The sequence below is a fragment of the Lagopus muta genome, unplaced genomic scaffold (genome assembly GCF_023343835.1).
Source record: "Lagopus muta isolate bLagMut1 unplaced genomic scaffold, bLagMut1 primary scaffold_92, whole genome shotgun sequence".
NCBI classification, from domain to species: Eukaryota; Metazoa; Chordata; class Aves; order Galliformes; family Phasianidae; genus Lagopus; species Lagopus muta.
In genome coordinates, this window is record NW_026040271.1 from 82,499 (window position 1) to 226,677 (window position 144,179).

Genomic DNA, 144,179 nt, shown 5'->3' on the forward strand with positions numbered 1-144,179 from the left:
CTATGAAAATAAGCGATATTTAAGGTTAAAAACAGGGATTTCTATGAAAATAAGCGATATTTGAGGGGAAAAACAGGGATTTCTATGGAAATAAGCGATATTTTAGGGGAAAAACAGGGATTTCTATGAAAATAAGCGATATTTAAGGTTAAAAACAGGGATTTCTATGGAAATAAGCAATATTTAAGGTGAAAAACAGGGATTTCTATGAAAGTAAGCGATATTTTAGGGGAAAAACAGGGATTTCTATGAAAATAAGCGATATTTTAGGGGAAAAACAGGGATTTCTATGAAAATAAGCGATATTTAAGGTTAAAAACAGGGATTTCTATGAAAATAAGCGATATTTAAGGTTAAAAACAGGGATTTCCATGAAAATAAGCGATATTTAAGGTTAAAAACAGGGATTTCTACAAAAATAAGCGATATTTAAGGTTAAAAACAGGGATTTCTATGAAAATAAGCGATATTTTAGGGGAAAAACAGGGATTTCTATGAAAATAAGCGATATTTTAGGGGAAAAACAGGGATTTCTATGAAAATAACCGATATTTTAGGGGAAAAACAGGGATTTCTATGAAAATAAGCGATATTTTAGGGGAAAAACAGGGATTTCTATGAAAATAACCGATATTTTAGGGGAAAAACAGGGATTTCTATGAAAATAAGCGATATTTTAGGGGAAAAACAGGGATTTCTACAAAAATAAGCGATATTTTAGGGGAAAAACAGGGATTTCTATGAAAATAACCGATATTTTAGGGGAAAAACAGGGATTTCTATGAAAATAAGCGATATTTTAGGGGAAAAACAGGGATTTCTATGAAAATAACCGATATTTTAGGGGAAAAAACAGGGATTTCTATGAAAATAAGCGATATTTTAGGGGAAAAACAGGGATTTCTATGAAAATAAGCGATATTTAAGGTGAAAAACAGGGATTTCTATGAAAATAAGCGATATTTTAGGGGAAAAACAGGGATTTCTATGAAAATAACCGATATTTTAGGGGAAAAACAGGGATTTCTATGAAAATAAGCGATATTTTAGGGGAAAAACAGGGATTTCTATGAAAATAACCGATATTTTAGGGGAAAAACAGGGATTTCTATGAAAATAAGCGATATTTTAGGGGAAAAACAGGGATTTCTACAAAAATAAGCGATATTTTAGGGGAAAAACAGGGATTTCTATGAAAATAACCGATATTTTAGGGGAAAAACAGGGATTTCTATGAAAATAAGCGATATTTTAGGGGAAAAACAGGGATTTCTATGAAAATAAGCGATATTTTAGGGGAAAAACAGGGATTTCTATGAAAATAAGCGATATTTTAGGGGAAAAACAGGGATTTCTATGAAAATAAGCGATATTTAAGGTGAAAAACAGGGATTTCTATGAAAATAAGCGATATTTTAGGGGAAAAACAGGGATTTCTATGAAAATAAGCGATATTTAAGGTTAAAAACAGGGATTTCTATGAAAATAAGCGATATTTTAGGGGAAAAACAGGGATTTCTATGAAAATAAGCGATATTTAAGGTTAAAAACAGGGATTTCTAGGAAAATAAGCGATATTTAAGGGGAAAAACAGGGATTTCTATGAAAATAAGCGATATTTAAGGTTAAAAACAGGGATTTCTATGAAAATAAGCGATATTTTAGGGGAAAAACAGGGATTTCTATGAAAATAAGCGATATTTAAGGTTAAAAACAGGGATTTCTAGGAAAATAAGCGATATTTAAGGGGAAAAACAGGGATTTCTATGAAAATAAGCGATATTTAAGGTTAAAAACAGGGATTTCTATGAAAATAAGCGATATTTAAGGGGAAAAACAGGGATTTCTATGAAAATAAGCGATATTTTAGGGGAAAAACAGGGATTTCTATGAAAATAAGCGATAATTAAGGTGAAAAACAGGGATTTCTTTGAAAATAAGCGATATTTTAGGGGAAAAACAGGGATTTCGATGAAAATAAGCGATATTTAAGGTTAAAAACGGGGATTTCTATGAAAATAAGCGATATTTTAGGGGAAAAACAGGGATTTCTATGAAAATAAGCGATATTTTAGGGGAGAAACAGGGATTTCTATGAAAATAAGCGATATTTTAGGGGAACAACAGGGATTTCTATGAATATAAGCGATATTTTAGGGGAACAACAGGGATTTCTATGAAAATAAGCGATATTTAAGGTGAAAAACAGGGATTTCTATGAAAATAAGCGATATTTAAGGTTAAAAACAGGGATTTCTATGAAAATAAGCGATATTTTAGGGGAAAAACAGGGATTTCTATGAAAATAAGCGATATTTGAGGGGAAAAACAGAGATTTCTATGAAAATAAGCGATATTTAAGGTTAAAAACAGGGATTTCTATGAAAAAAAGCGATATTTAAGGTTAAAAAACAGGGATTTCTATGAAAATAAGCGATATTTTAGGGGAAAAAACAGGGATTTCTATGAAAATAAGCGATATTTAAGGTTAAAAACAGGGATTTCTATGAAAATCAGCGATATTTAAGGTGAAAAACAGGGATTTCTATGAAAATAAGCGATATTTAAGGTGAAAAACAGGGATTTCTATGAAAGTAAGCGATATTTAAGGTTAAAAACAGGGATTTCTATGAAAATAAGCGATATTTTAGGGGAAAAACAGGGATTTCTATGAAAATAAGCGATATTTAAGGTTAAAAACAGGGATTTCTATGAAAATAAGTGATATTTAAGGTTAAAAACAGGGATTTCCATGAAAATAAGCGATATTTAAGGTTAAAAACAGGGATTTCTACAAAAATAAGCGATATTTTAGGGGAAAAACAGGGATTTCAATGAAAATAAGCGATATTTTAGGGGAAAAACAGGGATTTCTATGAAAATAAGCAATATTTAAGGTTAAAAACAGGGATTTCTATGAAAATAAGCGATATTTAAGGTTAAAAAACAGGGATTTCCATGAAAATAAGCGATATTTTAGGGGAAAAACAGGGATTTCTATGAAAATAAGCGATATTTTAGGGGAAAAACAGGGATTTCGATGAAAATAAGCGATATTTAAGGTTAAAAACAGGGATTTCCGTGAAAATAAGCGATATTTTAGGGGAAAAACAGGGATTTCTATGAAAATAAGCGATATTTAAGGGGAAAAACAGGGATTTCTAGGAAAATAAGCGATATTTTAGGGGAAAAACAGGGATTTCTATGAAAATAACCGATATTTAAGGGGAAAAACAGGGATTTCCATGAAAATAAGCGATATTTTAGGGGAAAAACAGGGATTTCTATGAAAATAAGCGATATTTAAGGTGAAAAACAGGGATTTCTATGAAAATAAGCGATATTTGAGGGGAAAAACAGGGATTTCTACAAAAATAAGCGATATTTTAGGGGAAAAACAGGGATTTCTATGAAAATAACCGATATTTAAGGGGAAAAACAGGGATTTCTATGAAAATAAGCGATATTTTAGGGGAAAAACAGGGATTTCTATGAAAATAAGCGATATTTTAGGGGAAAAACAGGGATTTCTATGAAAATAAGCGATATTTTAGGGGAAAAACAGGGATTTCTATGAAAATAAGCGATATTTTAGGGGAAAAACAGGGATTTCGATGAAAATAAGCGATATTTAAGGTTAAAAACGGGGATTTCTATGAAAATAAGCAATATTTTAGGGGAAAAACAGGGATTTCTATGAAAATAAGCGATATTTTAGGGGAAAAACAGGGATTTCGATGAAAATAAGCGATATTTTAGGGGAAAAACAGGGATTTCGATGAAAATAAGCGATATTTTAGGGGAAAAACAGGGATTTCGATGAAAATAAGCGATATTTTAGGGGAAAAACAGGGATTTCTATGAAAATAAGCGATATTTAAGGTGAAAAACAGGGATTTCCATGAAAATAAGCGATATTTAAGGTTAAAAACATGGATTTCTATGAAAATAAGCGATATTTTAGGGGAAAAACAGGGATTTCTATGAAAATAAGCGATATTTTAGGGGAAAAACAGGGATTTCTATGAAAATAAGCGATATTTAAGGTTAAAAACAGGGATTTCCATGAAAATAAGCGATATTTTAGGGGAAAAACAGGGATTTCTATGAAAATAAGCGATATTTAAGGTTAAAAACAGGGATTTCTATGAAAATAAGCGATATTTTAGGTTAAAAACAGGGATTTCTATGAAAATAAGCGATATTTTAGGTTAAAAACAGGGATTTCTATGAAAATAAGCGATATTTAAGGTTAAAAACAGGGATTTCTATGAAAATAAGCGATATTTTAGGTTAAAAACAGGGATTTCTACGAAAATAAGCGATATTTTAGGTTAAAAACAGGGATTTCTATGAAAATAAGCGATATTTAAGGGGAAAAACAGGGATTTCGATGAAAATAAGCGATATTTAAGGGGAAAAACAGGGATTTATATGAAAATAAGCGATATTTAAGGTTAAAAACTGGGATTTCTATGAAAATAAGCGATATTTAAGGTTAAAAACAGGGATTTCTATGAAAATAAGCGATATTTAAGGTTAAAAACAGGGATTTCCATGAAAATCAGCGATATTTAAGGTTAAAAACAGGGATTTCTATGAAAATAAGCGATATTTTAAGGGAAAAACAGGGATTTCCATGAAAATAAGCGATATTTAAGGGGAAAAACAGGGATTTCTATGAAAATAAGCGATATTTTAAGGGAAAAACAGGGATTTCCATGAAAATAAGCGATATTTTAGGTTAAAAACAGGGATTTCTATGAAAATAAGCGATATTTAAGGTTAAAAACAGGGATTACTATGAAAATAAGCGATATTTTAGGTTAGAAAAAGGGATTTCTATGAAAATAAGCGATATTTTAGGTTAAAAACCGGGATTTCTATGAAAATAAGCGATATTTTAGGTTAAAAACAGGGATTTCAATGAAAATAAGCGATATTTTAGGGGAAAAACAGGGATTTCTATGAAAATAAGCGATATTTAAGGTTAAAAACAGGGGTTTCAATGAAAATAAGCGATATTTTAGGGGAAAAACAGGGATTTCTATGAAAATAAGCGATATTTTAGGTTAAAAACAGGGATTTCTACGAAAATAAGCGATATTTTAGGTTAAAAACAGGGATTTCTATGAAAATAAGCGATATTTAAGGGGAAAAACAGGGATTTCGAAGAAAATAAGCGATATTTAAGGGGAAAAACAGGGATTTATATGAAAATAAGCGATATTTAAGGTTAAAAACTGGGATTTCTATGAAAATAAGCGATATTTAAGGTTAAAAACAGGGATTTCTATGAAAATAAGCGATATTTAAGGTTAAAAACAGGGATTTCCATGAAAATCAGCGATATTTAAGGTTAAAAACAGGGATTTCTATGAAAATAAGCGATATTTTAAGGGAAAAACAGGGATTTCCATGAAAATAAGCGATATTTAAGGGGAAAAACAGGGATTTCTATGAAAATAAGCGATATTTTAAGGGAAAAACAGGGATTTCCATGAAAATAAGCGATATTTTAGGTTAAAAACAGGGATTTCTATGAAAATAAGCGATATTTAAGGTTAAAAACAGGGATTACTATGAAAATAAGCGATATTTTAGGTTAGAAAAAGGGATTTCTATGAAAATAAGCGATATTTTAGGTTAAAAACCGGGATTTCTATGAAAATAAGCGATATTTTAGGTTAAAAACAGGGATTTCAATGAAAATAAGCGATATTTTAGGGGAAAAACAGGGATTTCTATGAAAATAAGCGATATTTAAGGTTAAAAACAGGGGTTTCAATGAAAATAAGCGATATTTTAGGGGAAAAACAGGGATTTCTATGAAAATAAGCGATATTTAAGGTTAAAAACAGGGATTTCTATGAAAATAAGCGATATTTTAGGGGAAAAACAGGGATTTCTATGAAAATAAGCGATATTTTAGGGGAAAAACAGGGATTTCCATGAAAATAAGCGATATTTTAGGGGAAAAAACAGGGATTTCCATGAAAATAAGCGATATTTAAGGTTAAAAACAGGGATTTCTATGAAAATAAGCGATATTTAAGGGGAAAAACAGGCATTTCTATGAAAATAAGCGATATTTTAGGGGAAAAACAGGGATTTCTATGAAAATAAGCGATATTTTAGGTTAAAAACAGGGATTTCTATGAAAATAAGAAATATTTAAGCTGAAAAACAGGGATTTCTATGAAAATAAGCGATATTTAAGGTTAAAAACAGGGATTTCTATGAAAATAAGCGATATTTTAGGTTAAAAACAGGGATTTCTATGAAAATAAGCGATATTTTAGGGGAAAAACAGGGATTTCTATGAAAATAAGCGATATTTAAGGGGAAAAACAGGGATTTCTATGAAAATAAGAAATATTTAAGGTGAAAAACAGGGATTTCTATGAAAATAAGCGATATTTAAGGTTAAAAACAGGGATTTCTATGAAAATAAGCGATATTTAAGGGGAAAAAACAGGGATTTCTATGAAAATAAGCGATATTTAAGGGGAAAAACAGGGATTTCTATGAAAATAAGCGATATTTAAGGTTAAAAACAGGGATTTCTATGAAAATAAGCGATATTTAAGGTTAAAAAACAGGGATTTCTATGAAAATAAGCGATATTTTAGGTTAAAAACAGGGATTTCTATGAAAATAAGCGATATTTTTGGGGAAAAAACAGGGATTTCTATGAAAATAAGTGATATTTTTGGGGAAAAAACAGGGATTTCTATGAAAATAAGCGATATTTTAGGGGAAAAACAGGGATTTCTATGAAAATAAGCGATATTTAAGGGGAAAAACAGGCATTTCTATGAAAATAAGCGATATTTTAGGGGAAAAACAGGGATTTCTATGAAAATAAGCGATATTTAAGGTTAAAAACAGGGATTTCTATGAAAATAAGCGATATTTTAGGGGAAAAACAGGGATTTCTATGAAAATAAGCGATATTTTAGGTTAAAAACAGGGATTTCTATGAAAATAAGCGATATTTAAAGGGAAAAACAGGGATTTCTATGAAAATAAGCGATATTTAAGGGGAAAAACAGGGATTTCCATGAAAATAAGCGATATTTAAGGGGAAAAACAGGGATTTCTATGAAAAATAAGCGATATTTAAGGTTAAAAACAGGGATTTCTATGAAAATAAGCGATATTTTAAGGGAAAAACAGGGATTTCTATGAAAATAAGCGATATTTAAGGGGAAAAACAGGGATTTCTATGAAAATAAGCGACATTTAAGGTTAAAAACAGGGATTACTATGAAAATAAGCGATATTTTAGGGGAAAAACAGGGATTTCTATGAAAATAAGCGATATTTTAGGGGAAAAACAGGGATTTCTATGAAAATAACCGATATTTAAGGGGAAAAACAGGGATTTCCATGAAAATAAGCGATATTTTAGGGGAAAAACAGGGATTTCAATGAAAATAAGCGATATTTTAGGGTTAAAAACAGGGATTTCTATGAAAATAAGCGATATTTTAGGGGAAAAACAGGGATTTCTATGAAAATAAGCGATATTTAAGGTTAAAAACAGGGATTTCTATGAAAATAAGCGATATTTGAGGGGAAAAACAGGGATTTCTACAAAAATAAGCGATATTTTAGGGGAAAAACAGGGATTTCTATGAAAATAACCGATATTTAAGGGGAAAAACAGGGATTTCTATGAAAATAAGCGATATTTTAGGGGAAAAACAGGGATTTCTATGAAAATAAGCGATATTTAAGGTTAAAAACAGGGATTTCTATGAAAATAAGCGATATTTTAGGGGAAAAACAGGGATTTCTATGAAAATAACCGATATTTAAGGGGAAAAACAGGGATTTCTATGAAAATAAGCGATATTTTAAGGGAAAAACAGGGATTTCTATGAAAATAAGCGATATTTTAGGGGAAAAACAGGGATTTCTATGAAAATAAGCGATAATTAAGGTGAAAAACAGGGATTTCTATGAAAATAAGCGATATTTTAGGGGAAAAACAGGGATTTCGATGAAAATAAGCGATATTTAAGGTTAAAAACGGGGATTTCTATGAAAATAAGCGATATTTTAGGGGAAAAACAGGGATTTCTATGAAAATAAGCGATATTTTAGGGGAAAAACAGGGATTTCGATGAAAATAAGCGATATTTTAGGGGAAAAACAGGGATTTCTATGAAAATAAGCGATATTTTAGGGGAACAACAGGGATTTCTATGAATATAAGCGATGTTTTAGGGGAAAAACAGGGATTTCTATGAAAATAAGCGATATTTAAGGTGAAAAACAGGGATTTCCATGAAAATAAGCGATATTTAAGGTTAAAAACATGGATTTCTATGAAAATAAGCGATATTTTAGGGGAAAAACAGGGATTTCTATGAAAATAAGCGATATTTTAGGGGAGAAAAACAGGGATTTCCATGAAAATCAGCGATATTTAAGGTTAAAAACAGGGATTTCTATGAAAATAAGCGATATTTTAAGGGAAAAACAGGGATTTCTATGAAAATAAGCGATATTTAAGGTTAAAAACAGGGATTTCCATGAAAATAAGCGATATTTTAGGTTAAAAACAGGGATTTCTATGAAAATAAGCGATATTTAAGGTTAAAAACAGGGATTACTATGAAAATAAGCGATATTTTAGGTTAGAAAAAGGGATTTCTATGAAAATAAGCGATATTTTAGGTTAAAAACCGGGATTTCTATGAAAATAAGCGATATTTAAGGTTAAAAACAGGGATTTCTATGAAAATAAGCGATATTTTAGGGGAAAAACAGGGATTTCTATGAAAATAAGCGATATTTAAGGTTAAAAACAGGGGTTTCAATGAAAATAAGCGATATTTTAGGGGAAAAACAGGGATTTCTATGAAAATAAGCGATATTTTAGGGGAAAAACAGGGATTTCTATGAAAATAAGCGATATTTAAGGTTAAAAACAGGGATTTCTATGAAAATAAGCGATATTTTAGGGGAAAAACAGGGATTTCTATGAAAATAAGCGATATTTTAGGGGAAAAACAGGGATTTCCATGAAAATAAGCGATATTTTAGGGGAAAAAACAGGGATTTCCATGAAAATAAGCGATATTTAAGGTTAAAAACAGGGATTTCTATGAAAATAAGCGATATTTAAGGGGAAAAACAGGCATTTCTATGAAAATAAGCGATATTTAAGGTTAAAAACAGGGATTTCTATGAAAATAAGCGATATTTTAGGGGAAAAACAGGGATTTCTATGAAAATAAGCGATATTTTAGGGGAAAAACAGGGATTTCTATGAAAATAAGCGATATTTTTGGGGAAAAAACAGGGATTTCTATGAAAATAAGTGATATTTAAGGGGAAAAACAGGCATTTCTATGAAAATAAGCGATATTTTAGGGGAAAAACAGGGATTTCCATGAAAATAAGCGATATTTAAGGTTGAAAACAGGGATTTCTATGAAAATAAGCGATATTTTAGGGGAAAAACAGGGATTTCTATGAAAATAAGCGATATTTAAGGGGAAAAACAGGGATTTCTATGAAAATAAGCGATATTTAAAGGGAAAAACAGGGATTTCGATGAAAATAAGCGATATTTAAGGGGAAAAACAGGGATTTCCATGAAAATAAGCGATATTTTAGGGGAAAAACAGGGATTTCTATGAAAAATAAGCGATATTTAAGGTTAAAAACAGGGATTTCCATGAAAATAAGCGATATTTAAGGGGAAAAACAGGGATTTCTATGAAAATAAGCGACATTTAAGGTTAAAAACAGGGATTACTATGAAAATAAGCGATATTTTAGGTTAGAAACAGGGATTTCTATGAAAATAAGCGATATTTTAGGGGAAAAACAGGGATTTCTATGAAAATAAGCGATATTTAAGGGGAAAAACAGGGATTTCCATGAAAATAAGCGATATTTTAGGGGAAAAACAGGGATTTCTATGAAAATAAGCGATATTTAAGGTTAAAAACAGGGATTTCTAGGAAAATAAGCGATATTTAAGGTTAAAAACAGGGATTTCTATGAAAATAAGCGATATTTTAGGGGAAAAACAGGGATTTCCATGAAAATAAGCGATATTTTAGGGGAAAAACAGGGATTTCTATGAAAATAAGCGATATTTTAGGGTTAAAAACAGGGATTTCTATGAAAATAAGCGATATTTTAGGGGAAAAACAGGGATTTCTATGAAAATAAGCGATATTTAAGGTTAAAAACAGGGATTTCTATGAAAATAAGCGATATTTGAGGGGAAAAACAGGGATTTCTACAAAAATAAGCGATATTTTAGGGGAAAAACAGGGATTTCTATGAAAATAACCGATATTTAAGGGGAAAAACAGGGATTTCTATGAAAATAAGCGATATTTAAGGTTAAAAACAGGGATTTCTATGAAAATAAGCGATATTTTAGGGGAAAAACAGGGATTTCCATGAAAATAAGCGATATTTTCGGGGAAAAACAGGGATTTCTATGAAAATAAGCGATATTTGAGGGGAAAAACAGGGATTTCTATGAAAATAAGCGATATTTTAGGGGAAAAACAGGGATTTCTATGAAAATAAGCGATATTTAAGGTGAAAAACAGGGATTTCCATGAAAATAAGCGATATTTAAGGTTAAAAACATGGATTTCTATGAAAATAAGCGATATTTTAGGGGAAAAACAGGGATTTCTATGAAAATAAGCGATATTTGAGGGGAAAAACAGGGATTTCTATGAAAATAAGCGATATTTAAGGTGAAAAACAGGGATTTCCATGAAAATAAGCGATATTTAAGGTTAAAAACATGGATTTCTATGAAAATAAGCGATATTTTAGGGGAAAAACAGGGATTTCTATGAAAATAAGCGATATTTGAGGGGAAAAACAGGGATTTCTATGAAAATAAGCGATATTTAAGGGGAAAAACAGGGATTTCTATGAAAATAAGCGATATTTGAGGGGAAAAACAGGGATTTCTATGAAAATAAGCGATATTTAAGGGGAAAAAACAGGGATTTCCATGAAAATCAGCGATATTTAAGGTTAAAAACAGGGATTTCTATGAAAATAAGCGATATTTTAAGGGAAAAACAGGGATTTCTATGAAAATAAGCGATATTTAAGGTTAAAAACAGGGATTTCCATGAAAATAAGCGATATTTTAGGTTAAAAACAGGGATTTCTATGAAAATAAGCGATATTTAAGGTTAAAAACAGGGATTACTATGAAAATAAGCGATATTTTAGGTTAGAAAAAGGGATTTCTATGAAAATAAGCGATATTTTAGGTTAAAAACCGGGATTTCTATGAAAATAAGCGATATTTTAGGTTAAAAACAGGGATTTCAATGAAAATAAGCGATATTTTAGGGGAAAAACAGGGATTTCTATGAAAATAAGCGATATTTAAGGTTAAAAACAGGGGTTTCAATGAAAATAAGCGATATTTTAGGGGAAAAACAGGGATTTCTATGAAAATAAGCGATATTTAAGGTTAAAAACAGGGATTTCTATGAAAATAAGCGATATTTTAGGGGAAAAACAGGGATTTCTATGAAAATAAGCGATATTTTAGGGGAAAAACAGGGATTTCCATGAAAATAAGCGATATTTTAGGGGAAAAAACAGGGATTTCCATGAAAATAAGCGATATTTAAGGTTAAAAACAGGGATTTCTATGAAAATAAGCGATATTTAAGGGGAAAAACAGGCATTTCTATGAAAATAAGCGATATTTAAGGTTAAAAACAGGGATTTCTATGAAAATAAGCGATATTTTAGGGGAAAAACAGGGATTTCTATGAAAATAAGCGATATTTTAGGGGAAAAACAGGGATTTCTATGAAAATAAGCGATATTTTTGGGGAAAAAACAGGGATTTCTATGAAAATAAGTGATATTTAAGGGGAAAAACAGGCATTTCTATGAAAATAAGCGATATTTTAGGGGAAAAACAGGCATTTCTATGAAAATAAGCGATATTTAAGGTTAAAAACAGGGATTTCTATGAAAATAAGCGATATTTTAGGGGAAAAACAGGGATTTCTATGAAAATAAGCGATATTTAAGGGGAAAAACAGGGATTTCTATGAAAATAAGCGATATTTAAAGGGAAAAACAGGGATTTCGATGAAAATAAGCGATATTTAAGGGGAAAAACAGGGATTTCCATGAAAATAAGCGATATTTTAGGGGAAAAACAGGGATTTCTATGAAAAATAAGCGATATTTAAGGTTAAAAACAGGGATTTCTATGAAAATAAGCGATATTTTAAGGGAAAAACAGGGATTTCTATGAAAATAAGCGATATTTAAGGTTAAAAACAGGGATTTCCATGAAAATAAGCGATATTTAAGGGGAAAAACAGGGATTTCTATGAAAATAAGCGACATTTAAGGTTAAAAACAGGGATTACTATGAAAATAAGCGATATTTTAGGTTAGAAACAGGGATTTCTATGAAAATAAGCGATATTTTAGGGGAAAAACAGGGATTTCTAGGAAAATAAGCGATATTTTAGGGGAAAAACAGGGATTTCTATGAAAATAACCGATATTTAAGGGGAAAAACAGGGATTTCCATGAAAATAAGCGATATTTTAGGGGAAAAACAGGGATTTCTATGAAAATAAGCGATATTTAAGGTTAAAAACAGGGATTTCTATGAAAATAAGCGATATTTTAGGGGAAAAACAGGGATTTCTATGAAAATAAGCGATATTTAAGGTTAAAAACAGGGATTTCTATGAAAATAAGCGATATTTGAGGGGAAAAACAGGGATTTCTATGAAAATAAGCGATATTTTAGGGGAAAAACAGGGATTTCTATGAAAATAACCGATATTTAAGGGGAAAAACAGGGATTTCTATGAAAATAAGCGATATTTTAGGGGAAAAACAGGGATTTCTATGAAAATAAGCGATATTTTAGGGGAAAAACAGGGATTTCTATGAAAATAAGCGATAATTAAGGTGAAAAACAGGGATTTCTATGAAAATAAGCGATATTTTAGGGGAAAAACAGGGATTTCGATGAAAATAAGCGATATTTAAGGTTAAAAACGGGGATTTCTATGAAAATAAGCGATATTTTAGGGGAAAAACAGGGATTTCTATGAAAATAAGCGATATTTTAGGGGAAAAACAGGGATTTCTATGAAAATAAGCGATATTTTTGGGGAAAAAACAGGGATTTCTATGAAAATAAGTGATATTTAAGGGGAAAAACAGGCATTTCTATGAAAATAAGCGATATTTTAGGGGAAAAACAGGGATTTCTATGAAAATAAGCGATATTTAAGGTTAAAAACAGGGATTTCTATGAAAATAAGCGATATTTTAGGGGAAAAACAGGGATTTCTATGAAAATAAGCGATATTTAAGGGGAAAAACAGGGATTTCTATGAAAATAAGCGATATTTAAAGGGAAAAACAGGGATTTCGATGAAAATAAGCGATATTTAAGGGGAAAAACAGGGATTTCCATGAAAATAAGCGATATTTTAGGGGAAAAACAGGGATTTCTATGAAAAATAAGCGATATTTAAGGTTAAAAACAGGGATTTCTATGAAAATAAGCGATATTTTAAGGGAAAAACAGGGATTTCTATGAAAATAAGCGATATTTAAGGTTAAAAACAGGGATTTCCATGAAAATAAGCGATATTTAAGGGGAAAAACAGGGATTTCTATGAAAATAAGCGACATTTAAGGTTAAAAACAGGGATTACTATGAAAATAAGCGATATTTTAGGGGAAAAACAGGGATTTCTATGAAAATAAGCGATATTTTAGGGGAAAAACAGGGATTTCTAGGAAAATAAGCGATATTTTAGGGGAAAAACAGGGATTTCTATGAAAATAACCGATATTTTAGGGGAAAAACAGGGATTTCCATGAAAATAAGCGATATTTAAGGTGAAAAACAGGGATTTCTATGAAAATAAGCGATATTTTAGGGGAAAAACAGGGATTTCTATGAAAATAAGCGATATTTAAGGTTAAAAACAGGGATTTCTATGAAAATAAGCGATATTTAAGGTTAAAAACAGGGATTTCTATGAAAATAAGCGATATTTTAGGGGAAAAACAGGGATTTCTATGAAAATAAGCGATATTTAAGGTTAAAAACAGGGATTTCTATGAAAATAAGCGATATTTTAGGGGAAAAACAGGGATTTCTACAAAAATAAGCGATATTTTAGGGGAAAAACAGGGATTTCTATGAAAATAACCGATATTTAAGGGGAAAAACAGGGATTTCTATGAAAATAAGCGGTATTTTAGGGGAAAAACAGGGATTTCTATGAAAATAAGCGATATTTAAGGTTAAAAACAGGGATTTCTATGAAAATAAGCGATATTTTAGGGGAAAAACAGGGATTTCGATGAAAATAAGCGATATTTTAGGGGAAAAACCGGGATTTCTATGAAAATAAGCGATATTTTAGGGGAACAACAGGGATTTCTATGAAAATAAGCGATATTTTAGGGGAAAAACAGGGATTTCTATGAAAATAAGCGATATTTAAGGTGAAAAACAGGGATTTCTATGAAAATAAGCGATATTTTAGGTTAAAAACAGGGATTTCTACGAAAATAAGCGATATTTTAGGTTAAAAACAGGGATTTCTATGAAAATAAGCGATATTTAAGGGGAAAAACAGGGATTTCTATGAAAATAAGCGATATTTAAGGTTAAAAACAGGGATTTCTATGAAAAATAAGCGATATTTAAGGTTAAAAACAGGGATTTCTATGAAAATAAGCGATATTTAAGGTTAAAAACAGGGATTTCCATGAAAATAAGCGATATTTAAGGTTAAAAACAGGGATTTCTATGAAAATAAGCGATATTTTAAGGGAAAAACAGGGATTTCTATGAAAATAAGCGATATTTAAGGTTAAAAACAGGGATTTCCATGAAAATAAGCGATATTTTAAGGGAAAAACAGGGATTTCTATGAAAATAAGCGATATTTAAGGTTAAAAACAGGGATTTCCATGAAAATAACCGATATTTTAGGGGAAAAACAGGGATTACTATGAAAATAAGCGATATTTTAGGTTAGAAAAAGGGATTTCTATGAAAATAAGCGATATTTTAGGTTAAAAACCGGGATTTCTATGAAAATAAGCGATATTTTAGGTTAAAAACAGGGATTTCAATGAAAATAAGCGATATTTTAGGGGAAAAACAGGGATTTCTATGAAAATAAGCGAAATTTTAGGGGAAAAACAGGGATTTCTATGAAAATAAGCGATATTTTAGGGGAAAAACAGGGATTTCTATGAAAATAAGCGATATTTTAGGGGAAAAACAGGGATTTCTATGAAAATAAGCGATATTTTAGGGGAAAAACAGGGATTTCCATGAAAATAAGCGATATTTTAGGGGAAAAAACAGGGATTTCCATGAAAATAAGCGATATTTAAGGTTAAAAACAGGGATTTCTATGAAAATAAGCGATATTTAAGGGGAAAAACAGGCATTTCTATGAAAATAAGCGATATTTAAGGTTAAAAACAGGGATTTCTATGAAAATAAGCGATATTTAAGGGGAAAAACAGGGATTTCTATGAAAATAAGCGATATTTTAGGGGAAAAACAGGGATTTCTATGAAAATAAGAAATATTTAAGGTGAAAAACAGGGATTTCTATGAAAATAAGCGATATTTAAGGTTAAAAACAGGGATTTCTATGAAAATAAGCGATATTTTAGGTTAAAAACAGGGATTTCTATGAAAATAAGCGATATTTTTGGGGAAAAAACAGGGATTTCTATGAAAATAAGTGATATTTTTGGGGAAAAAAACAGGGATAACTATGAAAATAAGCGATATTTTAGGTTAGAAACAGGGATTTCTATGAAAATAAGCGATATTTTAGGTTAAAAACCGGGATTTCTATGAAAATAAGCGATATTTTAGGTTAAAAACAGGGATTTCAATGAAAATAAGCGATATTTTAGGGGAAAAACAATGATTTCTATGAAAATAAGCGATATTTAAGGTTAAAAACAGGGGTTTCAATGAAAATAAGCGATATTTTAGGGGAAAAACAGGGATTTCTATGAAAATAAGCGATATTTAAGGTTAAAAACAGGGATTTCTATGAAAATAAGCGATATTTTAGGGGAAAAACAGGGATTTCTATGAAAATAAGCGATATTTTAGGGGAAAAACAGGGATTTCCATGAAAATAAGCGATATTTAAGGTTAAAAACAGGGATTTCTATGAAAATAAGCGATATTTAAGGTTAAAAACAGGGATTTCTATGAAAATAAGCGATATTTAAGGTTAAAAACAGGGATTTCTATGAAAATAAGCGATATTTTTGGGGAAAAAACAGGGATTTCTATGAAAATAAGCGATATTTAAGGGGAAAAACAGGGATTTCCATGAAAATAAGCGATATTTTAGGGGAAAAACAGGGATTTCGATGAAAATAAGCGATATTTTAGGGGAACAACAGGGATTTCTATGAATATAAGCGATATTTTAGGGGAAAAACAGGGATTTCTATGAAAATAAGCGATATTTAAGGTGAAAAACAGGGATTTCCATGAAAATAAGCGATATTTAAGGTTAAAAACAGGGATTTCTATGAAAATAAGCGATATTTTAGGGGAAAAACAGGGATTTCTATGAAAATAAGCGATATTTAAGGTTAAAAACAGGGATTTCTATGAAAATAAGCGATATTTTAGGTTAAAAACAGGGATTTCTACGAAAATAAGCGATATTTTAGGTTAAAAACAGGGATTTCTATGAAAATAAGCGATATTTAAGGGGAAAAACAGGGATTTCCATGAAAATAAGCGATATTTAAGGTTAAAAACAGGGATTTCTATGAAAATAAGCGATATTTAAGGGGAAAAACAGGCATTTCTATGAAAATAAGCGATATTTAAGGTTAAAAACAGGGATTTCTATGAAAATAAGCGATATTTAAGGGGAAAAACAGGGATTTCTATGAAAATAAGCGATATTTTAGGGGAAAAACAGGGATTTCTATGAAAATAAGAAATATTTAAGGTGAAAAACAGGGATTTCTATGAAAATAAGCGATATTTAAGGTTAAAAACAGGGATTTCTATGAAAATAAGCGATATTTTAGGTTAAAAACAGGGATTTCTATGAAAATAAGCGATATTTTTGGGGAAAAAACAGGGATTTCTATGAAAATAAGTGATATTTTTGGGGAAAAAACAGGGATTACTATGAAAATAAGCGATATTTTAGGTTAGAAACAGGGATTTCTATGAAAATAAGCGATATTTTAGGTTAAAAACCGGGATTTCTATGAAAATAAGCGATATTTTAGGTTAAAAACAGGGATTTCAATGAAAATAAGCGATATTTTAGGGGAAAAACAATGATTTCTATGAAAATAAGCGATATTTAAGGTTAAAAACAGGGGTTTCAATGAAAATAAGCGATATTTTAGGGGAAAAACAGGGATTTCTATGAAAATAAGCGATATTTAAGGTTAAAAACAGGGATTTCTATGAAAATAAGCGATATTTTAGGGGAAAAACAGGGATTTCTATGAAAATAAGCGATATTTTAGGGGAAAAACAGGGATTTCCATGAAAATAAGCGATATTTAAGGTTAAAAACAGGGATTTCTATGAAAATAAGCGATATTTAAGGTTAAAAACAGGGATTTCTATGAAAATAAGCGATATTTAAGGTTAAAAACAGGGATTTCTATGAAAATAAGCGATATTTTTGGGGAAAAAACAGGGATTTCGATGAAAATAAGCGACATTTAAGGGGAAAAACAGGGATTTCCATGAAAATAAGCGATATTTTAGGGGAAAAACAGGGATTTCGATGAAAATAAGCGATATTTTAGGGGAACAACAGGGATTTCTATGAATATAAGCGATATTTTAGGGGAAAAACAGGGATTTCTATGAAAATAAGCGATATTTAAGGTGAAAAACAGGGATTTCCATGAAAATAAGCGATATTTAAGGTTAAAAACAGGGATTTCTATGAAAATAAGCGATATTTTAGGGGAAAAACAGGGATTTCTATGAAAATAAGCGATATTTAAGGTTAAAAACAGGGATTTCTATGAAAATAAGCGATATTTTAGGTTAAAAACAGGGATTTCTACGAAAATAAGCGATATTTTAGGTTAAAAACAGGGATTTCTATGAAAATAAGCGATATTTAAGGGGAAAAACAGGGATTTCTATGAAAATAAGCGATATTTAAGGTTAAAAACAGGGATTTCTATGAAAATAAGCGATATTTAAGGTGAAAAACAGGGATTTCGATGAAAATAAGCGATATTTAAGGGGAAAAACAGGGATTTATATGAAAATAAGCGATATTTAAGGTTAAAAACTGGGATTTCTATGAAAATAAGCGATATTTAAGGTTAAAAACAGGGATTTCTATGAAAATAAGCGATATTTAAGGTTAAAAACAGGGATTTCCATGAAAATAAGCGATATTTAAGGTTAAAAACAGGGATTTCTATGAAAATAAGCGATATTTTAAGGGAAAAACAGGGATTTCTATGAAAATAAGCGATATTTAAGGTTAAAAACAGGGATTTCCATGAAAATAAGCGATATTTTAGGTTAAAAACAGGGATTTCTATGAAAATAAGCGATATTTAAGGTTAAAAACAGGGATTACTATGAAAATAAGCGATATTTTAGGTTAGAAAAAGGGATTTCTATGAAAATAAGCGATATTTTAGGTTAAAAACCGGGATTTCTATGAAAATAAGCGATATTTTAGGTTAAAAACAGGGATTTCAATGAAAATAAGCGATATTTTAGGGGAAAAACAGGGATTTCTATGAAAATAAGCGATATTTAAGGTTAAAAACAGGGGTTTCAATGAAAATAAGCGATATTTTAGGGGAAAAACAGGGATTTCTATGAAAATAAGCGATATTTTAGGGGAAAAACAGGGATTTCCATGAAAATAAGCGATATTTTAGGGGAAAAAACAGGGATTTCCATGAAAATAAGCGATATTTAAGGTTAAAAACAGGGATTTCTATGAAAATAAGCGATATTTAAGGGGAAAAACAGGCATTTCTATGAAAATAAGAAATATTTAAGGTGAAAAACAGGGATTTCTATGAAAAAAAGCGATATTTAAGGTTAAAAACAGGGATTTCTATGAAAATAAGCGATATTTTAGGTTAAAAACAGGGATTTCTATGAAAATAAGCGATATTTTTGGGGAAAAAACAGGGATTTCTATGAAAATAAGCGATATTTTAGGTTAAAAACAGGGATTTCTATGAAAATAAGCGATATTTTAGGGGAAAAACAGGGATTTCTATGAAAATAAGCGATATTTTAGGAGAAAAACAGGGTTTTCTATGAAAATAAGCGATATTTTAGGTGAAAAACAGGGATTTCTATGAAAATAAGCGATATTTAAGGGGAAAAACAGGGATTTCTATGAAAATAAGCGATATTTAAGGGGAAAAACAGGGATTTCTATGAAAATAAGCGATATTTAAGGTTAAAAACAGGGATTTCTATGAACATAAGCGATATTTTCGGGGAAAAACAGGGATTTCTATGAAAATAAGCGATATTTTAGGGGAAAAACAGGGATTTCTATGAAAATAAGCGATATTTTAGGGGAAAAACAGGGATTTCTATGAAAATAAGCGATATTTTAGGGGAAAAACAGGGATTTCTATGAAAATAAGCGATATTTTAGGGGAAAAACAGGGATTTCCATGAAAATAAGCGATATTTAAGGGGAAAAACAGGGATTTCTATGAAAATAAGCGATATTTTAGGTTAAAAACAGGGATTTCTATGAAAATAAGCAATATTTAAGGGGAAAAACAGGGATTTCTATGAAAATAAGCGATATTTTAGGTTAAAAACAGGGATTTCTATGAAAATAAGCGATATTTTAGGGGAAAAACAGGGATTTCCATGAAAATAAGCGATATTTAAGGGGAAAAACAGGGATTTCTATGAAAATAAGCGATATTTTAGGTTAAAAACAGGGATTTCTATGAAAATAAGCGATATTTCAGGGGAAAAACAGGGATTTCTATGAAAATAAGCGATATTTTAGGTTAAAAACAGGGATTTCTATGAAAATAAGCTATATTTTAGGTTAAAAACAGGGATTTCTATGAAAATAAGCGATATTTAAGGTTAAAAACAGGGATTTCCATGAAAATAAGCGATATTTAAGGGGAAAAACAGGGATTTCTATGAAAATAAGCGATATTTTAGGTTAAAAACAGGGATTTCTATGAAAATAAGCGATATTTTAGGTTAAAAACAGGGATTTCTATGAAAATAAGCGATATTTTAGGGGAAAAACAGGGATTTCTATGAAAATAAGCGATATTTAAGGTTAAAAACAGGGATTTCCATGAAAATAAGCGATATTTTACGGGAAAAACAGGGATTTCTATGAAAATAAGCGATATTTAAGGGGAAAAACAGGGATTTCTATGAAAATAAGCGATATTTTAGGGGAAAAACAGGGATTTCTATGAAAATAAGCGATATTTTAGGTTAAAAACAGGGATTTCTATGAAAATAAGCGATATTTTAGGGGAAAAACAGGGATTTCTATGAAAATAAGCGATATTTTAGGAGAAAAACAGGGATTTCTATGAAAATAAGCGATATTTTAGGTGAAAAACAGGGATTTCTATGAAAATAAGCGATATTTAAGGGGAAAAACAGGGATTTCTATGAAAATAAGCGATATTTAAGGGGAAAAACAGGGATTTCTATGAAAATAAGCGATATTTTAGGGGAAAAACAGGGATTTCTATGAAAATAAGCGATATTTTAGGGGAAAAACAGGGATTTCTATGAAAATAAGCGATATTTCAGGGGAAAAACAGGGATTTCTATGAAAATAAGCGATATTTAAGGGGAAAAACAGGGATTTCTATGAAAATAAGCGATATTTAAGGGGAAAAACAGGGATTTCTATGAAAATAAGCGATATTTAAGGTTAAAAACAGGGATTTCTATGAAAATAAGCGATATTTAAGGTTAAAAACAGGGATTTCTATGAAAATAAGCGATATTTAAGGTTAAAAACAGGGATTTCTATGAAAATAAGCGATATTTAAGGTTAAAAACAGGGATTTCCATGAAAATAAGCGATATTTAAGGGGAAAAACAGGGATTTCTATGAAAATAAGCGATATTTTAGGTTAAAAACAGGGATTTCTATGAAAATAAGCGATATTTAAGGGGAAAAACAGGGATTTCTATGAAAATAAGCGATATTTTAGGGGAAAAACAGGGATTTCTATGAAAATAAGCGATATTTTAGGTTAAAAACAGGGATTTCTATGAAAATAAGCGATATTTTAGGGGAAAAACAGGGATTTCTATGAAAATAAGCGATATTTTAGGTTAAAAACAGGGATTTCTATGAAAATAAGCGATATTTAAGGTTAAAAACAGGGATTTCTATGAAAATAAGCGATATTTTAGGGTTAAAAACAGGGATTTCTATGAAAATAAGCGATATTTAAGGTTAAAAACAGGGATTTCTATGAAAATAAGCGATATTTTAGGGGAAAAACAGGGATTTCTATGAAAATAAGCAATATTTAAGGTTAAAAACAGGGATTTCTATGAAAATAAGCGATATTTTAGGGGAAAAACAGGGATTTCTATGAAAATAAGCAATATTTAAGGTTAAAAACAGGGATTTCTATGAAAATAAGCGATATTTTAGGGGAAAAACAGGGATTTCTACAAAAATAAGCGATATTTTAGGGGAAAAACAGGGATTTCTATGAAAATAACCGATATTTAAGGGGAAAAACAGGGATTTCTATGAAAATAAGCGGTATTTTAGGGGAAAAACAGGGATTTCTATGAAAATAAGCGATAATTAAGGTGAAAAACAGGGATTTCTATGAAAATAAGCGATATTTTAGGGGAAAAACAGGGATTTCGATGAAAATAAGCGATATTTAAGGTTAAAAACGGGGATTTCTATGAAAATAAGCGATATTTTAGGGGAAAAACAGGGATTTCTATGAAAATAAGCGATATTTTAGGGGAAAAACAGGGATTTCGATGAAAATAAGCGATATTTTAGGGGAAAAACCGGGATTTCTATGAAAATAAGCGATATTTTAGGGGAACAACAGGGATTTCTATGAAAATAAGCGATATTTTAGGGGAAAAACAGGGATTTCTATGAAAATAAGCGATATTTAAGGTGAAAAACAGGGATTTCTATGAAAATAAGCGATATTTTAGGTTAAAAACAGGGATTTCTACGAAAATAAGCGATATTTTAGGTTAAAAACAGGGATTTCTATGAAAATAAGCGATATTTAAGGGGAAAAACAGGGATTTCTATGAAAATAAGCGATATTTAAGGTTAAAAACAGGGATTTCTATGAAAATAAGCGATATTTTAGGTTAAAAACAGGGATTTCTATGAAAATAAGCGATATTTAAGGTTAAAAACAGGGATTTCCATGAAAATAAGCGATATTTAAGGTTAAAAACAGGGATTTCTATGAAAATAAGCGATATTTTAAGGGAAAAACAGGGATTTCTATGAAAATAAGCGATATTTAAGGTTAAAAACAGGGATTTCCATGAAAATAAGCGATATTTTAAGGGAAAAACAGGGATTTCTATGAAAATAAGCGATATTTAAGGTTAAAAACAGGGATTTCCATGAAAATAACCGATATTTAAGGTTAAAAACAGGGATTACTATGAAAATAAGCGATATTTTAGGTTAGAAAAAGGGATTTCTATGAAAATAAGCGATATTTTAGGTTAAAAACCGGGATTTCTATGAAAATAAGCGATATTTTAGGGGAAAAACAGGGATTTCAATGAAAATAAGCGATATTTTAGGGGAAAAACAGGGATTTCTATGAAAATAAGCGAAATTTTAGGGGAAAAACAGGGATTTCTATGAAAATAAGCGATATTTAAGGTTAAAAACAGGGATTTCTATGAAAATAAGCGATATTTTAGGGGAAAAACAGGGATTTCTATGAAAATAAGCGATATTTTAGGGGAAAAACAGGGATTTCCATGAAAATAAGCGATATTTTAGGGGAAAAAACAGGGATTTCCATGAAAATAAGCGATATTTAAGGTTAAAAACAGGGATTTCTATGAAAATAAGCGATATTTAAGGGGAAAAACAGGCATTTCTATGAAAATAAGCGATATTTAAGGTTAAAAACAGGGATTTCTATGAAAATAAGCGATATTTAAGGGGAAAAACAGGGATTTCTATGAAAATAAGCGATATTTTAGGGGAAAAACAGGGATTTCTATGAAAATAAGAAATATTTAAGGTGAAAAACAGGGATTTCTATGAAAATAAGCGATATTTAAGGTTAAAAACAGGGATTTCTATGAAAATAAGCGATATTTTAGGTTAAAAACAGGGATTTCTATGAAAATAAGCGATATTTTTGGGGAAAAAACAGGGATTTCTATGAAAATAAGTGATATTTTTGGGGAAAAAACAGGGATTACTATGAAAATAAGCGATATTTTAGGTTAGAAACAGGGATTTCTATGAAAATAAGCGATATTTTAGGTTAAAAACCGGGATTTCTATGAAAATAAGCGATATTTTAGGTTAAAAACAGGGATTTCAATGAAAATAAGCGATATTTTAGGGGAAAAACAATGATTTCTATGAAAATAAGCGATATTTAAGGTTAAAAACAGGGGTTTCAATGAAAATAAGCGATATTTTAGGGGAAAAACAGGGATTTCTATGAAAATAAGCGATATTTAAGGTTAAAAACAGGGATTTCTATGAAAATAAGCGATATTTTAGGGGAAAAACAGGGATTTCTATGAAAATAAGCGATATTTTAGGGGAAAAACAGGGATTTCCATGAAAATAAGCGATATTTAAGGTTAAAAACAGGGATTTCTATGAAAATAAGCGATATTTAAGGTTAAAAACAGGGATTTCTATGAAAATAAGCGATATTTAAGGTTAAAAACAGGGATTTCTATGAAAATAAGCGATATTTTTGGGGAAAAAACAGGGATTTCTATGAAAATAAGCGATATTTAAGGGGAAAAACAGGGATTTCCATGAAAATAAGCGATATTTTAGGGGAAAAACAGGGATTTCGATGAAAATAAGCGATATTTTAGGGGAACAACAGGGATTTCTATGAATATAAGCGATATTTAAGGTTAAAAACAGGGATTTCTATGAAAATAAGCGATATTTTAGGGGAAAAACAGGGATTTCTATGAAAATAAGCGATATTTAAGGTTAAAAAACAGGGATTTCCATGAAAATAAGCGATATTTAAGGTTAAAAACAGGGATTTCTATGAAAATAAGCGATATTTTAGGGGAAAAACAGGGATTTCTATGAAAATAAGCGATATTTAAGGTTAAAAACAGGGATTTCTATGAAAATAAGCGATATTTTAGGTTAAAAACAGGGATTTCTACGAAAATAAGCGATATTTTAGGTTAAAAACAGGGATTTCTATGAAAATAAGCGATATTTAAGGGGAAAAACAGGGATTTCTATGAAAATAAGCGATATTTAAGGTTAAAAACAGGGATTTCAATGAAAATAAGCGATATTTAAAGGGAAAAACAGGGATTTCGATGAAAATAAGCGATATTTAAGGTTAAAAACAGGGATTTATATGAAAATAAGCGATATTTAAGGTTAAAAACTGGGATTTCTATGAAAATAAGCGATATTTAAGGTTAAAAACAGGGATTTCTATGAAAATAAGCGATATTTAAGGTTAAAAACAGGGATTTCCATGAAAATAAGCGATATTTAAGGTTAAAAACAGGGATTTCTATGAAAATAAGCGATATTTTAAGGGAAAAACAGGGATTTCTATGAAAATAAGCGATATTTAAGGTTAAAAACAGGGATTTCCATGAAAATAAGCGATATTTTAGGTTAAAAACAGGGATTTCTATGAAAATAAGCGATATTTAAGGTTAAAAACAGGGATTACTATGAAAATAAGCGATATTTTAGGTTAGAAAAAGGGATTTCTATGAAAATAAGCGATATTTTAGGTTAAAAACCGGGATTTCTATGAAAATAAGCGATATTTTAGGTTAAAAACAGGGATTTCAATGAAAATAAGCGATATTTTAGGGGAAAAACAGGGATTTCTATGAAAATAAGCGATATTTAAGGTTAAAAACAGGGGTTTCAATGAAAATAAGCGATATTTTAGGGGAAAAACAGGGATTTCTATGAAAATAAGCGATATTTTAGGGGAAAAACAGGGATTTCCATGAAAATAAGCGATATTTTAGGGGAAAAAACAGGGATTTCCATGAAAATAAGCGATATTTAAGGTTAAAAACAGGGATTTCTATGAAAATAAGCGATATTTAAGGGGAAAAACAGGCATTTCTATGAAAATAAGCGATATTTTAGGGGAAAAACAGGGATTTCTATGAAAATAAGCGATATTTTAGGGGAAAAACAGGGATTTCTATGAAAATAAGAAATATTTAAGGTGAAAAACAGGGATTTCTATGAAAAAAAGCGATATTTAAGGTTAAAAACAGGGATTTCTATGAAAATAAGCGATATTTTAGGTTAAAAACAGGGATTTCTATGAAAATAAGCGATATTTTTGGGGAAAAAACAGGGATTTCTATGAAAATAAGTGATATTTTTGGGGGAAAAAACAGGGATTTCTATGAAAATAAGCGATATTTAAGGGGAAAAACAGGGATTTCCATGAAAATAAGCGATATTTTAGGGGAAAAACAGGGATTTCTATGAAAATAAGCGATATTTAAGGGGAAAAACAGGGATTTCTATGAAAATAAGCGATATTTAAGGGGAAAAACAGGGTTTTCTATGAAAATAAGCGATATTTAAGGGGAAAAACAGGGATTTCTATGAAAATAAGCGATATTTAAGGTTAAAAACAGGGATTTCTATGAACATAAGCGATATTTTCGGGGAAAAACAGGGATTTCTATGAAAATAAGCGATATTTTAGGGGAAAAACAGGGATTTCTATGAAAATAAGCGATATTTTAGGGGAAAAACAGGGATTTCTATGAAAATAAGCGATATTTTAGGGGAAAAACAGGGATTTCTATGAAAATAAGCGATATTTTAGGGGAAAAACAGGGATTTCCATGAAAATAAGCGATATTTAAGGGGAAAAACAGGGATTTCTATGAAAATAAGCGATATTTTAGGTTAAAAACAGGGATTTCTATGAAAATAAGCAATATTTAAGGGGAAAAAACAGGGATTTCTATGAAAATAAGCGATATTTTAGGTTAAAAACAGGGATTTCTATGAAAATAAGCGATATTTTAGGGGAAAAACAGGGATTTCCATGAAAATAAGCGATATTTAAGGGGAAAAACAGGGATTTCTATGAAAATAAGCGATATTTTAGGTTAAAAACAGGGATTTCTATGAAAATAAGCGATATTTCAGGGGAAAAACAGGGATTTCTATGAAAATAAGCGATATTTTAGGGGAAAAAACAGGGATTTCTATGAAAATAAGTGATATTTTTGGGGGAAAAAACAGGGATTTCTATGAAAATAAGCGATATTTAAGGGGAAAAACAGGGATTTCCATGAAAATAAGCGATATTTTAGGGGAAAAACAGGGATTTCTATGAAAATAAGCGATATTTAAGGGGAAAAACAGGGATTTCTATGAAAATAAGCGATATTTAAGGGGAAAAACAGGGTTTTCTATGAAAATAAGCGATATTTAAGGGGAAAAACAGGGATTTCTATGAAAATAAGCGATATTTAAGGTTAAAAACAGGGATTTCTATGAACATAAGCGATATTTTCGGGGAAAAACAGGGATTTCTATGAAAATAAGCGATATTTTAGGGGAAAAACAGGGATTTCTATGAAAATAAGCGATATTTTAGGGGAAAAACAGGGATTTCTATGAAAATAAGCGATATTTTAGGGGAAAAACAGGGATTTCTATGAAAATAAGCGATATTTTAGGGGAAAAACAGGGATTTCCATGAAAATAAGCGATATTTAAGGGGAAAAACAGGGATTTCTATGAAAATAAGCGATATTTTAGGTTAAAAACAGGGATTTCTATGAAAATAAGCAATATTTAAGGGGAAAAACAGGGATTTCTATGAAAATAAGCGATATTTTAGGTTAAAAACAGGGATTTCTATGAAAATAAGCGATATTTTAGGGGAAAAACAGGGATTTCCATGAAAATAAGCGATATTTAAGGGGAAAAACAGGGATTTCTATGAAAATAAGCGATATTTTAGGTTAAAAACAGGGATTTCTATGAAAATAAGCGATATTTCAGGGGAAAAACAGGGATTTCTATGAAAATAAGCGATATTTTAGGTTAAAAACAGGGATTTCTATGAAAATAAGCTATATTTTAGGTTAAAAACAGGGATTTCTATGAAAATAAGCGATATTTTAGGTTAAAAACAGGGATTTCTATGAAAATAAGCAATATTTAAGGGGAAAAACAGGGATTTCTATGAAAATAAGCGATATTTTAGGTTAAAAACAGGGATTTCTATGAAAATAAGCGATATTTTAGGGGAAAAACAGGGATTTCCATGAAAATAAGCGATATTTTCGGGGAAAAACAGGGATTTCTATGAAAATAAGCGATATTTTAGGTTAAAAACAGGGATTTCTATGAAAATAAGCGATATTTCAGGGGAAAAACAGGGATTTCCATGAAAATAAGCGATATTTAAGGGGAAAAACAGGGATTTCTATGAAAATAAGCGATATTTAAGGTTAAAAACAGGGATTTCTATGAACATAAGCGATATTTTCGGGGAAAAACAGGGATTTCTATGAAAATAAGCGATATTTTAGGGGAAAAACAGGGATTTCTATGAAAATAAGCGATATTTCAGGGGAAAAACAGGGATTTCTATGAAAATAAGCGATATTTAAGGGGAAAAACAGGGATTTCTATGAAAATAAGCGATATTTAAGGGGAAAAACAGGGATTTCTATGAAAATAAGCGATATTTAAGGTTAAAAACAGGGATTTCTATGAAAATAAGCGATATTTAAGGTTAAAAACAGGGATTTCTATGAAAATAAGCGATATTTAAGGTTAAAAACAGGGATTTCTATGAAAATAAGCGATATTTAAGGTTAAAAACAGGGATTTCCATGAAAATAAGCGATATTTAAGGTTAAAAACAGGGATTTCTATGAAAATAAGCGATATTTTAGGGGAAAAACAGGGATTTCTATGAAAATAAGCGATATTTAAGGGGAAAAACAGGGATTTCTATGAAAATAAGCGATATTTTAGGGGAAAAACAGGGATTTCTATGAAAATAAGCGATATTTTAGGTTAAAAACAGGGATTTCTATGAAAATAAGCGATATTTTAGGGGAAAAACAGGGATTTCTACAAAAATAAGCGATATTTTAGGGGAAAAACAGGGATTTCTATGAAAATAACCGATATTTAAGGGGAAAAACAGGGATTTCTATGAAAATAAGCGGTATTTTAGGGGAAAAACAGGGATTTCTATGAAAATAAGCGATAATTAAGGTGAAAAACAGGGATTTCTATGAAAATAAGCGATATTTTAGGGGAAAAACAGGGATTTCGATGAAAATAAGCGATATTTAAGGTTAAAAACGGGGATTTCTATGAAAATAAGCGATATTTTAGGGGAAAAACAGGGATTTCTATGAAAATAAGCGATATTTTAGGGGAAAAACAGGGATTTCGATGAAAATAAGCGATATTTTAGGGGAAAAACCGGGATTTCTATGAAAATAAGCGATATTTTAGGGGAACAACAGGGATTTCTATGAAAATAAGCGATATTTTAGGGGAAAAACAGGGATTTCTATGAAAATAAGCGATATTTAAGGTGAAAAACAGGGATTTCTATGAAAATAAGCGATATTTTAGGTTAAAAACAGGGATTTCTACGAAAATAAGCGATATTTTAGGTTAAAAACAGGGATTTCTATGAAAATAAGCGATATTTAAGGGGAAAAACAGGGATTTCTATGAAAATAAGCGATATTTAAGGTTAAAAACAGGGATTTCTATGAAAAATAAGCGATATTTAAGGTTAAAAACAGGGATTTCTATGAAAATAAGCGATATTTAAGGTTAAAAACAGGGATTTCCATGAAAATAAGCGATATTTAAGGTTAAAAACAGGGATTTCTATGAAAATAAGCGATATTTTAAGGGAAAAACAGGGATTTCTATGAAAATAAGCGATATTTAAGGTTAAAAACAGGGATTTCCATGAAAATAAGCGATATTTTAAGGGAAAAACAGGGATTTCTATGAAAATAAGCGATATTTAAGGTTAAAAACAGGGATTTCCATGAAAATAAGCGATATTTAAGGTTAAAAACAGGGATTACTATGAAAATAAGCGATATTTTAGGTTAGAAAAAGGGATTTCTATGAAAATAAGCGATATTTTAGGTTAAAAACCGGGATTTCTATGAAAATAAGCGATATTTTAGGTTAAAAACAGGGATTTCAATGAAAATAAGCGATATTTTAGGGGAAAAACAGGGATTTCTATGAAAATAAGCGAAATTTTAGGGGAAAAACAGGGATTTCTATGAAAATAAGCGATATTTAAGGTTAAAAACAGGGATTTCTATGAAAATAAGCGATATTTTAGGGGAAAAACAGGGATTTCTATGAAAATAAGCGATATTTTAGGGGAAAAACAGGGATTTCCATGAAAATAAGCGATATTTTAGGGGAAAAAAACAGGGATTTCCATGAAAATAAGCGATATTTAAGGTTAAAAACAGGGATTTCTATGAAAATAAGCGATATTTAAGGGGAAAAACAGGCATTTCTATGAAAATAAGCGATATTTAAGGTTAAAAACAGGGATTTCTATGAAAATAAGCGATATTTAAGGGGAAAAACAGGGATTTCTATGAAAATAAGCGATATTTTAGGGGAAAAACAGGGATTTCTATGAAAATAAGAAATATTTAAGGTGAAAAACAGGGATTTCTATGAAAATAAGCGATATTTAAGGTTAAAAACAGGGATTTCTATGAAAATAAGCGATATTTTAGGTTAAAAACAGGGATTTCTATGAAAATAAGCGATATTTTTGGGGAAAAAACAGGGATTTCTATGAAAATAAGTGATATTTTTGGGGAAAAAACAGGGATTACTATGAAAATAAGCGATATTTTAGGTTAGAAACAGGGATTTCTATGAAAATAAGCGATATTTTAGGTTAAAAACCGGGATTTCTATGAAAATAAGCGATATTTTAGGTTAAAAACAGGGATTTCAATGAAAATAAGCGATATTTTAGGGGAAAAACAATGATTTCTATGAAAATAAGCGATATTTAAGGTTAAAAACAGGGGTTTCAATGAAAATAAGCGATATTTTAGGGGAAAAACAGGGATTTCTATGAAAATAAGCGATATTTAAGGTTAAAAACAGGGATTTCTATGAAAATAAGCGATATTTTAGGGGAAAAACAGGGATTTCTATGAAAATAAGCGATATTTTAGGGGAAAAACAGGGATTTCCATGAAAATAAGCGATATTTAAGGTTAAAAACAGGGATTTCTATGAAAATAAGCGATATTTAAGGTTAAAAACAGGGATTTCTATGAAAATAAGCGATATTTAAGGTTAAAAACAGGGATTTCTATGAAAATAAGCGATATTTTTGGGGAAAAAACAGGGATTTCTATGAAAATAAGCGATATTTAAGGGGAAAAACAGGGATTTCCATGAAAATAAGCGATATTTTAGGGGAAAAACAGGGATTTCGATGAAAATAAGCGATATTTTAGGGGAACAACAGGGATTTCTATGAATATAAGCGATATTTTAGGGGAAAAACAGGGATTTCTATGAAAATAAGCGATATTTAAGGTGAAAAACAGGGATTTCCATGAAAATAAGCGATATTTAAGGTTAAAAACAGGGATTTCTATGAAAATAAGCGATATTTTAGGGGAAAAACAGGGATTTCTATGAAAATAAGCGATATTTAAGGTTAAAAACAGGGATTTCTATGAAAATAAGCGATATTTTAGGTTAAAAACAGGGATTTCTACGAAAATAAGCGATATTTTAGGGGAAAAACAGGGATTTCTATGAAAATAAGCGATATTTAAGGGGAAAAACAGGGATTTCTATGAAAATAAGCGATATTTAAGGTTAAAAACAGGGATTTCTATGAAAATAAGCGATATTTAAAGGGAAAAACAGGGATTTCGATGAAAATAAGCGATATTTAAGGTTAAAAACAGGGATTTCTATGAAAATAAGCGATATTTAAGGTTAAAAACAGGGATTTCTATGAAAATAAGCGATATTTAAGGTTAAAAACAGGGATTTCTATGAAAATAAGCGATATTTAAGGTTAAAAACAGGGATTTCCATGAAAATAAGCGATATTTAAGGTTAAAAACAGGGATTTCTATGAAAATAAGCGATATTTTAAGGGAAAAACAGGGATTTCTATGAAAATAAGCGATATTTAAGGTTAAAAACAGGGATTTCCATGAAAATAAGCGATATTTTAGGTTAAAAACAGGGATTTCTATGAAAATAAGCGATATTTAAGGTTAAAAACAGGGATTACTATGAAAATAAGCGATATTTTAGGTTAGAAAAAGGGATTTCTATGAAAATAAGCGATATTTTAGGTTAAAAACCGGGATTTCTATGAAAATAAGCGATATTTTAGGTTAAAAACAGGGATTTCAATGAAAATAAGCGATATTTTAGGGGAAAAACAGGGATTTCTATGAAAATAAGCGATATTTAAGGTTAAAAACAGGGGTTTCAATGAAAATAAGCGATATTTTAGGGGAAAAACAGGGATTTCTATGAAAATAAGCGATATTTTAGGGGAAAAACAGGGATTTCCATGAAAATAAGCGATATTTTAGGGGAAAAAACAGGGATTTCCATGAAAATAAGCGATATTTAAGGTTAAAAACAGGGATTTCTATGAAAATAAGCGATATTTAAGGGGAAAAACAGGCATTTCTATGAAAATAAGCGATATTTTAGGGGAAAAACAGGGATTTCTATGAAAATAAGCGATATTTTAGGGGAAAAACAGGGATTTCTATGAAAATAAGAAATATTTAAGGTGAAAAACAGGGATTTCTATGAAAAAAAGCGATATTTAAGGTTAAAAACAGGGATTTCTATGAAAATAAGCGATATTTTAGGTTAAAAACAGGGATTTCTATGAAAATAAGCGATATTTTTGGGGAAAAAACAGGGATTTCTATGAAAATAAGTGATATTTTTGGGGGAAAAAACAGGGATTTCTATGAAAATAAGCGATATTTAAGGGGAAAAACAGGGATTTCCATGAAAATAAGCGATATTTTAGGGGAAAAACAGGGATTTCTATGAAAATAAGCGATATTTAAGGGGAAAAACAGGGATTTCTATGAAAATAAGCGATATTTAAGGTTAAAAACAGGGATTTCTATGAACATAAGCGATATTTTCGGGGAAAAACAGGGATTTCTATGAAAATAAGCGATATTTTAGGGGAAAAACAGGGATTTCTATGAAAATAAGCGATATTTTAGGTTAAAAACAGGGATTTCTATGAAAATAAGCGATATTTTAGGGGAAAAACAGGGATTTCTATGAAAATAAGCGATATTTTAGGGGAAAAACAGGGATTTCCATGAAAATAAGCGATATTTAAGGGGAAAAACAGGGATTTCTATGAAAATAAGCGATATTTTAGGTTAAAAACAGGGATTTCTATGAAAATAAGCAATATTTAAGGGGAAAAACAGGGATTTCTATGAAAATAAGCGATATTTTAGGTTAAAAACAGGGATTTCTATGAAAATAAGCGATATTTTAGGGGAAAAACAGGGATTTCCATGAAAATAAGCGATATTTAAGGGGAAAAACAGGGATTTCTATGAAAATAAGCGATATTTTAGGTTAAAAACAGGGATTTCTATGAAAATAAGCGATATTTCAGGGGAAAAACAGGGATTTCTATGAAAATAAGCGATATTTTAGGTTAAAAACAGGGATTTCTATGAAAATAAGCTATATTTTAGGTTAAAAACAGGGATTTCTATGAAAATAAGCGATATTTAAGGTTAAAAACAGGGATTTCCATGAAAATAAGCGATATTTAAGGGGAAAAACAGGGATTTCTATGAAAATAAGCGATATTTTAGGTTAAAAACAGGGATTTCTATGAAAATAAGCGATATTTAAGGGGAAAAACAGGGATTTCTATGAAAATAAGCGATATTTTAGGGGAAAAACAGGGATTTCTATGAAAATAAGCGATATTTTAGGTTAAAAACAGGGATTTCTATGAAAATAAGCGATATTTTAGGGGAAAAACAGGGATTTCTATGAAAATAAGCGATATTTTAGGTTAAAAACAGGGATTTCTATGAAAATAAGCGATATTTAAGGTTAAAAACAGGGATTTCTATGAAAATAAGCGATATTTTAGGGTTAAAAACAGGGATTTCTATGAAAATAAGCGATATTTAAGGTTAAAAACAGGGATTTCTATGAAAATAAGCGATATTTTAGGGGAAAAGCAGGGATTTCTATGAAAATAAGCAATATTTAAGGTTAAAAACAGGGATTTCTATGAAAATAAGCGATATTTTAGGGGAAAAACAGGGATTTCTATGAAAATAAGCAATATTTAAGGTTAAAAACAGGGATTTCTATGAAAATAAGCGATATTTAAGGTTAAAAACAGGGATTTCTATGAAAATAAGCGATATTTAAGGTTAATAACAGGCATTTCTATGAAAATAAGCGGTATTTGAGGTTAAAAACAGGGATTTCTATGAAAATAAGCGATATTTTAGGGGAAAAACAGGGATTTCTATGAAAATAAGCGATATTTAAGGTTAAAAACAGGGATTTCTATGAAAATAAGCGATATTTTAGGGGAAAAACAGGGATTTCTATGAAAATAAGCGATATTTGAGGTTAAAAACAGGGATTTCTATGAAAATAAGCGATATTTTAGGGGAAAAACAGGGATTTCTATGAAAATAAGCGATATTTAAGGTTAAAAACAGGGATTTCTATGAAAATAAGCGATATTTAAGGGGAAAAACAGGGATTTCCATGAAAATAAGCGATATTTAAGGGGAAAAACAGGGATTTCTATGAAAATAAGCGATATTTTAGGGGAAAAACAGGGATTTCTATGAAAATAAGCGATATTTAAGGTGAAAAACAGGGATTTCTATGAAAATAAGCGATATTTCAGGGGAAAAACAGGGATTTCTATGAAAATAAGCGATATTTAAGGTTAAAAACAGGGATTTCTATGAAAATAAGCGATATTTAAGGTTAAAAACAGGGATTTCCATGAAAATAAGCAATATTTAAGGGGAAAAACAGGCATTTCTATGAAAATAAGCGATATTTTAGGGGAAAAACAGGGATTTCTATGAAAATAAGCGATATTTAAGGGGAAAAACAGGGATTTCTATGAAAATAAGCGATATTTTAGGGGAAAAACAGGGATTTCTATGAAAATAAGAAATATTTAAGGTTAAAAACAGGGATTTCTATGAAAATAAGCGATATTTAAGGGGAAAAACAGGGATTTCTATGAAAATAAACGATATTTTTGGGGAAAAACAGGGATTTCTATGAAAATAAGCGATATTTAAGGTTAAAAACAGGGATTTCTATGAAAATAAGCGATATTTTAGGGGAAAAACAGGGATTTCTATGAAAATAAGCGATATTTTAGGGGAAAAACAGGGATTTCTATGAAAATAAGCGATATTTAAGGGGAAAAACAGGGATTTCTATGAAAATAAGCAATATTTAAGGGGAAAAACAGGGATTTCTATGAAAATAAGAGATATTTAAGGTTAAAAACAGGGATTTCTATGAAAATAAGCGATATTTAAGGGGAAAAACAGGGATTTCGATGAAAATAAGCGATATTTTAGGGGAAAAACAGGGATTTCTATGAAAATAAGCGATATTTTAGGGGAAAAACAGGGATTTCTATGAAAATAAGCGATATTTTAGGGGAAAAACAGGGATTTCTATGAAAATAAGCGATATTTTAGGTTAAAAACAGGGATTTCTATGAAAATAAGCGATATTTAAGGTGAAAAACAGGGATTTCTATGAAAATAAGCGATATTTAAGGTTAAAAACAGGGATTTCTATGAAAATAAGCGATATTTGAGGGGAAAAACAGGGATTTCCATGAAAATAAGCGATATTTGAGGGGAAAAACAGGGATTTCTATGAAAATAAGCGATATTTAAGGGGAAAAACAGGGATTTCTATGAAAATAAGCGATATTTTAGGGGAAAAACAGGGATTTCTATGAAAATAAGCGATATTTTCGGGGAAAAACAGGGATTTTGATGAAAATAAGCGATATTTTAGGGGAAAAACAGGGATTTCTATGAAAATAAGCGATATTTTAGGGGAAAAACAGGGATTTCTATGAAAATAAGCGATATTTAAGGTTAAAAACAGGGATTTCTATGAAAATAAGCGATATTTTAGGAGAAAAACAGGGATTTCTATGAAAATAAGCGATATTTTAGGGGAAAAACAGGGATTTCTATGAAAATAAGCGATATTTTAGGGGAAAAACAGGGATTTCTATGAAAATAAGCGATATTTTAGGGGAAAAACAGGGATTTCTATGAAAATAAGCGATATTTCAGGGGAAAAACAGGGATTTCTATGAAAATAAGCGATATTTAAGGTTAAAAACAGGGATTTCCATGAAAATAAGCGATATTTAAGGGGAAAAACAGGGATTTCTATGAAAATAAGCGATATTTTAGGTTAAAAACAGGGATTTCTATGAAAATAAGCGATATTTAAGGGGAAAAACAGGGATTTCTATGAAAATAAGCGATATTTTAGGGGAAAAACAGGGATTTCCATGAAAATAAGCGATATTTTAGGGGAAAAACAGGGATTTCTATGAAAATAAGCGATATTTAAGGGGAAAAACAGGGATTTCTATGAAAATAAGCGATATTTAAAGGGAAAAACAGGGATTTCGATGAAAATAAGCGATATTTAAGGGGAAAAACAGGGATTTCCATGAAAATAAGCGATATTTTAGGGGAAAAACAGGGATTTCTATGAAAAATAAGCGATATTTAAGGTTAAAAACAGGGATTTCTATGAAAATAAGCGATATTTTAAGGGAAAAACAGGGATTTCTATGAAAATAAGCGATATTTTAGGGGAAAAACAGGGATTTCTATGAAAATAAGCGATATTTAAGGGGAAAAACAGGGATTTCTATGAAAATAAGCGACATTTAAGGTTAAAAACAGGGATTACTATGAAAATAAGCGATATTTTAGGTTAGAAACAGGGATTTCTATGAAAATAAGCGATATTTTAGGTTAAAAACCGGGATTTCTATGAAAATAAGCGATATTTTAGGTTAAAAACAGGGATTTCAATGAAAATAAGCGATATTTTAGGGGAAAAACAATGATTTCTATGAAAATAAGCGATATTTAAGGTTAAAAACAGGGGTTTCAATGAAAATAAGCGATATTTTAGGGGAAAAACAGGGATTTCTATGAAAATAAGCGATATTTAAGGTTAAAAACAGGGATTTCTATGAAAATAAGCGATATTTTAGGGGAAAAACAGGGATTTCTATGAAAATAAGCGATATTTTAGGGGAAAAACAGGGATTTCCATGAAAATAAGCGATATTTAAGGTTAAAAACAGGGATTTCTATGAAAATAAGCGATATTTTTGGGGAAAAAACAGGGATTTCTATGAAAATAAGCGATATTTAAGGGGAAAAACAGGGATTTCCATGAAAATAAGCGATATTTTAGGGGAAAAACAGGGATTTCGATGAAAATAAGCGATATTTTAGGGGAACAACAGGGATTTCTATGAATATAAGCGATATTTTAGGGGAAAAACAGGGATTTCTATGAAAATAAGCGATATTTAAGGTGAAAAACAGGGATTTCCATGAAAATAAGCGATATTTAAGGTTAAAAACAGGGATTTCTATGAAAATAAGCGATATTTTAGGGGAAAAACAGGGATTTCTATGAAAATAAGCGATATTTAAGGTTAAAAACAGGGATTTCTATGAAAATAAGCGATATTTTAGGTTAAAAACAGGGATTTCTACGAAAATAAGCGATATTTTAGGTTAAAAACAGGGATTTCTATGAAAATAAGCGATATTTAAGGGGAAAAACAGGGATTTCTATGAAAATAAGCGATATTTAAGGTTAAAAACAGGGATTTCTATGAAAATAAGCGATATTTAAAGGGAAAAACAGGGATTTCTATGAAAATAAGCGATATTTAAGGGGAAAAACAGGGATTTCTATGAAAATAAGCGATATTTAAGGTTAAAAACTGGGATTTCTATGAAAATAAGCGATGTTTAAGGTTAAAAACAGGGATTTCTATGAAAATAAGCGATATTTAAGGTTAAAAACAGGGATTTCCATGAAAATAAGCGATATTTAAGGTTAAAAACAGGGATTTCTATGAAAATAAGCGATATTTTAAGGGAAAAACAGGGATTTCTATGAAAATAAGCGATATTTAAGGTTAAAAACAGGGATTTCCATGAAAATAAGCGATATTTTAGGTTAAAAACAGGGATTTCTATGAAAATAAGCGATATTTAAGGTTAAAAACAGGGATTACTATGAAAATAAGCGATATTTTAGGTTAGAAAAAGGGATTTCTATGAAAATAAGCGATATTTTAGGTTAAAAACCGGGATTTCTATGAAAATAAGCGATATTTTAGGTTAAAAACAGGGATTTCAATGAAAATAAGCGATATTTTAGGGGAAAAACAGGGATTTCTATGAAAATAAGCGATATTTAAGGTTAAAAACAGGGGTTTCAATGAAAATAAGCGATATTTTAGGGGAAAAACAGGGATTTCTATGAAAATAAGCGATATTTTAGGGGAAAAACAGGGATTTCCATGAAAATAAGCGATATTTTAGGGGAAAAAACAGGGATTTCCATGAAAATAAGCGATATTTAAGGTTAAAAACAGGGATTTCTATGAAAATAAGCGATATTTCAGGGGAAAAACAGGCATTTCTATGAAAATAAGCGATATTTTAGGGGAAAAACAGGGATTTCTATGAAAATAAGCGATATTTTAGGGGAAAAACAGGGATTTCTATGAAAATAAGAAATATTTAAGGTGAAAAACAGGGATTTCTATGAAAAAAAGCGATATTTAAGGTTAAAAACAGGGATTTCTATGAAAATAAGCGATATTTTAGGTTAAAAACAGGGATTTCTATGAAAATAAGCGATATTTTTGGGGAAAAAACAGGGATTTCTATGAAAATAAGTGATATTTTTGGGGGAAAAAACAGGGATTTCTATGAAAATAAGCGATATTTAAGGGGAAAAACAGGCATTTCTATGAAAATAAGCGATATTTTAGGGGAAAAACAGGGATTTCTATGAAAATAAGCGATATTTTCGGGGAAAAACAGGGATTTCTATGAAAATAAGCGATATTTAAGGTTAAAAACAGGGATTTCTATGAAAATAAGCGATATTTTCGGGGAAAAACAGGGATTTCTATGAAAATAAGCGATATTTAAGGGGAAAAACAGGGATTTCTATGAAAATAAGCGATATTTAAGGTTAAAAACAGGGATTTCTATGAAAATAAGCGATATTTAAGGTTAAAAACAGGGATTTCTATGAAAATAAGCGATATTTTAGGGGAATAACAGGGATTTCTATGAAAATAAGCGATATTTTCGGGGAAAAAACAGGGATTTCTATGAAAATAAGCGATATTTTAGGGGAAAAAACAGGGATTTCTATGAAAATAAGCGATATTTTAGGGGAAAAACAGGGATTTCTATGAAAATAAGCGATATTTTAGGGGAAAAACAGGGATTTCCATGAAAATAAGCGATATTTAAGGGGAAAAACAGGGATTTCTATGAAAATAAGCGATATTTTAGGTTAAAAACAGGGATTTCTATGAAAATAAGCAATATTTAAGGGGAAAAAACTGGGATTTCTATGAAAATAAGCGATATTTTAGGGGAAAAACAGGGATTTCTATGAAAATAAGCGATATTTTAGGTTAAAAACAGGGATTTCTATGAAAATAAGCTATATTTTAGGTTAAAAACAGGGATTTCTATGAAAATAAGCGATATTTAAGGTTAAAAACAGGGATTTCTATGAAAATAAGCGATATTTAAGGGGAAAAACAGGGATTTCTATGAAAATAAGCGATATTTTAGGTTAAAAACAGGGATTTCTATGAAAATAAGCGATATTTTAGGTTAAAAACAGGGATTTCTATGAAAATAAGCGATATTTTAGGGGAAAAACAGGGATTTCTATGAAAATAAGCGATATTTTAGGAGAAAAACAGGGATTTCTATGAAAATAAGCGATATTTTAGGTGAAAAACAGGGATTTCTATGAAAATAAGCGATATTTAAGGTTAAAAACAGGGATTTCTATGAAAATAAGCGATATTTTAGGGGAAAAACAGGGATTTCTATGAAAATAAGCGATATTTAAGGGGAAAAACAGGGATTTCTATGAAAATAAGCGATATTTTAGGGGAAAAACAGGGATTTCTATGAAAATAAGCGATATTTAAGGGGAAAAACAGGGATTTCTATGAAAATAAGCGATATTTTAGGGGAAAAAACAGGGATTTCTATGAAAATAAGCGATATTTTAGGGGAAAAACAGGGATTTCTATGAAAATAAGTGATATTTAAGGGGAAAAACAGGGATTTCTATGAAAATAAGCGATATTTAAGGTTAAAAACAGGGATTTCTATGAAAATAAGCGATATTTCAGGGGAAAAACAGGGATTTCTATGAAAATAAGCGATATTTAAGGGGAAAAACAGGGATTTCTATGAAAATAAGCGATATTTAAGGGGAAAAACAGGGATTTCTATGAAAATAAGCGATATTTAAGGTTAAAAACAGGGATTTCTATGAAAATAAGCGATATTTAAGGTTAAAAACAGGGATTTCTATGAAAATAAGCGATATTTAAGGTTAAAAACAGGGATTTCTATGAAAATAAGCGATATTTAAGGTTAAAAACAGGGATTTCCATGAAAATAAGCGATATTTAAGGGGAAAAACAGGGATTTCTATGAAAATAAGCGATATTTTAGGTTAAAAACAGGGATTTCTATGAAAATAAGCGATATTTTAGGGGAAAAACAGGGATTTCTATGAAAATAAGCGATATTTTAGGTTAAAAACAGGGATTTCTATGAAAATAAGCGATATTTAAGGTTAAAAACAGGGATTTCTATGAAAATAAGCGATATTTTAGGGTTAAAAACAGGGATTTCTATGAAAATAAGCGATATTTAAGGTTAAAAACAGGGATTTCTATGAAAATAAGCGATATTTTAGGGGAAAAACAGGGATTTCTATGAAAATAAGCAATATTTAAGGTTAAAAACAGGGATTTCTATGAAAATAAGCGATATTTTAGGGGAAAAACAGGGATTTCTATGAAAATAAGCAATATTTAAGGTTAAAAACAGGGATTTCTATGAAAATAAGCGATATTTAAGGTTAAAAACAGGGATTTCTATGAAAATAAGCGATATTTAAGGTTAATAACAGGCATTTCTATGAAAATAAGCGGTATTTGAGGTTAAAAACAGGGATTTCTATGAAAATAAGCGATATTTTAGGGGAAAAACAGGGATTTCTATGAAAATAAGCGATATTTGAGGTTAAAAACAGGGATTTCTATGAAAATAAGCGATATTTTAGGGGAAAAACAGGGATTTCTATGAAAATAAGCGATATTTAAGGTTAAAAACAGGGATTTCTATGAAAATAAGCGATATTTAAGGGGAAAAACAGGGATTTCCATGAAAATAAGCGATATTTAAGGGGAAAAACAGGGATTTCTATGAAAATAAGCGATATTTTAGGGGAAAAACAGGGATTTCTATGAAAATAAGCGATATTTAAGGTTAAAAACAGGGATTTCTATGAAAATAAGCGATATTTCAGGGGAAAAACAGGGATTTCTATGAAAATAAGCGATATTTAAGGTTAAAAACAGGGATTTCTATGAAAATAAGCGATATTTAAGGTTAAAAACAGGGATTTCTATGAAAATAAGCAATATTTAAGGGGAAAAACAGGGATTTCTATGAAAATAAGCGATATTTAAGGTTAAAAACAGGGATTTCTATGAAAATAAGCGATATTTAAGGGGAAAAACAGGGATTTCTATGAAAATAAGCGATATTTAAGGTTAAAAACAGGGATTTCTATGAAAATAAGCGATATTTAAGGTTAAAAACAGGGATTTCTATGAAAATAAGCGATATTTAAGGGGAAAAACAGGGATTTCTATGAAAATAAACGATATTTTTGGGGAAAAACAGGGATTTCTATGAAAATAAGCGATATTTAAGGTTAAAAACAGGGATTTCTATGAAAATAAGCGATATTTAAGGTTAAAAACAGGGATTTCTATGAAAATAAGCGATATTTAAGGTTAAAAACAGGGATTTCTATGAAAATAAGCGATATTTTAGGGGAAAAACAGGGATTTCTATGAAAATAAGCAATATTTAAGGGGAAAAACAGGGATTTCTATGAAAATAAGAGATATTTAAGGTTAAAAACAGGGATTTCTATGAAAATAAGCGATATTTAAGGGGAAAAACAGGGATTTCGATGAAAATAAGCGATATTTTAGGGGAAAAACAGGGATTTCTATGAAAATAAGCGATATTTTCGGGGAAAAACAGGGATTTCTATGAAAATAAGCGATATTTTAGGTTAAAAACAGGGATTTCTATGAAAATAAGCGATATTTAAGGTGAAAAACAGGGATTTCTATGAAAATAAGCGATATTTAAGGTTAAAAACAGGGATTTCTATGAAAATAAGCGATATTTAAGGTTAAAAACAGGGATTTCTATGAAAATAAGCGATATTTGAGGGGAAAAACAGGGATTTCCATGAAAATAAGCGATATTTGAGGGGAAAAACAGGGATTTCGATGAAAATAAGCGATATTTAAGGGGAAAAACAGGGATTTCTATGAAAATAAGCGATATTTTAGGGGAAAAAACAGGGATTTCTATGAAAATAAGCGATATTTTCGGGGAAAAACAGGGATTTTGATGAAAATAAGCGATATTTTAGGGGAAAAACAGGGATTTCTATGAAAATAAGCGATATTTTAGGGGAACAACAGGGATTTCTATGAAAATAAGCGATATTTAAGGTTAAAAACAGGGATTTCTATGAAAATAAGCGATATTTTAGGAGAAAAACAGGGATTTCTATGAAAATAAGCGATATTTTCGGGGAAAAACAGGGATTTTGATGAAAATAAGCGATATTTTAGGGGAAAAACAGGGATTTCTATGAAAATAAGCGATATTTCAGGGGAAAAACAGGGATTTCTATGAAAATAAGCGATATTTAAGGTTAAAAACAGGGATTTCTATGAAAATAAGCGATATTTAAGGTTAAAAACAGGGATTTCCATGAAAATAAGCGATATTTAAGGGGAAAAACAGGGATTTCTATGAAAATAAGCGATATTTTAGGTTAAAAACAGGGATTTCTATGAAAATAAGCGATATTTAAGGTTAAAAACAGGGATTTCTATGAAAATAAGCGATATTTTAGGGGAAAAACAGGGATTTCTATGAAAATAAGCGATATTTTAGGGGAAAAACAGGGATTTCTATGAAAATAAGCGATATTTTAGGGGAAAAACAGGGATTTCTATGAAAATAAGCGATATTTCAGGGGAAAAACAGGGATTTCTATGAAAATAAGCGATATTTAAGGGGAAAAAACAGGGATTTCTATGAAAATAAGCGATATTTAAGGGGAAAAACAGGGATTTCTATGAAAATAAGCGATATTTAAGGTTAAAAACAGGGATTTCTATGAAAATAAGCGATATTTAAGGTTAAAAACAGGGATTTCTATGAAAATAAGCGATATTTAAGGTTAAAAACAGGGATTTCTATGAAAATAAGCGATATTTAAGGTTAAAAACAGGGATTTCCATGAAAATAAGCGATATTTAAGGGGAAAAACAGGGATTTCTATGAAAATAAGCGATATTTTAGGTTAAAAACAGGGATTTCTATGAAAATAAGCGATATTTTAGGGGAAAAACAGGGATTTCTATGAAAATAAGCGATATTTTAGGTTAAAAACAGGGATTTCTATGAAAATAAGCGATATTTAAGGTTAAAAACAGGGATTTCTATGAAAATAAGCGATATTTTAGGGTTAAAAACAGGGATTTCTATGAAAATAAGCGATATTTAAGGTTAAAAACAGGGATTTCTATGAAAATAAGCGATATTTTAGGGGAAAAACAGGGATTTCTATGAAAATAAGCGATATTTTCGGGGAAAAAACAGGGATTTCTATGAAAATAAGCGATATTTTAGGGGAAAAACAGGGATTTCTATGAAAATAAGCGATATTTTAGGTTAAAAACAGGGATTTCTATGAAAATAAGCGATATTTTAGGGGAAAAACAGGGATTTCTATGAAAATAAGCGATATTTTAGGTTAAAAACAGGGATTTCTATGAAAATAAGCGATATTTTAGGGGAAAAACAGGGATTTCTATGAAAATAAGCGATATTTTAGGGGAAAAACAGGGATTTCTATGAAAATAAGCGATATTTTAGGTTAAAAACAGGGATTTCTATGAAAATAAGCGATATTTAAGGTGAAAAACAGGGATTTCTATGAAAATAAGCGATATTTAAGGTTAAAAACAGGGATTTCTATGAAAATAAGCGATATTTAAGGTTAAAAACAGGGATTTCTATGAAAATAAGCGAAATTTAAGGGGAAAAACAGGGATTTCCATGAAAATAAGCGATATTTAAGGGGAAAAACAGGGATTTCTATGAAAATAAGCGATATTTTAGGGGAAAAAACAGGGATTTCTATGAAAATAAGCGATATTTAAGGTTAAAAACAGGGATTTCTATGAAAATAAGCGATATTTTAGGGGAAAAACAGGGATTTCTATGAAAATAAGCGATATTTTAGGGGAAAAACAGGGATTTCTATGAAAATAAGCGATATTTAAGGTTAAAAACAGGGATTTCTATGAAAATAAGCGATATTTAAGGTTAAAAACAGGGATTTCTATGAAAATAAGCGATATTTTAGGGGAAAAACAGGGATTTCTATGAAAATAAGCGATATTTAAGGTTAAAAACAGGGATTTCCATGAAAATAAGCGATATTTTAGGGGAAAAACAGGGATTTCTATGAAAATCAGCGATATTTAAGGTGAAAAACAGGGATTTCTATGAAAATAAGCGATATTTAAGGTTAAAAACAGGGATTTCCATGAAAATAAGCGATATTTTAGGGGAAAAACAGGGATTTCTATGAAAATAAGCGATATTTTAGGGGAAAAACAGGGATTTCTATGAAAATAAGCGATATTTTAGGGGAAAAAACAGGGATTTTGATGAAAATAAGCGATATTTTAGGGGAAAAACAGGGATTTCTATGAAAATAAGCGATATTTTAAGGGAAAAACACGGATTTCCATGAAAATAAGCGATATTTTAGGGGAAAAAACAGGGATTTCTATGAAAATAAGTGATATTTTAAGGTTAAAAACAGGGATTTCGATGAAAATAAGCGATATTTTAGGGGAAAAACAGGGATTTCTATGAAAATAAGCGATATTTAAGGTTAAAAACAGGGATTTCTATGAAAATAAGCGATATTTTCGGGGAAAAACAGGGATTTTGATGAAAATAAGCGATATTTTAGGGGGAAAAACAGGGATTTCTATGAAAATAAGCGATATTTTAGGGGAAAAACAGGGATTTCTATGAAAATAAGCGATATTTAAGGTTAAAAACAGGGATTTCTATGAAAATAAGCGATATTTTAGGGGAAAAACAGGGATTTCTATGAAAATAAGCGATATTTTAGGGGAAAAACAGGGTTTTCTATGAAAATAAGCGATATTTAAGGGGAAAAACAGGGATTTCTATGAAAATAAGCGATATTTAAGGTGAAAAACAGGGATTTCTATGAAAATAAGTGATATTTTAGGGGAAAAACAGGGATTACTATGAAAATAAGCGATATTTAAGGATAAAAACAGGGATTTCTATGAAAATAAGCGATATTTTAGGGGAAAAACAGGGATTTCTATGAAAATAAGCGATATTTTAGGGGAAAAACAGGGATTTCTATGAAAATAAGCGATATTTAAGGGGAAAAACAGGGATCTCCATGAAAATAAGCGATATTTTAGGGGAAAAACAGGGATTACTATGAAAATAAGCGATATTTAAGGATAAAAACAGGGATTTCTATGAAAATAAGCGATATTTTAGGGGAAAAACAGGGATTTCTATGAAAATAAGCGATATTTTAGGGGAAAAACAGGGATTTCTATGAAAATAAGCGATATTTAAGGTTAAAAACAGGGATTTCTATGAAAATAAGCGATATTTTAGGGGAAAAACAGGGATTTCTATGAAAATAAGCGATATTTAAGGAGAAAAACAGGGATTTCTATGAAAATAAGTGATATTTTAGGGGAAAAAACAGGGATTTCTATGAAAATAAGCGATATTTAAGGTGAAAAACAGGGATTTCTATGAAAATAAGTGATATTTTAGGGGAAAAAACAGGGATTTCTATGAAAATAAGCAATATTTTAGGGGAAAAAACAGGGATTTCTATGAAAATAAGCGATATTTTAGGGGAAAAACAGGGATTTCTATGAAAATAAGCGATATTTAAGGTGAAAAACAGGGATTTCTATGAAAATAAGCGATATTTTAGGGGAAAAACAGGGATTTCTATGAAAATAAGCGATATTTAAGGTGAAAAACAGGGATTTCTATGAAAATATGCGATATTTTAGGGGAAAAACAGGGATTTCTATGAAAATATGCGATATTTTAGGGGAAAAACAGGGATTTCTATGAAAATAAGCGATATTTTTGGGTTAAAAACAGGGATTTCTATGAAAATAAGCGATATTTAAGGAAAAAAACAGGGATTTCCATGAAAATAAGCGATATTTTAGGGGAAAAACAGGGGTTTCTATGAAAATAAGCGATATTTTAGGGGAAAAACAGGGATTTCGATGAAAATAAGCGATATTTTAGGGGAAAAACAGGGATTTCGATGAAAATAAGCGATATTTAAGGGGAACAACAGGGATTTCGATGAAAATAAGCGATATTTTAGGGGAAGAACAGGGATTTCTATGAAAATAAGCGATATTTAAGGTTAAAAACAGGGATTTCTATGAAAATAAGCGATATTTTAGGTTAAAAACAGGGATTTCCATGAAAATAAGCGATATTTTAGGGGAAAAACAGGGATTTCGATGAAAATAAGCGATATTTTAGGGGAGAAACAGGGATTTCTATGAAAATCAGCGATATTTAAGGTTAAAAACAGGGATTTCTATGAAAATAAGCGATATTTTAGGGGAAAAACAGGGATTTCGATGAAAATAAGCGATATTTAAGGGGAAAAACAGGGATTTCCATGAAAATAAGCGATATTTTAGGGGAAAAACAGGGATTTCTATGAAAATAAGCGATATTTAAGGGGAAAAACAGGGATTTCTATGAAAATAAGCGATATTTTAGGGGAAAAACAGGGATTTCGATGAAAATAAGCCATATTTTAGGGGAAAAACAGGGATTTCGATGAAAATAAGCGATATTTTAGGGGAAAAACAGGGATTTCGATGAAAATAAGCGATATTTTAGGGGAAAAACAGGGATTTCTATGAAAATAAGCGATATTTTAGGGGAAAAACAGGGATTTCTATGAAAATAAGCGATATTTTAGGCGAAAAACAGGGATTTCTATGAAAATAAGCGATATTTAAGGGGAAAAAACAGGGATTTCTATGAAAATAAGCGATATTTTAGGAGAAAAACAGGGATTTCTATGAAAATAAGCGATATTTTAGGGGAAAAACAGGGATTTCTATGAAAATAAGCGATATTTTAGGGGAAAAACAGGGATTTCCATGAAAATAAGCGATATTTAAGGTTAAAAACAGGGATTTCTATGAAAATAAGCGATATTTAAGGGGAAAAACAGGGATTTCGATGAAAATAAGCGATATTTAAGGTTAAAAACAGGGATTTCTATGAAAATAAGCGATATTTTAGGGGAAAAACAGGGATTTCTATGAAAATAAGCAATATTTAAGGGGAAAAACAGGGATTTCTATGGAAATAAGCGATATTTAAGGGGAAAAACAGGGATTTCTATGAAAATAAGCGATATTTAAGGGGAAAAACAGGGATTTCTATGAAAATAAGCGATATTTTAGGGGAAAAACAGGGATTTCCATGAAAATAAGCGATATTTAAGGGGAAAAAACAGGGATTTCTATGAAAATAAGCGATATTTAAGGGGAAAAACAGGGATTTCTATGAAAATAAGCGATATTTAAGGTGAAAAACAGGGATTTCTATGAAAATAAGTGATATTTTAGGGGAAAAACAGGGATTACTATGAAAATAAGCGATATTTAAGGATAAAAACAGGGATTTCTATGAAAATAAGCGATATTTTAGGGGAAAAACAGGGATTTCTATGAAAATAAGCGATATTTTAGGGGAAAAACAGGGATTTCTATGAAAATAAGCGATATTTAAGGGGAAAAACAGGGATCTCCATGAAAATAAGCGATATTTTAGGGGAAAAACAGGGATTACTATGAAAATAAGCGATATTTAAGGATAAAAACAGGGATTTCTATGAAAATAAGCGATATTTTAGGGGAAAAACAGGGATTTCTATGAAAATAAGCGATATTTTAGGGGAAAAACAGGGATTTCTATGAAAATAAGCGATATTTAAGGTTAAAAACAGGGATTTCCATGAAAATAAGCGATATTTTAGGGGAAAAACAGGGATTTCTATGAAAATAAGCGATATTTTAGGGGAAAAACAGGGATTTCTATGAAAATAAGCGATATTTTAGGGGAAAAACAGGGATTTTGATGAAAATAAGCGATATTTTAGGGGAAAAACAGGGATTTCTATGAAAATAAGCGATATTTTAAGGGAAAAACAGGGATTTCCATGAAAATAAGCGATATTTTAGGGGAAAAACAGGGATTTCTATGAAAATAAGTGATATTTTAAGGTTAAAAACAGGGATTTCGATGAAAATAAGCGATATTTTAGGGGAAAAACAGGGATTTCTATGAAAATAAGCGATATTTAAGGTTAAAAACAGGGATTTCTATGAAAATAAGCGATATTTTCGGGGAAAAACAGGGATTTTGATGAAAATAAGCGATATTTTAGGGGAAAAACAGGGATTTCTATGAAAATAAGCGATATTTTAGGGGAAAAACAGGGATTTCTATGAAAATAAGCGATATTTAAGGTTAAAAACAGGGATTTCTATGAAAATAAGCGATATTTTAGGGGAAAAACAGGGATTTCTATGAAAATAAGCGATATTTAAGGTGAAAAACAGGGATTTCTATGAAAATAAGCGATATTTAAGGGGAAAAACAGGGATTTCTATGAAAATAAGCGATATTTAAGGTGAAAAACAGGGATTTCTATGAAAATAAGTGATATTTTAGGGGAAAAACAGGGATTACTATGAAAATAAGCGATATTTAAGGATAAAAACAGGGATTTCTATGAAAATAAGCGATATTTTAGGGGAAAAACAGGGATTTCTATGAAAATAAGCGATATTTTAGGGGAAAAACAGGGATTTCTATGAAAATAAGCGATATTTAAGGGGAAAAACAGGGATCTCCATGAAAATAAGCGATATTTTAGGGGAAAAACAGGGATTACTATGAAAATAAGCGATATTTAAGGATAAAAACAGGGATTTCTATGAAAATAAGCGATATTTTAGGGGAAAAACAGGGATTTCTATGAAAATAAGCGATATTTTAGGGGAAAAACAGGGATTTCTATGAAAATAAGCGATATTTAAGGTTAAAAACAGGGATTTCTATGAAAATAAGCGATATTTTAGGGGAAAAACAGGGATTTCTATGAAAATAAGCGATATTTAAGGTGAAAAACAGGGATTTCTATGAAAATAAGTGATATTTTAGGGGAAAAACAGGGATTTCTATGAAAATAAGCGATATTTAAGGTGAAAAACAGGGATTTCTATGAAAATAAGTGATATTTTAGGGGAAAAACAGGGATTTCTATGAAAATAAGCAATATTTTAGGGGAAAAACAGGGATTTCTATGAAAATAAGCGATATTTTAGGGGATAAACAGGGATTTCTATGAAAATAAGCGATATTTAAGGTGAAAAACAGGGATTTCTATGAAAATAAGCGATATTTTAGGGGAAAAACAGGGATTTCTATGAAAATAAGCGATATTTTAGGGGAAAAACAGGGATTTCTATGAAAATATGCGATATTTTAGGGGAAAAACAGGGATTTCTATGAAAATATGCGATATTTTAGGGGAAAAACAGGGATTTCTATGAAAATAAGCGATATTTTTGGGTTACAAACAGGGATTTCTATGAAAATAAGCGATATTTAAGGAAAAAAACAGGGATTTCCATGAAAATAAGCGATATTTTAGGGGAAAAACAGGGGTTTCTATGAAAATAAGCGATATTTTAGGGGAAAAACAGGGATTTCGATGAAAATAAGCGATATTTTAGGGGAAAAACAGGGATTTCGATGAAAATAAGCGATATTTAAGGGGAACAACAGGGATTTCGATGAAAATAAGCGATATTTTAGGGGAAGAACAGGGATTTCTATGAAAATAAGCGATATTTAAGGTTAAAAACAGGGATTTCTATGAAAATAAGCGATATTTTAGGTTAAAAACAGGGATTTCCATGAAAATAAGCGATATTTTAGGGGAAAAACAGGGATTTCGATGAAAATAAGCGATATTTTAGGGGAGAAACAGGGATTTCTATGAAAATCAGCGATATTTAAGGTTAAAAACAGGGATTTCTATGAAAATAAGCGATATTTTAGGGGAAAAACAGGGATTTCGATGAAAATAAGCGATATTTAAGGGGAAAAACAGGGATTTCCATGAAAATAAGCGATATTTTAGGGGAAAAACAGGGATTTCTATGAAAATAAGCGATATTTAAGGGGAAAAACAGGGATTTCTATGAAAATAAGCGATATTTTAGGGGAAAAACAGGGATTTCGATGAAAATAAGCGATATTTTAGGGGAAAAACAGGGATTTCGATGAAAATAAGCGATATTTAAGGTTAAAAACAGGGATTTCGATGAAAATAAGCGATATTTTAGGGGAAAAACAGGGATTTCTATGAAAATAAGCGATATTTTAGGGGAAAAACAGGGATTTCTATGAAAATAAGCGATATTTTAGGCGAAAAACAGGGATTTCTATGAAAATAAGCGATATTTAAGGGGAAAAACAGGGATTTCTATGAAAATAAGCGATATTTTAGGAGAAAAACAGGGATTTCTATGAAAATAAGCGATATTTTAGGGGAAAAACAGGGATTTCTATGAAAATAAGCGATATTTTAGGGGAAAAACAGGGATTTCCATGAAAATAAGCGATATTTAAGGTTAAAAACAGGGATTTCTATGAAAATAAGCGATATTTAAGGGGAAAAACAGGGATTTCGATGAAAATAAGCGATATTTAAGGTTAAAAACAGGGATTTCTATGAAAATAAGCGATATTTTAGGGGAAAAACAGGGATTTCTATGAAAATAAGCAATATTTAAGGGGAAAAACAGGGATTTCTATGGAAATAAGCGATATTTAAGGGGAAAAACAGGGATTTCTATGAAAATAAGCGATATTTAAGGGGAAAAACAGGGATTTCTATGAAAATAAGCGATATTTTAGGGGAAAAACAGGGATTTCCATGAAAATAAGCGATATTTAAGGGGAAAAACAGGGATTTCTATGAAAATAAGCGATATTTAAGGGGAAAAACAGGGATTTCTATGAAAATAAGCGATATTTAAGGTGAAAAACAGGGATTTCTATGAAAATAAGTGATATTTTAGGGGAAAAACAGGGATTACTATGAAAATAAGCGATATTTAAGGATAAAAACAGGGATTTCTATGAAAATAAGCGATATTTTAGGGGAAAAACAGGGATTTCTATGAAAATAAGCGATATTTTAGGGGAAAAACAGGGATTTCTATGAAAATAAGCGATATTTAAGGGGAAAAACAGGGATCTCCATGAAAATAAGCGATATTTTAGGGGAAAAACAGGGATTACTATGAAAATAAGCGATATTTAAGGATAAAAACAGGGATTTCTATGAAAATAAGCGATATTTTAGGGGAAAAACAGGGATTTCTATGAAAATAAGCGATATTTTAGGGGAAAAACAGGGATTTCTATGAAAATAAGCGATATTTAAGGTTAAAAACAGGGATTTCTATGAAAATAAGCGATATTTTAGGGGAAAAACAGGGATTTCTATGAAAATAAGCGATATTTAAGGTGAAAAACAGGGATTTCTATGAAAATAAGTGATATTTTAGGGGAAAAACAGGGATTTCTATGAAAATAAGCGATATTTAAGGTGAAAAACAGGGATTTCTATGAAAATAAGTGATATTTTAGGGGAAAAACAGGGATTTCTATGAAAATAAGCAATATTTTAGGGGAAAAACAGGGATTTCTATGAAAATAAGCGATATTTTAGGGGAAAAACAGGGATTTCTATGAAAATAAGCGATATTTTAGGGGATAAACAGGGATTTCTATGAAAATAAGCGATATTTAAGGTTAAAAACAGGGATTTCTATGAAAATAAGCGATATTTAAGGTTAAAAACAGGGATTTCTATGAAAATAAGCGATATTTAAGGTGAAAAACAGGGATTTCTATGAAAATAAGCGATATTTTAGGGGAAAAACAGGGATTTCTATGAAAATAAGCGATATTTAAGGTGAAAAACAGGGATTTCTATGAAAATAAGTGATATTTTAGGGGAAAAACAGGGATTTCTATGAAAATAAGCGATATTTTAGGGGAAAAACAGATATTTCTATGAAAATAAGCGATATTTCAGGTTAAAAACAGGGATTTCTATGAAAATAAGCGATATTTAAGGTGAAAAACAGGGATTTCTATGAAAATAAGCGATATTTTAGGTTAAAAACAGGGATTTCTATGAAAATAAGCGATATTTTAGGGGAAAAAGAGGGATTTCTACGAAAATAAGCGATATTTTAGGGGAAAAACAGGGATTTCTATGAAAATAAGCGATATTTTAGGGGAAAAACAGGGATTTCTATGAAAATAAGCGATATTTAAGGTGAAAAACAGGGATTTCTATGAAAATAAGCGATATTTTAGGGGAAAAACAGGGATTTCTATGAAAATAAGCGATATTTAAGGGGAAAAACAGGGATTTCTATGAAAATAAGCGGTATTTAAGGTTAAAAACAGGGATTTCTATGAAAATAAGCGATATTTAAGGTTAAAAACAGGGATTTCTATGAAAATAAGCGATATTTTAGGGGAAAAACAGGGATTTCTATGAAAATAAGCGATATTTAAGGTTAGAAACAGGGATTTCTATGAAAATAAGCGATATTTAAGGGGAAAAACAGGGATTTCTATGAAAATAAGCGATATTTTAGGGGAAAAACAGGGATTTCTATGAAAATAAGCGATATTTTAGGGGAAAAACAGGGATTTCTATGAAAATAAGCGATATTTAAGGTTAAAAACAGGGATTTCTATGAAAATAAGCGATATTTAAGGTTAAAAACAGGGATTTCTATGAAAATAAGCGATATTTTAGGGGAAAAACAGGGATTTCTATGAAAATAAGCGATATTTAAGGTTAAAAACAGGGATTTCTATGAAAATAAGCGATATTTAAGGTTAAAAACAGGGATTTCTATGAAAATAAGCGATATTTTAGGGGAAAAACAGGGATTTCTATGAAAATAAGCGATATTTTAGGGGAAAAACAGGGATTTCTATGAAAATAAGCGATATTTTAGGGGAAAAACAGGGATTTCTATGAAAATAAGCGATATTTAAGGTTAAAAACAGGGATTTCTATGAAAATAAGCAATATTTAAGGTTAAAAGCAGGGATTTCGATGAAAATAAGCGATATTTAAGGGGAAAAACAGGGATTTCTATGAAAATAAGCGATATTTAAGGTTAAAAACAGGGATTTCTATGAAAATAAGCGATATTTAAGGTTAAAAACAGGGATTTCTATGAAAATAAGCGATATTTTAGGGGAAAAACAGGGATTTCTATGAAAATAAGCGATATTTTAGGGGAAAAACAGGGATTTCTATGGAAATAAGCGATATTTTAGGGGAAAAACAGGGATTTCTATGAAAATAAGCGATATTTTAGGGGAAAAACAGGGATTTCTATGAAAATAAGCGATATTTTAGGGGAAAAACAGGGATTTCTATGAAAATAAGCGATATTTTAGGGGAAAAACAGGGATTTCTATGAAAATAAGCGATATTTTAGGGGAAAAACAGGGATTTCCATGAAAATAAGCGATATTTAAGGGGAAAAACAGGGATTTCTATGAAAATAAGCGACATTTAAGGGGAAAAACAGGGATTTCGATGAAAATAAGCGACATTTAAGGGGAAAAACAGGGATTTCCATGAAAATAAGCGATATTTAAGGGGAAAAACAGGGATTTCTATGAAAATAAGCGATATTTAAGGGGAAAAAACAGGGATTTCGATGAAAATAAGCGATATTTTAGGGGAAAAACAGGGATTTCTATGAAAATAAGCGATATTTAAGGTTAAAAACAGGGATTTCTATGAAAATAAGCGATATTTAAGGGGAAAAACAGGGATTTCTATGAAAATAAGCGATATTTAAGGTTAAAAACAGGGATTTCTATGAAAATAAGCGATATTTAAGGGGAAAAACAGGGATTTCGATGAAAATAAGCGATATTTAAGGTTAAAAACAGGGATTTCTATGAAAATAAGCGATATTTTAGGGGAAAAACAGGGATTTCTATGAAAATAAGCAATATTTAAGGGGAAAAACAGGGATTTCTATGGAAATAAGCGATATTTTAGGGGAAAAACAGGGATTTCTATGAAAATAAGCGATATTTTAGGGGAAAAACAGGGATTTCCATGAAAATAAGCGATATTTAAGGTTAAAAACAGGGATTTCTATGAAAATAAGCGATATTTTAGGGGAAAAACAGGGATTTCTATGAAAATAAGCAATATTTAAGGGGAAAAACAGGGATTTCTATGAAAATAAGCGATATTTAAGGGGAAAAACAGGGATTTCTATGAAAATAAGCGATATTTTAGGGGAAAAACAGGGATTTCCATGAAAATAAGCGATATTTAAGGGGAAAAACAGGGATTTCTATGAAAATAAGCGACATTTAAGGGGAAAAAACAGGGATTTCGATGAAAATAAGCGACATTTAAGGGGAAAAACAGGGATTTCCATGAAAATAAGCGATATTTAAGGGGAAAAACAGGGATTTCTATGAAAATAAGCGATATTTAAGGTTAAAAACGGGGATTTGTATGATAATAAGCGATATTTTAGGGGAAAAACAGGGATTTCTATGAAAATATGCGATATTTTAGGGGAAAAACAGGGATTTCTATGAAAATATGCGATATTTTAGGGGAAAAACAGGGATTTCTATGAAAATAAGTGATATTTTCGGGTTAAAAACAGGGATTTCTATGAAAATAAGCGATATTTTAGGGGAAAAACAGGGATTTCGATGAAAATAAGCGATATTTAAGGTTAAAAACAGGGATTTCTATGAAAATAAGCGATATTTAAGGTTAAAAACAGGGATTTCTATGAAAATAAGCGATATTTAAGGTTAAAAACAGGGATTTCTATGAAAATAAGCGATATTTTGGGGAAAAACAGGGATTTCTATGAAAATAAGCGATATTTAAGGGGAAAAACAGGGATTTCTATGAAAATAAGCGGTATTTAAGGTTAAAAACAGGGATTTCTATGAAAATAAGCGATATTTTAGGGGAAAAACAGGGATTTCTATGAAAATAAGCGATATTTTAGGGGAAAAACAGGGATTTCTATGAAAATAAGCGATATTTAAGGTTAAAAACAGGGATTTCTATGAAAATAAGCGATATTTAAGGTTAAAAACAGGGATTTCTATGAAAATAAGCGATATTTAAGGTTAAAAAATGGGATTTCTATGAAAATAAGCGATATTTTAGGGGAAAAACAGGGATTTCTATGAAAATAAGCGATATTTAAGGGGAAAAACAGGGATTTCTATGAAAATAAGCGATATTTAAGGTTAAAAACAGGGATTTCTATGAAAATAAGCGATATTTAAGGTTAAAAACAGGGATTTCTATGAAAATAAGCGATATTTTAGGGGAAAAACAGGGATTTCTATGAAAATAAGCGATATTTTAGGGGAAAAACAGGGATTTCTATGAAAATAAGCGATATTTTAGGGGAAAAACAGGGATTTCTATGAAAATAAGCGATATTTAAGGTTAAAAACAGGGATTTCTATGAAAATAAGCGATATTTAAGGTGAAAAACAGGGATTTCTATGAAAATAAGCGATATTTAAGGTTAAAAACAGGGATTTCTATGAAAATAAGCGATATTTTAGGGGAAAAACAGGGATTTCTATGAAAATAAGCGATATTTTAAGGGAAAAACACGGATTTCTATGAAAATAAGCAATATTTAAGGTTAAAAGCAGGGATTTCGATGAAAATAAGCGATATTTAAGGGGAAAAACAGGGATTTCTATGAAAATAAGCGATATTTAAGGTTAAAAACAGGGATTTCTATGAAAATAAGCGATATTTAAGGTTAAAAACAGGGATTTCTATGAAAATAAGCGATATTTTAGGGGAAAAACAGGGATTTCTATGAAAATAAGCGATATTTAAGGTTAAAAACAGGGATTTCTATGAAAATAAGCGATATTTTAGGGGAAAAACAGGGATTTCTATGAAAATAAGCGATATTTTAGGGGAAAAACAGGGATTTCTATGAAAATAAGCGATATTTAAGGGGAAAAACAGGGATTTCTATGAAAATAAGCGATATTTTAGGGGAAAAACAGGGATTTCTATGAAAATAAGCGATATTTAAGGGGAAAAACAGGGATTTCCATGAAAATAAGCGATATTTAAGGGGAAAAACAGGGATTTCTATGAAAATAAGCGATATTTTAGGGGAAAAACAGGGATTTCTATGAAAATAAGCGATATTTAAGGTTAAAAACAGGGATTTCTATGAAAATAAGCGACATTTAAGGGGAAAAACAGGGATTTCCATGAAAATAAGCGATATTTAAGGGGAAAAACAGGGATTTCTATGAAAATAAGCGATATTTAAGGTTAAAAACGGGGATTTCTATGATAATAACCGATATTTTAGGGGAAAAACAGGGATTTCTATGAAAATATGCGATATTTTAGGGGAAAAACAGGGATTTCTATGAAAATATGCGATATTTAAGGGGAAAAACAGGGATTTCTATGAAAATAAGCGATATTTTAGGGGAAAAACAGGGATTTCTATGAAAATAAGCGATATTTAAGGTTAAAAACAGGGATTTCTATGAAAATAAGCGATATTTTAGGGGAAAAACAGGGATTTCGATGAAAATAAGCGATATTTAAGGTTAAAAACAGGGATTTCTATGAAAATAAGCCATATTTTAGGGGAAAAACAGGGATTTCTATGAAAATAAGCGATATTTAAGGTTAAAAACAGGGATTTCTATGAAAATAAGCGATATTTTAGGGGAAAAACAGGGATTTCTATGAAAATAAGCGATATTTAAGGTTAAAAACAGGGATTTCTATGAAAATAAGCGATATTTTGGGGAAAAACAGGGATTTCTATGAAAATAAGCGATATTTAAGGGGAAAAACAGGGATTTCTATGAAAATAAGCGGTATTTAAGGTTAAAAACAGGGATTTCTATGAAAATAAGCGATATTTTAGGGGAAAAACAGGGATTTCTATGAAAATAAGCGATATTTAAGGTTAGAAACAGGGATTTCTATGAAAATAAGCGATATTTAAGGGGAAAAACAGGGATTTCTATGAAAATAAGCGATATTTAAGGTGAAAAACAGGGATTTCTATGAAAATAAGCGATATTTAAGGTTAAAAAATGGGATTTCGATGAAAATAAGCGATATTTTAGGGGAAAAACAGGGATTTCTATGAAAATAAGCGATATTTAAGGGGAAAAACAGGGATTTCTATGAAAATAAGCGATATTTAAGGTTAAAAACAGGGATTTCTATGAAAATAAGCGATATTTTAGGGGAAAAACAGGGATTTCTATGAAAATAAGCGATATTTAAGGTTAAAAACAGGGATTTCTATGAAAATAAGCGATATTTAAGGTTAAAAACAGGGATTTCTATGAAAATAAGCGATATTTAAGGTTAAAAACAGGGATTTCTATGAAAATAAGCGATATTTTAGGGGAAAAACAGGGATTTCTATGAAAATAAGCAATATTTAAGGGGAAAAACAGGGATTTCTATGGAAATAAGCGATATTTAAGGGGAAAAACAGGGATTTCTATGAAAATAAGCGATATTTAAGGGGAAAAACAGGGATTTCTATGAAAATAAGCGATATTTTAGGGGAAAAACAGGGATTTCCATGAAAATAAGCGATATTTAAGGGGAAAAACAGGGATTTCTATGAAAATAAGCGACATTTAAGGGGAAAAACAGGGATTTCGATGAAAATAAGCGACATTTAAGGGGAAAAACAGGGATTTCCATGAAAATAAGCGATATTTAAGGGGAAAAACAGGGATTTCTATGAAAATAAGCGATATTTAAGGTTAAAAACGGGGATTTGTATGATAATAAGCGATATTTTAGGGGAAAAACAGGGATTTCTATGAAAATATGCAATATTTTAGGGGAAAAACAGGGATTTCTATGAAAATATGCGATATTTTAGGGGAAAAACAGGGATTTCTATGAAAATAAGTGATATTTTCGGGTTAAAAACAGGGATTTCTATGAAAATAAGCGATATTTTAGGGGAAAAACAGGGATTTCGATGAAAATAAGCGATATTTTAGGGGAAAAACAGGGATTTCTATGAAAATAAGCGATATTTAAGGTTAAAAACAGGGATTTCTATGAAAATAAGCGATATTTAAGGTTAAAAACAGGGATTTCTATGAAAATAAGCGATATTTAAGGTTAAAAACAGGGATTTCTATGAAAATAAGCGATATTTTGGGGAAAAACAGGGATTTCTATGAAAATAAGCGATATTTAAGGGGAAAAACAGGGATTTCTATGAAAATAAGCGGTATTTAAGGTTAAAAACAGGGATTTCTATGAAAATAAGCGATATTTTAGGGGAAAAACAGGGATTTCTATGAAAATAAGCGATATTTAAGGTTAGAAACAGGGATTTCTATGAAAATAAGCGATATTTAAGGGGAAAAACAGGGATTTCTATGAAAATAAGCGATATTTTAGGGGAAAAACAGGGATTTCTATGAAAATAAGCGATATTTAAGGGGAAAAACAGGGATTTCTATGAAAATAAGCGATATTTAAGGTTAAAAACAGGGATTTCTATGAAAATAAGCGATATTTAAGGTTAAAAACAGGGATTTCTATGAAAATAAGCAATATTTAAGGTTAAAAGCAGGGATTTCGATGAAAATAAGCGATATTTAAGGGGAAAAAACAGGGATTTCTATGAAAATAAGCGATATTTAAGGTTAAAAAATGGGATTTCTATGAAAATAAGCAATATTTAAGGTTAAAAGCAGGGATTTCGATGAAAATAAGCGATATTTAAGGGGAAAAACAGGGATTTCTATGAAAATAAGCGATATTTAAGGTTAAAAAATGGGATTTCTATGAAAATAAGCGATATTTAAGGTTAAAAACAGGGATTTCTATGAAAATAAGCGATATTTTAGGGGAAAAACAGGGATTTCTATGAAAATAAGCGATATTTTAGGGGAAAAACAGGGATTTCTATGGAAATAAGCGATATTTTAGGGGAAAAACAGGGATTTCTATGAAAATAAGCGATATTTTAGGGGAAAAACAGGGATTTCTATGGAAATAAGCGATATTTTAGGGGAAAAACAGGGATTTCTATGAAAATAAGCGATATTTTAGGGGAAAAACAGGGATTTCTATGAAAATAAGCGATATTTAAGGGGAAAAACAGGGATTTCTATGAAAATAAGCGATATTTTAGGGGAAAAACAGGGATTTCTATGAAAATAAGCGATATTTTAGGGGAAAAACAGGGATTTCCATGAAAATAAGCGATATTTAAGGGGAAAAACAGGGATTTCTATGAAAATAAGCGACATTTAAGGGGAAAAACAGGGATTTCGATGAAAATAAGCGACATTTAAGGGGAAAAACAGGGATTTCCATGAAAATAAGCGATATTTAAGGGGAAAAACAGGGATTTCTATGAAAATAAGCGATATTTAAGGTTAAAAACGGGGATTTGTATGATAATAAGCGATATTTTAGGGGAAAAACAGGGATTTCTATGAAAATATGCGATATTTTAGGGGAAAAACAGGGATTTCTATGAAAATATGCGATATTTTAGGGGAAAAACAGGGATTTCTATGAAAATAAGTGATATTTTAGGTTAAAAACAGGGATTTCTATGAAAATAAGCGATATTTTAGGGGAAAAACAGGGATTTCGATGAAAATAAGCGATATTTAAGGTTAAAAACAGGGATTTCCATGAAAATAAGCGATATTTTAGGGGAAAAACAGGGATTTCTATGAAAATAAGCGATATTTAAGGTTAAAAACAGGGATTTCTATGAAAATAAGCGATATTTTAGGGGAAAAACAGGGATTTCTATGAAAATAAGCGATATTTAAGGGGAAAAACAGGGATTTCTATGAAAATAAGCGGTATTTAAGGTTAAAAACAGGGATTTCTATGAAAATAAGCGATATATTAGGGGAAAAACAGGGATTTCTATGAAAATAAGCGATATTTTAGGGGAAAAACAGGGATTTCTATGAAAATAAGCGATATTTAACGTTAAAAACAGGGATTTCTATGAAAATAAGCGATATTTAAGGTTAGAAACAGGGATTTCTATGAAAATAAGCGATATTTAAGGGGAAAAACAGGGATTTCTATGAAAATAAGCGATATTTAAGGGGAAAAACAGGGATTTCTATGAAAATAAGCGATATTTAAGGTTAAAAACAGGGATTTCTATGAAAATAAGCGATATTTAAGGTTAAAAACAGGGATTTCTATGAAAATAAGCGATATTTAAGGTTAAAAACAGGGATTTCTATGAAAATAAGCGATATTTAAGGGGAAAAACAGGGATTTCTATGAAAATAAGCGATATTTTAGGGGAAAAACAGGGATTTCTATGAAAATAAGCGATATTTAAGGGGAAAAACAGGGATTTCTATGAAAATAAGCGATATTTAAGGTTAAAAACAGGGATTTCGATGAAAATAAGCGATATTTTAGGGGAACAACAGGGATTTCTATGAAAATAAGCGATATTTAAGGTTAAAAACAGGGATTTCTATGAAAATAAGCGATATTTAAGGTTAAAAACAGGGATTTCTATGAAAATAAGCGATATTTTAGGGGAAAAACAGGGATTTCTATGAAAATAAGCGATATTTAAGGTTAAAAACAGGGATTTCTATGAAAATAAGCGATATTTTAGGGGAAAAACAGGGATTTCTATGAAAATAAGCGATATTTTAGGGGAAAAACAGGGATTTCTATGAAAATAAGCGATATTTTAGGGGAAAAACAGGGATTTCTATGAAAATAAGCGATATTTTCGGGGAAAAACAGGGATTTCTATGAAAATAAGCGATATTTAAGGGGAAAAACAGGGATTTCTATGAAAATAAGCGATATTTTAGGGGAAAAACAGGGATTTCTATGAAAATAAGCGATATTTAAGGGGAAAAACAGGGATTTCTATGAAAATAAGCGATATTTAAGGGGAAAAACAGGGATTTCTATGAAAATAAGCGATATTTAAGGTTAAAAACAGGGATTTCTATGAAAATAAGCGATATTTAAGGGGAAAAACAGGGATTTCTATGAAAATAAGCGATATTTAAGGGGAAAAACAGGGATTTCTATGAAAATAAGCGATATTTAAGGTTAAAAACAGGGATTTCTATGAAAATAAGCGATATTTAAGGGGAAAAGCAGGGATTTCTATGAAAATAAGCGATATTTTAGGGGAAAAACAGGTATTTCTATGAAAATAAGCGATATTTTAGGGGAACAACAGGGATTTCTATGAAAATAAGCGATATTTAAGGTTAAAAACAGGGATTTCCATGAAAATAAGCGATATTTTAGGGGAGAAACAGGGATTTCTATGAAAATAAGCGATATTTTAGGGGAAAAACAGGGATTTCTATGAAAATAAGCGATATTTTCGGGGAAAAACAGGGATTTCTATGAAAATAAGCGATATTTTCGGGGAAAAACAGGGATTTCTATGAAAATAAGCGATATTTAAGGTTAAAAACAGGGATTTCTATGAAAATAAGCGATATTTAAGGGGAAAAACAGGGATTTCTATGAAAATAAGCGATATTTAAGGGGAAAAACAGGGATTTCTATGAAAATAAGCGATATTTAAGGTTAAAAACAGGGATTTCTATGAAAATAAGCGATATTTAAGGGGAAAAACAGGGATTTCGATGAAAATAAGCGATATTTTAGGGGAAAAACAGGGATTTCTATGAAAATAAGCGATATTTAAGGTTAAAAACAGGGATTTCCATGAAAATAAGCGATATTTTAGGGGAGAAACAGGGATTTCTATGAAAATAAGCGATATTTAAGGGGAAAAAACAGGGATTTCTATGAAAATAAGCGATATTTTCGGGGAAAAACAGGGATTTCTATGAAAATAAGCGATATTTAAGGGGAAAAACAGGGATTTCTATGAAAATAAGCGATATTTAAGGTTAAAAACAGGGATTTCTATGAAAATAAGCGATATTTAAGGGGAAAAACAGGGATTTCTATGAAAATAAGCGATATTTCAGGTTAAAAACAGGGATTTCTATGAAAATAAGCGATATTTAAGGTTAAAAACAGGGATTTCTATGAAAATAAGCGATATTTAAGGGGAAAAACAGGGATTTCTATGAAAATAAGCGATATTTTCGGGGAAAAACAGGGATTTCTATGAAAATAAGCGATATTTAAGGGGAAAAACAGGGATTTCCATGAAAATAAGCGATATTTAAGGATAAAAACAGGGATTTCTATGAAAATAAGCGATATTTGAGGGGAAAAACAGGGATTTCTATGAAAATAAGCGATATTTTAGGGGAAAAACAGGGATTTCGATGAAAATAAGCGATATTTTAGGGGAAAAACAGGGATTTCTATGAAAATAAGCGATATTTAAGGGGAAAAACAGGGATTTCTATGAAAATAAGCGATATTTTAGGGGAAAAACAGGGATTTCTATGAAAATAAGCGATATTTAAGGTTAAAAACAGGGATTTCTATGAAAATAAGCGATATTTAAGGTTAAAAACAGGGATTTCTATGAAAATTAGCGATATTTAAGGTTAAAAACAGGGATTTCTATGAAAATAAGCGATATTTAAGGGGAAAAACAGGGATTTCTATGAAAATAAGCGATATTTTAGGGGAAAAACATGGATTTCCATGAAAATAAGCGATATTTAAGGGGAAAAACAGGGATTTCTATGAACATAAGCGATATTTTAGGGGAAAAACAGGGATTTCTATGAAAATAAGCGATATTTTAGGGGAAAAACAGGGATTTCTATGAAAATAAGCGATATTTAAGGGGAAAAACAGGGATTTCTATGAAAATAAGCGATATTTTAGGGGAACAACAGGGATTTCTATGAAAATAAGCGATATTTTAGGGGAAAAACAGGGATTTCTATGAAAATAAGCGATATTTAAGGTTAGAAACAGGGATTTCCATGAAAATAAGCGATATTTTAGGTGAAAAACAGGGATTTCTATGAAAATAAGCGATATTTTAGGGGAAAAACAGGGATTTCTATGAAAATATGCGATATTTAAGGTTAAAAACAGGGATTTCTATGAAAATAAGCGATATTTTAGGGGAAAAACAGGGATTTCTATGAAAATAAGCGATATTTAAGGTTAAAAACAGGGATTTCTATGAAAATAAGCGATATTTTAGGGGAAAAACAGGGATTTCTATGAAAATAAGCGATATTTTAGGTTAAAAACAGGGATTTCTATTAAAATAAGCGATATTTAAGGTTAAAAACAGGGATTTCTATGAAAATAAGCGATATTTAAGGTTAAAAACAGGGATTTCTAAGAAAATAAGCGATATTTTAGGGGAAAAACAGGGATTTCTATGAAAATAAGCGATATTTTAGGGGAAAAACAGGGATTTCTATGAAAATAAGCGATATTTAAGGTTAAAAACAGGGATTTCTATGAAAATAAGCGATATTTAAGGGGAAAAACAGGGATTTCTATGAAAATAAGCGATATTTTAGGTTAAAAACAGGGATTTCTATGAAAATAAGCGACATTTAAGGGGAAAAACAGGGATTTCTATGAAAATAAGCGATATTTAAGGTTAAAAACAGGGATTTCTATGAAAATAAGCGATATTTTAAGGTTAAAAACAGGGATTTCTATGAAAATAAGCGATATTTTAGGGGAAAAACAGGGATTTCTATGAAAATAAGCGATATTTTAGGGGAAAAACAGGGATTTCTATGAAAATAAGTGATATTTAAGGTTAAAAACAGGGATTTCTATGAAAATCAGCGATATTTAAAGGGAAAAACAGGGATTTCTATGAAAATAAGCGATATTTTAGGGGAAAAACAGGGATTTCTATGAAAATAAGCGATATTTTCGGGGAAAAACAGGGATTTCTATGAAAATAAGCGATATTTTAAGGGAAAAACAGGGATTTCTATGAAAATAAGCGATATTTAAGGTTAAAAACAGGGATTTCTATGAAAATAAGCGATATTTTAGGGGAAAAACAGGGATTTCTATGAAAATAAGCGATATTTTAGGGGAAAAACAGGGATTTCTATGAAAATAAGCCATATTTTAGGGGAAAAACAGGGATTTCTATGAAAATAAGCGATATTTAAGGTTAAAAACAGGGATTTCTATGAAAATAAGCGATATTTTAGGGGAAAAACAGGGATTTCTATGAAAATAAGCGATATTTTAGGGGAAAAACAGGGATTTCTATGAAAATAAGCAATATTTAAGGTGAAAAACAGGGATTTCTATGAAAATAAGCGATATTTTAGGGGAAAAACAGGGATTTCTATGAAAATAAGCGATATTTTAGGGGAAAAACAGGGATTTCTATGAAAATAAGCGATATTTTAGGGGAAAAACAGGGATTTCTATGAAAATAAGCGATATTTAAGGGGAAAAACAGGGATTTCTATGAAAATAAGCGATATTTTAGGGTTAAAAACAGGGATTTCTATGAAAATAAGCGATATTTTAGGGGAAAAACAGGGATTTCGATGAAAATAAGCGATATTTTAAGGGAAAAACACGGATTTCTATGAAAATAAGCGATATTTGAGGGGAAAAACAGGGATTTCGATGAAAATAAGCGATATTTTAGGGGAAAAACAGGGATTTCTGTGAAAATAAGCGATATTTTAGGGGAAAAACAGGGATTTCGATGAAAATAAGCGATATTTTAGGGGAACAACAGGGATTTCTATGAAAATAAGCGATATTTTAGGGGAAAAACAGGGATTTCTATGAAAATAAGCGATATTTTAGGGGAAAAACGGATTTCGATGAAAATAAGCGATATTTTAGGGGAACAACAGGGATTTCTATGAAAATAAGCGATATTTAAGGTTAAAAACAGGGATTTCTATGAAAATAAGCGATATTTTAGGGGAAAAACAGGGATTTCTATGAAAATAAGCGATATTTAAGGTTAAAAACAGGGTTTTCTATGAAAATAAGCGATATTTTAGGGGAACAACAGGGATTTCTATGAAAATAAGCGATATTTTAGGGGAAAAACAGGGATTTCTATGAAAATAAGCGATATTTAAGGTTAAAAACAGGGATTTCTATGAAAATAAGCAATATTTTAGGGGAAAAACAGGGATTTCTATGAAAATAAGCGATATTTTAGGGGAAAAACAGGGATTTCTATGAAAATAAGCGATATTTTAGGTTAAAAACAGGGATTTCTATGAAAATAAGCGATATTTTAGGGGAAAAACAGGGATTTCTATGAAAATAAGCGATATTTAAGGTTAAAAACACGGATTTCTATGAAAATAAGCGATATTTTAGGGGAAAAACAGGGATATCGATGAAAATAAGCGATATTTAAGGTTAAAAACAGGGATTTCTAAGAAAATAAGCGATATTTTAGGGGAAAAACAGGGATTTCGATGAAAATAAGCGATATTTTAGGGGAACAACAGGGATTTCTATGAAAATAAGCGATATTTTAGGGGAAAAACAGGGATTTCGATGAAAATAAGCGATATTTTAGGGGGAAAACAGGGATTTCTATGAAAATAAGCGATATTTTAGGGGAAAAACAGGGATTTCTATGAAAATAAGCGATATTTAAGGTAAAAACAGGGATTTCTATGAAAATAAGCGATATTTAAGGGAAAAACAGGGATTTCTATGAAAATAAGCGATATTTAAGGTTAAAAACAGGGATTTCTATGAAAATAAGCGATATTTTAGGGGAAAAACAGGGATTTCTATGAAAATAAGCGATATTTGAGGGGAAAAACAGGGATTTCTATGAAAATAAGCGATATTTAAGGGGAACAACAGGGATTTCTATGAAAATAAGCGATATTTTAGGGGAAAAACAGGGATTTCGATGAAAATAAGTGATATTTTAGGGGAAAAACAGGGATTTCCATGAAAATAAGCGATATTTAAGGTTAAAAACAGGGATTTCTATGAAAATAAGCGATATTTTAGGGGAACAACAGGGATTTCGATGAAAATAAGCGATATTTTAGGGGAAAAACAGGCATTTCTATGAAAATAAGCGATATTTTAGGGGAAAAACAGGGATTTCTATGAAAATAAGCGATATTTAAGGGGAAAAACAGGGATTTCTATGAAAATAAGCGATATTTTAGGGGAAAAACAGGGATTTCTATGAAAATAAGCGATATTTAAGGTTAAAAACAGGGATTTCTAAGAAAATAAGCGATATTTTAGGGGAAAAACAGGGATTTCTATGAAAATAAGCGATATTTAAGGTTAAAAACAGGGATTTCTATGAAAATAAGCGATATTTTAGGTTAAAAACAGGGATTTCTATGAAAATAAGCGATATTTTAGGGGAACAACATTGATTTCCATGAAAATAAGCAATATTTTAGGGGAAAAACAGGGATTTCTATGAAAATAAGCGATATTTAAGGGGAAAAACAGGGATTTCTATGAAAATAAGCGATATTTTAAGGGAAAAACAGGGATTTCTATGAAAATAAGCGATATTTTAGGGGAAAAACAGGGATTTCTATGAAAATAAGCGATATTTTAGGGGAAAAACAGGGATTTCTATGAAAATAAGCGATATTTTAGGGGAAAAACAGGGATTTCTATGAAAATAAGCGATATTTTAGGGGAAAAACAGGGATTTCTATGAAAATAAGCGATATTTTAGGGGAAAAACAGGGATTTCTATGAAAATAAGCGATATTTTAGGGGAAAAACAGGGATTTCTATGAAAATAAGCGATATTTAAGGTTAAAAACAGGGATTTCTATGAAAATAAGCGATATTTAAGGGGAAAAACAGGGATTTCTATGAAAATAAGCGATATTTAAGGTTAAAAACAGGGATTTCTATGAAAATAAGCGATATTTTAGGGGAAAAACAGGGATTTCGATGAAAATAAGCGATATTTTAAGGGAAAAACACGGATTTCTATGAAAATAAGCGATATTTTAGGGGAAAAACAGGGATTTCTATGAAAATAAGCGATATTTAAGGGGAAAAACAGGGATTTCTATGAAAATAAGCGATATTTTAGGGGAAAAACAGGGATTTCTGTGAAAATAAGCGATATTTTAGGGGAAAAACAGGGATTTCGATGAAAATAAGCGATATTTTAGGGGAAAAACAGGGATTTCGATGAAAATAAGCGATATTTTAGGGGAAAAACAGGGATTTCCATGAAAATAAGCGATATTTAAGGTTAAAAACAGGGATTTCTATGAAAATAAGCGATATTTTAAGGGAAAAACAGGGATTTCTATGAAAATAAGCGATATTTTAAGGGAAAAACAGGGATTTCTATGAAAATAAGCGATATTTTAGGGGAAAAACAGGGATTTCTATGAAAATAAGCGATATTTTAGGGGAACAACAGGGATTTCTATGAAAATAAGCGATATTTAAGGGGAAAAACAGGGATTTCTATGAAAATAAGCGATATTTAAGGGGAAAAACAGGGATTTCTATGAAAATAAGCGATATTTTAGGGGAAAAACAGGGATTTCGATGAAAATAAGCGATATTTTAGGGGAAAAACAGGGATTTCCATGAAAATAAGCGATATTTAAGGTTAAAAACAGGGATTTCGATGAAAATAAGCGATATTTTAAGGGAAAAACACGGATTTCTATGAAAATAAGCGATATTTAAGGTGAAAAACAGGGATTTCTATGAAAATAAGCGATATTTAAGGGGAAAAACAGGGATTTCTATGAAAATAAGCGATATTTTAGGGGAACAACAGGGATTTCTATGAAAATAAGCGATATTTTAAGGGAAAAACACGGATTTCTACGAAAATAAGCGATATTTTAGGGGAAAAACAGGGATTTCTATGAAAATAAGCGATGTTTTAGGGGAAAAACAGGGATTTCTATGAAAATAAGCGATAATTTAGGGGAAAAACAGGGATTTCTATGAAAATGAGCGATATTTTAGGGGAAAAACAGGGATTTCGATGAAAATAAGCGATATTTTAGGGGAAAAACAGGGATTTCTATGAAAATAAGCGATATTTTAGGGGAAAAACAGGGATTTCGATGAAAATAAGCGATATTTAAGGTTAAAAACAGGGATTTCTATGAAAATAAGCGATATTTTAGGGGAAAAACAGGGATTTCTATGAAAATAAGCGATATTTTAGGGGAAAAACAGGGATTTCTATGAAAATAAGCGATATTTAAGGGGAAAAACAGGGATTTCTATGAGAATAAGCGATATTTAAGGTTAAAAACAGGGATTTCTATGAAAATAAGCGATATTTTAGGGGAAAAACAGGGATTTCTATGAAAATAAGCGATATTTAAGGTAAAAACAGGGATTTCGATGAAAATAAGCGATATTTTAGGGGAAAAACAGGGATTTCGATGAAAATAAGCGATATTTAAGGGGAAAAACAGGGATTTCTAGGAAAATAAGCGATATTTAAGGGGAAAAACAGGGATTTCGATGAAAATAAGCGATATTTTAGGGGAAAAACAGGGATTTCGATGAAAATAAGTGATATTTTAGGGGAAAAACAGGGATTTCCATGAAAATAAGCGATATTTAAGGTTAAAAACAGGGATTTCTATGAAAATAAGCGATATTTTAGGGGAACAACAGGGATTTCGATGAAAATAAGCGATATTTTAGGGGAAAAACCGGGATTTCTATGAAAATAAGCGATATTTTAATTGAAAAACACGGATTTCTATGAAAATAAGTGATATTTTAAGGGAAAAACAGGGATTTCTATGAAAATAAGCGATATTTTAGGGGAAAAACAGGCATTTCTATGAAAATAAGCGATATTTTAGGGGAAAAACAGGCATTTCTATGAAAATAAGCGATATTTTAGGGGAACAACAGGGATTTCGATGAAAATAAGCGATATTTAAGGGGAAAAAACAGGGATTTCGATGAAAATAAGCAATATTTAAGGGGAAAAAAAAGGGATTTCGATGAAAATAAGCGATATTTTAGGGGAAAAACAGGGATTTCGATGAAAATAAGCGATATTTGAGGGGAAAAACAGGGATTTCTATGAAAATAAGCGATATTTTAGGGGAAAAACAGGGATTTCTATGAAAATAAGCGATATTTTAGGGGAAAAACAGGGATTTCGATGAAAATAAGTGATATTTTAGGGGAAAAACAGGGATTTCCATGAAAATAAGCGATATTTGAGGGGAAAAAACAGGGATTTCTATGAAAATAAGCGATATTTAAGGTTAAAAACAGGGATTTCGATGAAAATAAGCGATATTTTAGGGGAAAAACAGGGATTTCTATGAAAATAAGCGATATTTAAGGGGAAAAACAGGGATTTCTATGAAAATAAGCGATATTTTAGGGGAACAACAGGGATTTCGATGAAAATAAGCGATATTTTAGGGGAAAAACAGGGATTTCTATGAAAATAAGCGATATTTTAAGGGAAAAACACGGATTTCTATGAAAATAAGCGATATTTTAGGGGAAAAACAGGGATTTCTATGAAAATAAGCGATATTTTAGGGGAACAACAGGGATTTCGATGAAAATAAGCGATATTTTAGGGGAAAAACAGGGATTTCTATGAAAATAAGCGATATTTAAGGGGAAAAACAGGGATTTCCATGAAAATAAGCGATATTTAAGGTTAAAAACAGGGATTTCTATGAAAATAAGCGATATTTTAGGGGAACAACAGGGATTTCGATGAAAATAAGCGATATTTAAGGTTAAAAACAGGGATTTCTATGAAAATAAGCGATATTTTAAGGGAAAAACACGGATTTCTATGAAAATAAGCGATATTTAAGGTGAAAAACAGGGATTTCTATGAAAATAAGCGATATTTTAGGGGAAAAACAGGGATTTCTATGAAAATATGCGATATTTAAGGTTAAAAACAGGGATTTCTATGAAAATAAGCGATATTTTAGGGGAAAAACAGGGATTTCTATGAAAATAAGCGATATTTAAGGTTAAAAACAGGGATTTCTATGAAAATAAGCGATATTTTAGGGGAAAAACAGGGATTTCTATGAAAATAAGCGATATTTTAGGTTAAAAACAGGGATTTCTATTAAAATAAGCGATATTTAAGGTTAAAAACAGGGATTTCTATGAAAATAAGCGATATTTAAGGTTAAAAACAGGGATTTCTATGAAAATAAGCGATATTTTAGGTTAAAAACAGGGATTTCTATGAAAATAAGCGATATTTTAGGGGAAAAACAGGGATTTCTATGAAAATAAGCGATATTTAAGGTTAAAAACAGGGATTTCTATGAAAATAAGCGATATTTAAGGGGAAAAAACAGGGATTTCTATGAAAATAAGCGATATTTTAGGTTAAAAACAGGGATTTCTATGAAAATAAGCGACATTTAAGGGGAAAAACAGGGATTTCTATGAAAATAAGCGATATTTAAGGTTAAAAACAGGGATTTCTATGAAAATAAGCGATATTTTAAGGTTAAAAACAGGGATTTCTATGAAAATAAGCGATATTTTAGGGGAAAAACAGGGATTTCTATGAAAATAAGCGATATTTTAGGGGAAAAACAGGGATTTCTATGAAAATAAGTGATATTTAAGGTTAAAAACAGGGATTTCTATGAAAATCAGCGATATTTAAAGGGAAAAACAGGGATTTCTATGAAAATAAGCGATATTTTAGGGGAAAAACAGGGATTTCTATGAAAATAAGCGATATTTTCGGGGAAAAACAGGGATTTCTATGAAAATAAGCGATATTTTAAGGGAAAAACAGGGATTTCTATGAAAATAAGCGATATTTAAGGTTAAAAACAGGGATTTCTATGAAAATAAGCGATATTTTAGGGGAAAAACAGGGATTTCTATGAAAATAAGCGATATTTTAGGGGAAAAACAGGGATTTCTATGAAAATAAGCCATATTTTAGGGGAAAAACAGGGATTTCTATGAAAATAAGCGATATTTAAGGTTAAAAACAGGGATTTCTATGAAAATAAGCGATATTTTAGGGGAAAAACAGGGATTTCTATGAAAATAAGCGATATTTTAGGGGAAAAAACAGGGATTTCTATGAAAATAAGCAATATTTAAGGTGAAAAACAGGGATTTCTATGAAAATAAGCGATATTTTAGGGGAAAAACAGGGATTTCTATGAAAATAAGCGATATTTTAGGGGAAAAACAGGGATTTCTATGAAAATAAGCGATATTTTAGGGGAAAAACAGGGATTTCTATGAAAATAAGCGATATTTAAGGGGAAAAACAGGGATTTCTATGAAAATAAGCGATATTTTAGGGTTAAAAACAGGGATTTCTATGAAAATAAGCGATATTTTAGGGGAAAAACAGGGATTTCGATGAAAATAAGCGATATTTTAAGGGAAAAACACGGATTTCTATGAAAATAAGCGATATTTGAGGGGAAAAACAGGGATTTCGATGAAAATAAGCGATATTTTAGGGGAAAAACAGGGATTTCTGTGAAAATAAGCGATATTTTAGGGGAAAAACAGGGATTTCGATGAAAATAAGCGATATTTTAGGGGAACAACAGGGATTTCTATGAAAATAAGCGATATTTTAGGGGAAAAACAGGGATTTCGATGAAAATAAGCGATATTTTAGGGGAAAAACGGATTTCGATGAAAATAAGCGATATTTAAGGTTAAAAACAGGGTTTTCTATGAAAATAAGCGATATTTTAGGGGAACAACAGGGATTTCTATGAAAATAAGCGATATTTTAGGGGAAAAAACAGGGATTTCTATGAAAATAAGCGATATTTAAGGTTAAAAACAGGGATTTCTATGAAAATAAGCAATATTTTAGGGGAAAAACAGGGATTTCTATGAAAATAAGCGATATTTTAGGGGAAAAACAGGGATTTCTATGAAAATAAGCGATATTTTAGGTTAAAAACAGGGATTTCTATGAAAATAAGCGATATTTTAGGGGAAAAACAGGGATTTCTATGAAAATAAGCGATATTTAAGGTTAAAAACACGGATTTCTATGAAAATAAGCGATATTTTAGGGGAAAAACAGGGATTTCTATGAAAATAAGCGATATTTAAGGTTAAAAACAGGGATTTCTAAGAAAATAAGCGATATTTTAGGGGAAAAACAGGGATTTCGATGAAAATAAGCGATATTTTAGGGGAACAACAGGGATTTCTATGAAAATAAGCGATATTTTAGGGGAAAAACAGGGATTTCGATGAAAATAAGCGATATTTTAGGGGGAAAACAGGGATTTCTATGAAAATAAGCGATATTTTAGGGGAAAAACAGGGATTTCTATGAAAATAAGCGATATTTAAGGTAAAAACAGGGATTTCTATGAAAATAAGCGATATTTAAGGGAAAAACAGGGATTTCTATGAAAATAAGCGATATTTAAGGTTAAAAACAGGGATTTCTATGAAAATAAGCGATATTTTAGGGGAAAAACAGGGATTTCTATGAAAATAAGCGATATTTGAGGGGAAAAACAGGGATTTCTATGAAAATAAGCGATATTTAAGGGGAACAACAGGGATTTCTATGAAAATAAGCGATATTTTAGGGGAAAAACAGGGATTTCGATGAAAATAAGTGATATTTTAGGGGAAAAACAGGGATTTCCATGAAAATAAGCGATATTTAAGGTTAAAAACAGGGATTTCTATGAAAATAAGCGATATTTTAGGGGAACAACAGGGATTTCGATGAAAATAAGCGATATTTTAGGGGAAAAACAGGCATTTCTATGAAAATAAGCGATATTTTAGGGGAAAAAACAGGGATTTCTATGAAAATAAGCGATATTTAAGGGGAAAAACAGGGATTTCTATGAAAATAAGCGATATTTTAGGGGAAAAACAGGGATTTCTATGAAAATAAGCGATATTTAAGGTTAAAAACAGGGATTTCTAAGAAAATAAGCGATATTTTAGGGGAAAAACAGGGATTTCTATGAAAATAAGCGATATTTAAGGTTAAAAACAGGGATTTCTATGAAAATAAGCGATATTTTAGGTTAAAAACAGGGATTTCTATGAAAATAAGCGATATTTTAGGGGAACAACATTGATTTCCATGAAAATAAGCAATATTTTAGGGGAAAAACAGGGATTTCTATGAAAATAAGCGATATTTAAGGGGAAAAACAGGGATTTCTATGAAAATAAGCGATATTTTAAGGGAAAAACAGGGATTTCTATGAAAATAAGCGATATTTTAGGGGAAAAACAGGGATTTCTATGAAAATAAGCGATATTTTAGGGGAAAAACAGGGATTTCTATGAAAATAAGCGATATTTTAGGGGAAAAACAGGGATTTCTATGAAAATAAGCGATATTTTAGGGGAAAAACAGGGATTTCTATGAAAATAAGCGATATTTTAGGGGAAAAACAGGGATTTCTATGAAAATAAGCGATATTTTAGGGGAAAAACAGGGATTTCTATGAAAATAAGCGATATTTAAGGTTAAAAACAGGGATTTCTATGAAAATAAGCGATATTTAAGGGGAAAAACAGGGATTTCTATGAAAATAAGCGATATTTAAGGTTAAAAACAGGGATTTCTATGAAAATAAGCGATATTTTAGGGGAATAACAGGGATTTCGATGAAAATAAGCGATATTTTAAGGGAAAAACACGGATTTCTATGAAAATAAGCGATATTTTAGGGGAAAAACAGGGATTTCTATGAAAATAAGCGATATTTAAGGGGAAAAACAGGGATTTCTATGAAAATAAGCGATATTTTAGGGGAAAAACAGGGATTTCTGTGAAAATAAGCGATATTTTAGGGGAAAAACAGGGATTTCGATGAAAATAAGCGATATTTTAGGGGAAAAATAGGGATTTCGATGAAAATAAGCGATATTTTAGGGGAAAAACAGGGATTTCGATGAAAATAAGCGATATTTTAGGGGAAAAACAGGGATTTCCATGAAAATAAGCGATATTTAAGGTTAAAAACAGGGATTTCTATGAAAATAAGCGATATTTTAAGGGAAAAAACAGGGATTTCTATGAAAATAAGCGATATTTTAAGGGAAAAACAGGGATTTCTATGAAAATAAGCGATATTTTAGGGGAAAAACAGGGATTTCTATGAAAATAAGCGATATTTTAGGGGAACAACAGGGATTTCTATGAAAATAAGCGATATTTAAGGGGAAAAACAGGGATTTCTATGAAAATAAGCGATATTTTAGGGGAAAAACAGGGATTTCTATGAAAATAAGCGATATTTTAGGGGAAAAACAGGGATTTCTATGAAAATAAGCGATATTTTAGGGGAAAAAACAGGGATTTCCATGAAAATAAGCGATATTTAAGGTTAAAAACAGGGATTTCTATGAAAATAAGCGATATTTAAGGTTAAAAACAGGGATTTCGATGAAAATAAGCGATATTTTAAGGGAAAAACACGGATTTCTATGAAAATAAGCGATATTTAAGGTGAAAAACAGGGATTTCGATGAAAATAAGCGATATTTAAGGGGAAAAACAGGGATTTCTATGAAAATAAGCGATATTTTAGGGGAACAACAGGGATTTCTATGAAAATAAGCGATATTTTAAGGGAAAAACACGGATTTCTACGAAAATAAGCGATATTTTAGGGGAAAAACAGGGATTTCTATGAAAATAAGCGATGTTTTAGGGGAAAAACAGGGATTTCTATGAAAATAAGCGATAATTTAGGGGAAAAACAGGGATTTCTATGAAAATGAGCGATATTTTAGGGGAAAAACAGGGATTTCGATGAAAATAAGCGATATTTTAGGGGAAAAACAGGGATTTCTATGAAAATAAGCGATATTTTAGGGGAAAAAACAGGGATTTCTATGAAAATAAGCGATATTTTAGGGGAAAAACAGGCATTTCTATGAAAATAAGTGATATTTAAGGTTAAAAACAGGGATTTCTATGAAAATGATATTTTAGGGGAAAAACAGGGATTTCGATGAAAATAAGCGATATTTTAGGGGAACAACAGGGATTTCGATGAAAATAAGCGATATTTTAGGGGAAAAACAGGGATTTCTATGAAAATAAGCGATATTTTAGGGGAAAAACAGGGATTTCTATGAAAATAAGCGATATTTAAGGGGAAAAACAGGGATTTCTATGAAAATAAGCGATATTTTAGGGGAACAACAGGGATTTCGATGAAAATAAGCGATATTTTAGGGGAAAAACAGGGATTTCTATGAAAATAAGCGATATTTTAAGGGAAAAACACGGATTTCTATGAAAATAAGCGATATTTTAGGGGAAAAACAGGGATTTCGATGAAAATAAGCGATATTTTAGGGGAAAAACAGGGATTTCTATGAAAATAAGCGATATTTTAGGGGAACAACAGGGATTTCGATGAAAATAAGCGATATTTAAGGGGAAAAACAGGGATTTCGATGAAAATAAGCGATATTTGAGGGGAAAAACAGGGATTTCTATGAAAATAAGCGATATTTTAGGGGAAAAACAGGGATTTCTATGAAAATAAGCGATATTTTAGGGGAACAACAGGGATTTCGATGAAAATAAGCGATATTTTAGGGGAAAAACAGGGATTTCTATGAAAATGAGCAATATTTTAGGGGAAAAACAGGGATTTCGATGAAAATAAGCGATATTTTAGGGGAACAACAGGGATTTCTATGAAAATAAGCGATATTTTAGGTTAAAAACAGGGATTTCTATGAAAATAAGCGATATTTTAGGGGAAAAACAGGGATTTCTATGAAAATAAGCGATATTTTAGGGGAAAAACAGGCATTTCTATGAAAATAAGTGATATTTAAGGTTAAAAACAGGGATTTCTATGAAAATGATATTTTAGGGGAAAAACAGGGATTTCGATGAAAATAAGCGATATTTTAGGGGAACAACAGGGATTTCGATGAAAATAAGCGATATTTTAGGGGAAAAACAGGGATTTCTATGAAAATAAGCGATATTTTAGGGGAAAAACAGGGATTTCTATGAAAATAAGCGATATTTAAGGGGAAAAACAGGGATTTCTATGAAAATAAGCGATATTTTAGGGGAACAACAGGGATTTCGATGAAAATAAGCGATATTTTAGGGGAAAAACAGGGATTTCTATGAAAATAAGCGATATTTTAAGGGAAAAACACGGATTTCTATGAAAATAAGCGATATTTTAGGGGAAAAACAGGGATTTCTATGAAAATAAGCGATATTTTAGGGGAACAACAGGGATTTCGATGAAAATAAGCGATATTTTAGGGGAAAAACAGGGATTTCTATGAAAATAAGCGATATTTAAGGGGAAAAACAGGGATTTCCATGAAAATAAGCGATATTTAAGGTTAAAAACAGGGATTTCTATGAAAATAAGCGATATTTTAGGGGAACAACAGGGATTTCGATGAAAATAAGCGATATTTAAGGTTAAAAACAGGGATTTCTATGAAAATAAGCGATATTTTAAGGGAAAAACACGGATTTCTATGAAAATAAGCGATATTTAAGGTGAAAAACAGGGATTTCTATGAAAATAAGCGATATTTTAGGGGAAAAACAGGGATTTCTATGAAAATAAGCGATATTTTAGGGGAAAAACAGGGATTTCGATGAAAATAAGCGATGTTTTAGGGGAACAACAGGGATTTCTATGAAAATAAGCGATATTTTAGGGGAAAAACTGGGATTTCTATGAAAATCAGCGATATTTAAGGTTAAAAACAGGGATTTCTATGAAAATAAGCGATATTTTAGGGGAAAAACAGGGATTTCGATGAAAATAAGCGATATTTTAGGGGAAAAACAGGGATTTCTATGAAAATAAGCGATATTTTAGGGGAAAAACAGGGATTTCGATGAAAATAAGCGATATTTAAGGTTAAAAACAGGGATTTCTATGAAAATAAGCGATATTTTAGGGGAAAAACAGGGATTTCTATGAAAATAAGCGATATTTAAGGGGAAAAACAGGGATTTCTATGAGAATAAGCGATATTTTAGGGGAAAAACAGGGATTTCTATGAAAATAAGCGATATTTTAGGGGAAAAACAGGGATTTCTATGAAAATAAGCGATATTTTAGGGGAAAAACAGGGATTTCGATGAAAATAAGCGATATTTTAGGGGAAAAACCGGGATTTCTATGAAAATAAGCGATATTTTAGGGGAACAACAGGGATTTCGATGAAAATAAGCGATATTTTAGGGGAAAAACCGGGATTTCTATGAAAATAAGCGATATTTTAATTGAAAAACACGGATTTCTATGAAAATAAGTGATATTTTAAGGGAAAAATACAGATTTCTATGAAAATAAGCGATATTTTAGGGGAAAAACAGGGATTTCTATGAAAATAAGCGATATTTTAGGGGAAAAACAGGCATTTCTATGAAAATAAGCGATATTTTAGGGGAAAAACAGGGATTTCTATGAAAATAAGCGATATTTTAGGGGAACAACAGGGATTTCAATGAAAATAAGCGATATTATAGGGGAACAACAGGGATTTCGATGAAAATAAGCGATATTTTAGGGGAAAAACAGGGATTTCTATGAAAATAAGCGATATTTTAGGGGAACAACAGGGATTTCGATGAAAATAAGCGATATTTAAGGGGAAAAACAGGGATTTCGATGAAAATAAGCGATATTTGAGGGGAAAAACAGGGATTTCTATGAAAATAAGCGATATTTTAGGGGAAAAACAGGGATTTCTATGAAAATAAGCGATATTTTAGGGGAACAACAGGGATTTCGATGAAAATAAGCGATATTTTAGGGGAAAAACAGGGATTTCTATGAAAATGAGCAATATTTTAGGGGAAAAACAGGGATTTCGATGAAAATAAGCGATATTTTAGGGGAACAACAGGGATTTCTATGAAAATAAGCGATATTTTAGGTTAAAAACAGGGATTTCTATGAAAATAAGCGATATTTTAGGGGAAAAACAGGGATTTCTATGAAAATAAGCGATATTTTAGGGGAAAAACAGGCATTTCTATGAAAATAAGTGATATTTAAGGTTAAAAACAGGGATTTCTATGAAAATGATATTTTAGGGGAAAAACAGGGATTTCGATGAAAATAAGCGATATTTTAGGGGAACAACAGGGATTTCGATGAAAATAAGCGATATTTTAGGGGAAAAACAGGGATTTCTATGAAAATAAGCGATATTTTAGGGGAAAAACAGGGATTTCTATGAAAATAAGCGATATTTAAGGGGAAAAACAGGGATTTCCATGAAAATAAGCGATATTTTAGGGGAACAACAGGGATTTCTATGAAAATAAGTGATATTTAAGGTTAAAAACAGGGATTTCTATGAAAATAAGCGATATTTTAGGGGAAAAACAGGGATTTCTATGAAAATAAGCGATATTTTAAGGGAAAAACACGGATTTCTATGAAAATAAGCGATATTTAAGGTGAAAAACAGGGATTTCTATGAAAATAAGCGATATTTTAGGGGAAAAACAGGGATTTCTATGAAAATAAGCAATATTTTAAGGGAAAAACACGGATTTCTATGAAAATAAGCGATATTTTAGGGGAAAAACAGGGATTTCTATGAAAATAAGCGATATTTTAGGGGAAAAACTGGGATATCTATGAAAATCAGCGGTATTTTAGGGGAAAAACAGGGATTTCGATGAAAATAAGCGATATTTTAGGGGAACAACATTGATTTCCATGAAAATAAGCAATATTTTAGGGGAAAAACAGGGATTTCTATGAAAATAAGCGATATTTAAGGGGAAAAACAGGGATTTCTATGAAAATAAGCGATATTTAAGGTTAAAAACAGGGATTTCTATGAAAATAAGCGATATTTTAGGGGAAAAACAGGGATTTCTATGAAAATAAGAGATATTTAAGGTTAAAAACAGGGATTTCTATGAAAATAAGCGATATTTAAGGGGAAAAACAGAGATTTCTATGAAAATAAGCGATATTTTAGGGGAAAAACAGGGATTTCTAGGAAAATAAGCGATATTTAAGGTTAAAAACAGGGATTTCTATGAAAATAAGCGATATTTTAGGGGAAAAACAGGGATTTCTATGAAAATAAGCGATATTTAAGGTTAAAAACAGGGATTTCTATGAAAATAAGCGATATTTAAGGTTAAAAACAGGGATTTCTATGAAAATAAGCGATATTTAAGGTTAAAAACAGGGATTTCTATGAAAATAAGCGATATTTTGGGGAAAAACAGGGATTTCTATGAAAATAAGCGATATTTAAGGTTAAAAACAGGGATTTCTATGAAAATAAGCGATATTTTAGGGGAAAAACAGGGATTTCTATGAAAATAAGCGATATTTTAGGGGAAAAACAGGGATTTCTATGAAAATAAGCGATATTTTAGGGGAAAAACAGGCATTTCTATGAAAATAAGTGATATTTAAGGTTAAAAACAGGGATTTCTATGAAAATGATATTTTAGGGGAAAAACAGGGATTTCGATGAAAATAAGCGATATTTTAGGGGAACAACAGGGATTTCGATGAAAATAAGCGATATTTTAGGGGAAAAACAGGGATTTCTATGAAAATAAGCGATATTTTAGGGGAAAAACAGGGATTTCTATGAAAATAAGCGATATTTTAGGGGAAAAACAGGGATTTCTATGAAAATAAGCGATATTTTAGGGGAAAAACAGGGATTTCTATGAAAATAAGCGATATTTAAGGGGAAAAACAGGGATTTCTATGAAAATAAGCGATATTTTAGGGTTAAAAACAGGGATTTCTATGAAAATAAGCGATATTTTAGGGGAAAAACAGGGATTTCGATGAAAATAAGCGATATTTTAAGGGAAAAACACGGATTTCTATGAAAATAAGCGATATTTGAGGGGAAAAACAGGGATTTCGATGAAAATAAGCGATATTTTAGGGGAAAAACAGGGATTTCTGTGAAAATAAGCGATATTTTAGGGGAAAAACAGGGATTTCGATGAAAATAAGCGATATTTTAGGGGAACAACAGGGATTTCTATGAAAATAAGCGATATTTTAGGGGAAAAACAGGGATTTCTATGAAAATAAGCGATATTTTAGGGGAAAAACGGATTTCGATGAAAATAAGCGATATTTAAGGTTAAAAACAGGGTTTTCTATGAAAATAAGCGATATTTTAGGGGAACAACAGGGATTTCTATGAAAATAAGCGATATTTTAGGGGAAAAACAGGGATTTCTATGAAAATAAGCGATATTTTAGGGGAAAAACAGGGATTTCTATGAAAATAAGCGATATTTTAGGGGAAAAACAGGGATTTCTATGAAAATAAGCGATATTTTAGGTTAAAAACAGGGATTTCTATGAAAATAAGCGATATTTTAGGGGAAAAACAGGGATTTCTATGAAAATAAGCGATATTTAAGGTTAAAAACACGGATTTCTATGAAAATAAGCGATATTTTAGGGGAAAAACAGGGATTTCGATGAAAATAAGCGATATTTAAGGTTAAAAACAGGGATTTCTAAGAAAATAAGCGATATTTTAGGGGAAAAACAGGGATTTCGATGAAAATAAGCGATATTTTAGGGGAACAACAGGGATTTCTATGAAAATAAGCGATATTTTAGGGGAAAAACAGGGATTTTTATGAAAATAAGCGATATTTTAGGGGGAAAACAGGGATTTCTATGAAAATAAGCGATATTTTAGGGGAAAAACAGGGATTTCTATGAAAATAAGCGATATTTAAGGTAAAAACAGGGATTTCTATGAAAATAAGCGATATTTAAGGGAAAAACAGGGATTTCTATGAAAATAAGCGATATTTAAGGTTAAAAACAGGGATTTCTATGAAAATAAGCGATATTTTAGGGGAAAAACAGGGATTTCTATGAAAATAAGCGATATTTGAGGGGAAAAACAGGGATTTCTATGAAAATAAGCGATATTTAAGGGGAACAACAGGGATTTCTATGAAAATAAGCGATATTTTAGGGGAAAAACAGGGATTTCGATGAAAATAAGTGATATTTTAGGGGAAAAACAGGAATTTCCATGAAAATAAGCGATATTTAAGGTTAAAAACAGGGATTTCTATGAAAATAAGCGATATTTTAGGGGAACAACAGGGATTTCGATGAAAATAAGCGATATTTTAGGGGAAAAACAGGCATTTCTATGAAAATAAGCGATATTTTAGGGGAAAAACAGGGATTTCTATGAAAATAAGCGATATTTAAGGGGAAAAACAGGGATTTCTATGAAAATAAGCGATATTTTAGGGGAAAAACAGGGATTTCTATGAAAATAAGCGATATTTAAGGTTAAAAACAGGGATTTCTAAGAAAATAAGCGATATTTTAGGGGAAAAACAGGGATTTCTATGAAAATAAGCGATATTTTAGGGGAAAAACAGGGATTTCTATGAAAATAAGCGATATTTTAGGTTAAAAACAGGGATTTCTATGAAAATAAGCGATATTTTAGGGGAACAACATTGATTTCCATGAAAATAAGCAATATTTTAGGGGAAAAACAGGGATTTCTATGAAAATAAGCGATATTTAAGGGGAAAAACAGGGATTTCTATGAAAATAAGCGATATTTTAGGGGAAAAACAGGGATTTCTATGAAAATAAGTGATATTTAAGGTTAAAAACAGGGATTTCTATGAAAATAAGCGATATTTTAAGGGAAAAACAGGGATTTCTATGAAAATAAGCGATATTTTAGGGGAAAAACAGGGATTTCTATGAAAATAAGCGATATTTTAGGGGAAAAACAGGGATTTCTATGAAAATAAGCGATATTTTAGGGGAAAAACAGGGATTTCTATGAAAATAAGCGATATTTTAGGGGAAAAACAGGGATTTCTATGAAAATAAGCGATATTTTAGGGGAAAAACAGGGATTTCTATGAAAATAAGCGATATTTTAGGGGAAAAACAGGGATTTCTATGAAAATAAGCGATATTTAAGGTTAAAAACAGGGATTTCTATGAAAATAAGCGATATTTAAGGGGAAAAACAGGGATTTCTATGAAAATAAGCGATATTTAAGGTTAAAAACAGGGATTTCTATGAAAATAAGCGATATTTTAGGGGAAAAACAGGGATTTCGATGAAAATAAGCGATATTTTAAGGGAAAAACACGGATTTCTATGAAAATAAGCGATATTTTAGGGGAAAAACAGGGATTTCTATGAAAATAAGCGATATTTAAGGGGAAAAACAGGGATTTCTATGAAAATAAGCGATATTTTAGGGGAAAAACAGGGATTTCTGTGAAAATAAGCGATATTTTAGGGGAAAAACAGGGATTTCGATGAAAATAAGCGATATTTTAGGGGAAAAATAGGGATTTCGATGAAAATAAGCGATATTTTAGGGGAAAAACAGGGATTTCGATGAAAATAAGCGATATTTTAGGGGAAAAACAGGGATTTCCATGAAAATAAGCGATATTTAAGGTTAAAAACAGGGATTTCTATGAAAATAAGCGATATTTTAAGGGAAAAACAGGGATTTCTATGAAAATAAGCGATATTTTAAGGGAAAAACAGGGATTTCTATGAAAATAAGCGATATTTTAGGGGAAAAACAGGGATTTCTATGAAAATAAGCGATATTTTAGGGGAACAACAGGGATTTCTATGAAAATAAGCGATATTTAAGGGGAAAAACAGGGATTTCTATGAAAATAAGCGATATTTTAGGGGAAAAACAGGGATTTCTATGAAAATAAGCGATATTTTAGGGGAAAAACAGGGATTTCGATGAAAATAAGCGATATTTTAGGGGAAAAACAGGGATTTCCATGAAAATAAGCGATATTTAAGGTTAAAAACAGGGATTTCTATGAAAATAAGCGATATTTAAGGTTAAAAACAGGGATTTCGATGAAAATAAGCGATATTTTAAGGGAAAAACACGGATTTCTATGAAAATAAGCGATATTTAAGGTGAAAAACAGGGATTTCTATGAAAATAAGCGATATTTAAGGGGAAAAACAGGGATTTCTATGAAAATAAGCGATATTTTAGGGGAACAACAGGGATTTCTATGAAAATAAGCGATATTTTAAGGGAAAAACACGGATTTCTACGAAAATAAGCGATATTTTAGGGGAAAAACAGGGATTTCTATGAAAATAAGCGATGTTTTAGGGGAAAAACAGGGATTTCTATGAAAATAAGCGATAATTTAGGGGAAAAACAGGGATTTCTATGAAAATGAGCGATATTTTAGGGGAAAAACAGGGATTTCGATGAAAATAAGCGATATTTTAGGGGAAAAACAGGGATTTCTATGAAAATAAGCGATATTTTAGGGGAAAAACAGGGATTTCGATGAAAATAAGCGATATTTAAGGTTAAAAACAGGGATTTCTATGAAAATAAGCGATATTTTAGGGGAAAAACAGGGATTTCTATGAAAATAAGCGATATTTTAGGGGAAAAACAGGGATTTCTATGAAAATAAGCGATATTTAAGGGGAAAAACAGGGATTTCTATGAGAATAAGCGATATTTAAGGTTAAAAACAGGGATTTCTATGAAAATAAGCGATATTTTAGGGGAAAAACAGGGATTTCTATGAAAATAAGCGATATTTAAGGTAAAAACAGGGATTTCGATGAAAATAAGCGATATTTTAGGGGAAAAACAGGGATTTCGATGAAAATAAGCGATATTTAAGGGGAAAAACAGGGATTTCTAGGAAAATAAGCGATATTTAAGGGGAAAAACAGGGATTTCGATGAAAATAAGCGATATTTTAGGGGAAAAACAGGGATTTCGATGAAAATAAGTGATATTTTAGGGGAAAAACAGGGATTTCCATGAAAATAAGCGATATTTAAGGTTAAAAACAGGGATTTCTATGAAAATAAGCGATATTTTAGGGGAACAACAGGGATTTCGATGAAAATAAGCGATATTTTAGGGGAAAAACCGGGATTTCTATGAAAATAAGCGATATTTTAATTGAAAAACACGGATTTCTATGAAAATAAGTGATATTTTAAGGGAAAAACACAGATTTCTATGAAAATAAGCGATATTTTAGGGGAAAAACAGGCATTTCTATGAAAATAAGCGATATTTTAGGGGAAAAACAGGCATTTCTATGAAAATAAGCGATATTTTAGGGGAACAACAGGGATTTCGATGAAAATAAGCGATATTATAGGGGAACAACAGGGATTTCGATGAAAATAAGCAATATTTAAGGGGAAAAAAAAGGGATTTCGATGAAAATAAGCGATATTTTAGGGGAAAAACAGGGATTTCGATGAAAATAAGCGATATTTGAGGGGAAAAACAGGGATTTCTATGAAAATAAGCGATATTTTAGGGGAAAAACAGGGATTTCTATGAAAATAAGCGATATTTTAGGGGAAAAACAGGGATTTCGATGAAAATAAGTGATATTTTAGGGGAAAAACAGGGATTTCCATGAAAATAAGCGATATTTGAGGGGAAAAACAGGGATTTCTATGAAAATAAGCGATATTTAAGGTTAAAAACAGGGATTTCGATGAAAATAAGCGATATTTTAGGGGAAAAACAGGGATTTCTATGAAAATAAGCGATATTTAAGGGGAAAAACAGGGATTTCTATGAAAATAAGCGATATTTTAGGGGAACAACAGGGATTTCGATGAAAATAAGCGATATTTTAGGGGAAAAACAGGGATTTCTATGAAAATAAGCGATATTTTAAGGGAAAAACACGGATTTCTATGAAAATAAGCGATATTTTAGGGGAAAAACAGGGATTTCTATGAAAATAAGCGATATTTTAGGGGAACAACAGGGATTTCGATGAAAATAAGCGATATTTTAGGGGAAAAACAGGGATTTCTATGAAAATAAGCGATATTTTAGGGGAAAAACAGGGATTTCTATGAAAATAAGCGATATTTAAGGGGAAAAACAGGGATTTCCATGAAAATAAGCGATATTTAAGGTTAAAAACAGGGATTTCTATGAAAATAAGCGATATTTTAGGGGAACAACAGGGATTTCGATGAAAATAAGCGATATTTAAGGTTAAAAACAGGGATTTCTATGAAAATAAGCGATATTTTAAGGGAAAAACACGGATTTCTATGAAAATAAGCGATATTTAAGGTGAAAAACAGGGATTTCTATGAAAATAAGCGATATTTTAGGGGAAAAACAGGGATTTCTATGAAAATAAGCGATATTTTAGGGGAAAAACAGGGATTTCGATGAAAATAAGCGATGTTTTAGGGGAACAACAGGGATTTCTATGAAAATAAGCGATATTTTAGGGGAAAAACAGGGATTTCGATGAAAATAAGTGATATTTTAGGGGAAAAACAGGGATTTCCATGAAAATAAGCGATATTTGAGGGGAAAAACAGGGATTTCTATGAAAATAAGCGATATTTAAGGTTAAAAACAGGGATTTCGATGAAAATAAGCGATATTTTAGGGGAAAAACAGGGATTTCTATGAAAATAAGCGATATTTAAGGGGAAAAACAGGGATTTCTATGAAAATAAGCGATATTTTAGGGGAACAACAGGGATTTCGATGAAAATAAGCGATATTTTAGGGGAAAAACAGGGATTTCTATGAAAATAAGCGATATTTTAAGGGAAAAACACGGATTTCTATGAAAATAAGCGATATTTTAGGGGAAAAACAGGGATTTCTATGAAAATAAGCGATATTTTAGGGGAACAACAGGGATTTCGATGAAAATAAGCGATATTTTAGGGGAAAAACAGGGATTTCTATGAAAATAAGCGATATTTTAGGGGAAAAACAGGGATTTCTATGAAAATAAGCGATATTTAAGGGGAAAAACAGGGATTTCCATGAAAATAAGCGATATTTAAGGTTAAAAACAGGGATTTCTATGAAAATAAGCGATATTTTAGGGTTAAAAACAGGGATTTCTATGAAAATAAGCGATATTTAAGGTTAAAAACAGGGATTTCTATGAAAATAAGCGATATTTTAAGGGAAAAACACGGATTTCTATGAAAATAAGCGATATTTAAGGTGAAAAACAGGGATTTCTATGAAAATAAGCGATATTTTAGGGGAAAAACAGGGATTTCTATGAAAATAAGCGATATTTTAGGGGAAAAACAGGGATTTCGATGAAAATAAGCGATGTTTTAGGGGAACAACAGGGATTTCTATGAAAATAAGCGATATTTTAGGGGAAAAACTGGGATTTCTATGAAAATCAGCGATATTTAAGGTTAAAAACAGGGATTTCTATGAAAATAAGCGATATTTTAGGGGAAAAACAGGGATTTCGATGAAAATAAGCGATATTTTAGGGGAAAAACAGGGATTTCTATGAAAATAACGATATTTTAGGGGAAAAACAGGGATTTCGATGAAAATAAGCGATATTTAAGGTTAAAAACAGGGATTTCTATGAAAATAAGCGATATTTTAGGGGAAAAACAGGGATTTCTATGAAAATAAGCGATATTTAAGGGGAAAAACAGGGATTTCTATGAGAATAAGCGATATTTTAGGGGAAAAACAGGGATTTCTATGAAAATAAGCGATATTTTAGGGTTAAAAACAGGGATTTCTATGAAAATAAGCGATATTTTAGGGGAAAAACAGGGATTTCGATGAAAATAAGCGATATTTTAAGGGAAAAACACGGATTTCTATGAAAATAAGCGATATTTGAGGGGAAAAACAGGGATTTCGATGAAAATAAGCGATATTTTAGGGGAAAAACAGGGATTTCTGTGAAAATAAGCGATATTTTAGGGGAAAAACAGGGATTTCGATGAAAATAAGCGATATTTTAGGGGAACAACAGGGATTTCTATGAAAATAAGCGATATTTTAGGGGAAAAACAGGGATTTCTATGAAAATAAGCGATATTTTAGGGGAAAAACAGGGATTTCTATGAAAATAAGCGATATTTTAGGGGAAAAACAGGGATTTCTATGAAAATAAGCGATATTTAAGGTTAAAAACAGGGATTTCTATGAAAATAAGCGATATTTAAGGGGAAAAACAGGGATTTCTATGAAAATAAGCGATATTTTAGGGGAAAAACAGGGATTTCTATGAAAATAAGCGATATTTTAGGGGAAAAACAGGGATTTCTATGAAAATAAGCGATATTTTAGGTTAAAAACAGGGATTTCTATGAAAATAAGCGATATTTTAGGGGAAAAACAGGGATTTCTATGAAAATAAGCGATATTTAAGGTTAAAAACACGGATTTCTATGAAAATAAGCGATATTTTAGGGGAAAAACAGGGATTTCGATGAAAATAAGCGATATTTAAGGTTAAAAACAGGGATTTCTAAGAAAATAAGCGATATTTTAGGGGAAAAACAGGGATTTCGATGAAAATAAGCGATATTTTAGGGGAACAACAGGGATTTCTATGAAAATAAGCGATATTTTAGGGGAAAAACAGGGATTTTTATGAAAATAAGCGATATTTTAGGGGGAAAACAGGGATTTCTATGAAAATAAGCGATATTTTAGGGGAAAAACAGGGATTTCTATGAAAATAAGCGATATTTAAGGTAAAAACAGGGATTTCTATGAAAATAAGCGATATTTAAGGGGAACAACAGGGATTTCTATGAAAATAAGCGATATTTTAGGGGAAAAACAGGGATTTCGATGAAAATAAGTGATATTTTAGGGGAAAAACAGGGATTTCCATGAAAATAAGCGATATTTAAGGTTAAAAACAGGGATTTCTATGAAAATAAGCGATATTTTAGGGGAACAACAGGGATTTCGATGAAAATAAGCGATATTTTAGGGGAAAAACAGGCATTTCTATGAAAATAAGCGATATTTTAGGGGAAAAACAGGGATTTCTATGAAAATAAGCGATATTTTAGGGGAAAAACAGGGATTTCTATGAAAATAAGCGATATTTTAGGGGAAAAACAGGGATTTCTATGAAAATAAGCGATATTTAAGGTTAAAAACAGGGATTTCTAAGAAAATAAGCGATATTTTAGGGGAAAAACAGGGATTTCTATGAAAATAAGCGATATTTTAGGGGAAAAACAGGGATTTCTATGAAAATAAGCGATATTTTAGGTTAAAAACAGGGATTTCTATGAAAATAAGCGATATTTTAGGGGAACAACATTGATTTCCATGAAAATAAGCAATATTTTAGGGGAAAAACAGGGATTTCTATGAAAATAAGCGATATTTAAGGGGAAAAACAGGGATTTCTATGAAAATAAGCGATATTTTAGGGGAAAAACAGGGATTTCTATGAAAATAAGTGATATTTAAGGTTAAAAACAGGGATTTCTATGAAAATAAGCGATATTTTAAGGGAAAAACAGGGATTTCTATGAAAATAAGCGATATTTTAGGGGAAAAACAGGGATTTCTATGAAAATAAGCGATATTTTAGGGGAAAAACAGGGATTTCTATGGAAATAAGCGATATTTTAGGGGAAAAACAGGGATTTCTATGAAAATAAGCGATATTTTAGGGGAAAAACAGGGATTTCTATGAAAATAAGCGATATTTTAGGGGAAAAACAGGGATTTCTATGAAAATAAGCGATATTTTAGGGGAAAAACAGGGATTTCTATGAAAATAAGCGATATTTAAGGTTAAAAACAGGGATTTCTATGAAAATAAGCGATATTTAAGGGGAAAAACAGGGATTTCTATGAAAATAAGCGATATTTAAGGTTAAAAACAGGGATTTCTATGAAAATAAGCGATATTTTAGGGGAAAAACAGGGATTTCGATGAAAATAAGCGATATTTTAAGGGAAAAACACGGATTTCTATGAAAATAAGCGATATTTTAGGGGAAAAACAGGGATTTCTATGAAAATAAGCGATATTTAAGGGGAAAAACAGGGATTTCTATGAAAATAAGCGATATTTTAGGGGAAAAACAGGGATTTCTGTGAAAATAAGCGATATTTTAGGGGAAAAACAGGGATTTCTATGAAAATAAGCGATATTTTAGGGGAACAACAGGGATTTCGATGAAAATAAGCGATATTTTAGGGGAAAAACAGGGATTTCGATGAAAATAAGCGATATTTTAGGGGAAAAACAGGGATTTCCATGAAAATAAGCGATATTTAAGGTTAAAAACAGGGATTTCTATGAAAATAAGCGATATTTTAAGGGAAAAACAGGGATTTCTATGAAAATAAGCGATATTTTAAGGGAAAAACAGGGATTTCTATGAAAATAAGCGATATTTTAGGGGAAAAACAGGGATTTCTATGAAAATAAGCGATATTTTAGGGGAACAACAGGGATTTCTATGAAAATAAGCGATATTTAAGGGGAAAAACAGGGATTTCTATGAAAATAAGCGATATTTTAGGGGAAAAACAGGGATTTCTATGAAAATAAGCGATATTTTAGGGGAAAAACAGGGATTTCGATGAAAATAAGCGATATTTTAGGGGAAAAACAGGGATTTCCATGAAAATAAGCGATATTTAAGGTTAAAAACAGGGATTTCTATGAAAATAAGCGATATTTAAGGTTAAAAACAGGGATTTCGATGAAAATAAGCGATATTTTAAGGGAAAAACACGGATTTCTATGAAAATAAGCGATATTTAAGGTGAAAAACAGGGATTTCTATGAAAATAAGCGATATTTAAGGGGAAAAACAGGGATTTCTATGAAAATAAGCGATATTTTAGGGGAACAACAGGGATTTCTATGAAAATAAGCGATATTTTAAGGGAAAAACACGGATTTCTACGAAAATAAGCGATATTTTAGGGGAAAAACAGGGATTTCTATGAAAATAAGCGATGTTTTAGGGGAAAAACAGGGATTTCTATGAAAATAAGCGATAATTTAGGGGAAAAACAGGGATTTCTATGAAAATGAGCGATATTTTAGGGGAAAAACAGGGATTTCGATGAAAATAAGCGATATTTTAGGGGAAAAACAGGGATTTCTATGAAAATAAGCGATATTTTAGGGGAAAAACAGGGATTTCGATGAAAATAAGCGATATTTAAGGTTAAAAACAGGGATTTCTATGAAAATAAGCGATATTTTAGGGGAAAAACAGGGATTTCTATGAAAATAAGCGATATTTTAGGGGAAAAACAGGGATTTCTATGAAAATAAGCGATATTTAAGGGGAAAAACAGGGATTTCTATGAGAATAAGCGATATTTAAGGTTAAAAACAGGGATTTCTATGAAAATAAGCGATATTTTAGGGGAAAAACAGGGATTTCTATGAAAATAAGCGATATTTAAGGTAAAAACAGGGATTTCGATGAAAATAAGCGATATTTTAGGGGAAAAACAGGGATTTCGATGAAAATAAGCGATATTTAAGGGGAAAAACAGGGATTTCTAGGAAAATAAGCGATATTTAAGGGGAAAAACAGGGATTTCGATGAAAATAAGCGATATTTTAGGGGAAAAACAGGGATTTCGATGAAAATAAGTGATATTTTAGGGGAAAAACAGGGATTTCCATGAAAATAAGCGATATTTAAGGTTAAAAACAGGGATTTCTATGAAAATAAGCGATATTTTAGGGGAACAACAGGGATTTCGATGAAAATAAGCGATATTTTAGGGGAAAAACCGGGATTTCTATGAAAATAAGCGATATTTTAATTGAAAAACACGGATTTCTATGAAAATAAGTGATATTTTAAGGGAAAAACACAGATTTCTATGAAAATAAGCGATATTTTAGGGGAAAAACAGGCATTTCTATGAAAATAAGCGATATTTTAGGGGAAAAACAGGCATTTCTATGAAAATAAGCGATATTTTAGGGGAACAACAGGGATTTCGATGAAAATAAGCGATATTATAGGGGAACAACAGGGATTTCGATGAAAATAAGCAATATTTAAGGGGAAAAAAAAGGGATTTCGATGAAAATAAGCGATATTTTAGGGGAAAAACAGGGATTTCGATGAAAATAAGCGATATTTGAGGGGAAAAACAGGGATTTCTATGAAAATAAGCGATATTTTAGGGGAAAAACAGGGATTTCTATGAAAATAAGCGATATTTTAGGGGAAAAACAGGGATTTCGATGAAAATAAGTGATATTTTAGGGGAAAAACAGGGATTTCCATGAAAATAAGCGATATTTGAGGGGAAAAACAGGGATTTCTATGAAAATAAGCGATATTTAAGGTTAAAAACAGGGATTTCGATGAAAATAAGCGATATTTTAGGGGAAAAACAGGGATTTCTATGAAAATAAGCGATATTTAAGGGGAAAAACAGGGATTTCTATGAAAATAAGCGATATTTTAGGGGAACAACAGGGATTTCGATGAAAATAAGCGATATTTTAGGGGAAAAACAGGGATTTCTATGAAAATAAGCGATATTTTAAGGGAAAAACAGGGATTTCTATGAAAATAAGCGATATTTTAGGGGAAAAACAGGGATTTCTATGAAAATAAGCGATATTTTAGGGGAAAAACAGGGATTTCTATGGAAATAAGCGATATTTTAGGGGAAAAACAGGGATTTCTATGAAAATAAGCGATATTTTAGGGGAAAAACAGGGATTTCTATGAAAATAAGCGATATTTTAGGGGAAAAACAGGGATTTCCATGAAAATAAGCGATATTTAAGGTTAAAAACAGGGATTTCTATGAAAATAAGCGATATTTTAGGGGAACAACAGGGATTTCGATGAAAATAAGCGATATTTAAGGTTAAAAACAGGGATTTCTATGAAAATAAGCGATATTTTAAGGGAAAAACACGGATTTCTATGAAAATAAGCGATATTTAAGGTGAAAAACAGGGATTTCTATGAAAATAAGCGATATTTTAGGGGAAAAACAGGGATTTCTATGAAAATAAGCGATATTTTAGGGGAAAAACAGGGATTTCGATGAAAATAAGCGATGTTTTAGGGGAACAACAGGGATTTCTATGAAAATAAGCGATATTTTAGGGGAAAAACTGGGATTTCTATGAAAATCAGCGATATTTAAGGTTAAAAACAGGGATTTCTATGAAAATAAGCGATATTTAAGGGGAAAAACAGGGATTTCCATGAAAATAAGCGATATTTTAGGGGAAAAACAGGGATTTCTATGAAAATAAGCGATATTTAAGGGGAAAAACAGGGATTTCGATGAAAATAAGCGATATTTAAGGTTAAAAACAGGGATTTCTATGAAAATAAGCGATATTTTAGGGGAAAAACAGGGATTTCTATGAAAATAAGCGATATTTAAGGGGAAAAACAGGGATTTCTATGAGAATAAGCGATATTTTAGGGGAAAAACAGGGATTTCTATGAAAATAAGCGATATTTTAGGGGAAAAACAGGGATTTCTATGAAAATAAGCGATATTTTAGGGGAAAAACAGGGATTTCGATGAAAATAAGTGATATTTCAGGGGAAAAACAGGGATTTCCATGAAAATAAGCGATATTTTAGGGGAACAACAGGGATTTCGATGAAAATAAGCGATATTTTAGGGGAAAAACCGGGATTTCTATGAAAATAAGCGATATTTTAATTGAAAAACACGGATTTCTATGAAAATAAGTGATATTTTAAGGGAAAAATACAGATTTCTATGAAAATAAGCGATATTTTAGGGGAAAAACAGGCATTTCTATGAAAATAAGCGATATTTTAGGGGAAAAACAGGCATTTCTATGAAAATAAGCGATATTTTAGGGGAAAAACAGGGATTTCTATGAAAATAAGCGATATTTTAGGGGAACAACAGGGATTTCAATGAAAATAAGCGATATTATAGGGGAACAACAGGGATTTCGATGAAAATAAGCGATATTTTAAGGGGAAAAACAGGGATTTCTATGAAAATAAGCGATATTTTAGGGGAACAACAGGGATTTCGATGAAAATAAGCGATATTTAAGGGGAAAAACAGGGATTTCGATGAAAATAAGCGATATTTGAGGGGAAAAACAGGGATTTCTATGAAAATAAGCGATATTTTAGGGGAAAAACAGGGATTTCTATGAAAATAAGCGATATTTTAGGGGAACAACAGGGATTTCGATGAAAATAAGCGATATTTTAGGGGAAAAACAGGGATTTCTATGAAAATGAGCAATATTTTAGGGGAAAAACAGGGATTTCGATGAAAATAAGCGATATTTAAGGGGAAAAACAGGGATTTCTATGAAAATAAGCGATATTTTAGGGGAAAAACAGGGATTTCTATGAAAATAAGCGATATTTTAGGGGAAAAACAGGCATTTCTATGAAAATAAGTGATATTTAAGGTTAAAAACAGGGATTTCTATGAAAATGATATTTTAGGGGAAAAACAGGGATTTCGATGAAAATAAGCGATATTTTAGGGGAACAACAGGGATTTCGATGAAAATAAGCGATATTTTAGGGGAAAAACAGGGATTTCTATGAAAATAAGCGATATTTTAGGGGAAAAACAGGGATTTCTATGAAAATAAGCGATATTTAAGGGGAAAAACAGGGATTTCCATGAAAATAAGCGATATTTTAGGGGAACAACAGGGATTTCTATGAAAATAAGTGATATTTAAGGTTAAAAACAGGGATTTCTATGAAAATAAGCGATATTTTAGGGGAAAAACAGGGATTTCTATGAAAATAAGCGATATTTTAAGGGAAAAACACGGATTTCTATGAAAATAAGCGATATTTAAGGTGAAAAACAGGGATTTCTATGAAAATAAGCGATATTTTAGGGGAAAAACAGGGATTTCTATGAAAATAAGCAATATTTTAAGGGAAAAACACGGATTTCTATGAAAATAAGCGATATTTTAGGGGAAAAACAGGGATTTCTATGAAAATAAGCGATATTTTAGGGGAAAAACTGGGATATCTATGAAAATCAGCGGTATTTTAGGGGAAAAACAGGGATTTCGATGAAAATAAGCGATATTTTAGGGGAACAACATTGATTTCCATGAAAATAAGCAATATTTTAGGGGAAAAACAGGGATTTCTATGAAAATAAGCGATATTTAAGGGGAAAAACAGGGATTTCTATGAAAATAAGCGATATTTAAGGTTAAAAACAGGGATTTCTATGAAAATAAGCGATATTTTAGGGGAAAAACAGGGATTTCTATGAAAATAAGCGATATTTAAGGTTAAAAACAGGGATTTCTATGAAAATAAGCGATATTTAAGGGGAAAAACAGAGATTTCTATGAAAATAAGCGATATTTTAGGGGAAAAACAGGGATTTCTAGGAAAATAAGCGATATTTAAGGTTAAAAACAGGGATTTCTATGAAAATAAGCGATATTTTAGGGGAAAAACAGGGATTTCTATGAAAATAAGCGATATTTAAGGTTAAAAACAGGGATTTCTATGAAAATAAGCGATATTTAAGGTTAAAAAAAGGGATTTCCATGAAAATAAGCGATATTTCAGGTTAAAAACAGGGATTTCTATGAAAATAAGCGATATTTTAGGGGAAAAACAGGGATTTCTATGAAAATAAGCGATATTTAAGGTTAAAAACAGGGATTTCTATGAAAATAAGCGATATTTAAGGTTAAAAACAGGGATTTCTATGAAAATAAGCGATATTTTAGGGGAAAAACAGGGATTTCTATGAAAATAAGCGATATTTCAGGTTAAAAACAGGGATTTCTATGAAAATAAGCGATATTTAAGGTTAAAAACAGGGATTTCTATGAAAATAAGCGATATTTAAGGTTAAAAACAGGGATTTCTATGAAAATAAGCGATATTTTAGGGGAAAAACAGGGATTTCGATGAAAATAAGCGATATTTTAGGGGAAAAACCGGGATTTCTATGAAAATAAGCGATATTTTAATTGAAAAACACGGATTTCTATGAAAATAAGTGATATTTTAAGGGAAAAACACAGATTTCTATGAAAATAAGCGATATTTTAGGGGAAAAACAGGCATTTCTATGAAAATAAGCGATATTTTAGGGGAAAAACAGGGATTTCTATGAAAATAAGCGATATTTTAGGGGAACAACAGGGATTTCGATGAAAATAAGCGATATTATAGGGGAACAACAGGGATTTCGATGAAAATAAGCAATATTTAAGGGGAAAAAACAGGGATTTCGATGAAAATAAGCGATATTTAAGGTTAAAATCAGGGATTTCGATGAAAATAAGCGATATTTGAGGGGAAAAACAGGGATTTCTATGAAAATAAGCGATATTTTAGGGGAAAAACAGGGATTTCTGTGAAAATAAGCGATATTTTAGGGGAAAAACAGGGATTTCTATGAAAATAAGCGATATTTTAGGGGAAAAACAGGGATTTCGATGAAAATAAGTGATATTTTAGGGGAAAAACAGGGATTTCTATGAAAATGAGCAATATTTTAGGGGAAAAACAGGGATTTCGATGAAAATAAGCGATATTTTAGGGGAAAAACAGGGATTTCTATGAAAATAAGCGATATTTAAGGGGAAAAACAGGGATTTCTATGAAAATAAGCGATATTTTAGGGGAACAACAGGGATTTCGATGAAAATAAGCGATATTTTCGGGGAAAAACAGGGATTTCTATGAAAATAAGCGATATTTTAAGGGAAAAACACGGATTTCTATGAAAATAAGCGATATTTTAGGGGAAAAACAGGGATTTCTATGAAAATAAGCGATATTTAAGGTTAAAAACAGGGATTTCTATGAAAATAAGCGATATTTAAGGGGAAAAACAGGGATTTCTATGAAAATAAGCGATATTTTAAGGGAAAAACACGGATTTCTATGAAAATAAGCGATATTTAAGGTTAAAAACAGGGATTTCTATGAAAATAAGCGATATTTTAGGGGAAAAACAGGCATTTCTATGAAAATAAGCGATATTTTAGGGGAAAAACAGGGATTTCGATGAAAATAAGCGATATTTTAGGGGAACAACAGGGATTTCGATGAAAATAAGCGATATTTTAGGGGAAAAACAGGGATTTCTATGAAAATAAGCGATATTTTAGGGGAAAAACAGGGATTTCTATGAAAATAAGCGATATTTAAGGGGAAAAACAGGGATTTCCAAGAAAATAAGCGATATTTAAGGTTAAAAACAGGGATTTCTATGAAAATAAGCGATATTTTAGGGGAACAACAGGGATTTCGATGAAAATAAGCGATATTTAAGGTTAAAAACAGGGATTTCTATGAAAATAAGCGATATTTTAAGGGAAAAACACGGATTTCTATGAAAATAAGCGATATTTAAGGTGAAAAACAGGGATTTCTATGGAAATAAGCGATATTTTAGGGGAAAAACAGGGATTTCTATGAAAATAAGCGATATTTAAGGTTAAAAACAGGGATTTCGATGAAAATAAGCGATATTTAAGGTTAAAAACAGGGATTTCTATGAAAATAAGCGATATTTAAGGTTAAAAACAGGGATTTCTATGAAAATAAGCGATATTTTAGGGGAAAAACAGGGATTTCTATGAAAATAAGCGATATTTTAGGGGAAAAACAGGGATTTCTATGAAAATAAGCGATATTTAAGGTTAAAAACAGGGATTTCTATGAAAATAAGCGATATTTTAGGGGAAAAACAGGGATTTCTATGAAAATAAGCGATATTTAAGGTTAAAAACAGGGATTTCTATGAAAATAAGCGATATTTAAGGTTAAAAACAGGGATTTCTATGAAAATAAGCGATATTTAAGGTTAAAAACAGGGATTTCCATGAAAATAAGCGATATTTAAGGGGAAAAACAGGGATTTCTATGAAAATAAGCGATATTTTAGGGGAAAAACAGGGATTTCTATGAAAATAAGCGATATTTTAGGGGAAAAACAGGGATTTCCATGAAAATAAGCGATATTTAAGGGGAAAAACAGGGATTTCTATGAAAATAAGTGATATTTAAGGTTAAAAACAGGGATTTCCATGAAAATAAGTGATATTTAAGGTTAAAAACAGGGATTTCTATGAAAATAAGCGATATTTAAGGTTAAAAACAGGGATTTCCATGAAATAAGCGATATTTTAGGGGAAAAACAGGGATTTCTATGAAAATAAGCGATATTTAAGGTTAAAAACAGGGATTTCTATGAAAATAAGCGATATTTAAGGTTAAAAACAGGGATTTCTATGAAAATAAGCGATATTTAAGGTTAAAAACAGGGATTTCTATGAAAATAAGCGATATTTTAGGGGAAAAACAGGGATTTCCATGAAAATAAGCGATATTTAAGGGGAAAAACAGGGATTTCTATGAAAATAAGTGATATTTAAGGTTAAAAACAGGGATTTCCATGAAAATAAGTGATATTTAAGGTTAAAAACAGGGATTTCTATGAAAATAAGCGATATTTAAGGTTAAAAACAGGGATTTCCATGAAATAAGCGATATTTTAGGGGAAAAACAGGGATTTCTATGAAAATAAGCGATATTTAAGGTTAAAAACAGGGATTTCTATGAAAATAAGCGATATTTAAGGTTAAAAACAGGGATTTCTATGAAAATAAGCGATATTTAAGGGGAAAAACAGGGATTTCTATGAAAATAAGCGATATTTTAGGGGAAAAACAGGGATTTCTATGAAAATAAGCGATATTTAAGGTTAAAAACAGGGATTTCTATGAAAATAAGCGATATTTAAGGTTAAAAACAGGGATTTCTATGAAAATAAGCGATATTTAAGGTTAAAAACAGGGATTTCTATGAAAATAAGCGATATTTAAGGGGAAAAACAGGGATTTCTGTGAAAATAAGCGATATTTAAGGTTAAAAACAGGGATTTCTATGAAAATAAGCGATATTTAAGGGGAAAAACAGGGATTTCTATGAAAATAAGCGATATTTAAGGTTAAAAACAGGGATTTCTATGAAAATAAGCGATATTTAAGGTTAAAAACAGGGATTTCTATGAAAATAAGCGATATTTTAGGGGAAAAACAGGGATTTCTATGAAAATAAGCGATATTTTAGGGGAAAAACAGGGATTTCTATGAAAATAAACGATATTTTAGGTTAAAAACAGGGATTTCTATGAAAATAAGCGATATTTTAGGGGAAAAACAGGGATTTCTATGAAAATAAGCGATATTTTAGGGGAAAAACAGGGATTTCTATGAAAATAAGCGATATTTGAGGGGAAAAACAGGGATTTCTATGAAAATAAGCGATATTTTAGGGGAAAACTAGGGATTTCTATGAAAATAAGCGATATTTTAGGGGAAAAACAGGGATTTCTATGAAAATAAGCGATATTTAAGGTTAAAAACAGGGATTTCTATGAAAATAAGTGATATTTTAGGGGAAAAACAGGGATTTCCATGAAAATAAGCAATATTTAAGGGGAAAAACAGGGATTTCCATGAAAATAAGCGATATTTGAGGGGAAAAACAGGGATTTCTATGAAAATAAGCAATATTTAAGGTTAAAAACAGGGATTTCTATGAAAATAAGCGATATTTAAGGGGAAAAACAGGGATTTCTATGAAAATAAGCGATATTTTAGGGGATAAACAGGGATTTTGATGAAAATAAGCGATATTAAATGTTAAAAACAGGGATTTCTATGAAAATAAGCGATATTTAAGGGAAAAAACAGGGATTTCTATGAAAATAAGCGATATTTAAGGTTAAAAACAGGGATTTCTATGAAAATAAGCGATATTTAAGGTTAAAAACAGGGATTTCTATGAAAATAAGCGATATTTAAGGTTAAAAACAGGGATTTCTATGAAAATAAGCGATATTTAAGGTTAAAAACAGGGATTTCTATGAAAATAAGCGATATTTTAGGGGAAAAACAGGGATTTCTATGAAAATAAGCGATATTTAAGGTTAAAAACAGGGATTTCTATGAAAATAAGCGATATTTAAGGGGAAAAACAGGGATTTCTATGAAAATAAGCGATATTTTAGGGGAGAAACAGGGATTTCTATGAAAATAAGCGATATTTAAGGTTAAAAACAGGGATTTCTATGAAAATAAGCGATATTTAAGGTTAAAAACAGGGATTTCTATGAAAATAAGCGATATTTTAGGGGAAAAACAGGGATTTCTATGAAAATAAGCGATATTTTAGGGGAAAAACAGGGATTTCCATGAAAATAAGCGATATTTAAGGGGAAAAACAGGGATTTCTATGAAAATAAGCGATATTTAAGTGGAAAAACAGGGATTTCTATAAAAATAAGCAATATTTTAGGGGAAAAACAGGGATTTCTATGAAAATAAGCGATATTTAAGGTTAAAAACAGGGATTTCTATGAAAATAAGCGATATTTTAGGGGAAAAACAGGGATTTCTATGAAAATAAGCGATATTTAAGGTTAAAAACAGGGATTTCTATGAAAATAAGCGATATTTTAGGGGAAAAACATGGATTTCCATGAAAATAAGCGATATTTTAGGGGAAAAACAGGGATTTCTATGAAAATAAGCGATATTTAAGGTTAAAAACAGGGATTTCTATGAAAATAAGCGATATTTTAGAGGAAAAACGGGGATTTCTATGAAAATAAGCGATATTTTAGGGGAAAAACAGGGATTTCTATGAAAATAAGCGATATTTTAGGGGAAAAACGGGGATTTCTATGAAAATAAGCGATATTTGAGGGGAAAAACAGGGATTTCTATGAAAATAAGCGATATTTTAGGGGAAAAACAGGGATTTCTATGAAAATAAGCGATATTTTAGGGGAAAAACAGGGATTTCTATGAAAATAAGCGATATTTTAGGGGAAAAACAGGGATTTCTATGAAAATAAGCGATATTTAAGGTTAAAAACAGGGATTTCTATGAAAATAAGCGATATTTAAGGTTAAAAACAGGGATTTCTATGAAAATAAGCGATATTTAAGGGGAAAAACAGGGATTTCTGTGAAAATAAGCGATATTTAAGGTTAAAAACAGGGATTTCTATGAAAATAAGCGATATTTAAGGTTAAAAACAGGGATTTCTATGAAAATAAGCGATATTTAAGGGGAAAAACAGGGATTTCTGTGAAAATAAGCGATATTTAAGGTTAAAAACAGGGATTTCTATGAAAATAAGCGATATTTAAGGGGAAAAACAGGGATTTCTATGAAAATAAGCGATATTTAAGGTTAAAAACAGGGATTTCTATGAAAATAAGCGATATTTAAGGTTAAAAACAGGGATTTCTATGAAAATAAGCGATATTTTAGGGGAAAAACAGGGATTTCTATGAAAATAAGCGATATTTTAGGGGAAAAACAGGGATTTCTATGAAAATAAACGATATTTTAGGTTAAAAACAGGGATTTCTATGAAAATAAGCGATATTTTAGGGGAAAAACAGGGATTTCTATGAAAATAAGCGATATTTTAGGGGAAAAACAGGGATTTCTATGAAAATAAGCGATATTTGAGGGGAAAAACAGGGATTTCTATGAAAATAAGCGATATTTTAGGGGAAAACTAGGGATTTCTATGAAAATAAGCGATATTTTAGGGGAAAAACAGGGATTTCTATGAAAATAAGCGATATTTAAGGTTAAAAACAGGGATTTCTATGAAAATAAGTGATATTTTAGGGGAAAAACAGGGATTTCCATGAAAATAAGCAATATTTAAGGGGAAAAACAGGGATTTCCATGAAAATAAGCGATATTTGAGGGGAAAAACAGGGATTTCTATGAAAATAAGCAATATTTAAGGTTAAAAACAGGGATTTCTATGAAAATAAGCGATATTTAAGGGGAAAAACAGGGATTTCTATGAAAATAAGCGATATTTTAGGGGATAAACAGGGATTTTGATGAAAATAAGCGATATTAAATGTTAAAAACAGGGATTTCTATGAAAATAAGCGATATTTAAGGGAAAAAACAGGGATTTCTATGAAAATAAGCGATATTTAAGGTTAAAAACAGGGATTTCTATGAAAATAAGCGATATTTAAGGTTAAAAACAGGGATTTCTATGAAAATAAGCGATATTTAAGGTTAAAAACAGGGATTTCTATGAAAATAAGCGATATTTAAGGTTAAAAACAGGGATTTCTATGAAAATAAGCGATATTTTAGGGGAAAAACAGGGATTTCTATGAAAATAAGCGATATTTAAGGTTAAAAACAGGGATTTCTATGAAAATAAGCGATATTTAAGGGGAAAAACAGGGATTTCTATGAAAATAAGCGATATTTTAGGGGAGAAACAGGGATTTCTATGAAAATAAGCGATATTTAAGGTTAAAAACAGGGATTTCTATGAAAATAAGCGATATTTAAGGTTAAAAACAGGGATTTCTATGAAAATAAGCGATATTTTAGGGGAAAAACAGGGATTTCTATGAAAATAAGCGATATTTTAGGGGAAAAACAGGGATTTCCATGAAAATAAGCGATATTTAAGGGGAAAAACAGGGATTTCTATGAAAATAAGCGATATTTAAGTGGAAAAACAGGGATTTCTATAAAAATAAGCAATATTTTAGGGGAAAAACAGGGATTTCTATGAAAATAAGCGATATTTAAGGTTAAAAACAGGGATTTCTATGAAAATAAGCGATATTTTAGGGGAAAAACAGGGATTTCTATGAAAATAAGCGATATTTAAGGTTAAAAACAGGGATTTCTATGAAAATAAGCGATATTTTAGGGGAAAAACATGGATTTCCATGAAAATAAGCGATATTTTAGGGGAAAAACAGGGATTTCTATGAAAATAAGCGATATTTAAGGTTAAAAACAGGGATTTCTATGAAAATAGGAGATATTTAAGGTGAAAAACAGGGATTTCGATGAAAATAAGCGATATTTTAGGGGAAAAACAGGGAATTCCATGAAAATAAGCGATATTTTAGGGGAAAAACAGGGATTTCTATGAAAATAAGCGATATTTTAGGGGAAAAACAGGGATTTCTATGAAAATAAGCGATATTTATGGTTAAAAACAGGGAATTCCATGAAAATAAGCGATATTTTAGGGGAAAAACAGGGATTTCCATGAAAATAAGCGATATTTAAGGTTAAAAACAGGGATTTCCATGAAAATAAGCGATATTTTAGGGGAAAAACAGGGATTTCTATGAAAATAAGCGATATTTATGGTTAAAAACAGGGATTTCCATGAAAATACGCGATATTTTAGGGGAAAAACAGGGATTTCTATGAAAATAAGCGATATTTTAGGGGAAAAACAGGGATTTCGATGAAAATAAGCGACATTTAAGGGGAAAAACAGGGATTTCTATGAAAATAAGCGATATTTTAGGGGAAAAACAGGGATTTCTATGAAAATAAGCGATATTTTAGGGGAAAAACAGGGATTTCTATGAAAATAAGCGATATTTAAGGTTAAAAACAGGGATTTCTATGAAAATAAGCGATATTTTAGGGGAAAAACGGGGATTTCTATGAAAATAAGCGATATTTAAGGTTAAAAACAGGGATTTCTATGAAAATAAGCGATATTTTAAGGGAAAACAGGGATTTCTATGAAAATAAGCGATATTTTAGGGGAAAAACAGGGATTTCTATGAAAATAAGCGATATTTTAGGGGAAAAACAGGGATTTCTATGAAAATAAGCGATATTTAAGGTGAAAAACAGGGATTTCTATGAAAATAAGCGATATTTAAGGGGAAAAACAGGGATTTCTATGAAAATAAGCGATATTTCAGGGGAAAAACAGGGATTTCTATGAAAATAAGCGATATTTAAGGTTAAAAACAGGGATTTCTATGAAAATAAGCGATATTTAAGGGGAAAAACAGGGATTTCTATGAAAATAAGCGATATTTCAGGTTAAAAACAGGGATTTCTATGAAAATAAGCGATATTTAAGGTTAAAAACAGGGATTTCTATGAAAATAAGCGATATTTAAGGGGAAAACCAGGGATTTCTATGAAAATAAGCGACATTTAAGGTTAAAAACAGGGATTTCTATGGAAATAAGCGATATTTAAGGTTAAAAACAGGGATTTCTATGAAAATAAGCGATATTTAAGGTTAAAAACAGGGATTTCTATGAAAATAAGCGATATTTAAGGTTAAAAACAGGGATTTCTATGAAAATAAGAGATATTTAAGGGGAAAAACAGGGATTTCTATGAAAATAAGCGATATTTAAGGTTAAAAACAGGGATTTCTATGAAAATAAGCGATATTTAAGGGGAAAAACAGGGATTTCTATGAAAATAAGCGATATTTTAGGGGAAAAACGGGGATTTCTATGAAAATAAGCGATATTTAAGGTTAAAAACAGGGATTTCTATGAAAATAAGCGATATTTTAGGGGAAAAACAGGGATTTCCAAAAAAATAAGCGATATTTAAGGTTAAAAACGGGGATTTCTATAAAAATAAGCGATATTTTAGGGGAAAAACAGGGATTTCTATGAAAATAAGCGATATTTTAGGGGAAAAACAGGGATTTCTATGAAAATATGCGATATTTTAGGGGAAAAACAGGGATTTCTATGAAAATAAGCGATATTTAAGGTTAAAAACAGGGATTTCTATGAAAATAAGCGATATTTTAGGTTAAAAACAGGGATTTCTATGAAAATAAGCGATATTTAAGGTGAAAAACAGGGATTTCTATGAAAATAAGCGATATTTAAGGTTAAAAACAGGGATTTCTATGAAAATAAGCGATATTTAAGGTTAAAAACAGGGATTTCTATGAAAATAAGCGATATTTAAGGTTAAAAACAGGGATTTCTATGAAAATAAGCGATATTTTAGGTTAAAAGCAGGGATTTCTATGAAAATAAGCGATATTTAAGGGGAAAAACAGGGATTTCTATGAAAATAAGCGATATTTAAGGGGAAAAACAGGGATTTCTATGAAAATAAGCGATATTTTAGGGGAAAAACAGGGATTTCACTGAAAATATGCTATATTTTAGGGGAAAAACAGGGATTTCTATGAAAATAAGCGATATTTTAGGGGAAAAACAGGGATTTCTATGAAAATAAGCGACATTTTAGGGGAAAAACAGGGATTTCTATGAAAATAAGCGATATTTAAGGTTAAAAACAGGGATTTCTATGAAAATAAGCGATATTTAAGGTTAAAAACAGGGATTTCTATGAAAATAAGCGATATTTAAGGGGAAAAACAGGGATTTCTATGAAAATAAGCGATATTTAAGGTGAAAAACAGGGATTTCTATGAAAATAAGCGATATTTAAGGGGAAAAACAGGGATTTCTATGAAAATAAGCGATATTTCAGGGGAAAAACAGGGATTTCTATGAAAATAAGCGATATTTAAGGTTAAAAACAGGGATTTCTATGAAAATATGCGATATTTTAGGGGAAAAACAGGGATTTCTATGAAAATAAGCGATATTTAAGGGGAAAAACAGGGATTTCTATGAAAATAAGCGATATTTAAGGTTAAAAACAGGGATTTCTATGAAAATAAGCGATATTTTAGGGGAAAACCAGGGATTTCTATGAAAATAAGCGACATTTAAGGTTAAAAACAGGGATTTCTATGGAAATAAGCGATATTTAAGGTTAAAAACAGGGATTTCTATGAAAATAAGCGATATTTAAGGTTAAAAACAGGGATTTCTATGAAAATAAGCGATATTTAAGGTTAAAAACAGGGATTTCTATGAAAATAAGAGATATTTAAGGGGAAAAACAGGGATTTCTATGAAAATAAGCGATATTTAAGGTTAAAAACAGGGATTTCTATGAAAATAAGCGATATTTTAGGGGAAAAACAGGGATTTCTATGAAAATAAGCGATATTTAAGGGGAAAAACAGGGATTTCACTGAAAATATGCGATATTTTAGGGGAAAAACAGGGATTTCTATGAAAATAAGCGATATTTAAGGTTAAAAACAGGGATTTCTATGAAAATAAGCGATATTTAAGGGGAAAAACAGGGATTTCTATGAAAATAAGCGACATTTAAGGGGAAAAACAGGGATTTCTAAGAAAATAAGCGATATTTAAGGTTAAAAACTGGGATTTCTATGAAAATAAGCGATATTTAAGGTTAAAAACAGGGATTTCTATGAAAATAAGCGATATTTTAGAGGAAAAACGGGGATTTCTATGAAAATAAGCGATATTTTAGGGGAAAAACAGGGATTTCTATGAAAATAAGCGATATTTTAGGGGAAAAACGGGGATTTCTATGAAAATAAGCGATATTTTAGGGGAAAAACAGGGATTTCTATGAAAATAAGCGATATTTTAGGGGAAAAACAGGGATTTCTATGAAAATAAGCGATATTTAAGGTTAAAAACAGGGATTTCTATGAAAATAAGCGATATTTAAGGTTAAAAACAGGGATTTCTATGAAAATAAGCGATATTTTAGGGGAAAAACAGGGATTTCTATGAAAATAAGCGATATTTAAGGGGAAAAACAGGGATTTCTATGAAAATAAGCAATATTTTAGGGGAAAAACAGGGATTTCTATGAAAATAAGCGATATTTAAGGTTAAAAACAGGGATTTCTATGAAAATAAGCGATATTTTAGGGGAAAAACAGGGATTTCTATGAAAATAAGCGATATTTAAGGGGAAAAACAGGGATTTCTATGAAAATAAGCGATATTTTAGGGGAAAAATGGGGATTTCTATGAAAATAAGCGACATTTAAGGGGAAAAACAGGGATTTCCATGAAAATAAGCGATATTTTAGGGGAAAAACAGGGATTTCCATGAAAATAAGCGATATTTAAGGGGAAAAACAGGGATTTCTATGAAAATAAGCGACATTTAAGGGGAAAAACAGGGATTTCTATGAAAATAAGCGATATTTAAGGTTAAAAACTGGGATTTCTATGAAAATAAGCGATATTTAAGGTTAAAAACAGGGATTTCTATGAAAATAAGCGATATTTTAGAGGAAAAACGGGGATTTCTATGAAAATAAGCGATATTTTAGGGGAAAAACAGGGATTTCTATGAAAATAAGCGATATTTTAGGGGAAAAACAGGGATTTCTATGAAAATAAGCGATATTTTAGGGGAAAAACAGGGATTTCTATGAAAATAAGCGATATTTTAGGGGAAAAACAGGGATTTCCATGAAAATAAGCGATATTTAAGGGGAAAAACAGGGATTTCTATGAAAATATGCGATATTTAAGGTTAAAAACAGGGATTTCTATGAAAATAAGCGATATTTTCGGGTTAAAAACAGGGATTTCTATGAAAATAAGCGATATTTTAGGGGAAAAACAGGGATTTCGATGAAAATAAGCGATATTTAAGGTTAAAAACAGGGATTTCCGTGAAAATAAGCGATATTTTAGGGGAAAAACAGGGATTTCTATGAAAATAAGCGATATTTAAGGTTAAAAACAGGGATTTCTATGAAAATAAGCGATATTTTGGGGAAAAACAGGGATTTCTATGAAAATAAGCAATATTTGAGGGGAAAAACAGGGATTTCTATGAAAATAAGCGATATTTAAGGTTAAAAACAGGGATTTCTATGAAAATAAGCGATATTTAAGGTTAAAAACAGGGATTTCTATGAAAATAAGCGATATTTTAGGGGAAAAACAGGGATTTCTATGAAAATAAGCGATATTTAAGGTTAGAAACAGGGATTTCTATGAAAATAAGCGATATTTAAGGGGAAAAACAGGGATTTCTATGAAAATAAGCGATATTTAAGGGGAAAAACAGGGATTTCTATGAAAATAAGCGATATTTAAGGTTAAAAACAGGGATTTCTATGAAAATAAGCGATATTTAAGGTTAAAAACAGGGATTTCTATGAAAATAAGCGATATTTAAGGTTAAAAACGGGATTTCTATGAAAATAAGCAATATTTAAGGTTAAAAGCAGGGATTTCGATGAAAATAAGCGATATTTAAGGGGAAAAACAGGGATTTCTATGAAAATAAGTGATATTTTAGGGGAAAAACAGGGATTTCTATGAAAATAAGCGATATTTAAGGGGAAAAACAGGGATTTCTATGAAAATAAGCGATATTTTAGGGGAAAAACAGGGATTTCTATGAAAATAAGCGATATTTTAGGGGAAAAACAGGGATTTCCATGAAAATAAGCGATATTTAAGGGGAAAAACAGGGATTTCTATGAAAATAAGCGATATTTTAGGGGAAAAACAGGGATTTCTATGAAAATAAGCGATATTTTAGGGGAAAAACAGGGATTTCTATGAAAATAAGCGATATTTTAGGGGAAAAACAGGGATTTCTATGAAAATAAGCGATATTTTAGGGGAAAACCAGGGATTTCTATGAAAGTAAGTGATATTTAAGGGGAAAAACAGGGATTTCTATGAAAATAAGCGATATTTAAGGTTAAAAACAGGGATTTCCATGAAAATAAGCGATATTTTAGGGGAAAAACAGGGATTTCTATGAAAATAAGCGATATTTAAGGTTAAAAACAGGGATTTCTATGAAAATAAGTGATATTTTAGGGGAAAAACAGGGATTTCTATGAAAATAAGCGATATTTGAGGTTAAAAACAGGGATTTCTATGAAAATAAGCAATATTTAAGGTTAAAAGCAGGGATTTCGATGAAAATAAGCGATATTTAAGGGGAAAAACAGGGATTTCTATGAAAATAAGCGATATTTAAGGTTAAAAACAGGGATTTCTATGAAAATAAGCAATATTTAAGGTTAAAAGCAGGGATTTCTATGAAAATAAGCGATATTTAAGGGGAAAAACAGGGATTTCTATGAAAATAAGCGATATTTAAGGTTAAAAACAGGGATTTCTATGAAAATAAGCGATATTTAAGGTTAAAAACAGGGATTTCTATGAAAATAAGCGATATTTTAGGGGAAAAAACAGGGATTTCTATGAAAATAAGCAATATTTAAGGGGAAAAACAGGGATTTCTATGGAAATAAGCGATATTTTAGGGGAAAAACAGGGATTTCTATGAAAATAAGCGATATTTTAGGGGAAAAACAGGGATTTCTATGAAAATAAGCGATATTTAAGGTTAAAAACAGGGATTTCTATGAAAATAAGCGATATTTTAGGGGAAAAACAGGGATTTCTATGAAAATAAGCGATATTTAAGGGGAAAAACAGGGATTTCTATGAAAATAAGCGATATTTTAGGGGAAAAACAGGGATTTCTATGAAAATAAGCGACATTTAAGGGGAAAAACAGGGATTTCCATGAAAATAAGCGATATTTTAGGGGAAAAACAGGGATTTCCATGAAAATAAGCGATATTTAAGGTTAAAATCAGGGATTTCTATGAAAATAAGCGACATTTAAGGGGAAAAACAGGGATTTCTATGAAAATAAGCGATATTTTAGGGGAAAAACTGGGATTTCTATGAAAATAAGCGATATTTAAGGTTAAAAACAGGGATTTCTATGAAAATAAGCGATATTTTAGAGGAAAAACGGGGATTTCTATGAAAATAAGCGATATTTTAGGGGAAAAACAGGGATTTCTATGAAAATAAGCGATATTTTAGGGGAAAAACGGGGATTTCTATGAAAATAAGCGATATTTGAGGGGAAAAACAGGGATTTCTATGAAAATAAGCGATATTTTAGGGGAAAAACAGGGATTTCTATGAAAATAAGCGATATTTTAGGGGAAAAACAGGGATTTCTATGAAAATAAGCGATATTTTAGGGGAAAAACAGGGATTTCTATGAAAATAAGCGATATTTAAGGTTAAAAACAGGGATTTCTATGAAAATAAGCGATATTTTAGGGGAAAAACAGGGATTTCTATGAAAATATGCGATATTTTAGGGGAAAAACAGGGATTTCTATGAAAATAAGCGATATTTTCGGGTTAAAAACAGGGATTTCTATGAAAATAAGCGATATTTTAGGGGAAAAACAGGGATTTCGATGAAAATAAGCGATATTTAAGGTTAAAAACAGGGATTTCCGTGAAAATAAGCGATATTTTAGGGGAAAAACAGGGATTTCTATGAAAATAAGCGATATTTAAGGTTAAAAACAGGGATTTCTATGAAAATAAGCGATATTTTGGGGAAAAACAGGGATTTCTATGAAAATAAGCAATATTTGAGGGGAAAAACAGGGATTTCTATGAAAATAAGCGATATTTAAGGTTAAAAACAGGGATTTCTATGAAAATAAGCGATATTTAAGGTTAAAAACAGGGATTTCTATGAAAATAAGCGATATTTAAGGTTAAAAACAGGGATTTCTATGAAAATAAGCGATATTTTAGGGGAAAAACAGGGATTTCTATGAAAATAAGCGATATTTAAGGTTAGAAACAGGGATTTCTATGAAAATAAGCGATATTTAAGGGGAAAAACAGGGATTTCTATGAAAATAAGCGATATTTAAGGTTAAAAACAGGGATTTCTATGAAAATAAGCGATATTTTAGGGGAAAACCAGGGATTTCTATGAAAGTAAGTGATATTTAAGGGGAAAAACAGGGATTTCTATGAAAATAAGCGATATTTAAGGTTAAAAACAGGGATTTCCATGAAAATAAGCGATATTTTAGGGGAAAAACAGGGATTTCTATGAAAATAAGCGATATTTAAGGTTAAAAACAGGGATTTCTATGAAAATAAGTGATATTTTAGGGGAAAAACAGGGATTTCTATGAAAATAAGCGATATTTGAGGTTAAAAACAGGGATTTCTATGAAAATAAGCAATATTTAAGGTTAAAAGCAGGGATTTCGATGAAAATAAGCGATATTTAAGGGGAAAAACAGGGATTTCTATGAAAATAAGCGATATTTAAGGTTAAAAACAGGGATTTCTATGAAAATAAGCAATATTTAAGGTTAAAAGCAGGGATTTCGATGAAAATAAGCGATATTTAAGGGGAAAAACAGGGATTTCTATGAAAATAAGCGATATTTAAGGTTAAAAACAGGGATTTCTATGAAAATAAGCGATATTTAAGGTTAAAAACAGGGATTTCTATGAAAATAAGCGATATTTTAGGGGAAAAACAGGGATTTCTATGAAAATAAGCAATATTTAAGGGGAAAAACAGGGATTTCTATGGAAATAAGCGATATTTTAGGGGAAAAACAGGGATTTCTATGAAAATAAGCGATATTTTAGGGGAAAAACAGGGATTTCTATGAAAATAAGCGATATTTAAGGTTAAAAACAGGGATTTCTATGAAAATAAGCGATATTTTAGGGGAAAAACAGGGATTTCTATGAAAATAAGCGATATTTAAGGGGAAAAACAGGGATTTCTATGAAAATAAGCGATATTTTAGGGGAAAAACAGGGATTTCTATGAAAATAAGCGACATTTAAGGGGAAAAACAGGGATTTCCATGAAAATAAGCGATATTTTAGGGGAAAAACAGGGATTTCCATGAAAATAAGCGATATTTAAGGTTAAAATCAGGGATTTCTATGAAAATAAGCGACATTTAAGGGGAAAAACAGGGATTTCTATGAAAATAAGCGATATTTAAGGTTAAAAACTGGGATTTCTATGAAAATAAGCGATATTTAAGGTTAAAAACAGGGATTTCTATGAAAATAAGCGATATTTTAGAGGAAAAACGGGGATTTCTATGAAAATAAGCGATATTTTAGGGGAAAAACAGGGATTTCTATGAAAATAAGCGATATTTTAGGGGAAAAACGGGGATTTCTATGAAAATAAGCGATATTTGAGGGGAAAAACAGGGATTTCTATGAAAATAAGCGATATTTTAGGGGAAAAACAGGGATTTCTATGAAAATAAGCGATATTTTAGGGGAAAAACAGGGATTTCTATGAAAATAAGCGATATTTTAGGGGAAAAACAGGGATTTCTATGAAAATAAGCGATATTTAAGGTTAAAAACAGGGATTTCTATGAAAATAAGCGATATTTTAGGGGAAAAACAGGGATTTCTATGAAAATATGCGATATTTTAGGGGAAAAAGAGGGATTTCTATGAAAATAAGCGATATTTTAGGGGAAAAACAGGGATTTCTATGAAAATATGCGATATTTTAGGGGAAAAACAGGGATTTCTATGAAAATAAGCGATATTTTCGGGTTAAAAACAGGGATTTCTATGAAAATAAGCGATATTTTAGGGGAAAAACAGGGATTTCGATGAAAATAAGCGATATTTAAGGTTAAAAACAGGGATTTCCGTGAAAATAAGCGATATTTTAGGGGAAAAACAGGGATTTCTATGAAAATAAGCGATATTTAAGGTTAAAAACAGGGATTTCTATGAAAATAAGCGATATTTTGGGGAAAAACAGGGATTTCTATGAAAATAAGCAATATTTGAGGGGAAAAACAGGGATTTCTATGAAAATAAGCGATATTTAAGGTTAAAAACAGGGATTTCTATGAAAATAAGCGATATTTAAGGTTAAAAACAGGGATTTCTATGAAAATAAGCGATATTTAAGGTTAAAAACAGGGATTTCTATGAAAATAAGCGATATTTTAGGGGAAAAACAGGGATTTCTATGAAAATAAGCGATATTTAAGGTTAGAAACAGGGATTTCTATGAAAATAAGCGATATTTAAGGGGAAAAACAGGGATTTCTATGAAAATAAGCGATATTTTAGGGGAAAAACGGGGATTTCTATGAAAATAAGCGATATTTAAGGTTAAAAACAGGGATTTCTATGAAAATAAGCGATATTTTAGGGGAAAAACAGGGATTTCTATGAAAATAAGCGATATTTAAGGGGAAAAACAGGGATTTCGATGAAAATAAGCGATATTTTAGGGGAAAAACAGGGATTTCTATGAAAATAAGCGACATTTAAGGGGAAAAACAGGGATTTCCATGAAAATAAGCGATATTTTAGGGGAAAAACAGGGATTTCCATGAAAATAAGCGATATTTAAGGTTAAAATCAGGGATTTCTATGAAAATAAGCGACATTTAAGGGGAAAAACAGGGATTTCTATGAAAATAAGCGATATTTAAGGTTAAAAACAGGGATTTCTATGAAAATAAGCGATATTTTAGAGGAAAAACGGGGATTTCTATGAAAATAAGCGATATTTTAGGGGAAAAACAGGGATTTCTATGAAAATAAGCGATATTTTAGGGGAAAAACGGGGATTTCTATGAAAATAAGCGATATTTGAGGGGAAAAACAGGGATTTCTATGAAAATAAGCGATATTTTAGGGGAAAAACAGGGATTTCTATGAAAATAAGCGACATTTAAGGGGAAAAACAGGGATTTCTATGAAAATAAGCGATATTTAAGGTTAAAAACTGGGATTTCTATGAAAATAAGCGATATTTAAGGTTAAAAACAGGGATTTCTATGAAAATAAGCGATATTTTAGAGGAAAAACGGGGATTTCTATGAAAATAAGCGATATTTGAGGGGAAAAACAGGGATTTCTATGAAAATAAGCGATATTTTAGGGGAAAAACAGGGATTTCTATGAAAATAAGCGATATTTTAGGGGAAAAACAGGGATTTCTATGAAAATAAGCGATATTTTAGGGGAAAAACAGGGATTTCTATGAAAATAAGCGATATTTAAGGTTAAAAACAGGGATTTCTATGAAAATAAGCGATATTTTAGGGGAAAAACAGGGATTTCTATGAAAATATGCGATATTTTAGGGGAAAAACAGGGATTTCTATGAAAATAAGCGATATTTTAGGGGAAAAACAGGGATTTCTATGAAAATATGCGATATTTTAGGGGAAAAACAGGGATTTCTATGAAAATAAGCGATATTTAAGGTTAAAAACAGGGATTTCTATGAAAATAAGCGATATTTTAGGGGAAAAACAGGGATTTCTATGAAAATAAGCGATATTTAAGGTTAGAAACAGGGATTTCTATGAAAATAAGCGATATTTAAGGGGAAAAACAGGGATTTCTATGAAAATAAGCGATATTTAAGGTTAAAAACAGGGATTTCTATGAAAATAAGCGATATTTTAGGGGAAAACCAGGGATTTCTATGAAAGTAAGTGATATTTAAGGGGAAAAACAGGGATTTCTATGAAAATAAGCGATATTTAAGGTTAAAAACAGGGATTTCCATGAAAATAAGCGATATTTTAGGGGAAAAACAGGGATTTCTATGAAAATAAGCGATATTTAAGGTTAAAAACAGGGATTTCTATGAAAATAAGTGATATTTTAGGGGAAAAACAGGGATTTCTATGAAAATAAGCGATATTTGAGGTTAAAAACAGGGATTTCTATGAAAATAAGCAATATTTAAGGTTAAAAGCAGGGATTTCGATGAAAATAAGCGATATTTAAGGGGAAAAACAGGGATTTCTATGAAAATAAGCGATATTTAAGGTTAAAAACAGGGATTTCTATGAAAATAAGCAATATTTAAGGTTAAAAGCAGGGATTTCGATGAAAATAAGCGATATTTAAGGGGAAAAACAGGGATTTCTATGAAAATAAGCGATATTTAAGGTTAAAAACAGGGATTTCTATGAAAATAAGCGATATTTAAGGTTAAAAACAGGGATTTCTATGAAAATAAGCGATATTTTAGGGGAAAAACAGGGATTTCTATGAAAATAAGCAATATTTAAGGGGAAAAACAGGGATTTCTATGGAAATAAGCGATATTTTAGGGGAAAAACAGGGATTTCTATGAAAATAAGCGATATTTTAGGGGAAAAACAGGGATTTCTATGAAAATAAGCGATATTTAAGGTTAAAAACAGGGATTTCTATGAAAATAAGCGATATTTTAGGGGAAAAACAGGGATTTCTATGAAAATAAGCGATATTTAAGGGGAAAAACAGGGATTTCTATGAAAATAAGCGATATTTTAGGGGAAAAACAGGGATTTCTATGAAAATAAGCGACATTTAAGGGGAAAAACAGGGATTTCCATGAAAATAAGCGATATTTTAGGGGAAAAACAGGGATTTCCATGAAAATAAGCGATATTTAAGGTTAAAATCAGGGATTTCTATGAAAATAAGCGACATTTAAGGGGAAAAACAGGGATTTCTATGAAAATAAGCGATATTTAAGGTTAAAAACTGGGATTTCTATGAAAATAAGCGATATTTAAGGTTAAAAACAGGGATTTCTATGAAAATAAGCGATATTTTAGAGGAAAAACGGGGATTTCTATGAAAATAAGCGATATTTTAGGGGAAAAACAGGGATTTCTATGAAAATAAGCGATATTTTAGGGGAAAAACGGGGATTTCTATGAAAATAAGCGATATTTGAGGGGAAAAACAGGGATTTCTATGAAAATAAGCGATATTTTAGGGGAAAAACAGGGATTTCTATGAAAATAAGCGATATTTTAGGGGAAAAACAGGGATTTCTATGAAAATAAGCGATATTTTAGGGGAAAAACAGGGATTTCTATGAAAATAAGCGATATTTAAGGTTAAAAACAGGGATTTCTATGAAAATAAGCGATATTTTAGGGGAAAAACAGGGATTTCTATGAAAATATGCGATATTTTAGGGGAAAAACAGGGATTTCTATGAAAATAAGCGATATTTTAGGGGAAAAACAGGGATTTCTATGAAAATATGCGATATTTTAGGGGAAAAACAGGGATTTCTATGAAAATAAGCGATATTTTAGGTTAAAAACAGGGATTTCTATGAAAATAAGCGATATTTTAGGGGAAAAACAGGGATTTCGATGAAAATAAGCGATATTTAAGGTTAAAAACAGGGATTTCCGTGAAAATAAGCGATATTTTAGGGGAAAAACAGGGATTTCTATGAAAATAAGCGATATTTAAGGTTAAAAACAGGGATTTCTATGAAAATAAGCGATATTTTGGGGAAAAACAGGGATTTCTATGAAAATAAGCAATATTTGAGGGGAAAAACAGGGATTTCTATGAAAATAAGCGATATTTAAGGTTAAAAACAGGGATTTCTATGAAAATAAGCGATATTTAAGGTTAAAAACAGGGATTTCTATGAAAATAAGCGATATTTAAGGTTAAAAACAGGGATTTCTATGAAAATAAGCGATATTTTAGGGGAAAAACAGGGATTTCTATGAAAATAAGCGATATTTAAGGTTAGAAACAGGGATTTCTATGAAAATAAGCGATATTTAAGGGGAAAAACAGGGATTTCTATGAAAATAAGCGATATTTAAGGTTAAAAACAGGGATTTCTATGAAAATAAGCGATATTTAAGGTTAAAAACAGGGATTTCTATGAAAATAAGCGATATTTAAGGTTAAAAACAGGGATTTCTATGAAAATAAGCGATATTTAAGGGGAAAAACAGGGATTTCTATGAAAATAAGCGATATTTAAGGGGAAAAACAGGGATTTCTATGAAAATAAGCGATATTTAAGGTTAAAAACAGGGATTTCTATGAAAATAAGCGATATTTAAGGGGAAAAACAGGGATTTCTATGAAAATAAGCGATATTTAAGGGGAAAAACAGGGATTTCTATGAAAATAAGCGATATTTAAGGTTAAAAACAGGGATTTCTATGAAAATAAGCGATATTTAAGGTTAAAAAATGGGATTTCTATGAAAATAAGCGATATTTTAGGGGAAAAACAGGGATTTCTATGAAAATAAGCGATATTTAAGGTTAAAAACAGGGATTTCTATGAAAATAAGCAATATTTAAGGTTAAAAACAGGGATTTCCATGAAAATAAGCGATATTTAAGGTTAAAAACAGGGATTTCTATGAAAATAAGCGATATTTTAGGGGAAAAACAGGGATTTCTATGAAAATAAGCGATATTTTAGGGGAAAAACAGGGATTTCGATGAAAATAAGCGATATTTTAGGGGAAAAACAGGGATTTCTATGAAAATAAGCGATATTTAAGGTTAAAAACAGGGATTTCTATGAAAATAAGCGATATTTAAGGGGAAGAACAGGGATTTCTATGAAAATAAGCGATATTTTTGGGTTAAAAACAGGGATTTCCATGAAAATAAGCGATATTTAAGGTTGAAAACAGGGATTTCTATGAAAATAAGCGATATTTTAGGGGAAAACCAGGGATTTCTATGAAAGTAAGTGATATTTAAAGGGAAAAACAGGGATTTCTATGAAAATAAGCGATATTTAAGGTTAAAAACAGGGATTTCCATGAAAATAAGCGATATTTAAGGTTGAAAACAGGGATTTCTATGAAAATAAGCGATATTTAAGGGGAAAACCAGGGATTTCTATGAAAATAAGCGATATTTAAGGTTAAAAACAGGGATTTCTATGAAAATAAGTGATATTTTAGGGGAAAAACAGGGATTTCTATGAAAATAAGCGATATTTGAGGTTAAAAACAGGGATTTCTATGAAAATAAGCGATATTTTAGGGGAAAAACAGGGATTTCTATGAAAATAAGCGATATTTAAGGTTAAAAGCAGGGATTTCGATGAAAATAAGCGATATTTAAGGGGAAAAACAGGGATTTCTATGAAAATAAGCGATATTTAAGGTTAAAAACAGGGATTTCTATGAAAATAAGCGATATTTAAGGTTAAAAACAGGGATTTCTATGAAAATAAGCGACATTTAAGGGGAAAAACAGGGATTTCCATGAAAATAAGCGATATTTAAGGGGAAAAACAGGGATTTCTATGAAAATAAGCGATATTTTAGGGGAAAAACAGGGATTTCTATGGAAATAAGCGATATTTTAGGGGAAAAACAGGGATTTCTATGAAAATAAGCGATATTTAAGGGGAAAAACAGGGATTTCTATGGAAATAAGCGATATTTTAGGGGAAAAACAGGGATTTCTATGAAAATAAGCGATATTTAAGGGGAAAAACAGGGATTTCTATGAAAATAAGCGATATTTAAGGGGAAAAACAGGGATTTCTATGAAAATAAGCGATATTTAAGGGGAAAAACAGGGATTTCGATGAAAATAAGCGATATTTAAGGTTAAAAACAGGGATTTCTATGAAAATAAGCGATATTTTAGGGGAAAAACAGGGATTTCTATGAAAATAAGCAATATTTAAGGGGAAAAACAGGGATTTCTATGGAAATAAGCGATATTTAAGGGGAAAAACAGGGATTTCTATGAAAATAAGCGATATTTAAGGGGAAAAACAGGGATTTCTATGAAAATAAGCGATATTTTAGGGGAAAAACAGGGATTTCCATGAAAATAAGCGATATTTAAGGGGAAAAACAGGGATTTCTATGAAAATAAGCGACATTTAAGGGGAAAAACAGGGATTTCGATGAAAATAAGCGACATTTAAGGGGAAAAACAGGGATTTCCATGAAAATAAGCGATATTTAAGGGGAAAAACAGGGATTTCTATGAAAATAAGCGATATTTTAGGGGAAAAACAGGGATTTCTATGAAAATAAGCGATATTTAAGGTTAAAAACAGGGATTTCTATGAAAATAAGCGATATTTTAGGGGAAAAACAGGGATTTCTATGAAAATAAGCGATATTTAAGGTTAAAAACAGGGATTTCTATGAAAATAAGCGATATTTTGGGGAAAAACAGGGATTTCTATGAAAATAAGCGATATTTAAGGGGAAAAACAGGGATTTCTATGAAAATAAGCGATATTTAAGGGGAAAAACAGGGATTTCTATGAAAATAAGCGATATTTAAGGTTAGAAACAGGGATTTCTATGAAAATAAGCGATATTTTAGGGGAAAAACAGGGATTTCTATGAAAATAAGCGATATTTTAGGGGAAAAACAGGGATTTCTATGAAAATAAGCGATATTTAAGGTTAAAAACAGGGATTTCTATGAAAATAAGCGATATTTAAGGTTAAAAACAGGGATTTCTATGAAAATAAGCGATATTTAAGGTTAAAAAATGGGATTTCTATGAAAATAAGCGATATTTTAGGGGAAAAACAGGGATTTCTATGAAAATAAGCGATATTTAAGGGGAAAAAACAGGGATTTCTATGAAAATAAGCGATATTTAAGGTTAAAAACAGGGATTTCTATGAAAATAAGCGATATTTAAGGTGAAAAACAGGGATTTCTATGAAAATAAGCGATATTTAAGGTTAAAAACAGGGATTTCTATGAAAATAAGCGATATTTAAGGGGAAAAACAGGGATTTCTATGAAAATAAGCGATATTTAAGGTTAAAAACAGGGATTTCTATGAAAATAAGCGATATTTAAGGGGAAAAACAGGGATTTCGATGAAAATAAGCGATATTTAAGGTTAAAAACAGGGATTTCTATGAAAATAAGCGATATTTTAGGGGAAAAACAGGGATTTCTATGAAAATAAGCAATATTTAAGGGGAAAAACAGGGATTTCTATGGAAATAAGCGATATTTAAGGGGAAAAACAGGGATTTCTATGAAAATAAGCGATATTTAAGGGGAAAAACAGGGATTTCTATGAAAATAAGCGATATTTTAGGGGAAAAACAGGGATTTCCATGAAAATAAGCGATATTTAAGGGGAAAAACAGGGATTTCTATGAAAATAAGCGACATTTAAGGGGAAAAACAGGGATTTCGATGAAAATAAGCGACATTTAAGGGGAAAAACAGGGATTTCCATGAAAATAAGCGATATTTAAGGGGAAAAACAGGGATTTCTATGAAAATAAGCGATATTTAAGGTTAAAAATGGGGATTTGTATGATAATAAGCGATATTTTAGGGGAAAAACAGGGATTTCTATGAAAATATGCGATATTTTAGGGGAAAAACAGGGATTTCTATGAAAATATGCGATATTTTAGGGGAAAAACAGGGATTTCTATGAAAATAAGTGATATTTTCGGGTTAAAAACAGGGATTTCTATGAAAATAAGCGATATTTTAGGGGAAAAACAGGGATTTCGATGAAAATAAGCGATATTTAAGGTTAAAAACAGGGATTTCTATGAAAATAAGCGATATTTAAGGTTAAAAACAGGGATTTCTATGAAAATAAGCGATATTTAAGGTTAAAAACAGGGATTTCTATGAAAATAAGCGATATTTTGGGGAAAAACAGGGATTTCTATGAAAATAAGCGATATTTAAGGGGAAAAACAGGGATTTCTATGAAAATAAGCGGTATTTAAGGTTAAAAACAGGGATTTCTATGAAAATAAGCGATATTTTAGGGGAAAAACAGGGATTTCTATGAAAATAAGCGATATTTAAGGTTAGAAACAGGGATTTCTATGAAAATAAGCGATATTTAAGGGGAAAAACAGGGATTTCTATGAAAATAAGCGATATTTTAGGGGAAAAACAGGGATTTCTATGAAAATAAGCGATATTTAAGGTTAAAAACAGGGATTTCTATGAAAATAAGCGATATTTAAGGTTAAAAACAGGGATTTCTATGAAAATAAGCGATATTTAAGGTTAAAAAATGGGATTTCTATGAAAATAAGCGATATTTTAGGGGAAAAACAGGGATTTCTATGAAAATAAGCGATATTTAAGGGGAAAAACAGGGATTTCTATGAAAATAAGCGATATTTAAGGTTAAAAACAGGGATTTCTATGAAAATAAGCGATATTTAAGGTTAAAAACAGGGATTTCTATGAAAATAAGCGATATTTTAGGGGAAAAACAGGGATTTCTATGAAAATAAGCGATATTTTAGGGGAAAAACAGGGATTTCTATGAAAATAAGCGATATTTTAGGGGAAAAACAGGGATTTCTATGAAAATAAGCGATATTTAAGGTTAAAAACAGGGATTTCTATGAAAATAAGCGATATTTAAGGTTAAAAACAGGGATTTCTATGAAAATAAGCGATATTTTAGGGGAAAAACAGGGATTTCTATGAAAATAAGCGATATTTAAGGTTAAAAACAGGGATTTCTATGAAAATAAGCGATATTTTAGGGGAAAAACAGGGATTTCTATGAAAATAAGCGATATTTAAGGTTAAAAACAGGGATTTCTATGAAAATAAGCAATATTTAAGGTTAAAAGCAGGGATTTCGATGAAAATAAGCGATATTTAAGGGGAAAAACAGGGATTTCTATGAAAATAAGCGATATTTAAGGTTAAAAACAGGGATTTCTATGAAAATAAGCGATATTTTAGGGGAAAAACAGGGATTTCGATGAAAATAAGCAATATTTAAGGGGAAAAACAGGGATTTCTATGGAAATAAGCGATATTTTAGGGGAAAAACAGGGATTTCTATGAAAATAAGCGATATTTAAGGGGAAAAACAGGGATTTCTATGAAAATAAGCGATATTTAAGGGGAAAAACAGGGATTTCTATGAAAATAAGCGATATTTTAGGGGAAAAACAGGGATTTCTATGAAAATAAGCGATATTTTAGGGGAAAAACAGGGATTTCCATGAAAATAAGCGATATTTAAGGGGAAAAACAGGGATTTCTATGAAAATAAGCGACATTTAAGGGGAAAAACAGGGATTTCGATGAAAATAAGCGACATTTAAGGGGAAAAACAGGGATTTCGATGAAAATAAGCGATATTTAAGGGGAAAAACAGGGATTTCTATGAAAATAAGCGATATTTAAGGTTAAAAACGGGGATTTCTATGATAATAAGCGATATTTTAGGGGAAAAACAGGGATTTCTATGAAAATATGCGATATTTTAGGGGAAAAACAGGGATTTCTATGAAAATATGCGATATTTAAGGGGAAAAACAGGGATTTCTATGAAAATAAGCGATATTTTAGGGGAAAAACAGGGATTTCTATGAAAATAAGTGATATTTTCGGGTTAAAAACAGGGATTTCTATGAAAATAAGCGATATTTTAGGGGAAAAACAGGGATTTCGATGAAAATAAGCGATATTTAAGGTTAAAAACAGGGATTTCTATGAAAATAAGCGATATTTTAGGGGAAAAACAGGGATTTCTATGAAAATAAGCGATATTTAAGGTTAAAAACAGGGATTTCTATGAAAATAAGCGATATTTTGGGGAAAAACAGGGATTTCTATGAAAATAAGCGATATTTAAGGGGAAAAACAGGGATTTCTATGAAAATAAGCGGTATTTAAGGTTAAAAACAGGGATTTCTATGAAAATAAGCGATATTTTAGGGGAAAAACAGGGATTTCTATGAAAATAAGCGATATTTAAGGTTAGAAACAGGGATTTCTATGAAAATAAGCGATATTTAAGGGGAAAAACAGGGATTTCTATGAAAATAAGCGATATTTAAGGTGAAAAACAGGGATTTCTATGAAAATAAGCGATATTTAAGGTTAAAAAATGGGATTTCTATGAAAATAAGCGATATTTTAGGGGAAAAACAGGGATTTCTATGAAAATAAGCGATATTTAAGGGGAAAAACAGGGATTTCTATGAAAATAAGCGATATTTAAGGTTAAAAACAGGGATTTCTATGAAAATAAGCGATATTTAAGGTGAAAAACAGGGATTTCTATGAAAATAAGCGATATTTAAGGTTAAAAACAGGGATTTCTATGAAAATAAGCGATATTTAAGGGGAAAAACAGGGATTTCTATGAAAATAAGCGATATTTAAGGTTAAAAACAGGGATTTCTATGAAAATAAGCGATATTTAAGGTTAAAAACAGGGATTTCTATGAAAATAAGCGATATTTAAGGTTAAAAACAGGGATTTCTATGAAAATAAGCGATATTTTAGGGGAAAAACAGGGATTTCTATGAAAATAAGCAATATTTAAGGGGAAAAACAGGGATTTCTATGGAAATAAGCGATATTTAAGGGGAAAAACAGGGATTTCTATGAAAATAAGCGATATTTAAGGGGAAAAACAGGGATTTCTATGAAAATAAGCGATATTTTAGGGGAAAAACAGGGATTTCCATGAAAATAAGCGATATTTAAGGGGAAAAACAGGGATTTCTATGAAAATAAGCGACATTTAAGGGGAAAAACAGGGATTTCCATGAAAATAAGCGATATTTAAGGGGAAAAACAGGGATTTCTATGAAAATAAGCGATATTTTAGGGGAAAAACAGGGATTTCCATGAAAATAAGCGATATTTAAGGGGAAAAACAGGGATTTCTATGAAAATAAGCGACATTTAAGGGGAAAAACAGGGATTTCCATGAAAATAAGCGATATTTAAGGGGAAAAACAGGGATTTCTATGAAAATAAGCGATATTTAAGGTTAAAAACGGGGATTTGTATGATAATAAGCGATATTTTAGGGGAAAAACAGGGATTTCTATGAAAATATGCGATATTTTAGGGGAAAAACAGGGATTTCTATGAAAATATGCGATATTTTAGGGGAAAAACAGGGATTTCTATGAAAATAAGTGATATTTTCGGGTTAAAAACAGGGATTTCTATGAAAATAAGCGATATTTTAGGGGAAAAACAGGGATTTCGATGAAAATAAGCGATATTTAAGGTTAAAAACAGGGATTTCTATGAAAATAAGCGATATTTAAGGTTAAAAACAGGGATTTCTATGAAAATAAGCGATATTTAAGGTTAAAAACAGGGATTTCTATGAAAATAAGCGATATTTTGGGGAAAAACAGGGATTTCTATGAAAATAAGCGATATTTAAGGGGAAAAACAGGGATTTCTATGAAAATAAGCGGTATTTAAGGTTAAAAACAGGGATTTCTATGAAAATAAGCGATATTTAAGGTTAAAAACAGGGATTTCTATGAAAATAAGCGATATTTTAGGGGAAAAACAGGGATTTCTATGAAAATAAGCGATATTTAAGGTTAGAAACAGGGATTTCTATGAAAATAAGCGATATTTAAGGGGAAAAACAGGGATTTCTATGAAAATAAGCGATATTTTAGGGGAAAAACAGGGATTTCTATGAAAATAAGCGATATTTTAGGGGAAAAACAGGGATTTCTATGAAAATAAGCGATATTTAAGGTTAAAAACAGGGATTTCTATGAAAATAAGCGATATTTAAGGTTAAAAACAGGGATTTCTATGAAAATAAGCGATATTTAAGGTTAAAAAATGGGATTTCTATGAAAATAAGCGATATTTAAGGTTAAAAACAGGGATTTCTATGAAAATAAGCGATATTTAAGGTTAAAAACAGGGATTTCTATGAAAATAAGCGATATTTAAGGTTAAAAACAGGGATTTCTATGAAAATAAGCGATATTTTAGGGGAAAAACAGGGATTTCTATGAAAATAAGCGATATTTTAGGGGAAAAACAGGGATTTCTATGAAAATAAGCGATATTTTAGGGGAAAAACAGGGATTTCTATGAAAATAAGCGATATTTAAGGTTAAAAACAGGGATTTCTATGAAAATAAGCAATATTTAAGGTTAAAAGCAGGGATTTCGATGAAAATAAGCGATATTTAAGGGGAAAAACAGGGATTTCTATGAAAATAAGCGATATTTAAGGTTAAAAACAGGGATTTCTATGAAAATAAGCGATATTTAAGGTTAAAAACAGGGATTTCTATGAAAATAAGCGATATTTTAGGGGAAAAACAGGGATTTCTATGAAAATAAGCGATATTTTAGGGGAAAAACAGGGATTTCTATGGAAATAAGCGATATTTTAGGGGAAAAACAGGGATTTCTATGAAAATAAGCGATATTTTAGGGGAAAAACAGGGATTTCTATGAAAATAAGCGATATTTTAGGGGAAAAACAGGGATTTCTATGAAAATAAGCGATATTTTAGGGGAAAAACAGGGATTTCTATGAAAATAAGCGATATTTTAGGGGAAAAACAGGGATTTCCATGAAAATAAGCGATATTTAAGGGGAAAAACAGGGATTTCTATGAAAATAAGCGACATTTAAGGGGAAAAACAGGGATTTCGATGAAAATAAGCGACATTTAAGGGGAAAAACAGGGATTTCCATGAAAATAAGCGATATTTAAGGGGAAAAACAGGGATTTCTATGAAAATAAGCGATATTTTAGGGGAAAAACAGGGATTTCTATGAAAATAAGCGATATTTTAGGGGAAAAACAGGGATTTCCATGAAAATAAGCGATATTTAAGGTTAAAAACAGGGATTTCTATGAAAATAAGCGATATTTAAGGTTAAAAACAGGGATTTCTATGAAAATAAGCGATATTTAAGGTGAAAAACAGGGATTTCTATGAAAATAAGCGATATTTAAGGTTAAAAACAGGGATTTCTATGAAAATAAGCGATATTTAAGGGGAAAAACAGGGATTTCTATGAAAATAAGCGATATTTAAGGTTAAAAACAGGGATTTCTATGAAAATAAGCGATATTTAAGGGGAAAAACAGGGATTTCTATGAAAATAAGCGATATTTAAGGTTAAAAACAGGGATTTCTATGAAAATAAGCGATATTTTAGGGGAAAAACAGGGATTTCTATGAAAATAAGCAATATTTAAGGGGAAAAACAGGGATTTCTATGGAAATAAGCGATATTTTAGGGGAAAAACAGGGATTTCTATGAAAATAAGCGATATTTTAGGGGAAAAACAGGGATTTCCATGAAAATAAGCGATATTTAAGGTTAAAAACAGGGATTTCTATGAAAATAAGCGATATTTTAGGGGAAAAACAGGGATTTCTATGAAAATAAGCAATATTTAAGGGGAAAAACAGGGATTTCTATGAAAATAAGCGATATTTTAGGGGAAAAACAGGGATTTCTATGAAAATAAGCGATATTTTAGGGGAAAAACAGGGATTTCCATGAAAATAAGCGATATTTAAGGGGAAAAACAGGGATTTCTATGAAAATAAGCGACATTTAAGGGGAAAAACAGGGATTTCGATGAAAATAAGCGACATTTAAGGGGAAAAACAGGGATTTCCATGAAAATAAGCGATATTTAAGGGGAAAAACAGGGATTTCTATGAAAATAAGCGATATTTAAGGTTAAAAACGGGGATTTGTATGATAATAAGCGATATTTTAGGGGAAAAACAGGGATTTCTATGAAAATATGCGATATTTTAGGGGAAAAACAGGGATTTCTATGAAAATATGCGATATTTTAGGGGAAAAACAGGGATTTCGATGAAAATAAGCGATATTTTAGGGGAAAAACAGGGATTTCTATGAAAATAAGCGATATTTAAGGTTAAAAACAGGGATTTCTATGAAAATAAGCGATATTTAAGGTTAAAAACAGGGATTTCTATGAAAATAAGCGATATTTTGGGGAAAAACAGGGATTTCTATGAAAATAAGCGATATTTTAGGGGAAAAACAGGGATTTCTATGAAAATAAGCGATATTTAAGGTGAAAAACAGGGATTTCTATGAAAATAAGCGATATTTAAGGTTAAAAACAGGGATTTCTATGAAAATAAGCGATATTTAAGGTTAAAAAATGGGATTTCTATGAAAATAAGCGATATTTTAGGGGAAAAACAGGGATTTCTATGAAAATAAGCGATATTTAAGGTTAAAAACAGGGATTTCTATGAAAATAAGCGATATTTAAGGTTAAAAACAGGGATTTCTATGAAAATAAGCGATATTTAAGGTTAAAAACAGGGATTTCTATGAAAATAAGCGATATTTTAGGGGAAAAACAGGGATTTCTATGAAAATAAGCGATATTTTAGGGGAAAAACAGGGATTTCTATGAAAATAAGCGATATTTTAGGGGAAAAACAGGGATTTCTATGAAAATAAGCGATATTTAAGGTTAAAAACAGGGATTTCTATGAAAATAAGCGATATTTAAGGTGAAAAACAGGGATTTCTATGAAAATAAGCGATATTTAAGGTTAAAAACAGGGATTTCTATGAAAATAAGCGATATTTTAGGGGAAAAACAGGGATTTCTATGAAAATAAGCGATATTTAAGGTTAAAAACAGGGATTTCTATGAAAATAAGCAATATTTAAGGTTAAAAGCAGGGATTTCGATGAAAATAAGCGATATTTAAGGGGAAAAACAGGGATTTCTATGAAAATAAGCGATATTTAAGGTTAAAAACAGGGATTTCTATGAAAATAAGCGATATTTAAGGTTAAAAACAGGGATTTCTATGAAAATAAGCGATATTTTAGGGGAAAAACAGGGATTTCTATGAAAATAAGCGATATTTAAGGTTAAAAACAGGGATTTCTATGAAAATAAGCGATATTTTAGGGGAAAAACAGGGATTTCTATGAAAATAAGCGATATTTTAGGGGAAAAACAGGGATTTCTATGAAAATAAGCGATATTTAAGGGGAAAAACAGGGATTTCTATGAAAATAAGCGATATTTTAGGGGAAAAACAGGGATTTCTATGAAAATAAGCGATATTTAAGGGGAAAAACAGGGATTTCCATGAAAATAAGCGATATTTAAGGGGAAAAACAGGGATTTCTATGAAAATAAGCGATATTTTAGGGGAAAAACAGGGATTTCTATGAAAATAAGCGATATTTAAGGTTAAAAACGGGGATTTCTATGATAATAAGCGATATTTTAGGGGAAAAACAGGGATTTCGATGAAAATAAGCGACATTTAAGGGGAAAAACAGGGATTTCCATGAAAATAAGCGATATTTAAGGTTAAAAACGGGGATTTCTATGATAATAAGCGATATTTTAGGGGAAAAACAGGGATTTCTATGAAAATATGCGATATTTTAGGGGAAAAACAGGGATTTCTATGAAAATATGCGATATTTAAGGGGAAAAACAGGGATTTCTATGAAAATAAGCGATATTTTAGGGGAAAAACAGGGATTTCTATGAAAATAAGTGATATTTTCGGGTTAAAAACAGGGATTTCTATGAAAATAAGCGATATTTTAGGGGAAAAACAGGGATTTCGATGAAAATAAGCGATATTTAAGGGGAAAAACAGGGATTTCTATGAAAATAAGCGATATTTTAGGGGAAAAACAGGGATTTCTATGAAAATAAGCGATATTTAAGGTTAAAAACAGGGATTTCTATGAAAATAAGCGATATTTTAGGGGAAAAACAGGGATTTCTATGAAAATAAGCGATATTTAAGGTTAAAAACAGGGATTTCTATGAAAATAAGCGATATTTTGGGGAAAAACAGGGATTTCTATGAAAATAAGCGATATTTAAGGGGAAAAACAGGGATTTCTATGAAAATAAGCGGTATTTAAGGTTAAAAACAGGGATTTCTATGAAAATAAGCGATATTTTAGGGGAAAAACAGGGATTTCTATGAAAATAAGCGATATTTAAGGTTAGAAACAGGGATTTCTATGAAAATAAGCGATATTTAAGGGGAAAAACAGGGATTTCTATGAAAATAAGCGATATTTAAGGTGAAAAACAGGGATTTCTATGAAAATAAGCGATATTTAAGGTTAAAAAATGGGATTTCTATGAAAATAAGCGATATTTTAGGGGAAAAACAGGGATTTCTATGAAAATAAGCGATATTTAAGGGGAAAAACAGGGATTTCTATGAAAATAAGCGATATTTAAGGTTAAAAACAGGGATTTCTATGAAAATAAGCGATATTTAAGGTGAAAAACAGGGATTTCTATGAAAATAAGCGATATTTAAGGTTAAAAACAGGGATTTCTATGAAAATAAGCGATATTTAAGGGGAAAAACAGGGATTTCTATGAAAATAAGCGATATTTAAGGTTAAAAACAGGGATTTCTATGAAAATAAGCGATATTTAAGGTTAAAAACAGGGATTTCTATGAAAATAAGCGATATTTAAGGTTAAAAACAGGGATTTCTATGAAAATAAGCGATATTTTGGGGGAAAAACAGGGATTTCTATGAAAATAAGCAATATTTAAGGGGAAAAACAGGGATTTCTATGGAAATAAGCGATATTTAAGGGGAAAAACAGGGATTTCTATGAAAATAAGCGATATTTAAGGGGAAAAACAGGGATTTCTATGAAAATAAGCGATATTTTAGGGGAAAAACAGGGATTTCCATGAAAATAAGCGATATTTAAGGGGAAAAACAGGGATTTCTATGAAAATAAGCGATATTTAAGGTTAAAAACGGGGATTTGTATGATAATAAGCGATATTTTAGGGGAAAAACAGGGATTTCTATGAAAATATGCAATATTTTAGGGGAAAAACAGGGATTTCTATGAAAATATGCGATATTTTAGGGGAAAAACAGGGATTTCTATGAAAATAAGTGATATTTTCGGGTTAAAAACAGGGATTTCTATGAAAATAAGCGATATTTTAGGGGAAAAACAGGGATTTCGATGAAAATAAGCGATATTTAAGGTTAAAAACAGGGATTTCTATGAAAATAAGCGATATTTAAGGTTAAAAACAGGGATTTCTATGAAAATAAGCGATATTTAAGGTTAAAAACAGGGATTTCTATGAAAATAAGCGATATTTTGGGGAAAAACAGGGATTTCTATGAAAATAAGCGATATTTAAGGGGAAAAACAGGGATTTCTATGAAAATAAGCGATATTTAAGGTTAAAAACAGGGATTTCTATGAAAATAAGCGATATTTAAGGGGAAAAACAGGAATTTCTATGAAAATAAGCAATATTTAAGGTTAAAAACAGGGATTTCTATGAAAATAAGCGGTATTTAAGGTTAAAAACAGGGATTTCTATGAAAATAAGCGATATTTTAGGGGAAAAACAGGGATTTCTATGAAAATAAGCGATATTTAAGGTTAGAAACAGGGATTTCTATGAAAATAAGCGATATTTAAGGGGAAAAACAGGGATTTCTATGAAAATAAGCGATATTTTAGGGGAAAAACAGGGATTTCTATGAAAATAAGCGATATTTTAGGGGAAAAACAGGGATTTCTATGAAAATAAGCGATATTTAAGGTTAAAAACAGGGATTTCTATGAAAATAAGCGATATTTAAGGTTAAAAACAGGGATTTCTATGAAAATAAGCGATATTTAAGGTTAAAAAATGGGATTTCTATGAAAATAAGCGATATTTTAGGGGAAAAACAGGGATTTCTATGAAAATAAGCGATATTTAAGGTTAAAAACAGGGATTTCTATGAAAATAAGCGATATTTAAGGTTAAAAACAGGGATTTCTATGAAAATAAGCGATATTTTAGGGGAAAAACAGGGATTTCTATGAAAATAAGCGATATTTTAGGGGAAAAACAGGGATTTCTATGAAAATAAGCGATATTTTAGGGGAAAAACAGGGATTTCTATGAAAATAAGCGATATTTAAGGTTAAAAACAGGGATTTCTATGAAAATAAGCAATATTTAAGGTTAAAAGCAGGGATTTCGATGAAAATAAGCGATATTTAAGGGGAAAAACAGGGATTTCTATGAAAATAAGCGATATTTAAGGTTAAAAAATGGGATTTCTATGAAAATAAGCGATATTTAAGGTTAAAAACAGGGATTTCTATGAAAATAAGCGATATTTTAGGGGAAAAACAGGGATTTCTATGAAAATAAGCGATATTTTAGGGGAAAAACAGGGATTTCTATGGAAATAAGCGATATTTTAGGGGAAAAACAGGGATTTCTATGAAAATAAGCGATATTTTAGGGAAAAAACAGGGATTTCTATGAAAATAAGCGATATTTAAGGGGAAAAACAGGGATTTCTATGAAAATAAGCGATATTTTAGGGGAAAAACAGGGATTTCTATGAAAATAAGCGATATTTTAGGGGAAAAACAGGGATTTCCATGAAAATAAGCGATATTTAAGGGGAAAAACAGGGATTTCTATGAAAATAAGCGACATTTAAGGGGAAAAACAGGGATTTCGATGAAAATAAGCGACATTTAAGGGGAAAAACAGGGATTTCCATGAAAATAAGCGATATTTAAGGGGAAAAACAGGGATTTCTATGAAAATAAGCGATATTTAAGGTTAAAAACGGGGATTTGTATGATAATAAGCGATATTTTAGGGGAAAAACAGGGATTTCTATGAAAATATGCGATATTTTAGGGGAAAAACAGGGATTTCTATGAAAATATGCGATATTTTAGGGGAAAAACAGGGATTTCTATGAAAATAAGTGATATTTTAGGTTAAAAACAGGGATTTCTATGAAAATAAGCGATATTTTAGGGGAAAAACAGGGATTTCTATGAAAATAAGCGATATTTTAGGGGAAAAACAGGGATTTCGATGAAAATAAGCGATATTTAAGGTTAAAAACAGGGATTTCCATGAAAATAAGCGATATTTTAGGGGAAAAACAGGGATTTCTATGAAAATAAGCGATATTTAAGGTTAAAAACAGGGATTTCTATGAAAATAAGCGATATTTTAGGGGAAAAACAGGGATTTCTATGAAAATAAGCGATATTTAAGGGGAAAAACAGGGATTTCTATGAAAATAAGCGGTATTTAAGGTTAAAAACAGGGATTTCTATGAAAATAAGCGATATTTTAGGGGAAAAACAGGGATTTCTATGAAAATAAGCGATATTTTAGGGGAAAAACAGGGATTTCTATGAAAATAAGCGATATTTAACGTTAAAAACAGGGATTTCTATGAAAATAAGCGATATTTAAGGTTAGAAACAGGGATTTCTATGAAAATAAGCGATATTTAAGGGGAAAAACAGGGATTTCTATGAAAATAAGCGATATTTAAGGGGAAAAACAGGGATTTCTATGAAAATAAGCGATATTTAAGGTTAAAAACAGGGATTTCTATGAAAATAAGCGATATTTAAGGTTAAAAACAGGGATTTCTATGAAAATAAGCGATATTTAAGGTTAAAAACAGGGATTTCTATGAAAATAAGCGATATTTTAGGGGAAAAACAGGGATTTCTATGAAAATAAGCGATATTTTAGGGGAAAAACAGGGATTTCTATGAAAATAAGCGATATTTAAGGGGAAAAACAGGGATTTCTATGAAAATAAGCGATATTTAAGGTTAAAAACAGGGATTTCGATGAAAATAAGCGATATTTTAGGGGAACAACAGGGATTTCTATGAAAATAAGCGATATTTAAGGTTAAAAACAGGGATTTCTATGAAAATAAGCGATATTTAAGGTTAAAAACAGGGATTTCTATGAAAATAAGCGATATTTAAGGTTAAAAACAGGGATTTCTATGAAAATAAGAGATATTTTAGGGGAAAAACAGGGATTTCTATGAAAATAAGCGATATTTAAGGTTAAAAACAGGGATTTCTATGAAAATAAGCGATATTTTAGGGGAAAAACAGGGATTTCTATGAAAATAAGCGATATTTTAGGGGAAAAACAGGGATTTCTATGAAAATAAGCGATATTTTAGGGGAAAAACAGGGATTTCTATGAAAATAAGCGATATTTTCGGGGAAAAACAGGGATTTCTATGAAAATAAGCGATATTTAAGGTTAAAAACAGGGATTTCTATGAAAATAAGCGATATTTAAGGGGAAAAACAGGGATTTCTATGAAAATAAGCGATATTTAAGGGGAAAAACAGGGATTTCTATGAAAATAAGCGATATTTAAGGTTAAAAACAGGGATTTCTATGAAAATAAGCGATATTTTAGGTTAAAAACAGGGATTTCTATGAAAATAAGCGATATTTAAGGTTAAAAACAGGGATTTCTATGAAAATAAGCGATATTTAAGGGGAAAAACAGGGATTTCTATGAAAATAAGCGATATTTAAGGGGAAAAGCAGGGATTTCTATGAAAATAAGCGATATTTTAGGGGAAAAACAGGTATTTCTATGAAAATAAGCGATATTTTAGGGGAACAACAGGGATTTCTATGAAAATAAGCGATATTTAAGGTTAAAAACAGGGATTTCCATGAAAATAAGCGATATTTTAGGGGAGAAACAGGGATTTCTATGAAAATAAGCGATATTTAAGGGGAAAAACAGGGATTTCTATGAAAATAAGCGATATTTTCGGGGAAAAACAGGGATTTCTATGAAAATAAGCGATATTTAAGGGGAAAAACAGGGATTTCTATGAAAATAAGCGATATTTAAGGTTAAAAACAGGGATTTCTATGAAAATAAGCGATATTTAAGGGGAAAAACAGGGATTTCTATGAAAATAAGCGATATTTCAGGTTAAAAACAGGGATTTCTATGAAAATAAGCGATATTTAAGGTTAAAAACAGGGATTTCTATGAAAATAAGCGATATTTAAGGGGAAAAACAGGGATTTCTATGAAAATAAGCGATATTTTAGGGGAAAAACAGGGATTTCGATGAAAATAAGCGATATTTAAGGGGAAAAACAGGGATTTCCATGAAAATAAGCGATATTTAAGGATAAAAACAGGGATTTCTATGAAAATAAGCGATATTTGAGGGGAAAAACAGGGATTTCTATGAAAATAAGCGATATTTTAGGGGAAAAACAGGGATTTCGATGAAAATAAGCGATATTTTAGGGGAAAAACAGGGATTTCTATGAAAATAAGCGATATTTAAGGGGAAAAACAGGGATTTCTATGAAAATAAGCGATATTTTAGGGGAAAAACAGGGATTTCTATGAAAATAAGCGATATTTAAGGTTAAAAACAGGGATTTCTATGAAAATAAGCGATATTTAAGGTTAAAAACAGGGATTTCTATGAAAATTAGCGATATTTAAGGTTAAAAACAGGGATTTCTATGAAAATAAGCGATATTTAAGGGGAAAAACAGGGATTTCTATGAAAATAAGCGATATTTTAGGGGAAAAACATGGATTTCCATGAAAATAAGCGATATTTAAGGGGAAAAACAGGGATTTCTATGAACATAAGCGATATTTTAGGGGAAAAACAGGGATTTCTATGAAAATAAGCGATATTTTAGGGGAAAAACAGGGATTTCTATGAAAATAAGCGATATTTAAGGGGAAAAACAGGGATTTCTATGAAAATAAGCGATATTTTAGGGGAACAACAGGGATTTCTATGAAAATAAGCGATATTTTAGGGGAAAAACAGGGATTTCTATGAAAATAAGCGATATTTAAGGTTAGAAACAGGGATTTCCATGAAAATAAGCGATATTTTAGGTGAAAAACAGGGATTTCTATGAAAATAAGCGATATTTTAGGGGAAAAACAGGGATTTCTATGAAAATATGCGATATTTAAGGTTAAAAACAGGGATTTCTATGAAAATAAGCGATATTTTAGGGGAAAAACAGGGATTTCTATGAAAATAAGCGATATTTAAGGTTAAAAACAGGGATTTCTATGAAAATAAGCGATATTTTAGGGGAAAAACAGGGATTTCTATGAAAATAAGCGATATTTTAGGTTAAAAACAGGGATTTCTATTAAAATAAGCGATATTTAAGGTTAAAAACAGGGATTTCTATGAAAATAAGCGATATTTAAGGTTAAAAACAGGGATTTCTATGAAAATAAGCGATATTTTAGGTTAAAAACAGGGATTTCTATGAAAATAAGCGATATTTTAGGGGAAAAACAGGGATTTCTATGAAAATAAGCGATATTTAAGGTTAAAAACAGGGATTTCTATGAAAATAAGCGATATTTAAGGGGAAAAACAGGGATTTCTATGAAAATAAGCGATATTTTAGGTTAAAAACAGGGATTTCTATGAAAATAAGCGACATTTAAGGGGAAAAACAGGGATTTCTATGAAAATAAGCGATATTTAAGGTTAAAAACAGGGATTTCTATGAAAATAAGCGATATTTTAAGGTTAAAAACAGGGATTTCTATGAAAATAAGCGATATTTTAGGGGAAAAACAGGGATTTCTATGAAAATAAGCGATATTTTAGGGGAAAAACAGGGATTTCTATGAAAATAAGTGATATTTAAGGTTAAAAACAGGGATTTCTATGAAAATCAGCGATATTTAAAGGGAAAAACAGGGATTTCTATGAAAATAAGCGATATTTTAGGGGAAAAACAGGGATTTCTATGAAAATAAGCGATATTTTCGGGGAAAAACAGGGATTTCTATGAAAATAAGCGATATTTTAAGGGAAAAACAGGGATTTCTATGAAAATAAGCGATATTTAAGGTTAAAAACAGGGATTTCTATGAAAATAAGCGATATTTTAGGGGAAAAACAGGGATTTCTATGAAAATAAGCGATATTTTAGGGGAAAAACAGGGATTTCTATGAAAATAAGCAATATTTAAGGTGAAAAACAGGGATTTCTATGAAAATAAGCGATATTTTAGGGGAAAAACAGGGATTTCTATGAAAATAAGCGATATTTTAGGGGAAAAACAGGGATTTCTATGAAAATAAGCGATATTTAAGGTTAAAAACACGGATTTCTATGAAAATAAGCGATATTTAAGGGGAAAAACAGGGATTTCTATGAAAATAAGCGATATTTAAGGTTAAAAACAGGGATTTCTATGAAAATAAGCGATATTTTAGGGGAAAAACAGGGATTTCTATGAAAATAAGCGATATTTTAAGGGAAAAACACGGATTTCTATGAAAATAAGCGATATTTGAGGGGAAAAACAGGGATTTCGATGAAAATAAGCGATATTTTAGGGGAAAAACAGGGATTTCTGTGAAAATAAGCGATATTTTAGGGGAAAAACAGGGATTTCGATGAAAATAAGCGATATTTTAGGGGAACAACAGGGATTTCTATGAAAATAAGCGATATTTTAGGGGAAAAACAGGGATTTCTATGAAAATAAGCGATATTTTAGGGGAAAAACGGATTTCGATGAAAATAAGCGATATTTAAGGTTAAAAACAGGGTTTTCTATGAAAATAAGCGATATTTTAGGGGAACAACAGGGATTTCTATGAAAATAAGCGATATTTTAGGGGAAAAACAGGGATTTCTATGAAAATAAGCGATATTTTAGGGGAAAAACAGGGATTTCTATGAAAATAAGCGATATTTTAGGGGAAAAACAGGGATTTCTATGAAAATAAGCGATATTTTAGGGGAAAAACAGGGATTTCTATGAAAATAAGCGATATTTTCGGGGAAAAACAGGGATTTCTATGAAAATAAGCGATATTTTAAGGGAAAAACAGGGATTTCTATGAAAATAAGCGATATTTAAGGTTAAAAACAGGGATTTCTATGAAAATAAGCGATATTTTAGGGGAAAAACAGGGATTTCTATGAAAATAAGCGATATTTTAGGGGAAAAACAGGGATTTCTATGAAAATAAGCGATATTTAAGGTTAAAAACACGGATTTCTATGAAAATAAGCGATATTTTAGGGGAAAAACAGGGATTTCGATGAAAATAAGCGATATTTAAGGTTAAAAACAGGGATTTCTAAGAAAATAAGCGATATTTTAGGGGAAAAACAGGGATTTCGATGAAAATAAGCGATATTTTAGGGGAACAACAGGGATTTCTATGAAAATAAGCGATATTTTAGGGGAAAAACAGGGATTTTTATGAAAATAAGCGATATTTTAGGGGGAAAACAGGGATTTCTATGAAAATAAGCGATATTTTAGGGGAAAAACAGGGATTTCTATGAAAATAAGCGATATTTAAGGTAAAAACAGGGATTTCTATGAAAATAAGCGATATTTAAGGGAAAAACAGGGATTTCTATGAAAATAAGCGATATTTAAGGTTAAAAACAGGGATTTCTATGAAAATAAGCGATATTTTAGGGGAAAAACAGGGATTTCTATGAAAATAAGCGATATTTTAGGGGAAAAACAGGGATTTCTATGAAAATAAGCGATATTTTAGGGGAACAACAGGGATTTCTATGAAAATAAGCGATATTTTAGGGGAAAAACAGGGATTTCGATGAAAATAAGTGATATTTTAGGGGAAAAACAGGGATTTCCATGAAAATAAGCGATATTTAAGGTTAAAAACAGGGATTTCTATGAAAATAAGCGATATTTTAGGGGAACAACAGGGATTTCGATGAAAATAAGCGATATTTTAGGGGAAAAACAGGCATTTCTATGAAAATAAGCGATATTTTAGGGGAAAAACAGGGATTTCTATGAAAATAAGCGATATTTAAGGGGAAAAACAGGGATTTCTATGAAAATAAGCGATATTTTAGGGGAAAAACAGGGATTTCTATGAAAATAAGCGATATTTAAGGTTAAAAACAGGGATTTCTAAGAAAATAAGCGATATTTTAGGGGAAAAACAGGGATTTCGATGAAAATAAGCGATATTTTAGGGGAAAAACAGGGATTTCCATGAAAATAAGCGATATTTTAGGGGAAAAACAGGGATTTCTATGAAAATAAGCGATATTTTAGGGGAAAAACAGGGATTTCTATGAAAATAAGCGATATTTAAGGGGAAAAACAGGGATTTCTATGAAAATAAGCGATATTTTAGGGGAAAAACAGGGATTTCTATGAAAATAAGCGATATTTTAGGGGAAAAACAGGGATTTCTATGAAAATAAGCGATATTTTAGGGGAAAAAACAGGGATTTCTATGAAAATAAGCGATATTTTAGGGGAAAAACAGGGATTTCTATGAAAATAAGCGATATTTTAGGGGAAAAACAGGGATTTCTATGAAAATAAGCGATATTTTAGGGGAAAAACAGGGATTTCTATGAAAATAAGCGATATTTAAGGTTAAAAACAGGGATTTCTATGAAAATAAGCGATATTTAAGGGGAAAAACAGGGATTTCTATGAAAATAAGCGATATTTAAGGTTAAAAACAGGGATTTCTATGAAAATAAGCGATATTTTAGGGGAAAAACAGGGATTTCGATGAAAATAAGCGATATTTTAAGGGAAAAACACGGATTTCTATGAAAATAAGCGATATTTTAGGGGAAAAACAGGGATTTCTATGAAAATAAGCGATATTTAAGGGGAAAAACAGGGATTTCTATGAAAATAAGCGATATTTTAGGGGAAAAACAGGGATTTCTGTGAAAATAAGCGATATTTTAGGGGAAAAACAGGGATTTCGATGAAAATAAGCGATATTTTAGGAAAAAAATAGGGATTTCGATGAAAATAAGCGATATTTTAGGGGAAAAACAGGGATTTCGATGAAAATAAGCGATATTTTAGGGGAAAAACAGGGATTTCCATGAAAATAAGCGATATTTAAGGTTAAAAACAGGGATTTCTATGAAAATAAGCGATATTTTAAGGGAAAAACAGGGATTTCTATGAAAATAAGCGATATTTTAGGGGAAAAACAGGGATTTCTATGAAAATAAGCGATATTTTAGGGGAAAAACAGGGATTTCTATGAAAATAAGCGATATTTTAGGGGAACAACAGGGATTTCTATGAAAATAAGCGATATTTAAGGGGAAAAACAGGGATTTCTATGAAAATAAGCGATATTTTAGGGGAAAAACAGGGATTTCTATGAAAATAAGCGATATTTTAGGGGAAAAACAGGGATTTCGATGAAAATAAGCGATATTTTAGGGGAAAAACAGGGATTTCCATGAAAATAAGCGATATTTAAGGTTAAAAACAGGGATTTCTATGAAAATAAGCGATATTTAAGGTTAAAAACAGGGATTTCGATGAAAATAAGCGATATTTTAAGGGAAAAACACGGATTTCTATGAAAATAAGCGATATTTAAGGTGAAAAACAGGGATTTCTATGAAAATAAGCGATATTTAAGGGGAAAAACAGGGATTTCTATGAAAATAAGCGATATTTTAGGGGAACAACAGGGATTTCTATGAAAATAAGCGATATTTTAAGGGAAAAACACGGATTTCTACGAAAATAAGCGATATTTTAGGGGAAAAACAGGGATTTCTATGAAAATAAGCGATGTTTTAGGGGAAAAACAGGGATTTCTATGAAAATAAGCGATAATTTAGGGGAAAAACAGGGATTTCTATGAAAATGAGCGATATTTTAGGGGAAAAACAGGGATTTCTATGAAAATAAGCGATATTTTAGGGGAAAAAACAGGGATTTCTATGAAAATAAGCGATATTTTAGGGGAAAAACAGGGATTTCGATGAAAATAAGCGATATTTAAGGTTAAAAACAGGGATTTCTATGAAAATAAGCGATATTTTAGGGGAAAAACAGGGATTTCTATGAAAATAAGCGATATTTTAGGGGAAAAACAGGGATTTCTATGAAAATAAGCGATATTTAAGGGGAAAAACAGGGATTTCTATGAGAATAAGCGATATTTAAGGTTAAAAACAGGGATTTCTATGAAAATAAGCGATATTTTAGGGGAAAAACAGGGATTTCTATGAAAATAAGCGATATTTAAGGTAAAAACAGGGATTTCGATGAAAATAAGCGATATTTTAGGGGAAAAACAGGGATTTCGATGAAAATAAGCGATATTTAAGGGGAAAAACAGGGATTTCTAGGAAAATAAGCGATATTTAAGGGGAAAAAACAGGGATTTCGATGAAAATAAGCGATATTTTAGGGGAAAAACAGGGATTTCGATGAAAATAAGTGATATTTTAGGGGAAAAACAGGGATTTCCATGAAAATAAGCGATATTTAAGGTTAAAAACAGGGATTTCTATGAAAATAAGCGATATTTTAGGGGAACAACAGGGATTTCGATGAAAATAAGCGATATTTAAGGTTAAAAACAGGGATTTCTATGAAAATAAGCGATATTTAAGGGGAAAAACAGGGATTTCTATGAAAATAAGCGATATTTTAATTGAAAAACACGGATTTCTATGAAAATAAGTGATATTTTAAGGGAAAAACACAGATTTCTATGAAAATAAGCGATATTTTAGGGGAAAAACAGGCATTTCTATGAAAATAAGCGATATTTTAGGGGAAAAACAGGCATTTCTATGAAAATAAGCGATATTTTAGGGGAACAACAGGGATTTCGATGAAAATAAGCAATATTTAAGGGGAAAAAAAAGGGATTTCGATGAAAATAAGCGATATTTTAGGGGAAAAACAGGGATTTCGATGAAAATAAGCGATATTTGAGGGGAAAAACAGGGATTTCTATGAAAATAAGCGATATTTTAGGGGAAAAACAGGGATTTCTATGAAAATAAGCGATATTTTAGGGGAAAAACAGGGATTTCCATGAAAATAAGCGATATTTGAGGGGAAAAACAGGGATTTCTATGAAAATAAGCGATATTTAAGGTTAAAAACAGGGATTTCGATGAAAATAAGCGATATTTTAGGGGAAAAACAGGGATTTCTATGAAAATAAGCGATATTTAAGGGGAAAAACAGGGATTTCTATGAAAATAAGCGATATTTTAGGGGAACAACAGGGATTTCGATGAAAATAAGCGATATTTTAGGGGAAAAACAGGGATTTCTATGAAAATAAGCGATATTTTAAGGGAAAAACACGGATTTCTATGAAAATAAGCGATATTTTAGGGGAAAAACAGGGATTTCTATGAAAATAAGCGATATTTTAGGGGAACAACAGGGATTTCGATGAAAATAAGCGATATTTTAGGGGAAAAACAGGGATTTCTATGAAAATAAGCGATATTTTAGGGGAAAAACAGGGATTTCTATGAAAATAAGCGATATTTAAGGGGAAAAACAGGGATTTCCATGAAAATAAGCGATATTTAAGGTTAAAAACAGGGATTTCTATGAAAATAAGCGATATTTTAGGGGAACAACAGGGATTTCGATGAAAATAAGCGATATTTAAGGTTAAAAACAGGGATTTCTATGAAAATAAGCGATATTTTAAGGGAAAAACACGGATTTCTATGAAAATAAGCGATATTTAAGGTGAAAAACAGGGATTTCTATGAAAATAAGCGATATTTTAGGGGAAAAAACAGGGATTTCTATGAAAATAAGCGATATTTTAGGGGAAAAACAGGGATTTCGATGAAAATAAGCGATGTTTTAGGGGAACAACAGGGATTTCTATGAAAATAAGCGATGTTTTAGGGGAAAAACTGGGATTTCTATGAAAATCAGCGATATTTAAGGTTAAAAACAGGGATTTCTATGAAAATAAGCGATATTTTAGGGGAAAAACAGGGATTTCGATGAAAATAAGCGATATTTTAGGGGAAAAACAGGGATTTCTATGAAAATAAGCGATATTTTAGGGGAAAAACAGGGATTTCGATGAAAATAAGCGATATTTAAGGTTAAAAACAGGGATTTCTATGAAAATAAGCGATATTTTAGGGGAAAAACAGGGATTTCTATGAAAATAAGCGATATTTAAGGGGAAAAACAGGGATTTCTATGAGAATAAGCGATATTTTAGGGGAAAAAACAGGGATTTCTATGAAAATAAGCGATATTTTAGGGGAAAAACAGGGATTTCTATGAAAATAAGCGATATTTTAGGGGAAAAACAGGGATTTCGATGAAAATAAGTGATATTTCAGGGGAAAAACAGGGATTTCCATGAAAATAAGCGATATTTTAGGGGAACAACAGGGATTTCGATGAAAATAAGCGATATTTTAGGGGAAAAACCGGGATTTCTATGAAAATAAGCGATATTTTAATTGAAAAACACGGATTTCTATGAAAATAAGTGATATTTTAAGGGAAAAATACAGATTTCTATGAAAATAAGCGATATTTTAGGGGAAAAACAGGCATTTCTATGAAAATAAGCGATATTTTAGGGGAAAAACAGGCATTTCTATGAAAATAAGCGATATTTTAGGGGAAAAACAGGGATTTCTATGAAAATAAGCGATATTTTAGGGGAACAACAGGGATTTCAATGAAAATAAGCGATATTATAGGGGAACAACAGGGATTTCGATGAAAATAAGCGATATTTTAGGGGAAAAACAGGGATTTCTATGAAAATAAGCGATATTTTAGGGGAACAACAGGGATTTCGATGAAAATAAGCGATATTTAAGGGGAAAAACAGGGATTTCGATGAAAATAAGCGATATTTGAGGGGAAAAACAGGGATTTCTATGAAAATAAGCGATATTTTAGGGGAAAAACAGGGATTTCTATGAAAATAAGCGATATTTTAGGGGAACAACAGGGATTTCGATGAAAATAAGCGATATTTAAGGGGAAAAACAGGGATTTCTATGAAAATAAGCGATATTTTAGGGGAAAAACAGGGATTTCGATGAAAATAAGCGATATTTAAGGTTAAAAACAGGGATTTCTATGAAAATAAGCGATATTTTAGGGGAAAAACAGGGATTTCTATGAAAATAAGCGATATTTTAGGGGAAAAACAGGCATTTCTATGAAAATAAGTGATATTTAAGGTTAAAAACAGGGATTTCTATGAAAATGATATTTTAGGGGAAAAACAGGGATTTCTATGAAAATAAGCGATATTTAAGGTTAAAAACAGGGATTTCCATGAAAATAAGCGATATTTTAGGGGAACAACAGGGATTTCTATGAAAATAAGTGATATTTAAGGTTAAAAACAGGGATTTCTATGAAAATAAGCGATATTTTAGGGGAAAAACAGGGATTTCTATGAAAATAAGCGATATTTTAAGGGAAAAACACGGATTTCTATGAAAATAAGCGATATTTAAGGTGAAAAACAGGGATTTCTATGAAAATAAGCGATATTTTAGGGGAAAAACAGGGATTTCTATGAAAATAAGCAATATTTTAAGGGAAAAACACGGATTTCTATGAAAATAAGCGATATTTTAGGGGAAAAACAGGGATTTCTATGAAAATAAGCGATATTTTAGGGGAAAAACTGGGATATCTATGAAAATCAGCGGTATTTTAGGGGAAAAACAGGGATTTCGATGAAAATAAGCGATATTTTAGGGGAACAACATTGATTTCCATGAAAATAAGCGATATTTAAGGTTAAAAACAGGGATTTCTATGAAAATAAGCGATATTTAAGGGGAAAAACAGGGATTTCTATGAAAATAAGCGATATTTTAGGGGAAAAACAGGGATTTCTATGAAAATAAGCGATATTTTAGGGGAAAAACAGGGATTTCTATGAAAATAAGAGATATTTAAGGTTAAAAACAGGGATTTCTATGAAAATAAGCGATATTTAAGGGGAAAAAACAGAGATTTCTATGAAAATAAGCGATATTTTAGGGGAAAAACAGGGATTTCTAGGAAAATAAGCGATATTTAAGGTTAAAAACAGGGATTTCTATGAAAATAAGCGATATTTTAGGGGAAAAACAGGGATTTCTATGAAAATAAGCGATATTTAAGGTTAAAAACAGGGATTTCTATGAAAATAAGCGATATTTAAGGTTAAAAAAAGGGATTTCCATGAAAATAAGCGATATTTCAGGTTAAAAACAGGGATTTCTATGAAAATAAGCGATATTTTAGGGGAAAAACAGGGATTTCTATGAAAATAAGCGATATTTAAGGTTAAAAACAGGGATTTCTATGAAAATAAGCGATATTTAAGGTTAAAAACAGGGATTTCTATGAAAATAAGCGATATTTTAGGGGAAAAACAGGGATTTCTATGAAAATAAGCGATATTTCAGGTTAAAAACAGGGATTTCTATGAAAATAAGCGATATTTAAGGTTAAAAACAGGGATTTCTATGAAAATAAGCGATATTTAAGGGGAAAAACAGGGATTTCTATGAAAATAAGCGATATTTTAGGGGAAAAACAGGGATTTCGATGAAAATAAGCGATATTTTAGGGGAAAAACCGGGATTTCTATGAAAATAAGCGATATTTTAATTGAAAAACACGGATTTCTATGAAAATAAGTGATATTTTAAGGGAAAAACACAGATTTCTATGAAAATAAGCGATATTTTAGGGGAAAAACAGGCATTTCTATGAAAATAAGCGATATTTTAGGGGAAAAACAGGGATTTCTATGAAAATAAGCGATATTTTAGGGGAACAACAGGGATTTCGATGAAAATAAGCGATATTATAGGGGAACAACAGGGATTTCGATGAAAATAAGCAATATTTAAGGGGAAAAAACAGGGATTTCGATGAAAATAAGCGATATTTAAGGTTAAAAACAGGGATTTCGATGAAAATAAGCGATATTTGAGGGGAAAAACAGGGATTTCTATGAAAATAAGCGATATTTTAGGGGAAAAACAGGGATTTCTATGAAAATAAGCGATATTTTAGGGGAAAAACAGGGATTTCTATGAAAATAAGCGATATTTTAGGGGAAAAACAGGGATTTCGATGAAAATAAGTGATATTTTAGGGGAAAAACAGGGATTTCCATGAAAATAAGCGATATTTGAGGGGAACAACAGGGATTTCGATGAAAATAAGCGATATTTTAGGGGAAAAACAGGGATTTCTATGAAAATAAGCGATATTTAAGGGGAAAAACAGGGATTTCTATGAAAATAAGCGATATTTTAGGGGAACAACAGGGATTTCGATGAAAATAAGCGATATTTTCGGGGAAAAACAGGGATTTCTATGAAAATAAGCGATATTTTAAGGGAAAAACACGGATTTCTATGAAAATAAGCGATATTTTAGGGGAAAAACAGGGATTTCTATGAAAATAAGCGATATTTAAGGTTAAAAACAGGGATTTCTATGAAAATAAGCGATATTTAAGGGGAAAAACAGGGATTTCTATGAAAATAAGCGATATTTTAAGGGAAAAACACGGATTTCTATGAAAATAAGCGATATTTAAGGTTAAAAACAGGGATTTCTATGAAAATAAGCGATATTTTAGGGGAAAAACAGGCATTTCTATGAAAATAAGCGATATTTTAGGGGAAAAACAGGGATTTCGATGAAAATAAGCGATATTTTAGGGGAACAACAGGGATTTCGATGAAAATAAGCGATATTTTAGGGGAAAAACAGGGATTTCTATGAAAATAAGCGATATTTTAGGGGAAAAACAGGGATTTCTATGAAAATAAGCGATATTTAAGGGGAAAAAACAGGGATTTCCAAGAAAATAAGCGATATTTAAGGTTAAAAACAGGGATTTCTATGAAAATAAGCGATATTTTAGGGGAACAACAGGGATTTCGATGAAAATAAGCGATATTTAAGGTTAAAAACAGGGATTTCTATGAAAATAAGCGATATTTTAAGGGAAAAACACGGATTTCTATGAAAATAAGCGATATTTTAGGGGAAAAACAGGGATTTCTATGGAAATAAGCGATATTTTAGGGGAAAAACAGGGATTTCTATGAAAATAAGCGATATTTAAGGTTAAAAACAGGGATTTCGATGAAAATAAGCGATATTTAAGGTTAAAAACAGGGATTTCTATGAAAATAAGCGATATTTAAGGTTAAAAACAGGGATTTCTATGAAAATAAGCGATATTTAAGGTTAAAAACAGGGATTTCTATGAAAATAAGCGATATTTAAGGTTAAAAACAGGGATTTCTATGAAAATAAGCGATATTTTAGGGGAAAAACAGGGATTTCCATGAAAATAAGCGATATTTAAGGGGAAAAACAGGGATTTCTATGAAAATAAGTGATATTTAAGGTTAAAAACAGGGATTTCCATGAAAATAAGTGATATTTAAGGTTAAAAACAGGGATTTCTATGAAAATAAGCGATATTTTAGGGGATAAACAGGGATTTCTATGAAAATAAGCGATATTTAAGGTTAAAAACAGGGATTTCGATGAAAATAAGCGATATTTAAGGTTAAAAACAGGGATTTCTATGAAAATAAGCGATATTTAAGGTTAAAAACAGGGATTTCTATGAAAATAAGCGATATTTTAGGGGAAAAACAG

The 144,179-nt window shown here is 30.6% G+C and overlaps 1 long non-coding RNA gene across 4 annotated transcripts; it reads left to right on the forward strand.

Annotated features, from left to right (window-relative positions):
* The first annotated feature begins 21,179 nt into the window (after positions 1–21,179).
* LOC125687846 (uncharacterized) lies at positions 21,180–116,180 on the forward strand. 4 transcript variants are annotated; one of them, XR_007374441.1, is made up of 6 exons: positions 21,180–21,461; positions 33,375–33,662; positions 43,188–43,311; positions 85,831–85,913; positions 93,495–94,642; positions 116,166–116,180. It is a non-coding gene; the product is annotated as an uncharacterized LOC125687846 (long non-coding RNA). The 4 variants fall into 4 exon arrangements; XR_007374442.1 differs by lacking the exon at positions 116,166–116,180 and adding an exon at positions 115,920–116,045; XR_007374443.1 differs by lacking the exon at positions 116,166–116,180 and adding an exon at positions 115,756–115,786.
* Positions 116,181–144,179: the final 27,999 nt, after the last annotated feature.